The sequence below is a fragment of the Trachurus trachurus genome, assembly GCF_905171665.1.
Source record: "Trachurus trachurus genome assembly, chromosome: 18".
Classification (NCBI taxonomy): domain Eukaryota; kingdom Metazoa; phylum Chordata; class Actinopteri; order Carangiformes; family Carangidae; genus Trachurus; species Trachurus trachurus.
Window position 1 is genome coordinate 16,954,898 of NC_139909.1, and position 121,896 is coordinate 17,076,793.

Below are 121,896 nucleotides of genomic sequence, written 5' to 3' on the forward strand. Positions count from 1 at the left end.
GACATCAGGTGTTTTGCGTGTATTTTCAAATCCCAGGCAGTATGGATGAATAATTATAATAGGCTCATAATAATAAATAATTAAAAAAGATGACATAATGACTGAATGGCAGGTGTTTTGCATCAGCTAGAGTCAAAAAATCTGTCTCCTCAGCGGTGTTATTCTGCCAGATGAGGGCTGCACAGGCGATATTCCTGCTCTTTGATTTCTATAGGGCCAATTATCAACAACAGTGCAGTGAGTGGCTGTTGTGTGCAAGTGGGGCCACACAGCCATCCCACATGCATGCATGCATGTATTCCGTGTGTTATCGCCAACTGCATAATAACCCCCCCATTCCCCCACTCCCCCCCACCCCAAAAAAAAGCATCTTACACTGGAGCTCTATTTAAAAGGCAGAGAATAGATGGGAATCTTTGACAATGGCGTGCCGGACACAGTTGAGTGAGCATCTCCCCTCTCTCACTATGAACCCCCGGATCCACTGCTGCACAGCACAATGCCCCTCTTTCACCCCCTGCCTTTACTCCTGTACCACGTGGAGAAATGGATAAAGGAGAGAGAGAGAAAACAGTGGGAGGAGGAGGAGGAGGAGGGGGGTGGGGTGGGTTGACCATATTTAAGTAGGTGTCTCACATTATACATATATCCACTCAGAGGCGGTGTAAGAAAACAGGGTATTATTTGATTTAGAGGAATTAAACCCGCCGTGTTTATCCAAAGGGTTAGCTACAATTTGGGATGCTCGGGAAAAGCTCTGATTTCGCTCAAGCTAATTAGCATCAAATGGAAAATAAACAAAAAAATGATGAGCAAATAATATGTTTCAGGACGTGTTGTCGAGGTCTCAGAGATATTTTTCCTTAATTGAAAACATATAAAATAGCCTACTCCATCAGAACTGGAGCAGATTATTCAGTAAGGCCGAACAACTATTATAGTCATTGTAATGTTTATCTACAAGAGTTAGTAGTCTATTACAGATGAAACAAAACAAAACAAAACAAATAAAAACCAAATGCATAGGCAGAATAGGCTACTTCACACGTGTTTTCAATCAGTAATTGCAATATTTTTTGAATCGTTTATGGCGTCATCAATATGTTGGTTGCAGTCAGCCAATCAGATTACAGCATTCACTTAGCATCACCTGCTGCCACCTTGTCGAGGGAAGAACTAGCGTTAACGGTAAGTAGCCTAATGGTAAAATTGTGGTATCTCCCGAAATAGACAATGAATTTAACGGTTAAATAAAAGTTTAAGTTTCGCAGTAAATAAAGTTTTTAAAGTGAAAGTTATCCTTGGTTTAAAAGCAGCCGATGGACAGAAAGTTAATGACAGAGACTAGTAGCCCGGGAGGGAGAAGTGTCGTCACTTAACCGGCTAACTTAGCCTGCTAATGCTAACTTTGAGTGGCAGTTCATACCAACTGGTTTTGTCACGAAAAAAAAATCACTTTATGCAACAAAGTCATGATATTTGGAGTATTTAGTCTTTACTAATTTTATATTCATAATTTTGAATAGGTTATAATTAAGTTATGGCTACCCTTTTTTTGACAATTAAAGACCTAACAGTTAACAGAAAGTTATAGGTCTAACTTACTAACTTAGTAGTTAGGGTTTGGGTTACTACTAGTAGTTACTACTAGATTTCATGTAATGTTAGTTAATTGAATTATGTTTGTTATACATGTAAATGTAAACATAAAAAAAACATAAATCACAAGTTGAAAGTTGAGTTTAAGGAAATATTGTAATGGGTTTTCCAGAGTAAGAGTTATTATGTATGTAAGTATAGCTGTAAATAAGGTTTTCCCAGTCCCATGAAAAGCATGACAGCAGTGGAAAAACTTTCAATCTACAAAACAACTAACTCACACATAGAAATACATTTTGAAACCCTAGACCTGGTGATTTAGATTCTCTACACTTACCTAGGGCTGTAAGGAATCCCAACAAAAAGCTTCACCATTACAAGGAAATTTGAGTGTGTGTTTAAAATGTGATGCTGAGATAACGACTTGCCTTTTGTGCTGATCTCCATTACCCCATTACTGTGCTTTCTGCAGTCGGCCATGTCTCTCTGCGATGACACACTCCTGTGTAACTTCCCAAAGTGTCGGACCAAGCTGAACGGCTTCGCCTGGGTCACAGCCTGTTCCCATGTTTTCTGTGATCAGCACGGGTCCGGAGAGTTCAGCCGCTCCCCTGCCATCTGCCCGGCCTGCTCCTCTGCGCTGTCTGGGAAGTTGGACATTGTGAGGACGGAGCTGTCGCCTTCTGAGGATTACAAAGCCATGGTGCTGGCAGGTTTGCGACCAGACATGATTCTGGATATCTGTTCCCGTTCTCTGGCCTTCTGGAGCTATCAGGTCAAACATCTTTCCATCTGTGTGTCTATGAACTTTGCGTACCTCTGTATCGGTGACTTTGAACTTTTATAAAACACCCAGCTTGTGTCACGTGTACAGGTCCACCAGGAGCATATGTACCAAGAGTACAGTCTGTCACGGGCCGAGGAACAGCTGAAGCAGATGGAGAAGCTGTTGAACCAACAGAACCAGAGCAGAGAGCTGGAGCTCAGCGCCATGAGAGGGGAAATTGCTTCCCTAAAGAAAGTAAACCACAACTCATAAACCCACATTCATAAACTCACATTTAAAGACAGTTAAACTTGTTTGTGTGGGTAAATAACTCCAATATCCTCTCTGACTTGCTGTGTTTCCATTCTGTTCGTGTTATGTTTGAGATAATCATGTGCAGAGTTTAAGGGGAGAGGTAACAGGATCCACATTAAATACCAATCAGTCTTTTCTTGATCCTAGATGATGAAAAAGTGGAAACATCAGTAAAAAATGTCAAATATTAATCAAATATTCACAATTTAGTTAACTTTAACTGGGGATGTATTGAAAAACTCTACTTTCATAACTTTAGCAGTTTCTTAAGCTAATTTAGCATTGATTCAACAATTTCTTCAGCTCATTCAGCATTGCTTCAGCAATAGCGTTCAGCTGCTTTCAGCATTCACATGCATTTTCTGCAGGAAATGCTTTCTTTTTCTAGTTTTACTCATTGTTAGTCCAAGAAATTCATACCTAAAGACTTTATTTTAAGGTTGAGAATTTTACAATCATATCTTCACAAAGTATTTATCAGGATGAAGAGCATGTGTTTCTGTTAGGTGATGGACGAGTATAAGAGGAAGTACAGCGAGGTGTCTGAGAGGCTGATGGAGAGGAACAGGCAGTACCAGAAACTACAGGGGCTCTACGACTCTCTGAGGCTGCGCAACATGGTGGTGGGGGTTGGCGACAGAGAACCGCTGCTGCAACCAGGACATCACGACTTCAGCACTGGTAAGATAAACAACAGTTTTTCATTCAGTTAATCTATTCAGCAAGAATGCAGGAAGATGTAAGTGATACTTATGGGCTAAACAACAGATTGATTGACTATTTAGGATAATAAATTTAACTTCATCCCGTTCAGATGAGAAAGACGAAGTGTTTTTCTGTCTCTGCCTGAGAATTAAACATTTGTATCAATTGTTTTACGCTGATTAATGAGAAGAGGAAGGAAACTGAATAAGAATAATGTTAGAGGGCTCAAAGGAAGACACATCTGTAGCTGCTTTGTCAAGAAGAGGCGGTCATCAAGAAAGAGCAGTGGGAGTAATGAGCTGATTGTCTATGTAAGGGAATTTCTAGTCAGTGTTAACAATGAAGGACATCCGTCAACCTCCTCCCGTGTGTTACGCAGGGGCGGCTCGACAGGCGACTCCTCAGAGAAGCCCTCAGTTCCTCTGCGCGGGCTCTGACGCTGACAGTCGGTTCTTCTCCTGCCTGGAGGCCGACGGAGCAAAGGCCTTCTTCCATTTCAGCTCCCCCGCCAGGGACAGAGGCCGACCCTTCATCAAGAAGCACTGAGAGGGACAGGTTACACAGTGACTTTGGTCCAACAGCAATTTCTCACATGACCAAGTTGTTCCACGTTCATATTAATTTACTCAAAGGCGTTCCCCTTAAGCACTTTTTCGTATCATTTATTGCAGTTTTGAATTATAAATGTGTTTTTGAATGAACATCAGACCAAAAGTGTAGTTAAATGTAACAATGAACTTTAAATCCTCTTTTGTGCATTTATGTTGTAAATCCAGCAAAAGTACAAACATAAACACTGTCTTTTCATACAGCACTGCCTGTCTTGCAGTCCCCTTAATTATGTATGACTGTGCCACATTAACAAACTGTTTAGCCTTCACCTGTTCACTGCCAAAAACAAACAACAAACTATGCATTGTGGAGGACACTACCATAGAATTGAGCCCTTTGTTTTTCCTATTTTAACATCAGAAAAAAGAAAGAATGAGTAAGAAGTAGCAAGGTTGGGTCTCACCTTAACTTAGGCAAGGAAAGTGGACTGCTTGTTTTGGGTCAAACTAATATCAGAACGATTCATATACATTTAAAAAAGAAATGTCCAGAAATAGATATCAGATTTTGGCACAAAAAGGTTGGTGGTGTTATTGCCACATCAGCATAAAAATATACACAAGATTTTCTTTACTTTTATGCTACTGATTTAAATAAAGATGTGCCTTAAATTAAGTTTGTTTCAGTATAACAAACAACCAAATGAAAAAAAGAACAAAATGTGTAAGGCAAAAGGATTTTTTTTTCTTTTTAAGGATAAACTTAAGTCACAACTCTGACTCCGATCACATTGTCGTCATCACAGGGTCTTCCATTTACAAAAAAACAACAGGATACAAAACAAACAAACAGAAAAAAGGAAGGAATTTTTATAAATATAAACAAGCTGTCTCTCTAAAGACAATGTAACATGAAGGGCTCTATATACAAAACAACACATAAAACAGGCACACACTTTGGAATCTTCATTCTTCCATATTATCCAAACTGTTCCTCCATATCCAGCAAAAAAAAAAGAAAGATTTGGTCCTCCGGCCTCTCGCTCGGCTCATTCACTCTGGGGCTTGTAACTGACAGAGACAGCGATCTGACTTTGGATGTTTTGTTTCTTGCCGTTGACAATGAGCAGCAGAGGAGAGTCCACTCGTATACTTCTGAAATCAATCGTCTACCACAGAGAAGAGAAGTGTAAGTCAGACAATCAGATAGATGGTATTTAATATGATTTTAAGGTACGTACATGAAACACTGACCTTATCTTTATGCGTTATACTGTGTCGTTTGACCTGAGGTTCAGGAATGACTACAGAGTCTCCTATGAGGACGCCCCAGCTGTCCGCTGTGTTGTACACCATCACCACGATGCACATCTCCTCACTGTCCACCATGCCAAATGTACTAGGGAAAAAGAGATTAAGATGTTACAAGACCATGACACCAAGACTGAGACGGACTGCATGAGGATGGATGGATGGACTGATAATCTGCACTCACAAGGCCATGCGACCCTCCGAGGCCAGGCTGAACACCACCTTGCCCAAGGCGGCCACCCCGGCGTTGTGGCCATGTGAGAGGGAGGAGATGGTTCGGGGCTCCAGGCTGCCCACGCGGCCTGTGGGTGAACGGAACTGAGGGGACGAGCAGGGGCCCAAAGCCGACGTGTTGAGGTTAGAGAGCATGGTCCGTAACCGACGAGCCTTCACCTTCCCCTGAGGAAAAAAAAAAATACAGTATTGGACGTGAGGAGCTGAACAAGTGATATATAGCTGAACGTTGCTGCCACCATGTGGTAGAAAAATGAAGTCTTGACATTTTCATCTCTGATAATGTAGAAAAACTAATTAATTCTGGTCATTTCTCTAAAAAAAAAACCCCACAAAAGAATAAACATACAAAATGAGACATAAAACAAGTAAAAAACTGAGCTGAATAAAGATGTAATGCTGAAGGTATATATAGTTCATAAAGACATAATGTCTTTTTTAACGAGTTCAGACATCACCTCCAGCTTCCTTCATTTCAGTACACTGAATGCTTAAAGGAATAGTTCACCAAAAATGAAATTCAGTCATTATTGACTCATGCTGAGGAATACTCCGGAGTAGTTTTTTATTCCTCAAAGTGCATCTGGAGACCCGGGAGGCCGGTTCGTAGTCCAACGAAAACTTTATATGAGATTAATAAGGACCAACACAAAAATGTCCATAAAACTACACAAAAACCCTGTAATATTCCTCCATACTGCTTGCCCGTTGCAATGCACGGGTGAACCCCAGGCAAATTCAATACAGGACTATTCAGGCTGTAAAAATGTCCTAAATATCGTTGTTTCGAGGAAACTCTGGGCGATATCCCTTCAGGACACTTGGACTGCAGTGGACGAGCAGTAAGGAGGAAGATTACAAGGTTTTTGTGTAGTTTTATGGACCTTTTTATGTCGGGCGCTATTGACTATAAGGATTTCGTTAGACTACGAACCTCCACTCCTGGGTCTTCAGATGCTGCTTTGAGGAATAAAAAACTACTCTGGAGTATTCATCAGCATGAGGGTGAGTCAATAATGACTGAATTTTATTTTTTGGTGAACTATTCCTTTAAACATTTTTAATTTTACTTGTGTTCTCATTGTAAAAAAAATGACAAGATATTGACTACAATGTGTATGCTAGGAGTGCTGTTTAGTATGAATAGTTGGTAAGATCTTTTTACAGTCTATGCTTATAACAAATAACACTCTCCTACCTTGTTCTGTATGAGCTCTGTGACTTTGAGCAGATAATCCAGCAGCTGCTTCTCTCTCTCCGGAGGCTCCTCCCAGCCCGGGTCCAACGCCGCCGCTCGGCTGTAGCCGCCGAGCGCCGAGCCGAACATCTCCTCATACTGGAACAGAGTGGAGCGGTTGAAATGCAGCTCCGGGTAACAAGAGGCAGCTCTGTCCACTTTCTCCTACGGAAGGTGGGAGAAGAGTAAATTATTAGTAAAACTGTGCAATCAATGCCGATTCATTATAACTGTATAATTAAGTGAATGAACCGTGTATGTGTGTGTACTCACAGATTGTGCATAGGCACTTAGAGCTTGTTGAGACAACTGTGGATTCTGTCCACAGGTGAAAAACAGACACACGTAGGCATTTCCCAGGATATCTGTGAAAAACAAAACAACATGAGCACAGAATTTGTATGCCTGTAATAACTTCTGGATATAATTTGGATGTGTTTGATACACAGCTCCCTCATTACAGACAGTAACTGAACCTCTACCCACATCCCTGTAACACCGTCTTCTCTCCCTCTACTCACACCAGGACGTCCCGTCTGTGACATCCAGCTGGACGGCTTGTCGGGCCATGTCCACGCTCTCCAGCACCTGTTTGCCATGTGCGTCGTTGTCCGCCGCCGGCAGCTGCCTCAGCACCATAGACAGGTTACGTAGAGACACTTTGTTCTTACTCTACAGAGGTGGAAGATAAAGCAGAGGCATAAGATTTCATAAGAAAAATGGTAGATTGGTGCCCAGGAGTGGCCTGCAACTTCAGATATTTTGTTATTTACATTTTGCATGTAATTCACATTTACAATGCTTCCAAACAAATAATTAAAAAAAGACTGAACACATATCCATCCTTTCTCTCTTTCCTGTACCTGCTGCAAGGCTCCAGTGAAGCAGTTCTTGGCACCAATCAGGTCTCCTTTCTTCCAGTACTGCTCGCCCAGTATGTTCCAGCCCTCGACCAGGCCAGGCTCCAGCTTCACAGCCCGGGAAAGGCACTCCTCTGCTACAGTGCTGTAGTCTGGAAGTACGTTCAGACACCTGCCTTTCTGCAGCAGAAACTCTGCTTTGTGTTTGTACAGATCTGTAGCAAATCACAAACACAGAAATGCAGCGTGAATGAGATTTTGCACAGTGAAGTTGGGAGTTCAGTCAGATTGTTGTTGTACTGTGCACACGACGACACCCACCTTCTTTCTCCTCCAGCTTCTTAAGTGCCTTCTCAGTTTCCTGTGCTACATCACTTTGTTTCTTTCCAGCTTCCTCCACAGTGTGAGTCTCAAAATAATGATCTCGGAAATTATACAATTCATCCACAAGCTCCTGTAATAGGAAGAAGGAGGGGGGGGTGAAAAATAGATCATGAATACTTAACCATGTTTAAAAATAGATCAAAGACACATTTTTCTCAGATACACCTGCCTGCAAAAAACTAGGACAACCATGTGCTACAGGAGATGCTCCAGCTTAATCTTGGCACTTGGTTATTTCTGTTCCTCACTTGAACACACGACATAGCAGAAACACAGCATAATGTCTAAAGCTGTTAGTGATTTACTTTTTGCTTACTGACAAATCTTTCGTGTGTCATTTAGGGAAAAAAAACACTTGCTAGGTGTAAAATGATTAAATCCAGGACTTTTTTTTATTTATCTGAATCTATTGTGTTTTTGTAGACTAATAACCATTATGACTAAAACGAGGACAAGTGTTCAGTGTATGAGGTTGAAATGATTGGAAACAGAGAATTAAAATCTTGAAAATGAAATCCTAAAACCAGACAGTTACTTTTAACCATAATAGATCCATGCTTTTAACACAGAGATATTTGTTAGAGCGTTAATAAAGGATTATGAATAATGCCAGACAGTGCATGTCTGGTGCAGTAATCCTAAAGCACACAGACAATCTGGTGACTCAGCAAGAAGCAGTGGGACAGACTCAAGAACAGCATGCATACTACACTGAATTTATCTGGTAGTGTAACGTTAAACACACAAAAAAATAATTAATTAATAAAGATGTAAAGCAGAAATCACTATACGCCTTAAATATGAACATACATAATAATAAAAAAGAGAGCAGAAACACTGCTAGCATGACATGTTGCAGCCAGTTGTTATAGTAACGAGTCGCTCAGGAGGATGTAGCTACAGCTCGACAAGACACCCAAGAGGCCACACCACAACAATTACCGCACAAGAAACCAACTAAACACGACGAAATAAGAAATGTAGGTGTATTTATACGTTCGTGTGATACAAATACCAAAACCTACCTGGAATATTTGCAGCTCGTTGTTGTCTTTCGCTGGCTCGCCACTCTTCTCGTCTTCCGCCATCTTTGCAGTGAGCGTAACGTTACAGCAGCACTCGGCCTGTTTAGCAGGTGGCGTGGAGCTAAATGCACCGAGTCACGGGCCGACGATTAAAACTAAGGCTCTGTTGTTTCATATGTTGGCAGAAAACAGACATTTCTTTCACAAATCAGCACGAATGCAACGGGTAATATTACAGCGCAGAGCCATCGGGCTTTTAACTTCAGTGACGCCGGAAGTTGGAGTAGTCCGCACTGAAAATGACTCCGACAGTGGACCTTCTCAAAAAACAAACGCAGAAAATATATAGTGGAGATTTTTGTTTCCCAAAAATACACATTTGTCAATTTATATTAATAGAAATACGATATTTATGTTATTATATACAATTTAACGACCAGGCGCACTGTGTCAGCCGGAACCTTTGACTCGATGTGTTGCTGGTCCGACAGCTTTACGTGGCGGACCATACATCCTTGGTGGTTCCGTGCCGTGCAGGGCGGACAGGAGCTAACTTTTGTCGAGAGGTTGTCTATTCGGAGGGTGTTTTTGTGTTTTTTTGTTGCTGTTGAACGCAGCTCGTCATGTCGGACACATGGAGCAACATCCAGGCGCACAAGAAGCAACTGGACTCTCTGCGGGAGAGGCTGCAGCGGCGGCGGAAAGACCCAGCACAACTGTCCGCGGGTATGGCTCACACCGGACGGCGGGCTCCAGCGGGACAACAAAAAAATATAACCTGTTGTTGTGTAGCCATTATTCCTCTCCATTAGTTGATTATTGAATCCATAAATTGCCAAAAATGAGTTTAAATGACAGTTTATTTTAATCGAAACCAAAGTGATATCTTGCCACTGCTTACTTTTTGCCGGGAAATACATAATAATACAAAGCGGCAGCTGTCGGACTTTGACCTTACCTCAGTTGAGAGTTATGCGTTTTATCCATTGGCTAATTGGTTAATATAAAAAAGTTTGACGCTCGAACAGTTTGATTAATGTAAATGCAGAATGCATTTCTGTATGTGTTGAGCATGTGTATACACAATGTTACTACTTGATTCTGCTGTGATAATTTGCAGTGACACTTCCCAAATTTGAGAAATAAGTCTGTGTATGGCAGCAACAGCAGAGGAAAGTTTTTTTTTTGTATCGTTTATTATTTGGATCATTGGTGAGTGGAACAATGTCAACACAAAATGCATGTAATGAAACGAAAAAGCAATACAAAGCTGAAATCACAGGCATATACATGTATGTTTTGATGTAATTCTCAGCTTGGTATCACATTAGTGAAACAGCAAATTCAAAAGTACTGCATATAGAGATTTAACATGGCTTATCAATTACCCTTTCATTGTAGATGGTGGAGGCAGCACAGACGGTGCTGCAGCCAGGAGCGACAGCCCAGCTCCATCAGCTCCTTCCACCTCTCAGGAGGAGACGGAGAAACCACCAGACCCCGAACTGGAGAAGAGGCTGCTGGGATACCTGTCTGATCTGAGTCTCCCAATGCCTACGGACTCTCTCACAATCACAAATGAACTCAACTGTGTGAGTTTTCGTTTCTGAGTCCAAGAGTTCTATGTAGAAAAGTATCCGTGTATCATACTAACAATTTACCTTTTCTCCTTTCTATCATCCTCTGATTGTTTCTCGCAGTCTGAACCAGCGGTCACTCATGGGTGCATCCAGAGTCTGCTGCTCAAATTCTCAGCCCAGGAACTCATTGAGGTTCGACAGTCCACGTCAGCCTCCTCCTCTACAACTTCCTCTGCCACCTCCGCCACCGTCGTCATAGCCGTGGACCACACAAAACTATGGGCTATGATTGGGTCTGGGGCTGGAACCCAAAGGGCTGCAGTCAAGAGAAAAGCAGAAGAGCAAGCCCACAGCAAAAGAGCTCCAGGCTTCTCGCCCTCACTACAGAGCTCCGCTTCCCCTCCACACTCATCCACCACCTCCTCTCTGACGCCGGCTTCCTCCATCCAGCTGGCATTGCCTTCAGCGTCAGGGAGCGGGGCGGATAAGAAGGGCAGGAGCAGTAAAGGTCAGTCGTCTCATATGGACATGGAGATCGAGAGCCTCTTGAACCAACAGTCTACGAAGGAGCAGCAGAGCAAGAAGGTGAAAAGTTATGGTTATCACGACCTGTTTAAAGGGATAGTTCAACATTTTGGCAAATTGGCCTATGGCCATAATCCCTATAGTTTTAGGAGTAGGTTAGTTACAGTACCTTTAGTTGTCGGTGCAAGCTATTTTTAGAGCAGTGGAGCAGAGCGGCTAATGGGATTTATTGGTTTACCTCATCAAACTCACAATCCAACAACTCCAAAATGCTCTGGTGGACAAGTTGTGACCTGCACATTCACCACGCTATGAGATAATTACAGAACGTTACGAGACGGAGTCGTTTTTGAGGTAAATTCATGCAAAACCGCTGATGCGCATTCCAGTCTGGGGCAGTTTTTCGGCAAGCAACAACTCTGTCTCGTAACGTTCCATTATTATCTCATAGCGTGGTGAATGTGCAGGTCACAACTTGTCCACCAGAGCATTTTGGAGTTGTTGGATTGTGTATTTTATGAGGGAAACCAAGAAATCCCATGAGCCTCCGTAGCATAGCTCTGAGCAGCTTGCGGCTCTAAAAATAGCTTGCACTGACAATTAAAGGTAACAAACCTACTGATATGGCTATAGGGATTATGGCAATGGGCCAATTTGCCAAAATGTTGAACTATTCCTTTAATTGTTAGCTGCCGAGGAAGGAAGCAAAAGCGTGGAGGTTTCGTTTACTGCTGTGGCATCATGTCAATGTTATTATCTGTGTGTAGGTGAGCAGGGAGATCCTGGAGCTGCTGAACACCAGCACAGCAAAGGAGCAGTCCATCGTGGAGAAGTTCAGGTCTCGCGGCCGAGCTCAGGTCCAGGAGTTCTGTGACCATGGGACCAAAGAGGAGTGTGTTCGCTCTGGGGACACACCTCAGCCCTGCACCAAGCTACACTTCCGGTCAGTGCTCCTGGTCCTGTCAGCAGCAACAGCAACCTCCCTTCAACACACTGCTATTCATCAAAATGAATTAGATTGAAAGTTAAATCAAACAAAATAAGAGTTGATATGATTGATTTCTGTTGTGCTTCACTCAACAACGGCTGCTCAGCCTCATGCTGCATGTAAGACTTTGAAAATTGTGATTTTCTGATTATTTAGTATCGGTATCACTGATTTAAGATTTCCTTATCTCCAAACCTCTTTAGGAAAACTGTTCCAAACTCTTACCAAGTGTCACTCTTTAATTAAAAGAAATGACGAATTGAGTGAACTGAGAAATACTCAGTTTGACCTGAGGAGGGCACTGTAATGAAGGCAAAGGATCACTGTAAATACTGTATATAAAAGGTTTTTTATTGTGTCAAAGGCTTAACTTCCCAACCTAATGTACAGAATTGCAAACAAAAGTAAGATGAATAATGATTTATTAAAAACATGGATTTTCTTTCTTGTAAAATACTAGATGAATTTATTCCATCAAGCTTCTAAAAATTACATTTCAACCGTTGAAATAAATCGACTTTGGATTACACACATGTGCATGAAGCTGCTTTACTTTGCTCTACTGATGTGTGTTTCCTCAGCCGCATCATCAACAAGCACACAGACGAGAGCCTCGGCGACTGCTCCTTCCTCAACACCTGTTTCCACATGGACACCTGCAAGTACGTCCACTATGAGATCGACAGCCCCCCGGAGATGGAGGGGAACCTGATGGGGCCCCAGGCGGGCACCGCCGAGCTCGGCCTCCGAACTGAGGACGCCGACAGCAACGTGGGCAAGCTGTTCCCTTCACAGGTGAGGGTGAGGATGGAGGAGGAGAAGAGGGTGAGGCAAGAAGAAACAGATGGATGCTGAGATATAACTGTTTGTGTTTGAATCTCCAGTGGATCTGCTGTGATATCCGCTACTTGGACGTTTCCATCCTGGGTAAGTTTGCCGTGGTGATGGCCGACCCTCCCTGGGACATCCACATGGAGCTGCCCTACGGTACGCTGACCGACGACGAGATGAGAAAACTCAACGTCCCCATCATGCAGGACGACGGCTTCCTCTTCCTCTGGGTCACGGGCAGGTAACCGAACAGTCTCAAGAACGTGACTCGTCGTGATGTTACTGTGTTTGAAAGATATGAAAGATATGGATTCTATTTATCCACGAATCTAAATATGTTTGGAAAGGCAAATCTAATCGTTATAATCATTTCCTGTAATGTCAGGGTGACTCATCTGGTTTGTTTTTCTTTCCTACAGGGCTATGGAGTTGGGCAGAGAGTGCCTCAGTCTCTGGGGGTAAGTCTCCACTGCAATCACATCATTCTTTGTCAGTAGGGCACAGTCTGAATCTGCATCTCTGATATTTTTCCTCTTTTTTGTTGCTTAATCTTCCTACAGTTACGAGCGTGTGGATGAAATCATCTGGGTGAAAACCAACCAGCTGCAGAGAATCATCCGCACCGGGAGGACAGGCCACTGGCTGAACCACGGCAAGGAGCACTGTCTGGTGTGTTCACATCTCTTTCCTTTAACATCATCTAATATATATATATGTATTTGAATCTCTCTCTGTCATGTGTGCATGAAACAACTCCACTTAAAGCCTGTGGGAACTTGACACTTTAAAGCAGTACTAAAGAACTTTCAGTTTTGGTTGAGTTTGGCGGCGCCTGTGGACCAAAGCGGTAGTGTTTTGCCTGAAGGAAGACTCCATTTCCCATGAACACTAGCGTGAAGCCCTGTAAATATCCTGCATTAAAATTAACAGAAGACATCAAAACTAAGTTTCTGTTTCCAGTGGATCATTTCAAAGTGAAAACACAAACATAATCCATTGCTAAAGTGCCGTTTTGCCTGTTCCCTCCTCGTTGTGACTCGCAAAAGTGAAAGTGAAACTTAAGTGAGAGCCGGGTTCCTACCATGCTCCTCAAAGCTGCTTAGTGCCAGAGAAAGAGATACAGACCCCCTCAGGCCATGACAGAGGTGTCATTCAACTTGTTGTAAGTCGATGTATCATCACAAAAGTTATGAAAATATTTTATGAAGGTTGAAAAGTTCCTTAGTTTTGGTTTAAATTTAGTTAATCAAAGATGTCGTCCTACAGCTACAAGACGTTTCTGCTGGTGTCTCATCTACATGTTTTGTTTCTCTCCAGGTCGGGGTGAAGGGAAACCCTCAGGGATTCAACAGAGGTTTGGACTGTGATGTCATTGTGGCCGAGGTACGTGGCTTTATCCTCCATCACACACACACACTGCAGTTACGACTCCTTCAGCCCTCGTTTTCGTTTCATTAAACTCACAACGCGCTTTCTTTCCCAGGTTCGCTCCACCAGTCACAAACCAGACGAAATCTACGGCATGATAGAGAGACTCTCCCCCGGCACCAGGAAGATCGAGCTGTTCGGTCGACCCCACAACGTCCAGCCCAACTGGTAACGCGCTGTCATGCTTTGATTGAAAGGAAGACTAATGGTTCCACATAGTTGACATGTATTTGACCCAGTGCATTTCCTCTCTAGGGTAACTCTGGGAAACCAGCTCGATGGCATTCACCTTTTGGATCCCGACGTCGTGGCTCGGTTCAAGAAGCGCTATCCGGACGGCGTCATCTCCAAACCCAAAAACATGCAGTGATGAGATCGTCTGTGGCAACAGGTCTGGAGAAGTTTGTCTATAGATTGTTTTTGTTTTTTTTATACCAGTGAACTAATTTTCTAAATAAATTAACAAGATGCACTGTCTGCGTCTTGGTTAAAAAATGAAACCACCTGAAGCAGCCATGTCAATTACTCTGTCGTCACTTCTACACAATAATGTATGTGATTCCCATATTTAATACTGCGACACACACTTCACATTCACCACCAATAAAAACACAAGAGACATTTTTTTTTAAATGTATATTGTTATTATTTTGTTAGTAAAGAATAAAGAGACTTTTCTTTTGACGTTCTGTGGACTTGAACAGCTGATAACTGGTTCTGCACCAGAGGACAAAACACTGGAAGTTTCATATTTCAGCAGGTTTGTTCTTTTGTTTTTTCACAGTCGTTTGGGATCAGCGCTTACATTCATATCTGTTCTTTGTAGGCAAATACAGAACCCTGTTCATTCTTTAAAAAATCCATACTGTTAAAAAGTCAATACATGTCAATATCAAATGCAACCAGGAGTGTTTTTTAATTATAAAAAAAATGTATAAACAAAAAGGAATTAGCCAAAGCCAAGTAGAACTCAAAAAAACCTAATGGAAATGTAACTGCTGTGCAGCTCAGCTTACTGTATACTTTTTCAAAGAGGAACTAACTGGAGGAAGCAGCTGAACATCCTCATACTTACAAATATACAACCTGTCGACGTGATCTTAATGCATTTGTGTTAGATGTAGAGTTAATGCCGTCGTTACCCTTTGTGTTTTGTCGTGTTTGTTACTAGGCAGGGTTTTGTGTCTCGGAGCAGGATTAGAAAGTTAACCCAGACCTGGTTAGAAATAGGTCAACATCAGATTTAAAATTCACTCATTATGATGATGACTAATGAGAATATTTAAACAGAACTTTAACTGCCTCGTCCTGCTTTATGAAACACACCCATGGGCTGTGAGATCATCTCCAAGTTGAAAAAAAAAAAAAGCTCTACAAAGGTTGCCAGAAAAGAAATGTTTAAAAAAGTGAATTGGTAGAAAAACAAAAACTCCCACCGACCGACCAAAAATAAAGAGAAGCAAAAGAAAAAGAAAAGAAATAATGCACTTGTTGGTAGTGAATGCTGTAAACAAGTCTCTACGTTGTCTTATCTTTCATCAGTTTCATGTCCCATTTGCATACTGGATCTCCTCCAGTTCAGTCTTCTGAAATCTTAATGCACTGAGCCTGGAAACCGAGTCTATTTCAGTCCGTGTCCCCCGTTGACTCCCATTCATCATGGAGAACTCTCCGTCTGACGCCAACCGCCGGGGGGTTACAATGCAAAGACGTGGCCTGTTCACAGCTACTGTTGATGGCGTCTAAAGGTGACGACAGATGGCGTTTGCTCAGCTACCGGGGGCCGCCAGGTCTGCGCCACGGGCTCCAAAAAGCATGAGTGGGCGGATGGAAAAACTTCTGATACAGGAGTCCGTTCATCTCCCTCGTCCTCGGTTTTTTTTTAGTAGGTGGCGTCCACTGCGTTGATGTTGGAGTCCAGCTGGTGTCGGAAAGACAGCCGGGCCTTGGTGGAGAAGTAGATCTGGGAGCCGCGGCTGAGGCTTCCCGCTCCCTCGCTGTCGCTGCTCCAGGACGTGGTGGAGGACAGACGGGGCTTCATCTCCTCAATGGGAACTGAGTGGGTGGAAGACGGAAGATGGAGTCAGGCTTTATCAGGCTGATCTATCACAACATTATTTGTTATTTCTTCTTTATAGTCAGGCTGTAGTTGGGCCTCACCTGTGGCTGGAGGGCATTGCCTCTTGCAGCGGTCTTTACAGCGTCTGTAGAAAGGAAAGCACTGCAGCATCTTCACACCCATGATGGTTGTCTGAAACAGAGAGAAGAGTGGAGAAACCCATGAGTATAAAAGAAACACAGACAACATTCAACCCTCTTTTTTATACAGTTTAATGCAGTTTAATTCCCCTCAAGTGTTTTGTAAACATCATTTCCCAGCATGCTCTCTTCTCCCACGGCTCACTTTTAAGCTGCCTTATCACGCCGAGTGCCGACAGCTCCTCGTCTCCTCACCGGGTCACGGTGTAATGGAATTATGATCCTGCACTTCGGCGACGTGATAGCTTAATGTGAGCTGACAGTATCACTGAATGGCACCGTGGCTCCAGCAGTCAGCCAGTTAGCCACTATTTACAGTGCCAATCATCATCCTCCGCCTCCTCCTCCTCCTCCTCCTCATGCTGCCCGCTGTCTAATCCCAGGAGAGGACATCAACAGCAGCCAGAGAAATTGATAAGCCCCTGTCTGACAACCAAACACAGATTACACAGAGGTCATCTGATGCATGCCAGTGATGACACACAGGCAGACAAGTGGACACTTCAACTGAAGCTATTGTTTCCATCCCAAAAACACTAAAAGCCGTCTTCCCAAAACTTTCCAGCTACTATTATCCTTTGCATTGTGGAAGGCTTCATTCGCTGGACTCGCACAGTAGCTGCTGCTTTACATTATGTTTCACAATAACGCTCCACTCAACCTTGACCTATGCTGCTGCAAATCTAGACCCACATCTCCCCCTGAACACACACCGCCAGGGTTTGATGTAACAACGGCCAGTTATGCAAAAAATCCAACCGACTGAGCGGCAAAGTAAGTCATATTCATAATTTCCCCGGAGGATCGCCCTTCTATTTGCGGCGCGTCTGACTGATAAGATAAAGTCGGCTCCGCTCCGTAGTGCCAAGCTGTATTTGCTTAGAGTGAAAAAAAGGTATTTATTTTAGTCTAATCAGGTTAAGAAACAGGTCAGGGGATGTGGAGCAGAGGGAGGTGCTCGATCTCAACTGTTTCTATTGTAATTGTGCTTCAGGAGGAAAAAAAAAAAAAAGCACAAGTTTCCATGATCAAACACCAGCAGTCTCTGACGCACAGCTCTTCCTGGTACATAAAGAACACACACACAGATGCACAACATATAAATTATTTAATAAGACCTTTCATCATAAAAAAACAAACTTAAATGGCTTGTTGGTTACGTCAGGAGATCATAAACCACAGATGACAGGATGGGGATGGATGGTTTTTACCACCGTTCCCTCAGTGAGGTGGCACAACCACAAAGAGTCGCACAACAACAACAACGAGATGCAAAACAGCTATAAAGAAAAACTGAAAGTGACACAATACGAGATAAAGAGGGAGAACAGAGGCTAAACAACTGCAAAGAATTCACACAAAGTGGGAATAAAAAGCCAGAAAACCATTATCTCAGAATCTGCCTATGGTTGTGAGTTGAAATAGCAAATGTAGAATAAAGTTATTTATTAACATTGGTTTATATCAAAAATATTTCCAGTCTTGTAATAGTTTCCATCAAATTACTGTTTAACTAAAATGAGTGCTCACAAAGTTGATCACTGTTGCCCTCTCAGCATCAGCTGTCATAAGATCAGCGTTAGTCAAAGCATTGCAGGGTTTTAAATTTGTCTCACTTAAATCCCACAGCGTGAGAATCAAAGTGCGTACCTGGGGGGAAAACCCACCGCTGCTGCTGCTGCTGCTGCTGCTGCTGCTGCTGCTGTTGTGATAAAGTCTGATCCCCATTGTTCATTAATCACAGAGGGGGAGATTTGGTTATCTGATGGCAAACTGTAAACTGTGATTACAACATAAAGGAGAGCAGTGTTGAGCTAACATCGCTCTGTTTTTTTTTCTCTGTTTGCTGTCGATGCATCATCACGCTCTTTGACTCAGCCAGGCGAGCTCAGGGAGACGTGACGGCTCACACATGCATGCACACACACACACACACACTCAAAGGGTCGCTGGAGCACATTGCAGGCAGACGACCCCTCCTGTCCTGTAAGTGAAAAAAAAACTCAAGAGTCTCTAATTTCACAAGTTTCTCCGTTTCTTAACCATCTAGTGCGCCCTCCCTTCTCTGTTTCACTCAGGTGTGCCCCTGAAATCCAACCCCACCCGCAACACACAGTGAACCCATTATAGCACATATACTCTATGCTGCTGTATGGGACACATTGTAAAGAACAGGGACGGGACAGACCAACGATGCTTGCACAGAGATTAGAAATTTCGTTGTGTGTGTAAAATTAACTCGGCTAGTGTACACTTTGTCCCCAGCGTGCAGACTAGTTCACAAACACACAATATTGAGGCTCTCTGGTCAGTGGTGAGGAATTTAGGACTGAGATCATGATTGGTTGTGGGGGTCTGGCAGCTTCGCAGCAGCCTGGGAGCCTGGAGGAGAAAAACAACCTCAGATCGCAAACACACACATACACACACACACTTACTCACTGAGAAAGCACCAAGACAGTGCCCACATTGACCACAGAAAGAAATAGTGCAGGGAAAATAGACCGGAGGAGAGGAGAGAGAGGATGAGGAATAAAATGATGAAAACAAAAAAAAGTGGTGGGAGGGGGAAGAATGAAGTGAGAGAAGGCGTAAAAAAAAAAAAAAGGGTGGGGATATTGGTCTGAACTTGACCTCTTTTTTTTTTTACCTCATGTTTTTCTCAAACTAGAGCCTCCAGGCTGCAGGCAGCTGATGTGAGCAATGCACGAGCCCCCAAATAATGTGGTTTTACTTGTTCCATCAGCGGTGGCCTGCCGATGGAGCCAAAAAAAAAAAAAAAAAATTGCGCAATCCCTCCCAGAGAAACATTAAGCGAGTGGCTTACGGTTTTTGTGTCACGTGTGGCAGGTTTTCATCACTCTGAGTGCTTGTTTGTGCTTGTGTGCGTGTTTGCAGGCAAATTTGTGGGCAACTTGAGTTATTCAAACATGTCAGTCAGGTGTGATCCCTGCATGTATTCTCTTTTCTTTTCTTTTTGGATATCAAAGTTTTCTTTCAGCAAAAGCACCACACACACACACACATGCACCAGGCCCCTCTGCTCTGTCCACACTCCACGCTCCATATCTGCTTTGTAAACAATGTTAACTGAGCAGCAGAGCACATACGTATGCTTACAGTAACATGATAAGCATCGGCCCACAGGTCCACATTCAGTCTGCCTCGGGGGGTTTATGAAAAGAGAAAAAAAGGAGAAAAAAAAGTGCAGTCTTGTGTCACTGCCCCTCTGCACAAAGCTTCACACAGGGCTGCCAGCGTGGATGACGCACACACACTTCTGTGCACGTATAACCTGCACAAGTGTGTGTTTGTCCATTAATAGCAGCATACAATCCTTTTTGAATCATATTCATCATCACACACTCTGGATAAAGCAGCTTTTAGAGGCCTCCGGAGCACCAGCACAACACACTGATCAAATAATGGCAATCATGTGGGTTATTGTCACTAATGGGGAAAGATTACAGCACATTTACTGGAGTGCTGTGCTTAAGTGCACTTAAAAGGCCCTGGGACCTCCATTTGATGCTACTTAATACCTCTGCTCCACCAGATTTCAGATGCAAACTTTCACTGCACCGTCCTTATCAGGCTGCTTTTAGGATCTTCAGAAAGAAAGAAAATAACCATCTTATAAAGCTATACCTACTAAAGTGTGCATTTCGATTTTTTTTGTTACAATTGGCTCCAGCATGACCAACTACACATTTAAAATGCAACTTATGCTGTTGCATCAATAATAGCAATTTATTTGATAATAATTAAAGCTATAACAGAATATTACAGTTTACATTTCTGTATTTGTACTTATTATTATATATTTTAAACCATTTTAGGGTATTGTATGGAAACTACTGAAAATGAACATTCCCCTTATGTTTTACTTTCATCAAACATTCAGATAGTAGCTCATCCTCTTGGCATCTTCCCAATGTTATGTCAGAATAACCTCTCACACATAGGTGCAGTTTTAACAATGCTCTTTAATTAACTCCTTTGTTAACCTTTAATGGAATCTGTGCCGCTGCTCTTGCATTGTCTGCTGCATAAGTAAGTAATGCGTCATGCACATGAATGTTTTCTTTCTCTTTTATGTAACTAAAAGTGGAAGTAAAATTAGGGATGAGGGGATGAAAAATTGTAAAAACACCAACAGCATGATTACAAAACTGGTTTAACACCTTTTGCCTTATCGATACACTTAAGCTTACTCATTAATCTGCTTCAGCTCGTCTCCGTAAACACTCATTAGGAGCCAAAACGACTCCTAAATAAATCCTTTCCTGCTCCTTTAGCTTTATTCTGGGCGCGTGCAGGTGGAAATGTGAATGAAAACGCAGCAGCAGGAGCCAGAGCCAGACACACAGACAAGACGGAGTTAATCTGAGCTTTCATCTGGAGCACTACGACACCGCTTATCTCTCCTCTGTCTCCTTGAATAAACCATCACAGACTTAACTCGCCGACGTATTTCAAGTGCGTGGAAGTGGGGAAAAAAAACATAATTTAACTCACTTACAGCGTGAAATGTCGCAGCGAAGACGAGAGGCTACTTTTTAAAGTGACTTCAGGTGATAAATGAGTGATGCTAATTAAACTGGCAGACCGGACAGCTGCAGGACAATAGTTGACGCGTTCAAGCGCACGAAATAAAGTTTGACAAGTGGGCTTCAGTCTGTGGCACTAGCATAGCATGATACATTTATGAGCGGAGACCCTCCCACCGACACACCTCCTGCTCCACAACCAAAAAAAAAGCAACCCCTCATCCACTCTTGAGAGGTAGAGATAAGAAAATTCTCCAAGTTTTTTAAATTCCTGACATGCAATGAAGTGACATTTAAAAAAGCTGCAGTAATTACGTAATAAAAAACACATGGTGTCGTGTGTTTGAGTGTGTAGGCTATTAACGTACCTGGTGCAGCAGCCTCGTCGACAGGCGGTAGGTTGATGTGCTCTGATACTTTCCTCCAGACAACAACAACAGGACTATTCTCCCTTCATGTGCGGGTCCGCGCCTCATTAAAATGTGGTTCAGTGTGTGTTTGTGTGTCCGTGTGTGTGTGTCTCTCTGTGTGTCCTCGGAGCGTTGCCCGGTACTGTGCGTCCTGGTGCGTCCTTATTGGCAGTATGGCAAGGTTTTTCTGTGGCGCGCGAGAGACTGAACTTTAAATAGCTAATCCCCGGAGCGTGGCGACTGAGCGGACACGCCTGCTCTCTCTCCCTCCCTCCCTCTTTCTTTCTCTCTCCCACATACACACATACACACCCTCCCTCCCTCCATCCTCCCTTCTTTCCTCCTCTCCTCCTCACCCATCCCACATACATTCATACACTTTCTCCTCCATGGTTGTTTTGCCTGCAGACGTTTGTTGACACTGATAACACAGTTCTCCAGAAATAGCTTCAACTGTATTTAAATGGCCTCTCGTCTTTGTAGTGTGGAAGTCGTGCGGATGTCACATGGGGAATCCAATATTACTCAATCAATCATGAGTTGAGGTGTTTAACCTCTTACTGTAATCTATGATCAGGAAGAGGTGATCACACTCTGACAAGTTGTTCTTGTGTAATGATAATAATAATAGTAACTATGAAGATGATACTTACACATGATTCTGATTCATTTCCTCACTGTCTTCTTTAGAGAGGTCAGAGGTCATCATCAACGTTTTGATGTCATCCATGATACAGGTAAGATTGTGTCTTTTAAATCATTTTAATTCCCTCTTATACTTAAATGCCTTTTCATATTTAAGTGGTTGTTGAAATCCTAATTAAGAGCAATTAGATTTGCTATTAATCAGCAAATCGAATTGTAAAACAACTGGATATGTGACAATGAGCATGTACAAGTTGCCTCAAACTACACGTCCAGACTCATGAACCAAAACAAAGAGCTGACACACACATTGCTCAGTCAGTGAAAATGTTGTGTAAAGGACATGACATCACACATATTTTAATCTTTAAATAATGTGGAAACAAATGGAGGACAGGCAGTTTAGGTGGTGGATGTACAACACCTTCACCTTTAAGGTCCACAGCTCATGCAAACAAAATTCCTGTTGGTATTTTTCTCTTATTTAACCACAAACAAAACTGCAGCTCGACCTTCACCACTTTTATCTTTTCACTGGCGTTTTCCTCAAATCCCTAACACTTCCTAAAAGCGCGAATATATAAAAATACCAGCGTTTGAGCGACGAGGCAGCGTAGGTATAGGGTAACATACAGTATACTGTGCAGGAAATCCCAATCCTGTTTGAGTGAGAGGGTTTTAGTCTGAAGTGGATCAAACCTACTGAGAAGAATTACAGCCACAGATAATTCAGGTGACAGTGAATGATTTTCCTCTCTTTCCTTTTATTCTGTTTAACCCACTTTTACCGAATGCAGCACTCACAGAGAAGCTCAAGTCGAAACTTCTTGTCCAGGCAATTGTTCCTCCTCCTACTGTATAAAATGAAGATCTGAATCAACACTGACATGTAATCACCTGTCTCTTGGCTCAAGTCCTGTAAACTTTATTGAAACCTGTTTAGACATTTGGAGCTATTACAGTGAGACTGTAACATAACATAGAGGCGTAAGCATAATACTATTGGGTAAGGAGAGTTTCGCTTTCAAGGAATAAAGGTGTGGTCAGTTGTTTCTTGGTCACCTTCATGAATGAATCGCATAGAACACGAACTGCTTCATCCTCATGTGTTGTATGTGGAAACATGAGGCATTTAAAAATACACACACACCACTTCCAGTGCACTGAACAACCAGATTTGCAGCGTCTCATGGGCGTAAACCAACGTAAGACTGAGAGCCAACAAAATTACCATGTTGTCAAGAGGCAAAACCTGTAAAATATGACAGATTTATCAGAGTTTAATGGCTCATAAGAAGAGTTTTCACTCATGTCTGTGCTGTAACAGCAAGTGCAGATACACAGGCTGTGGAAAACCTGGCCTCTTCTTGGCCCATTAGATAGCTCATTGTTGTTTATTAGCTCTCTGGCCAGGGTTTGTAGGCTTATTGAGGCCGGTTCACTGGTTGCACGGATTTGGTCTGGTGGAAATTTACCCAGATGAGATCTCAGAGTGAGTCTGTGCCTGCTGGTCAGAAATCACCCAGGAAACCGGCTGTGAAGCAGCAGGCACATTTCTAAAGCTGCTCCTGTGCAGGGAATTTAACCACTAGAGCAACCGTTTCACTTTGAATGTCGATACATTGTTATCAGATGAGAATAGATATGTATGACTCATTTTCTTAGGTAAAAAGCAACTGAAACTGAAAAAGGCTTTCTATTATTCAGAAGCTCACATGTTCTTTGGATTGATTTTTTTTTAACCACACACATCATTAGTGGTCATTATTTTTCCACTCCACTGCTCCAAATCTACAACAATGTGCAACATGGCTGCAGTTTGTATTCTAACACTCTGGGCAGTAAACTGAAAATGAAGTCAAAAACTAGGGCTGTCAATCGATTGAAATAGTTCTTCGCATGTTTTATTTGTTCAAAATCAACATTAAAGGGATAGGCTATCTTTAATAATAGGTTGTTAATAATATGTTAAATAATGGAAAAATATACTGCTCTATGCAAATGTAACTTTACCAAACATTAAAAAAAAAGAAACCCTTAAAGGCCTCACTGCACACGGCATAAGAAATACATTCAAATGATAATAACACAGTGGCACTATCTATAATAATGGTGATAAACTGTATTTGCATATTTGCTATATTATCACGTTAGATTTGACAGCTCGATTAAAAACTAAATCAAGCTGCAAAGGGAACATGAGTTAGATCTGATCTGGTTTGTGACAGTGAGAGATGAAGACGTGAAGCCGATCTGTCGCAGTCTGTCACTGTTAGACAAAAGGTCACGTCTCTCCAACTGTTACGAGTTATATGGCCGCTTCAAAATCTCGGCCATCTGCGTGAAAGTCCAGTCTTACCCCGGTAAGACCTGCAAAGTGTGCTCCGTTCACACTCATGTGTAGAGATTTACACCTGTGGATGTGGGTGAAGGACAGACATACTTCAGAGGGACATTGTCTCTAATTTTAAATCTGAGCTGCGACGATAATTAACAGCGGGGCGGCAGACTGGACGATAAAAGTTATAGTTTTAATGAAAATCGTAGAGACAAAAGATCTTATCGCTCCAATGAGTATAGGATTTCAAACTATTTTCCAAGTACAAATATAAAGCTTATGTCATAAATTAAATTATTGAAGTGCATTGAATAACCATCTTTTCTTTTTTGAGCAGCAGGTTACAACCTCGCTCTCAGATTGTTGTCGTGCCGTGACAGAAAGTCAAGTGGTCCCTCTGCAGTGTCCCCTCCGTGCATTCACACTCTTGTTCCTCTCCTTGTAAGGTGACGAGCCTCCCTGCCAGTCTGCTGGTGGCCCGAATGTGATCATGAGCCAACGCAGTGGCTTCCTGCGAGCACCACGAGTAAAAGGCTCAGATATCAAGAACCCAGACACTCCCACTGTCCCATTGGCCTCAAGTGCCACCGTGATATCAGACACTTTCCCACCTATAGGAAGGAAGGGGGCAAACCGGGTGGCGAGCGTGAAGTGGCAATGTCATAATACTGACATCATCCCTTGTGAATTTTATGTCCCCGCTCGTAATTTAGTCCCTCGGTGGCACTGCTCCACTGGCTGACAAAACAGGAATAGCAGGTCTGTGAAAGAGCGGCAAGGACGAAGACAGAAATAAAGGGAGTATGAGACACGGAGAGGGTCACGTACGTGGCTCCGACTCAAATCATTGACTAAGAGTCACTAAAAATACTCAGGGGTCAACAAATCATCCATTGAAAGCAGTGGCAGTGGTATGGTGCTACATGTTTAACTCGTATTGTTTGCAATAGCTCAGTTAAATGGGTTAGTTTTGCACACAGGGACAAAATTGTAACACCCGCCACAGAAAGTGCAATTAAGTAAAAAAAAATAGAAAGTACGAAAACACTTGATATTATAAGATTATTAGATATTGGTGGTGCGTTCAAGGAGTACATTTTTTAGGATGTTCTTGAGAAAACTATGTGTTTGAAGAATAAAAAGGAAGCAAAATGGGGCGTTGTTTAGCTCAGTGGGTAGAGCAGGCGCCCCATATGCCAAGGCTGTACTCCTCGCAACAGCAGCCCCGGTTCAGTTCCACTGTTTGTCATTCCCCGTCTTCTGTCTTCCCATTTCCTGTCTCTCTCCAGCTGTCCTATCAATAAAGGCCTAAAAGACCCCAAAAATACCTAGATAAGAAAACAAAATGTCAGTTGCAGTAACACTACATCACATACAGTGTAGTTACACAGAGCTACATGACCAGTTCGTGGTACAATTAAGGTTTGTATGTTTTTATCAGGGGTCAAAGCAGCAGGGGTGAAGTTTATCACTGAGTTATCATGAAAGGCTATCAGTCCTTAAGTTCCACTTGTGCATAATGCTAAATGAAATAATAAAATGGGGCAGGAATGTGTGTTTGTGGGTTAATGTAGGTATTTTTTAAAAATAAGTAAATCACTGGCTTCCGACCTTTGCACAACCTTTCAGATTTGTAAAGTGTCCCGTTATAGTGTCCTGAATCCTGATCGAATAACCCTGTTTTTACGTGCTGTGGATGGTCAGGATCTTATGTTGTATCAGAAGAAGGAGGTTCAGAAGTGCAGTGTGACTAATCTAGAGCTACAAACTGTGTTTACATGTGGTCTCACCTTATGTAAGGGTGTTTAAAACAAGGTTAATGTGATTTTAAAACGCTCCCAGTGTGAAAAACAGGCTTAAATCGAGTCATTGCAGGATGAAACCAGCCTAGTCCTCAGTGAATGTTTACTGCTCCCTCTCTCTCTCTCCCCTCCTGTCCCCTCCCTCCTCTCTCAGACCTCTAGACGTTCCCACACCCAGCATTTGTTGATTTTCTGTTGATGTTGGCGTGCTTCTGTGGAGCCGGGGACCGGGACTGGCTGGCTGTGGTCGCTCACGGCTGGTTCCAGCCCCTGTCACCGTCCTTTATTCTCCTCGGTCTGTGACTTCCTGTATACAGTGTGCCACTTTATCTCTTGTTTCTTTAACATGCCTCGTGTTTACGTCAGCAATAGAAATTCCCCTGCATTTATTGTTCTCAGTGATTGCATTAATCCTGCAGTAGCTACGTGGGGGAAAGTCTAATCACGGCTGTATCCTACATACCAGGCAAATCAGCTGATAAAATGTAGTAAATAAGCAATCTGAGGGCAAAGAGTCTTTCTTTTACTTTTTTTTTCTCAGATCCATTCTCACAGTCTCTAATTTGACATTAAAACAAACAACCACGAAGACAAAAACTTACATCTGTTCATTTCTAAAAGGCTGAGCCCTAACACTTCAAAATGACTACACACTATCTAGGATTTGCCTCCCCCCTATTATTGATACAAAGTATGTGAAAACAAGGTTATAAATGTTTAGTGTGCACTTAGTGTTACCTTGCAAGCTAGGTCGCTTGTTGCCTTAAAAGTTTTAATCATTAGCTGCATGGCAATTAGTGAATAACTAACTTCAAATATAGAGATGGTGTTTGTAAAAATCAATATTAGCTTACAGTTTACTAAAAATAAATAGGCTATAGGTTTAGCTTTAGCCCAAAGCAGCTAGCTTGAGGTGCAGCGTCAGCTAGGCCAGGTACTTAGTTTGTTAGCAGCCTCTTCTTCATGGTAAAATAAATGATTATATAAACGAATAAAGAATAAAGCTCTTAATTCAGTATTGATAATTATGCATTTACTTTTGGCTTTCAGTGATATTACTCTCGTTTTGACCTCATTCATCTGTATTTCTATATACAATCTCTAGTTAAACCAAAACTATGTGCAACTTTAACAAGAATTTCTCTAACTCATTTCATGTTTGTTCTACAATTAAGCAGTGATGCAAAAGAAAAAGGAAACTAAAAAAAATGATGCTATGTCTTGTTGGTAATATGTGGTCCAAGTGTAAAATGTCATGTCTCAGTGTTACATGATAATACAGTGAAAGCAGCGCCGTCAGCATCTTTAAGCGATCGTTACCTGGGCAGAGAGTGTCTATAAAAATCTATCTAAGCATTTATCAAACACATCTAAAAACCAGAAAATTATAGGGATGTCCATAACTCAGATACATTTGTTTTAAAGGTCACGAAGGAGCAAGAAACCATTAATTAATGAAATTTGGACCTGATGGTGGTGACACTGTCGACTGCTCACAGACATGCTGAACATGCCTGACTGTCTCCTCTGTGGCTTGGCCTTGGGTCACTCACAGTGTTGTTGACATAATTATTGGGCGGCGGACACTGCTGAGTTATCAGTTACATGTGTCTGAGTCAAACGTTTGGTCACCGATTACAACATGCCTGCTGCTCTTAAATGAGGCTGCGGTCGTTGGTGTGGCGCAAAGATCTTAGGATACGGAGGAGAACAGACTCACTTTTGTGCAAGCAGTAGACTCATTTAAAGTATTTAATATGTGAACTGTTGTCCAGGTCTGTATTAAAGTCCAGTGTGCCTCCACTTTGTTATGTCAGTCAAGCCCGAAAAGAAGGGATAAAGCACGGAGGAGGGGCTCATTTTTTGGAAGGGGGTACATTTCTAAGTAATGGCCTCACCACAGGGTCTAAATAAGTGCACTAGGTGGATATAAAAGACTGAGTCTGTGCTCAAGCAACTGTCTTTTTGACCCGTTGTGTTCTCCTCCCTGCCTTTCGGGAATCACTCCCTGTCTTTTCAGTCTCTGTCAGAGCATGTATGCGCTCACATCAGTGTTTGTCCACCTCACCGTTAAATAGCACTTTTCTTTGCCTCTCTAGATTCTTTCAGAGTGGCTGCGATTTGCATTAGAAGTGGCCGAGAACGGGCCCCCAGTCCCCCTTTTTCCTCCCTTTGTCCCACCACTCTTTTATTCCCAATTCTTCCCACTAATGCTCCATCCTCGCTTTGTGCTGTGCATTATATAAGATAGCTGCGCAACACCAGCCCCCGTCAGTCAGCCAAGATGGTCACGGTGCTGTTGTTTTTGTTATTATTATGTATTATTTCCATGGCTACGTCATTTCCCTGAAATCATTTTCACTTGAACAGATTTTATTGTTTCCAAGCCAAAGCACAGGGAGTCGTGATTCAGCTGTTGCACACACAGACCTCATTCTGGTGGAGGGTGTTCATAGAGAAGGGTGAAAAAATGCCCTGTAGACTTTATTAATGAGGCGGTGAGGCCACTGAAGCTGGCCTAAATGTATTTATCTGTAGGCTACTGCCAAGGAGGCCTGGCTTTAGCCGTGAGCTGCACAGCTTTGGGTGATTTGGTCTCTCTCTCTGCGTCTATATTTACCTGGGTGCAGCTCTGCCTCTGCAACAGGCTTTTAACTTGAAAGTTAGGTAACAATTACCACGAAGTCGCTCCATGGCAACAAAAGATTATGGGCTTAACCTGCACCTATGCTAACAGGCAGCGGTACAGATTGTGTCCTGTTTGTGCAGCTGCAGTGCTCGCTGCGTCCACAGGGGGCGATCTGACCTTTGACACTGGTCTGGACGCACAACAATCCTGTTAGAGCTGGCTGTCTGGCTGCACAGGCACAGTGTGACGTTGGTCATTGACAGAAATCCTCAGAGTTATTCCTCAGGGGTCCAACTTCCTCTCTGTATAATGCTCTGTAAATGCTACATATTGGGGACCACAACAGTATTTCCCCATCAGAGTGAAGAAGACATTTTTGCAAAGTGAGTTTATTTTGGCAGGTTCTTACTTTCTGCAACATCTTGAAATTGCATTTTGATGGTTACGATTTGGTTCTAGGGTTAAGATTAAGCTTAGGTTTAAGTTATTAAGTTAATTAGGTTAGGTTTGATTTAAGCATTCAGTTGTGATGATTAGTGTTAACGTAAAGGGCTAGATAAAGCATCAATGGTATCAATGGGTGTCCCCACAAATATACTGTATAAGTATTGTGGCTATAGAGTGAGGGTTACGCAGCAAAATTAAGTTGTCAAAAAAAAAAAACACTAGCAGAGCTCACATGTTAGGTCGTTTTTAATGTTGGCAGTCAGACAGAACTACAACAGCTTAAGTTAAGAGGAATTTCACAATGAAACACAAATAGGATCCCTAAAAAATTGTAAACAGTGTTTATATAATTTATAATCATAACTGTGTCTTCACATTCACCCGATGCACAGTTTTATGTCTGTAAACCAAACACCAACCATTATTTACAATTGCAGATCCTTATCTGCCCTATGAATGGAAACGGATGTGGAAATTGAATATGTACCGTAATTAATTCTGTGATTCTTTTCATGAAGAAAGCCGAGCAACGCATGTGAACCATCACAAAGATTCATAGGGTAATGGAGTGCGGCTTTGAAATATTGTAGAAGATAACAAGAAGAAGTAGATCAGGGAGTATCAAGAGAGACTCTCATCATGTCTTACAGGCTGAATACAAACATTGGGAAACTAAAGAAATGCAGACGTGCAACGCAGCCCTTCAAAATGCAGAGTGACGATCTTCTTCACGCTCACAGTCCACCGTCATCCTGCAATGGGACAGAAGTCACACGTTAGGTTAAATAAATGTGAGAACAGTGTTAATGTGTAAGCGGTTGCTCATGAGTCTGCATTTCCTGACAGGTGTTAGCAGCGTAGCATAAAGCTTAATGGTGTTTTTAAATACTAGTTACTGAAGTGTCTCATTATTTCAATACTAGTGGGTGCGTGTGTTTACGTCCATGCAAAACTGCAATGTTGGCCTTCTTTTTTGGTAGAATCATCACTATACATTCAACCATGTGCTAAATCTGAGCTTAATAATCAGCAGAAGTACATGTAAACTTTACATTTTGACCTGTTTCACTTTTCCTGCCAGGCTGTTCATTTACTCTTTGTGTGTGAGAAACCCGATCTTTTGTGTGTGTGTGTGTGTGTGTGTGTGTGTGTGTGTGTGTGTGTGTGTGTGTGTGTGTGTGTGTGTGTGTGTGTGAGCCTTTCAACTGATTTTATAATGTGAAAGATTAATTCTTTAAAAAGGAACATAGCTGCACATTGTGAAACGCGATACGTGCTGTGCTTTCTTGCAGAGTTAAACGAGAAGATTGATGCCCCCTTCTGATGTCACTGCGCTGGATTTAAGTTACACCTGCAGCCGGTTTGGTTAGAAAACAAACAGCCAGCGCGGCTCCTTCAAAGGTAACACAATCCACCAAGCAAGCACCTCCGAAAACCCTCGCTGAACTGACACGCTCCAATCCCCATAACAGCCGGTGGTGTGCTGCATTTCCTGGCTCACACATCATCATCAACACAAGATCAAAACTTTTTTTCCCCCTTTTCCTGTTTTGAATCAGTGGCGGACTTGATAGAAATCCAGAATAGCAACCCCAAACAGCACCGGAGCAACACAGTGGGGAAGCTGCCACTAGGCAAAAGTCCTACATGAGGCTGCTGAGAGAATGGCTGGCTCGCTCCCAGCTGCCAAACCAGTCGGTGCAGAACACACTGCCGTACATTGGCGTGGCCCGTGATTGAACAAATCCTCTCGTAATTTTAATCTCTTCTTGCTTTTGATGACCTCCTGAAACCTTTGTGTAGAATTCATGACCTGCGGGCCTTTAAAGGGATAGTTCGCCCAAAATTCCAATTTCACTCATTATCTACTCACCCTCATGTCGACTAAGGACTGGGAGAATTTTCAGAGTCCTCCGTGCCTTCTCGGAGTTACGTGGGGGTCCGCGCAGCAGTATTTGTCCATATAATGGTTGTGAATGGTGCTCACTTTTCTTCGTCCAAAAAGACACACCAAAAACCATCCAAATACCTCCATACTGCTCGTCTGTAATGTCCCTCTTGTATTGAAGCCCCGACATGAGAAATTGTTCCGAAAAAAATTTAATAAGTCTATATTTTAAGCTTGTTTGTAGCAGAAGCTCCCAGTGTCTCGGTTCACTGCTCTTCCTGTGTCTGCACTGACCAGCGGAACAATTTCTCATGTCGGTGCTTCAATACAAGAGGGACATTACAGACGAGCACTATGGAGGTATTTGGATGTTTTTTGGTGTGTCTTTTTGGACGAAGAAAAGTGAGCACCATTCATATGGACAAATACTGCTGTGCGAACCCCCCCCCCCCCCCCCCCCCCCCGTAACTCCTGGAAGGCACGGAGGACTCTCGCCCTTAGTCAACATGAGGGTGAGTAGATAATGACTGAAATTTGAATTTTTGGTGAACTATCCCTTTAAAAAAATCGCATCTGCTCATTGTGTGCTCAACTCCAAAGAATTGCACGCGTCCTCTGCTGCTCTCCCTACTGAGCGTCCATCATCGTCCACCTACATCTTTGTCGTCGCTGCGACAGTCTCCGCAGAGGCATCCCAGGCAGCCGTTGACCACCTGGATGCCACAGAGCACCAGCTGCAGCATGCCCATGCTCAGCAGGATGGAGAACAGGACCACGTGCCACATCACCGCGTTTTTAGGGAATACACACGTGTCCCACATGGTCTGGTTGACGAGGTAGCTGCCATTGGCTCTGCAAGGGGGGGGGGGAAGAACAACAGTAAGGACACACATAACAGCATTAATGAAAATAATGTGTGAAACAGGCCGAGTTTGGGGGTGCAGAAAGAAAAAGGCTGCGATGACTGAGTTGAGGAAAAATGCGTCGGTGAGGACGTAAGTGGAAAAAACGAGAAAGCACATGGAAAATAGAAAAGAGAGGAACTGGGAGAAAAGGTCTGGATGGAAATATCAGGAGGTCTGCAGGGAGCGAGGTGGCATTAAAGCTTTCAAAAAAGAAAATCATTCACGGTGGAAAATTAAAAGAGTAGTTTGACATTTAGAAAAAATATACTTTTTCACTTTCTTGCCAAAGAGTTGGTGGGAAGGTTTATTATACAATGCTGGTTGTGTGGAAACAACAAACCTTCTCCATCTTATGAAACAGAATCAGCCTCCCAGTTCAATAAAGCTGGATGATGATGAACACACAGAAACCAGAGGGTAATCTGACACATTATGAAGGTTTTTGTTACTTCTGATGTAGCCACGTTAGTTATTCAGCATCCATTCTTTGACTATTAACAGAAGTTTTTGCCTATTTTAAAATTAACTTTACTTTGAAACTTATCTGTCCAACATTAAGTAAACTGATTCAACCTATAGATAGAGCTGACCATGTGCTAAGTAACAATTATTATTTTATTATCAGTCAATCTATTGATCAAAAGTTTATTCAGTGTATAATATGTCAAAAAGAGGTGAAGAATACCCATTTAAAGTTCTTTAGTATTCTATAAACAGTGAAATAATAGAGATTTTCAAGTTGCAGTGGTACAAAACAATAAATCCTCACTTTCATGAGGCTGGATTGAGCAAATGTTTTGCTTTCTTGCTCGGACAATCTCCAGTGATCGCCGGATCTGTGCATAAATTATTGTTTTGGTTGCGGATGGGTAACTTAGATAAATGTTCACAGTAGGAAGGCGGTAAAAAAAAGGGAAAAAAAAGCAGCCCATCACAGCAGAGAAACACAGAAAGGCAGAAACAAAAAAGAGGAAACTGAGGTTTTCTGGAGGAAGGACAAGCTGAGGTTGACATATTAATATCCCACCATGCATTCTGGTGTCAGACTTGGTTCCCCCCTTGTAACCATTGGTGCCCTTTTACCCCGCTGTCACCAGTGGACAGCAATTGCCTACACATTAACACTGGGGTTATATTTATTAACCGTTGTCCCAGTCGCCTGATGGGCTTCTATCAGGTGATTCACGATTTACTTTAACCTGCCTGATCTTGTGAAGTGCGTCAGTGGTGCCAACCAGATTTCCCAGCAGCCTTATCACCCCGGCTCTGCCTAGTTTGACATAATTAACTAGATAAAATATGTGGACTCAGTATTTTTCAACTGCCAATCAACCACAACCTGCAGCTTGGCATGAACTCTGATCAAAATCAGTAATAAAAGAATTCCCCTGCAGCCAGTCGTCCGCCTGTGGCTCCACGTCATTGTGCTGCAGGTCCAGTCTGCCACCTGGTGGATTTAAAGGATATTAAACCTGTGTGTTTCTATTGATCAGCTCAAACTTGTCGGCTTCTTAAAGAGAGATAAGGAAGTTACACACAGTGGGGTCTGAAAGTCTGAGCCACTGTAGCCGATGAGGAGATAAGACAGAGATAACAGAGGAGAGCAGAAACACAGCAGTAAACACAGTTATAAAGAACTGCAAAGGGAGATAAGATGCATCGGCAGGAGTTATTAAATGAGACTTGGATATTATGGGAACACTCACACATTTTCGAAAGGGTATTTCCAAACGTCGCTGCCCACGTCACACTTGGGTCCCACTGCCAGACCTGCTGAGGCCACGCTGGTGCAGTAGATGGCTCCAACCAGGCCAAAAGCAGATGAGAACACAGAGTTCAACATCTGGAGGAAAGATGAGATCACAGCACAGCACTTTATTATTTCGTCTAGTCCAAAAAAGCCCTCACGGCTTCTCATCCCTTCTTTTCTTCCTTTCTTTTCTAATGTTTAAGACTTAACACCAAATACACACACACAAAACAGTGAGCTCAGCCTCAGTCCGTCACTGTTTTGTTTTTCTGTTATGTTGTGAGATTCTGATATCAAACTGATGAAGTTTTCTGAATTTGTTGAGCGTTTCAAAGTCAAAGTCAAAGTCTTTTATTGTCATTCCACATGTTAAACATGACAGAACGAAATCTGTACCTGCAGGTCCCAGATAAAAAGTAAACAAATATGAAAGCAAGGAATGGGCACAATCTAAAAACAGACATTTCTATAAACAGAAATAAATAAGATAAAATAGTACATTCATTAAAAAAATGGCTTGTGTTTTCTTTAGTTGCAGTGCATTGAGCTCTCAAGGCCACCGTAGTTTGGTACTATGCAACACTAATTACACAATAGAGAGTGATCTGGATCAAACTCTTCAGGTGGTTCTTGCATGTTTACATTTTCTTATAACACTGCTTCGTCAAAAATCTTTTCAAGGTTCCTACAGTATATTACTTCAAGTATGCTTACATTTATGAACTCTAGTATTTTATTTTGGCTAAAAATGACGTCACAGCTTCACAATCAATCTATTCAACGTGTTAATGTTTCATTTGTACATAACACATGGTTCTAGTTGAATAAGATACAAAGTGGTTTCTTGATTATAAATAACAGGGGACGATTTCTGAATTATCTACTTCTGCAAAACATATTTACCAAAACTTAATAATATCTTTAATATATAGCTGTAAAAAGTGGAAGTACATATAGCACCTTCCCCAGGACAGTAAATATATTACTATAATAACATGAGCACACTGTCCACATGGTGTATTGCTGATTAAATAAACACGATAATTTGTCCTCCGCTTCACCTTCTGTCACTCACTGCCCATCATTATCAGTCCGGCCCTGACAACCGAGCGTATATTAAAATCTTTCAAAGGACTTCACTCACCCGGCAACGGTTGCCACAGCAACCTGTTCCGCAGCAACCCTTGCCCCCGGCCCTGATGGCTGAACAGCTCGGGCACAGCATCTGGAGAAAAAAAAAAAAGTGAATAGAAAAAACAAATTCCTCATTGATCGGGGAAACAGTTTTAGTTTATTTATATGCTGCATGAAAGTATCTAATGTGTGTGTGTGTGTTTGTGTAGGCAAAAGTTTGCACACACATCTTCCCGTACATTTGCATTTACATTTGTGTGTGCATGTGTTCTCTTATCTCTTAAAGCAAATATTTGTGAATCCTGAATCGAGTGTTTCTCTCTGGTCCCAGCAGCCAGTGTCATCCTCCATGACAGAGGTGGGAGCAGGGCCGGCCCAAGCCTCCATGGGGCCCTAAGCAAAATCTTTATTTTGGTGCCCTCTATTACTGCCAATAATACTATTTCATTTTTCTAATCTGTCATCATGAATCATCATATCCTTTATGGTTTTTATTCTGAAATGGCACCAAATTTAGCTAAAAGTGTAGCCTGCGGTTGATTTACATTTAGTATTTAAATTGATATAGCACTGGGATACTGAATGTCACCTAGGTAGGTCGACTAAAAGTAACAAAATAAACCAACAGACAATGCATTTACTGTAAACACATCATCTGCTTTTTAAAAATTTTGGTTTTGAATATACTGCAACAGAAAAGTGCAACAACAATTTGAAATGCAACAATAATTAAAGTTTTTTGTAATTACGCAGAGTCTCTCTAAGGATCGACAAAAGTTACGCACTACAATTTAAAAAAGTTACGTGCCTTTTGGGGGCCCCCCAATAGGCACGGGGCCCCAAGCAGGTGCTTAGTTTGCTTATGCCTTGGGCCGGCTCTGGGTGGGAGATCTCCCTGTTGCTGTTCCAGACTGTAATACCCCTGCTATAAAGACCTGCCCTTCCACCGGAGTCAAAGGTCTCTCTGATTCATTCGTGAGATTAAATATTGATGATTTATTATTGGACCCGCCAAAGTTTCAAGATAACGTGAGCGGCAATTCGCACAATCAGACATTTGTCCATCGTTAAGTAATATACAAGATCAGACAATGTTTTTGCCACGTAACACTAAAAGACTCTCAACAAAATGGATCTAAAGTAAAAATTATTATTAAACTACTATACATTAGATACTTAAGTGTTCTAATCTAAGATTTGGATGAGGTATAGAGCTCAATTGATCTATTTTATATATGTTATGTATCCTAATCTGCCGTAACGCATCATATTTTATAAATTCTTATGTCATCTTTAACTGTAAAGTAATGAATTAAATGTAGTGGAGTAAAAAAGTAAATTACTTCCCTCTTAACTAGAGTGGAATAGAAAAGTGAATGCTTGTTTAAAAGTGAAATTGTGTTTGAGTTTATTATTCAGTGTGAATTTGTTTATTTTTATAGGACTGTATTATAATATCAAATGGAATATTCTTGATATCCTGCATATACAGTCATCTCTTCATTTTGCCACTCAATGGGCCTTTTAAATAACAACCTATACACAGAGGAGTCTAATCTATGAAATAATCATAGTCCACATGAAGTGAAACCCCAGACAGTTCAGGAGTTCAAACAAAAATAGAAAGCAGTTAAAACCTAAATGTAATCTAATAAGATACAATTCTCTTATTCCTCTAAAAATACTTCTGCAGTCATTCCCTCAAAAACAGTTAGATTCAATAAAACTCAAGGAAAGCAAACATTACATTTTACAGGTTTACCGAAGCTGCTGAGTTAATGACTGAAAAACCCAATAAAAGCTACAATAAAAACTTCAGGCCGGACTCTGAGGATGTTCACAGATCGTGATCAGTTACTCACAAAGAGTCCTCCTCCGATGAGCCCCCCCATGAGCCAGACCTCGAAGGAGATCTGGTTATTGTCCAGTCTGTTCCCGTCGGGGAAGAACAGCAGCAGGTTGGAGATCATGCAGATGAAGGCTGAGGGCAGCAGGATCAGGCCCACCAGGCGGGCGCACTTCCCCGTACAGCACATTATTTTACCTTTCTGGTCTTCTTCTTCCTCTAACTGCTCCCTCTTCTTGTCTACTGGTCACTCCCTGTGTCTCACCTGCTTCTTAAACGTCAGTCGAAAAAGGGAGGCGAAACTCACTAGTGACCGGCGCTCACCCTCTCTCACTGTGAAAGTCAAACACGGCCAGTGACAGTTAGAGCAGGAAGGAGAGAGGGAACAAAGGCCAAGTAATGCTGAGGCCGCCTCCAATATGATTTCAAACCTGAGTATTTCCTTTTATTGATCTCAGATAAAGAGGGGAACTCCTCTAAGGGGTCAGAAAATACCCCACTCCTCCCTGTTAGGACATTTAGAAATGATGCATGAGGTTATAGAGTAAAGCTTAGGGAATGCATGACGTCAGTGAGTGGCCACCCGGACATAGAAGTTCAAACGCGGTGGTGTCGGGGCCCCTGTCATGCAGCTGGACGCCCTTTGATACCTGCTGATGATGATATCAGTCTGTTTATTCTATTTATGGCCCTCTGCAAACAAAGGACAAGGCTTGGTCATTGAGATGGTTTAATAAAAACTTTGTCAGTAACTAACCGCCAACTGGTTGAGTGTGAGGTGCAATTTAATTGAATCATATTTAAATCATATGCTGCATCAAGTTAATGTTAAAGAAATATGGGGGGAGGGGGGCTGTTTATCTGACAAAATAACACAATCTGTTACATATATACATTTCTTCATCCATAGTAGAAACAAACATCTCTCTTTTTTTCCAGAATAATAACAACATAGGTTTGATATTTACTGGAACATTTTATCAACAAGACTGCCCCGTCAGATCCTTATGACCCTCAAAAGACTATGGTACGGCCCTGAGAACTCAATTTGCTGCAACTTAGAGAGCATGCAAAGACACAAACCTGCCACAAATTTAGAAAACACCTTAATGAATTAGCACGCACTGCAAAAACTCACAACACAACGCAAGTGTTTTCGGACCGACTCAACTAAGGCCTACAGTACAGCTAGCAAACATGTGATACTGATGATGTAATAACCAAAAGAGACTCACCTTATTTTCCAATAGCCGTCTTTATGAATGTACCATCAATGTTTATGTCACCAAAATCACTTCTGTTGTGTTGTGAGTTTTTTTGTGTAGTGCCTGCATTGTTAAGTCGATTCAACTGTTTTCTAAATTTGTAGCACTTCTGTGTAGTTGCATGTATTTGTTTTTTTAAGGGACACTCTGCTGCTATGCAACACCAATTACACAATAGAAAGTGATTTGAATCATGCTCTCCAGGTATACTGTCATGGTGCTTATCAACTTCCCACTAATTAGCTTGATTGATAGCTCATTAAAATAATACTAATAAAAATTATGTCAGCAATTTCCATGTTGCTCGCCTCTAACACCTTAAAATGCATTCTGACTTAACAAGATAAAAGTTGTAGAAACTTTCATCCTTGATTTCCATAAGTACGCACATACCCTACCCTACAGTATGTCATGGACAATGATTTAAACGGATATGAAACTTTCAGTAAATAAGAGTCCTGTGACAACACTCTTTCACTTTCTGTGTTATGGTTTACTTTTTAACAAACCCGTGATGTGCCATTCCACCAACTGGCCCTTCCTGTTTGATGCCAAATACAGTGTCAAGCGATCTTCAAGAAATCCCCTGGGTTTCCGATAAAAGCCTCTAGAAGTGCACAAGCTAAGTCATTTGACGAAGCACTTGGAGAGAGGACACTTATTCAGAGCTGATGGCAGGTAAGTTTGTTCTTTTATAAATGTAATACAAATATATTAACTAAATAAATGCAGGCATTTCAGATAATCTGTGGTAAAACCAAATATTGAACCCTATGAAGTATGCTACTTGGGTTAAAGATGAGAAGTTCACCATTTCACATTTATTGACATAATGTTGTCAAACTGTTTGGTATTGGGGCTAATGCTTTGATTAAAATAAAAATCTGACATTATTGCAGCAAAATAGTCTGATGGTATGATTGTACAGCGTGAGAGTTGGCTGCACCTGCTGCACCTGTTTCACTTTTGGTTTGCTAATGAAAAACAAAATGTGAGAATAAACAGGGCTGGTTATTTGGTTTGGTTAATACTGGGGCAAGGGCAACGTACACATGTATAGGTGCATTTAATTCTTTGATAGTACTACTGGTTATGTAATTCAAGCCATTACCCACATTTATTTTGTACATTAGTGAATGTTTGTTCTTACCGGAGTATTTTGTATTTCAGTTTGTGAACAGTAAACTTCACTCATTACTCTGATAATGATTAAGACACAAATTAATGATGAAAAGCATCGAACGAGATGTGATTTCGGACCCCACTGACTTAGTCTTATTGATATCACACTGTATTTCATGAAGTGTAGAAACCATAGGAGAATAACTCCAGGTTGTTTGCTCTGTAGCCCCATCTGCAGGACCCCCACTGGCAGTAACTGTGGGAGCTGTGTGGAGGTTTCACCTTGAACCTCCACCACCCAGACCCCCAAGACTAACAGGTGAGCATATATAATACAACAATCCTTAATATACAATGAAGGATTAGGTAATAAAATGAATATGCAATTAATGTGGCATTATTATCTCTTCTCTCTAGTTGAAGCCACAGTAGCATCAGTCATCGTAGCTCTGATACGGTTCATCTTTGGTCAGTATGCTCCTCCTTTAACATGGTTGTCTTTCAACAGTCCACAGGTGTGTTGTTCTCACTGCTGTATGTGTTCTTAGGTGCTGTATATTTCAAGGATTGCCCTCAGCAGCCTAACATACCCAACTTCCTGTTAGGACTGACTCTGGTGCCTTTGTTGATGATTCCCTTTGTGACTTTGCCCTGTGAAAGTGACGCAGCTCAGCCAAAGGAGCACCCCAAGGGTTGCAAAGCCTTTGTGCTGTTTGTAATAATCCTGTATGCACACATCTGGATCCTTGCAGGTGAGGATAAAATTCTCAAACACTTTTCGTTTCTTTCAGTTATTTTTTAAATTGATTTTACATCTAAATGTTTCTGTACCCTTTCCTTTCCTTGCTCCTACAGGTGTCGTGTGGGTCTTTTCGGTTTATCAGCCCAACTACGATCCCACAGCAGCTGACGGTCTTTACTGCAATAAAACGCTGTACACCTTTACTTTCTGGAACGTAGTGTGGGAGGTCTTTGCGTTTTGTTGCTCTCTGGCCCAATTCTGCAGGGGACTGGTCTGTTATGTGGTGGCGAGACCTGCGCCAACAAACAGAGACTTTTACAGGCAAGTTTGAAGAAAGGATGGAGGACAGTTGCACTGCAAATGATTATCTGTGAGGTTTAAGTGCTTCCATTACACACTTTGATTATAAAGCTCAGTCACTTTATATTTTGACTTGTATTGTAACTTGGGGTGTGGCGGGTAAATAGATATTTGATATGTTGTGTATTTTGGACTATTTTCAGATGTGGATTAATACAGTGATGGATCAAGTCCAAACTTTAATGTCCCTTTTTATAAATGTTTATACATGTGTTATTCCATGTATGTGTTAACTATTGATCTCAGGATGCTGTGCAATAATCTGTAACAGTTTAGCTATGACTTAGCCTACTTATTGATATTGTCTTCTTGTTTATTATTTTGTTTTTGTTTTTTACTTTATACATGTATACATTTCCTAAAGCATAGTTATTAAAATATTAAACATAATATTGATTATATTAGCAATGCACCAATGTAATATTGGACTATAACCTGTATTTTATGTGTAATATGTGTGGTATAAAATTGTATCAATAAACATAAATATTTTTTTTAATTAGCTATATGCCATGTGATACAAAGTTAAAGTTAATTTATTTAAAAGGTGCTGTGGTTTTGTGAGCCCTCTTTTCTCGCGAGATATTTGGACAGAAGTCTGGTCCTGTCTTAGGTCAGAGTCGCTCCCCGAGTCTGGTCGATGACGCCGGGTCCAACCAGCCAATGACGTGAGAGTAAACAATGCGCGTGCAGCTGTGGTCAACCTCCCCCCTGCTGCTCTCTCTCGCGCTCGCTGATTCAGGAAACAGCGGTTCTGACTCAAAAGAAAAGTTACAAAAAGTAACGGGACTGTCGCATATTTGTGGCAAAAAACTGTCCGGACAGTCGTCTGCTGCAATGACAGGCAAGTCCACGTCTCTGTCAGACACTGTCTCCAAATGTGTCCGTAAAACGTGTGTTATCACAGCTCATCGTCCTTAATCATGTTGGCTAACTATTTACTAAACTCCGTGTTTCCTGTAATGCGCAGATAAAGTTAACGAGCTCGTTTCAAGTTGCCTTCAGGCCCGGGACAGGGCATACTGTCCCTACAGCCAGTTCCCTGTCGGTGCCGCCGTTTTAACAGCAGATGGCGTCATAATCAAAGGTAATGACCCAACAGGCGGTTTCTCAGTTTCTACTTTAGTTTTTTTCAGAGCACGAACCATAATAACAATGCAAGAATTCTACAATTTCAAAGTAAAAAAAAAAAAAAAAAAAAATCACAGTAGCTTTAATGTTTTGGCCACAGTTTCTGTCTCACTACACTGAATTTGTATTTTGGTCATCTCTCTCTCTATATGTACTAATTATTGGCTATTTAAGAGGGTGAAACAAGGAATATAGGTGAACTATAGTCAGGTGAATAAATATCTAAAAGTTACATACATCCACCAGCAGTGTGTCCTCCTTAATATAATAAGCAATCAATATTTACATGGTAATAACAGGCATTGCAAATTGGTTTTGTAAAAGTGAACAAATTAGTCTCATGTACATCAAACAAGGAAAGTATACAACTCACCAAATAATAGTTATTAAATCAAGTAGATCTCTTCTTCCACTGTGAAATAGTCTAATATTACTGTATCTCCAGGCTGTAATGTGGAGAACGCCTCCTATGGTCTGACAGTGTGCGCCGAGCGGGCAGCCGTTCAGAAAGCTGTGGTGGAAGGACACAGAAAGTTCACAGCCATCGCCGTGACATGGTGAGGCCCAGCATAAGGACACTGACAACACATTAAGACCCTCACGTGCCACATCCTCTCATGCATTCACCCTTTCCCTCTGTGTAGTGACATCAAAGACCGTTTTGTCGGGCCGTGTGGAGCATGTCGGCAGGTTCTTATGGAGGTGAGACAGCTCCTTTATGACCAACATAGATAACCATTATCCTGTGATTACTGTGTGAGATACACTGGAACGCTAACTCTTCCCTGACAAACACTTCCTCAGAAATTGAAGCTAATTGTGTCTGTGTGTAAACAAACAGCACTGTATTTTATAAGCAAGTCAAACAATGGTAATAACCCAAGCTTATAAAATGTTGTAACTTCCTCATAGAGAACAACTTGATCAGTAAATTAAATTGGTGTTACTCTTTGACTCGTTTACACTTTCTGAACCACTCGTGGTTTATTTTATGAATCCATTCATGCATTTTTTGACCTTTTTTGTTTCCAGTTCATGTTCATTTTTAGGATTCAGTTTCCCATTATGCTTTCATTTCTGCTCAGTATGACAATGAAATTGCTAGGCCTATCAATACGCAACAGTGTGGAGGTATAAAGGTATTAAAAGGTCTTCAACTCTTTCTTTTCATTTCTCTCTCACCAGTTCGGATCAGACTGGACAGTGTACTTGACCAAGCCAGATGGATCTTACAAAGAAACCAGCCTGAATGAACTGTTGCCTCTGGCTTTTTCGCCTGCACACCTCGGAAAGTAATTCAGTAATACCAACACCTCATCATTCCTTGCATTTTGAGTTGATTCACAGCAAAAAAACAAAAACAAACTTGAAATCAAACATCACTTGAATTTACAATAAAAAAGTATTTTTTCCCACAAAACATGCGTTTAATTGTTTTTGTGTTGCATTAGTATCATTTGTAGCAAGCTAGTATTAGTATTAGTGAGCCTATGGGTATTTAGTATTAGTCTAGCAGTAATAAAAGTAGCATTAGTTGTAGTTGTAAGCTTGTTAGTGTTAGTGTTAGTGTTAGTATGAGTATTAGGATTAGTATGAGATGACATTAGTAATGTGCTGGGATAACAGCAAATATGCCTAACACAAATAAACAAAAAATAAAAGATAAAAAATAAAATAAAATAACAATGATAATTTTGAAAATTGTGCAAATATACAACACCATTGGTTATTGTAGTCAAAATACAAATGAAATGTAATGAAGAATACACAAAAGACGTAGAGAACGTCAAAAATGACGTGGCCCAATTGTTACATCATGTGATAAAAGTGGGCGGGGCTCTATTCTGTTTCCGGAAACATGGAGGCTGTCCTGAGTGATGTGGTAGCTCCTGAGGACCTTCTGGTAAGTTTTCTCTTTAATAAACCTCTTACCTTGATCAAACACACACGTTAACTCAAAGATAGACTCACGCAGAGGCTCTCTTCTCGTCCGTGTCGTTGGTAGACGCTGAAACGTGAACGATAATAGGACGTACAGAGAGACGTACGTAGTCGCGTCACTTAGCTGCTAATGCTAATGATCATGTTTATGATGACAAACTAGTCACGATGTTTTTATAAGCGTCGACAATACAGCCAGATATAACTAATAGAACTAAAAATACGCTGTGAGTGATGGTTTAATTTTAATGTGGTGTTGGCAAACTACGTTGTTTCGGTTTCACTTGTTGTCTGAACACGATGATGAAGTTAAATGTCACAGTAAATGAACTGTCGCTTGATGCCTGAAGTGAAATGTCTCGGTAACAGTGTATTTGTCTTTGATGGCAGAAATTTGAGAAGAAGTACAACGCTGAGCTGGTGAAGGGAGCTGTGTCCAAAGAAACAAAGTTTGAATATGCCTGGTGTCTGATCAGGAGTAAATACTCAGAGGACATTAAGAAGGGCATCGTGCTCTTAGAAGGTAAGTTAAAACATTTTTGTTGTTGTTATGACATTACTATTATTATTGAAGGTGTTATTGATTATGCTGATGTTTTACAGGCTTTAAAAATCAAATAATCAAATCTGTTGGAAGATAATTAACATAAACCTGTAGTTTGATTCAATTCTTTCAATACATATCTTTTAAATATGTTTCTTTATGAATTGTGATATTTCATGGGACATTTTACAGCTGAAAAAACAAACAAAGGTTCCAATAAATTATCTTTATTTAATTATATAGCACTACTGATATGTTCTGTGCTAAGGTGTGGTTACATAATTCAGTACTATTTATTGGTCAGTATTGCTCTTCTAACCATAACATTGTATGATATTGTCAGGTGAGAGGTTTGATAGTTTCATGTTTTACTAAGTGAATATTACTGTGACATATTAGCCTGTGTTTTTCCAACTTCCATTGTTTGAATCAATATTACTTTTGTTGTGAAGAGCTTGTTCAAAAATCATCTAAGGACGACTCCCGGGACTTCCTGTTCTACCTTGCCGTGGCCAACTACAGACTCAAAGTTAGTAAATTCATTGTATTTACAAATTCTGGCATTATTTAAATATGTGGATTTGTTGCTTGTATCTTGAGTTTCACACCTGTGTGTAACTTTGCAGCCCTCACCTATTATCACCTGTCACAGAGTACTTTCTTTTTCCCATTCCCTGTTCTTCCTCCAGGAATATGAAAAAGCCCTGAAGTACATCCGGACTCTTCTGAAGAACGAGCCGGGGAACAAACAGGCTCTGGAGCTGGAGAAGCTCATCGACAAGGCTTTGAAGAAAGGTAAAAGAGATTACATTTGTTTATATTATTTGACCTTTTTTTTTTTGTGGAGTGAAAACAAACATCTTCATTTTGACATTCATCTGTTATCCATTAGACGGCCTGGTTGGCATGGCGATCGTCGGGGGAATCGGGCTGGGCGTTGCAGGCTTAGCGGGACTCATCGGCTTGGCGGTGTCAAAGGGAGCGGCCAAATCCTAACTCGGACATGAGACGTGATGCGTCTTCATTTTTGCTGGACTGACACACTGATCCTGCCCTTGCATAAAAAAACAAACAAATTAAAGCTTGTGTGGAGAAGCTTTGAAGGATGTAACATTTTGGTTTGGCGTTTTTTAATATTTACTGGAGCTTATTAAAGGGTTGAAATTAAGCCAGTGATTAACCTGCTTTCATGTAACAACAGGGTTGAAATTCACTATATTCATGACATAAGTCTGTTATCCTCCCACACTATAGCATGGCACTTTCATATTAACTCTGTAAATAACTTAGAGTAGATACGGTGCAGCTGAATTTTATTTAATTTATTAGTTAGGATGCACCTGAACCTAAATATCTGGAGTTGAAATTAACATTTTGTAAGAAAAAGAAAAAAAAAGTTGTAAAGGTACAGTTGTGGCTCTGTGACTGTCGTTTTCATTATTTTTGACATCAACAATTGTAAAGGAAAGTGTTACAGGTGCAGTAGGAAGTGGAGCTTGTTTTGCCAAAAGGGACAGAGTCGTTTGTTTACTGGTGAGTTGCAGTGACTCTGCTCTTGGACAACTGTAAGTCCAGATGTTGCTGTGAGGCCGGAGAACAGATGTTTGCATTTATTTTGGACGAGAGCTTTCTTCTCATTTGTTCTGAACACAACTTTAACATAAGGGTGGCAACGCAATTGAAATAAATACATTTAGTCATGTAATTTGCATTTATCCGTGCTGCATTTAATGACTTGTGTTTTCCATCTTGTTAAAATAATAAAATGATTTCAAAATAAGAGGAGATGTCAGGAAGTTATTGTCAAGCTCTGACATCAATAGGAGCTACACACACACACACACACAGGTATGTATATCTTTTTCCAGGGGGCTGAGTACAATTGGAACATGACAACACCTACAAACGAACAAAGCCACACAGATACTGATAAACTAATGAATACCAGAAGCAATCAGGCTGTTAATAGGCCACCGGTTACATATTTACAAGGTGACATATTTACACTACCTGTTTGGTCCAGCTAATAGTTGGAATAAAACTGAATTAATTACATAGAAAAGCAGCAAATTCTCATATTTGTGAAGCTGCGACCATGAAATGTAAATTTTCTGTCGATCAGATAATTGACCTGTTGTGTCAGATGTGGCTGTAGGTATATGCTGTTAAGTGTAGTTTATAATAAGGCACTGTAATTTATTAACTCTTCATATGTTAGATATTGATAATAAGTAGTATTTTTCAAATAAATCTAGTAGTAGTAGTGAAAAGTTCATTATTTCCCCTTGGAATTTCAAAATGAAAGTTCGAAGTGGTAAAAAAAAAAAAAAAAAAATCTGATCTAGAATCAGCCTTTAATTAACATCTTTATCAAGAGTGTCAGTGAGTGTTTTGATTGTGGGACATCTTTCTCTTTCTTGTCTTGTGAGCACTTTAACACACACAGACACAAATACACACTGATGACATTTACAATATGTATGTCCTGTGATAAACACAGTGAACAGGAAACAACATAATGTACTTTTAGAGTGAAATAAGCACATTGTGATTACAGGACGTCCCCGTAGTAATGATAATGGATTGCAAAACTGATTTTCCTGATCTCAACACCAAAATAAACTTTGTTTATATGGAGGCTCGAGAGTGTTCATGTGAAATAAACATACTGTAAATTGATGAAGGTTAATCATAGGAAATGACCTAATTAGCAATCACTTTACATAAGCTGACTGTTTAACATCCTCTGCATACATATGCATCCAAATGCAATTCAAAGTGTGTCTGGTGTTTATTACTGTTGTGAAAGACCAGGAAACTAATCTTCCTCTTCTGTAAGCCTGCACCTGATCTGTACCAAAGTTAATTTCTTTTATTGATCGAGCAAAGTTCAGTCTTATCAACGTCATTTATTGACTCTTAGACTTTATTAAACTTACGGTGAAGGTTTGGTGGAAAGTGTTAGATATTATGAACATTAGCTACGTGTTGAAGTCTTTCAACAGGACGACTGAGACGTGCACATTTGGACCAAAACGTGCCTGGCCTAGTTCACTCGATCATCCTCACATTTTGACCCCTGGGGGAGATTTAAGTCGGCGGCAACATTTTTTTTTTTTTTTTTTACAATGGGAAGGCTTATTGAGGCTATCAGTTGTGTGTGTGTGTGTGTGTGGCGTTATCACCCAAGTGGGCTGTTACTCATTAACCCACCTGACAGGACCGAAACTCCACAGGGACATATCAGTGAAAACAATCATCTTGTTTGGTGCGAAAGAGGCGATCGAGTGGGTAAACGCAAAGAGAAAAGCAGACACGAGGGAGAGTTTGAAGTCCCCCCTCCAAAAAAAACTGATTCGAGCAGCATTTGAACCCCGGCCGACGTCAGAAGTGGCTCCAGACTCTTCATGTGCACAGTTCAAACCCACTGAGACATCAATCATTCATCAAAGCTAGTGTAATTCAGATCAGCTTCAGTGAGTTTCAGTTACAAGGGCCAATGTTCAGTGACCATCCGCTTGTCTGAGGGATATTAATGTGTAATCAACACGCAGGAAGACAATCCATCCGGGAACATGGTGTGTAGGTGAAGATACACCCTGACATGTCATCAGATGTAATTTGAAGTTATTCTATAATCCAGAGGAACAACAGTTCATTGTGACTCTTAAAAACGTGCACACGAGGTTTCATCATGGCTTTAATCAGCTCGTCCCATCTTCCTATCGAACGTATCGCACTGTAGATTTCATGTGCAGATTATCTGTTGGCTTGACGAGATAAGAAAATACCTTTTTCATCGTCACTGAGTCACGTCTGAGGTTTTCACTGTCGTTGATTGTGGCCTTGAGGAGCACAAATAGATCCTGTTAATGGTTTTTAACCTTCGTATCGTCTTCCTGTCGACCATGAAACATCCGTCCTCCTGGGCTGAACTCTTTATAAAATAGAATCATTGATGACTGCTTACTCAAAAAAAAAACTACATTACACCTCTAAGTCAACTTCACTCCAACATTTTTATAGTTACTTTTGGGCTTTTAGATCTATAGAACTCATTAACATAAAAATCTGCCTAATTTTTGAGTTGATGTAAATAATTTTGACTGTAGTTTCAATCAGAGGAACAGGTGTTGAAGGACTATTACTGACAGGTCATTATCAAGATTTCATTTTCAATAATGACGCCTATCACCCATGTTATATGACACCTGAACACACCCTTCCCACATCATCAATCAATTTAATTAAAGTCTGGACTCCAAAGTGGATACAAATGACCCCTATCTCTTACAACAGCATCTACAATTTCAATATTTTAATCGTAAATAAAGCAGCAGACACATCTTCTTTTATTATGTTTCCCTCTGTTGGGCTAGTGTTAGTGTTGAGGTTGTCTCACTATCATGTTTTAATTACTTTTCCCCCCCTAGGAAGCTCCTGAAGAAGTTACGGCCTTCTTTCAAAGTTTCACCTGAGAAAAAAAAATCACATAAAGTTTTGTTTTTATAGACAAAGCCAACATGAAATTTGCATCCAACAACACAAACTCCCAGCAACCAATCCTCAGCCAAAGTGAGCCGTAAAAACAATGAGTTCTGCAAACAGCTCGGCCATAAAATGAGACGTTTATAGTGGAGCAGGATCTGGTTGTCAGGACACCTCAGATGGAGGCCAGACAGACGAGGCGAGTGAGGCTAGATTTTCTGCCTTTGTTTTAACAAAAAGATGGAAAAAAAACACAAGGTTGATCCTCGAAATGAATATTTTCAAGATAGGACTCAGTTGTTCAAGACCGAAAAATTACTCCACATGTCCATGGTGTTTATATGTATTTCTCTGAGAATGCAAACTTTTTAAAGCAAAATTTTAAGGGGGGAAAAACCCAATAACACACAGTTTAAAAAAATAATTAAATAAAAGAGGCAATAAGAGAAACTTAAAGACCAAGAAAGCCATCATTTACTGTGTCAAACCCATCCTGTATGACATCTGTTTGAAAAGTGCACAGCTAACTACATTTTAGCAGCAAGATAATAACTCCTTGTACGAGATAAAAAAGAACTACAACATGTTTTGTACCCGTCTTTGTTTTCTTCCATGGTGACATTCACTGTAATCTCTTTATTTCGTCGCTGATCCTTGCTCAGCATCACCAGACTCTTATTACCTCATTCACACACATTTATCTCCATTAAACTCTCCGTTTAAGAAAAATACACGATAGGAAGAAGGATGTAACCCCATTGTGCTGAGTAATTGTCGTCGCCTCTTTCTCAACGTTAAATATAGATTAGAATATTTGGTTTAATTTTTTACAACCCTTGCTGTGTCACTGCCATTGATTTACAGTCATCAGACTTTCCTTTGCAAACACCTGTCGCTTCCTTACAGAGAAGCGATCATCGACCCGGCTTCAGGTTTATCTGCTGTTTCTGTGTCTATTTCTGGGACTTCACTCTTGACCCTTTTACGTAAATGAGTCAAATCCCCTCGTCTCCACCACACTCGCTGGCTTTTGTCTTGAGATGCAGGTTAAGATTTAGCTTCATATTATCAGCGGGGTGAACTCGGTGTACTCCCACTGACCCGGGTTTGGCAACACTGACCCAGCAGTTATCAGAGAGGGGATTATTAATGAAGACATACAAACACAACGAAGCAGGAGGAAGTTGGTAACTTCAGACCTTATTTTTTGTCTCTGGTCCTTTAAATTAAACCAGTTGACATCTCACCAAATGTTATAAAGTGCTGGGCGTGACTCTCGGTGACCTTGTGTCTTTTGGCCTTGAGGTATTCAAACCAAAACAATAAAACTAACAAGGTTCAAGTTAGAAGCATTCAAAAAGAAGGAACTAGAGTAGGCTACATCGATCTGGTGCGAGTTCACGGGTGGGAAGTTTGACTGCCGTTCCATTGCACTTTCACGGGTTACAGGTCGGGAAAAACACGAGTTACGGGTTGCCTGGAACGCAGCATAAATCTAATGAAACTTTGGGATAAAGTCAAAACCAAAATTTTTCACATAGATCCATCACAAAAAAAACTGATAATAAAGTGTTTTTTTTAATTATTTTCTCATAAAAGAGATCAAAATTGACTAATCATATGCGAAAAGATGCATTAAAAATTGAATAAAAGGCCAATACGTGTTTAAATATGTCTCAAAAACAAACCACAAAGCATAAACAGTGTAGTGTCATTTAGAGCGACATATGACCATTGGACCCTGAGAGAGCCGATAAACACCTGTTCAGTTTCAGGGGTGTAAAAAGCAAAAAAAAAAAAAAAAGAAGAAGGAGAAGAGGAACGTGTGTGTGTATGCGTGTGTGTGTGAGAAAGAGAGAGAGAGTTAGGGGGAGGAGAGAAAGCAAGTCATATAAATGATTATATATATATCTGCTGAGCTGAACACATCTCGCAGCGGTAGAACAGACACCACACACACTCTCTCACACACTCTTTCACACACTCACACTCACACACACACACTGGCTCTACAAAGTCAAAGGCCTGACTTTTAATAACAATAAGAAGAAGTTTTGAATTTTAAAATCTGAGATCTGGATATACTATACACCAAAGCGGAGGAAGAATGGATCCGATTGTGGAAGTAGTGGCCTTGATCCTGGGCTTCATCGGCTGGGTGCTGGTGGGGGTCGCCCTGCCCAACCGCTACTGGAGGACCTCCACCGTTGACGGGAACGTCATCACCACCTCCACCATCTACGAGAACCTGTGGATGTCATGTGCCACGGATTCGACCGGGGTTCACAACTGCAGGGAGTTCCCTTCACTGCTCGCTCTGAGTGGTATGTCAAGAAAAAGACAACTTATTTAAAGCAAATATGGAAAAAAAGATGAAACACCTGTCAAAGGACAATTTCAATATGTATTTTCTATTAAAAGATGAGTTGAGAGTTCAGTGGCTGTTTGTTTGTTTCCACGCCACCTCCAGGTTACGTCCAGGCGTCTCGTGCCCTGATGATCACAGCCATAGTGCTGGGCACCTTTGGACTGGTGGCGGCCCTGATGGGAGTACAGTGCTCAAAGGCAGGAGGTGAAAACTACGTTCTCAAAGGGAGGATCACCGGCACTGCTGGGGTCTTATTCATACTTCAAGGTAACAAAAAAATGCACTGAAAAACCAATGTGTTTTTTAAAAAAAAGCCTTAAGATTTTCCAATATCCTATGACCTGCTGAAACACCTAATAGATTTGACTACCTGTCCTCATTGATTAAAGGATGTTTTTTCTATCAAAAGGTGTGTGCACAATGGTGGCAGTGTCCTGGTACGCCTTCAATATCACACAGGAATTCTTCGACCCTTTCTACCCCGGGATAAGGTAAGACAGTGCTGGTGGTGGTGGTGGAGGGACGACTGCTGAGGCCTAACTTGAGTGTTTGCTCACTTTGCTCTGCTGTGTGTCGCAGGTATGAAATAGGAGAGGGGCTTTACATCGGCTGGTGCTCGGCCGTGCTGGGGATCGCAGGAGGAGCCTGCCTCACCTGCTCCTGCAAATTCAACACAGCGGAAAAATAGTAAGTCCTTTTTTTTTCACAATTTGGTCACTTTTTGTCTCCATCTATAACACAACACAGTGTCACCTTCGTATGGAATCTGATAGTGTATTCATCTCAGCTCTCTAGCTCCTCCATATGCAGTAGGTTGACAGTAAAGTGTGTAAAAGTCTCCTTTAAATGGAGACATGTGTCAAATCTAACATCATTTACAAGCCTGTGTTTTCCTGTTGAGGACAAACTAAGAGAACAAACATGTTGTTAATCCACTTGTGGGATGAATCCAGAGCTGCAAGTCATAGTGCCCGTCCATCGAAACGCCCTTTGTTTACGACAATCATAAAATTGTAATAAAGTGTGATTTCAAAAATGCTTTGGTGACAAGAGTTCAAATCAGAGTAGTCATGACTCCACTGACCTAACTGGCAATCTGTGTTGCACCTTGTTAAACAGCCGTACCAGTCACAGACGTTACATTAAACAAATGTGCAATAGAGAAAAATGAAATATCGGGACTTTGTTGTGGAAGGGTTTGGAGTAATTTTCAGTCAGACGAGAACCAATGAAGTGTCTGGAAGCTTCTTACTAAATATTTGAAAATGTCTGAGTTTGGCGCCCCCCAGTGGTGGGGGAGAAGAGCCTACACCAGGGGGGTCCAACTCATTTTAGGTCAGGGGCCACATACAGCACAATTTGATCTCAAGTGGGCCAGACCAGTAAAATAATAGCATGACAACCTATAAGTAAAAAGAACTTAGATTTTTTTTCTCTTTGTTTCAGTAGCCTACATTATTAGGATGTTTACAGTTAATGAGCTATCCTTTTACAAAACATATTATGAACAAGCTAAAATTTCTTGATAAAAAATATGCGCAATTTCAACAATATTATGCCGCCTCTGTCTTCTATGTAATTTCACACTTGGCAAATTCATCCTGAGGGCCGGATTGGACCCTCTGCTGGGCTGGGTCTGGCCTGCGGGCCGCATGTTTGACACCGCTGGGCTCCACAGACAGATTACACCAGAAAAACCTGCTTAAAACAGAACATAACCATCTATTTATTTGTTTTATGGTGAAATACACCCTAAATAATAAAACAGTTAATCACAGCTGAATAGCATTTAGCTGCGTCATGTTTAGGATCCTGCTGATGTGTACTACGGTGGCTCTTGGACACCTTTTACTACTAAAGTTAAAATGTCTGCTGTAAAAAAGCCTGGAGTTGACATATGTACTAAATGATCACTGACATTTTGGTTTCACCATTTTTTTGCAGCCCTTTACCTTATCAAGCCAGAGGAGGGACCGTATATTCTGGACCTGCTCCAACCAGAAGCGTGGGGGCCAGTACTTATGGCCGTAACGCATACGTTTGAGCAGGATATGATATGAAAACAGAACTATGGCGATCAAATCCCTTTGAAATACCAGAGGTAATCTTTTCCATCACCCCAGTTTTTGATGACGCACTTAGCGCTCAGTTTTCCACACCTCAGATTAAGCTGTTTTTTTGGTCCATGACTGAGTGTGGGGTCAGCAGATGGGGAGTAACACAGCACCACTGAAACTGTATATAGCCACATTATCAAATGTGTATTGTGTGAAAAATGATGCCACTGAAATACTAACACTGATGTTGTAAAAGTTGTACAAAGCTGAGCTACTGTCACTGTTGCAATGCACAACCATGCTAAAGGATATGCTGGCAGTGATGATTTATTTATGTTGTGATGATGTTAGCACAAACACATTTACACTAAGTCACTTGTTTCGAATGAGATTCTGTAATCTGATGATCTGCATGCACACTGTTCGACGTTTGTTTGCAAAAGGGGAAGGTCAAAATTGTGATGATCCAGATGTTTGTGTGTCGTTTTTGTACAGTTTTATAGATAGTACTTGTGTAAGAGGGTGGAGGAAAAGTTATCTTTATTTTGATGTTATTTTGTCTGTTTGTTTTTTATTATGATTGTGCACAATAAAATGTGTCATGGTTAATATTTGACTGTTTATTTTTTAAAGTGAAACAGCACAATCAATAATTTTAATGCTGCAGGATTTGCAGCTTTGGCATGCATGTCTCTTTAATGCTGAGAATTCCCATTGTAAACATGTATTATCATTTTTAAAACTGTGTTAATCTGTGATTATGGATATCAGTATTGATATGGGTGACCTTGATAATGATATCAGGTCAGACGTATTTCGTGGCTACTGCCCATTAGGCTGCGTTAAAAACATGTTCTCCCTGACTTATTATTATTCATTTATTCTAAAGTATCTGCTATTGCATTGCACTAAGCTGTGAAATCATAAAGTGTTATGATAATTATGGCTCAAAAACGTAGACTTCATTTTTGCAGCAATAGGCCCCCATACAAAGTCAATGTGCAGTTAGACAATACAGTATTAATCTGTATGGAGGCATGATGCTGCCAAAATCAAGTCTACCATAAAGTCATAAAGTATATCATAATAACAAATTAAATGGTGGACTTAAGTTTGGCAGAGGTGACGTCACCCTCCCTACAGACGGCACTGTGTGCAGAGGTTGATAGCACAAATCTGTGTTCACATAAATTCAGTATGGTAGCCTACGAATAAGTACAAAAGCGAGAATGGTCATTTATTTATTTATCTTATCTTATATTTATATATCTTACGTTTACATGTGATTACTAACTACTTATTTCATTATCTTGATATAACAAAGTCTGTTTTCTCGTGATAACTACTTATTTTTTCATTACTATTAGGCCTAGGCCTACTATTATAACAAGATAAGGAAATAAGTGGTTATCACGAGGAAATGTCAATAAAATAAAAAATAAATATATGGTTTCAGTAGTCAATGAAGAAAGTGTTCATATTTCGTCTTTATTTTAAAATGTGAGTAGGCTACACTAAACATTATTTTGGAAGCAAATATTGATGCAAGACAAATGAGATAGCCTACAATGTGGTTCGCCTCAGCTCTGCCAGATAAGCTGTTTTATTAAACACTACCAATCGTCAATGAATAGTGAATAAATATTATATTTGTTGGTTATAGAGGAAATCTCTTGCAGTGACGCTGTTGTCCACACAGATATGAAGTGGGGATGTGCCAGCCAGTAGAGTTAAAATAGCGGCTCCAATGAGAGGAGCCCACGTATCCGGACCAACGCGGATGTGCGGTTCGTGGACCAACCATTGAAATGTAGGCCAGGATGGGAGGGGACCAATAATGGTTTCGTTTACAAAAAAGTGTCTAGGTCGCCGGTTGTTCAGCTTCTCCACCGTTATCTCACCGATAATCTGTTTTTAAAATCCACGTTAATCTCAGTTATTCCGGTTTTTCGGGAGAAAGTTGACGGTGAAGAAGGTTATTTTGTTTTCCCCAGGAGGAGCGGAACCTTTCTGTGGCGTTTCTCCTTTCCACACGGAGTACTGTCACACCGGGATCGTAAATACACCGTCGCTGGTGGTTGCTGCCCCCCCCTTTTCTCTTTTTTTTAGTCTGTCAGACAAAAGTGATGAGGATTTAATAACGATTAATCACTGCTTCAATGAAACTAATAGGTGTTTTCGGTCGACGTGGAAGCGAAGAGTGAGTGAGCTCAGTCATGGAGTCGTGTCGGCGGACGGGGCTCAGCGGGGTCCTGTGCTCACTGTCACTGCTGTGTGTCATCCTGGACATCCAGCTGGACGGTAAGACTGCCTCTATTATTAAAAAAAACACAATTTTAAGTCCTTCCTCATACACAATTTCAGACCTTTCCAGATGTTTAAAGCTCAGCTAGCGGGAGAAAGTGTCCACCGCTGTGACGGGAGTGTTAGCTTACAGTCTGGCCCGCCCCTCCAAAATAAAAGACTCCTGCTGCTTCGTCGTTGTTATTTTATTTTAACAATTTGTTTGTATAAATGCATATTAGGGAGTGAACGCAAAGTGCAACAGCTTTGAATATGTCAATTAGTCAAAGAAATAGTCAAGTGCAGTGTGTGTGAAGTGACAGAGCAGCATAGCTCCTGTTAAACAGCCACCACCCCCCTTTCTTATCAGAAACACCTGTATTAACACGAGCTAATCTTACCAGTTTGGACATTAAACAGAAACATAACATGTTAGGAAAACCAAACATTTACACAGTTACATATAAATGTTTCAATATTTATTTTATCTGTTGATTCTGTTCTACAATTTTACACTTAAACACAGGTTAAAAATCACCCTCTTTCGTCCTACATCTGCCTGAGGGGGGGTCTGTCTGTCTGTCCCCCCCACAAGTTACTTTAGCTACCTCCAGCATCAGGCCAGAGCCACAGCTGAGACCAATTAATTAATCAGGGACTCCTCTGATATCTCTGCATTTAATAAATCAACTATTACACTGATATTTCTGACCCCTCTCTCCCATACATTTATATGAAGGCTCCGCAAAACATACACACATTTATATACAGGTGACTTTATGTGATAACAGTAAGGGTATTTAGGTTGTAAGCCTGAGTTTGAGATGAACATTTCAACTGAATCTCACTCAGTAAAAACTAAGCAGGTAAAATTACCATGGCAGCTTACACAGGTGTTTTAGACAAACAGGTAGGTAGATGGGCGTAACGTTAAATAGTGTAAGGTCAGCTGTGAGCAAACTGATAGCAGTTTGTGTTGTAAAAACATTGTAACTTTGTTTTGAAAAGTGCTATATAAACAAAGTTATAATTATTTATTGTTATGATATTACACTGGAAAGTCATGACATGTACAGTGTGTCTGCTGCAACATGAAGGGTGATGCTACTTTAGGAAATGTTGTTGATGATTATCATTTTATAAATATTAGTTCAACACTAAAACACTCTGTGACAGGCAGCCATCATGTCGCTATCAGCTGACACAATCAGATGACGTGAGTGAGGGCATGTAAATTGTACTGTACCTGAGTGTTGGTGTGTTTGGTATGTAAACATAACTAAAAATAAATCGCTCCATCGCCCAGAGCAGAGTCTGTACATAGTTTCAGGTTTTGAATCAGCTGTTAAGGTTAAAGACTGTGTAATAGATGTATGTAGATGTATGCAAACAACATGCTTTGTGTGTTCTTGTGTAACTCTTGTGATGACAGCCTGCACTGTGAAGACATTGCTGAAGTCTAAGAACAAAATTACACTACATCATAGTCTGCAGTGCTGTTACAGTGGTGTATTTCAGTGAGGCTGGAGCTCAGTCTTATGTTACAGGTGTCTTGGGGGCAACTCATGTCGAGATAGAGCACCACTTGGAGATGGGCCGCAAACTTTTGGCAGCGGGTCAACTGGCTGAAGCCTTGTCCCACTACCACTCCGCTGTGGGTAAGGTTACACACAGACATGCCGACACACACTCACTGATATTCTCACCACTCGCTGACATTTGCAGCCAGACCTGTTGCTGTTTGGTAGTTTGACAGAAGTGTCCTCTACATTTTTTTTTGCAGAGGGAGACTCCAAGAATTACCTGACTTACTACAAGAGAGCTGCCGTGTTCCTGGCCATGGGGAAATCCAAATCTGCCCTGCCAGACCTGGCCAGAGCCATTCAGCTCAAACCTGACTTCTTGGCGGTAAGCTCACCTGTCCACACACTGCTTGAAACATTATTATCAGTCTTAAAGGGATGATTCAACATTTTGGCAAATTGGCCCATTGCCATAATCCCTATAGTTTTAGCAGTAGGTTCATTACCTTTAATTGTCGGTGCAAGCTATTTTTGAGATAATAACGGAACGTAACGAGACAGAGTTGTTTTCGAGACAAATGCAGAGACTGCTTGCAGAAAAACTGCCCTCGACGGAAATGCACATCAGCGGTTTTGCATGAAAACAACTCCGTCTCGTAACGTTACGTTATTATCTCATAGCGTGGTGAATGTGCAGGTCACAACTTGTCTACCAGAGCGTTTTGGAGTTGTTGGATTGTGTATTTGATGAGTTTGATGAGGGAAACCAAGAAATCCCATTAGCCTCTGTGGCGTAGCTCTGAGCAGCTCACGGCTCTGCTCCACCGTTCTAAAAACAGTTTGCACCGACAATTAAAGGTAACAAACCTACTCCTAAATCTATAGGGATTATTGCAATGGGCCAATTTGCCAAAATGTTGAACTATCCCTTTAAGGATGTTGGTTATTTTGTGTCCATGTGCTCATAATGTCTCCTCCCCTTCCTCCATTTCCAGGCCAGGTTGCAGAGAGGGAATATCCTGTTAAAGCAGGGCAACACACAGGAGGCCAAGGAGGACTTCAATGCAGTGGTAAGTTCACTGCTGCATCCTAAATCCCTCATATATGTGATATCCCGGAATGATACATGTTGCTAAAGGAAGAAATCTACGTTTTTATCTTCACAGCTGCAGCGCTCTCCAGATCACGAAGAAGCTCACAGCCAGCTGGTTAAAGTGAATGAGCTGGAGGAGCTGCAGGAGGAGGCCCATGCTGCGTATCATCAAGGGGACTACAGCACTACCATCACCGTGCTGGAGAGAGTTATAGAGGTGTGTGTGTGTTTGTGTGTGTCAGCTTCTTACAGAAACATAGTGGTAGGGTGTGATTTGGAAGCTGATATTACTATCTATCAATCAATCAATCAATCAATCAATCAATCAATCTATCAATCTATCAATCTATCAATCTATCTATCTATCTATCTATCTATCTATCTATCTATCTATCTATCTATCTAATTATTTCAGACACGTACTCCATATGACAAGTACTAGGAACATTTAAAGACAGACAAAGAATGGGAGGAAGTACATTGTACAGTACCATAACTTACCATTGCCATTCAAAATACATTTCATGTAAATTTACACAAACCATACCTATAAATAAAGCACATATGAGTCAGCCTTTACTAACATGCCAGACAAGCTAACATATTCGACAAACTTATGCCTATAAAAGATCAGAATTGTTTTAGCTGGAGCTTCCGTCAGCACTGACTCCTGATGTTATGCAGTTGTTGTAATAAAAAATGCTCCCATCCATGGGATTCAGTTTTTATTTCAAACTTTTTTACAGCTGGGAAAACATTATTTTATTTCATTGTCAAGTTAAATGTTTTTACAGATTTCTGTCTGCTCTGTATAAAAGTTGTCATCTGTCTCCAGATCTCTCCCTGGGATCCCGAGTCGCGGGAGCTTCGTGCGGATTGTTTCATCCGAATGGGCGACCCCCAGAAAGCCATCCAGGACCTGACGCCGACCACGAGGCTGCGCAACGACAACCGTGCCGCCTTCCTGAAGCTCAGCCTGCTGCACTACCGGCTCGGAGAGCACCACGACTCCCTCAAGTGAGCTTCGACACTGGAATAAACAAACAAACAAACAAACCAAGTCGTCATGCAAAATAGCAGCTCATTTTCATCTTCTTAGCAGCTCCAGCATTTGTTTGTAAGTTGAAACACCCTCTCCTTCCTTCTCTGCGCAGCCACATCCGGGAGTGTCTGAAGCTGGACCAGGATGACAAGGAGTGTTTCGGTCACTACAAGCAGGTGAAAAAACTCAGCAAGCAGCTGGACTCGGCAGAAGGGCTCATTCAGGAGGATAGGTCAGTACTATCAGTCCATCGTTGGCACCTGAAAAAGATAATGTTGCCACTTTGAATGTTTAATAAAGGTTTGTAGATGCTTGTTCTGGTGGTTTGAAGAGTTGAGCACACATGTGTATGTATTAAAATCCTATTCCTGATCTGAATGTCACATGTCACCGCTCTCTCTGCTCTTTAGTTCCCTGACGCTCTAAAAAAAACAACATAAAACTAAGCTACCAAGTTGATTTCAGATTAGAAATTCACCTGTTTGATGTCTGTGCAAATTCTCATTTGCCCAGGTCAAATGCATCTCTAGGCAGTTAAATCAAGTCAACTGGACTTAGTGTTTGTTTTGAAGACGTTTTGCCCCTTATCCAAGTGGCTTCATCAGTTCGTGTAGACTAGACTTCAGACTAGCAAGTCCAGTTGCCTCGATTCAGTTGCCTAGAGATCACCTGTTTGATATCCTCTCTCCGTACACTCATCAGGTTTCAGGAGGCCATTGATAAGTATGAATCTGTGATGAAAACGGAGCCTAACATGGAGTACTACACCAACCTGGCCAAAGAGAGGATCTGCTTCTGCCTCGTCAAGGTGAGAGAGAAAAAGCTTCATCCCCACTGCAATAACCAAAGTAAACAAAACATTAAAGAGATGGTGATACTGTAGGTAGGTATGAATGTATTTGATTGTATTTTTGAATGACTGTGGGATATATGTTGCCACAGCATATGTTCTGTACTGTATCTATGGTCTGTGAGAATGATTATTCTGGAAAGGACGAATTAACTAAATTAAACTTAACTAAACTAATGAGTTATGGCTGGTTTTCATTGTGGTAAATGCTCCACAAGACGTTTGCAAAGAAATATATCAGGTTACATTGTTTTCCACCTCAGCTGGCATCAAACCGGTTCATGTTTGAGTCTTGTCTTTTAGCTTTCCTCCTGAAACATCTCGTGCTTCTTGCCAACACTAGATCAAGCAGACTAATGAGGCGATAGACATGTGCTCAGAGGCTCATCAGAGAACCCCCCGCAACGCCAACGTCCTCAGAGACAGAGCAGAGGCGTACATCCTCAACCAGGACTATGAGAAAGGTAATGGGACTCACCTGTCTGAGTGACAGTATGCTGCAGGAAACTGGTTCATACTTTCCCAAAGAGGCAAAAGTAGATTTATCTGAACATGTTTTTGTGTCTGTTTCTCCTCAGCGGTGGAGGACTACCAGGAGGCCAGAGAGTTTGACAGCGACAGCAACGAGATCAGAGAAGGACTGGAACGAGCTCAGAAGCTGCTCAAACTTTCTCGCAAGAGAGACTACTACAAGATCCTCGGAGTCAATAGGTAACCACCGAGTTAAACTACAAACTCTGCAGCGCTGCATAATGCAAATAACACCAGCTGAGTCTCACAAACCTTTTTTTTTTTATCTTCAGGAATGCCAACAAGCAGGAAATCATCAAGGCGTACAGGAAGCTGGCACAGCAGTGGCATCCCGACAACTTCCAGTCGGAGTCGGATAAGAAGGAAGCAGAAAAGAGGTTTATTGACATCGCATCAGCTAAAGAGGTCCTAACTGACCCAGGTCAGGAGCTACACACACACACGCACGCACGCGCACACACACACACACGACAGCTGCGTTTCAGTTTTAGGAATCAGGCAGACACTTGTTAGAAGTGTTTTTCAGCGACTGAGCTGTTTCACTTGTGGCCACCTGTTCGATGGTGCTTCAGTGAGTCTGAGCTCATTTGAAAAGAACAAATTATTCTCATTTAAATAACTTGATGTAGCAGAATTACCAAAAAGCTCTAATGTGGCCTATGGCAAACCGGAAATAACAAACTATTAAATCATGTTTTCATGATCTAATTAAAAAGCACTGAAACATATTTGTGGATTTTTTTCCCCCCATACATTTCTTTCCAAGACATACTGAAGGATGAAGGCCACACCCAGCAGCTGGTTGTCTAGTTGGAAACAGAAAAGCTTAGTTGTGTCCACAAAACACGATGAAAACAAACTTCCAGAATCTCTGAGGCTCATCGATGAACATGTGATATCTAATCTGTTTATTTTGCACAAAACCTGAAGGGTGCCAGACGATTTCCTGGAAAGTCACCATGACAGACATGAGATCAGTATCAGTCCCCTCACATTAGAGTTTTTCCCCCAAAAGTCAACCATTCCTTTAGTCAGATGTCTAACACAAATTGATTTTTTTTATTTTTCAAAAAAGAGCTATTAAAGTAAAACATAAAAGTCAGATTTCACTGCACTTTACAAAGGCTCAATCAGCTGCTATACTTTTAATTCTAGCAATTTACAGTCAGACACTGATATGGAGCATCGTCTGTTCAGAGAATCAGTGTAACTTTAAGAAAATCAAAGGTGTATTAGTTTGGTGTCTTCATTCTAGTAAACATCTGTCATCTTTTAATGCAGATGTGGTGTGTTCACTGTCTTAAATTTGTCCCTGCACTCTTCCCATTGTTTCTGACAGAAATGAGGCAGAAGTTTGACGCCGGCGAGGATCCTCTGGACCCGGAGAACCAGCAAGGTGGAGGCGGAGGCGGAGGACAGCAAGGTTGGCCTTTCCACTTCAACCCCTTTGAGTCTGGGGGCAGCTTCCACTTCAAGTTCCAGTACAACTAGACTGAACTCCAGTGGGAGGATTTTACGGACACTGAGGGTAAGTGGTGGGGACTTTTTTTTTTTTTTCCGGACACGGGTGGAAGGTCTGTGGTGGATTCAAGGAGACGTCTTCCTCCAGAACTTGTGCTTTAACTTGGACACAGTTTTGTGGGCTACTTGAACCTTTGAGTGGAGCTTTTTAGTGAAAAACCAGGACTTCTTCCCACAGAAACTAAAGGACCCATCTGTGTGGCTGCTGTCGAAGAAAATTAAGTATCGTGTGAATATTTCAAATCCTTAGGAAAGGTTGAAAGCCGTTATTACTGGACTTCTGTTTTTTGGGGGGATGTCTGCTCTTATTACTCATTTCTTTCTTTGTGCCATTTTTTTTTTTTGAAACCAAGAGACTCCAATTTTTTAAACGCAGTCACTCCTGCTCGGACATCACATAAATAAACGACCGTCAGTTTGTTGGTTTCCTGCTCGCAGTATTCTCCAAAGGAAATACATCTTTACTGATCTCAGTCTATATTTTTGACCATGTCAAAGCATCTCTACTCTAGAGAACCAAAATGTTTTTGTATTTTAACGACATCAGCAGACACATGTTGTTGAGCTTCTACATTAACGGTGAGTAGGTGATGACTTCAGCACTAATACATGAAACTTGTGGGTGTCAAAGTTTTGAAATCCTATGGATCTTAAATCGGTGTAGTTGCTCTGTGGTAGGTTGTTGTTTTGAGTTTTGCCGTTGGTTTTGTGCAGTTATCTAATTGGAATAATATGTGAATTCTGCATTTGGGTGGAAATATTATATTTTCAACTGGCCATATATCAGGCTGCGAATATTATAAATGTAACCAAATTTTTGAAGAGTTGGTTAAAACGTTTAAAAACAAAGCAAAAGAACAACCTGAAAATGTTCTCTATTTATTGCACAGACGTAGCAACAGATCACCGAGTCAACAACTGTAGTATTTCTTTTTTGTTTTCCTTTTCTCTCATTTCAAAGCATGCCTTTGAAAACCTGCACTTTTAACCTTTTTGTTTGAAAAACCTCTCCACATGTTCTCCACTCCTGAATTGTTACTGCAGGCTTTTGAAGAAAAAAAAAAAAAGCCGTTTTCAAAGACTCTTAACAAACCAAGTGTGTCTTCAGTGGTTGATCTGGTAACCTCATAGGAAAGAAGAAAAAAAAAGGTCTAACAGAGGAAAAAGCGCTGAACGTGTCGAATGTTATACTTGAAAACCTGAGGCGTACTGTTCATAATTCATAAACAGTATGTTTGGATAATGTTTGTCCATCAGGCTGCACTGAGGTACAGAGTGAAAACCAAACCATTACAGTGAAGGTGTAAAGTGCAGCTTTGCAAATGGGCCTCGGGTTTTTTCTGCCATGAAAGACACAGAACAGATGAACTACAAGCTAAGATGACATTGTTTTGAAGTTTTTTTTTTCTATTTTTTGAGCACAAATTAAGTTATTTTGTCATTAACAGCTTAAGGAAAAGTGACTGTACCTGCTTTGAACCCTATCTACTGCTCAACTGTGTGAATCAATGTGACAGGCTCTTTGTATTTAAAATCAGCTGAGTGGGACTGTTTTTGTTTCTGGGTTTTTGTTTTTATTTTCTTTTTAGGGTTTTCTGTTTGTTAGTGGCATCAATTTTTCTGTTGCCAAACTGAATCAGCCGACATGCTCAAGTGTATTAAAATATTGAAACTATCCAATTTGTGCTAATTATCTTTTAAAGGTTCTGTGAAGCGTAATAATAACACAGCGAGGCTCAAATACAGCATTTTATTTTAAAACACATTGTAACAAAGACTTTTACCGCACACAGCACCGAGACACCTTTCCCACAACTTGTCACACACACACACACACACACAACATCATCCTGGGAGCTGATGTTTGCCCACACACACGCACACACACACATACTCTGTGCTGCACAACTGTCACTGTGAACGGACACACTCCTTCAAGCATGGAGGGACGTGGTTGAACCCCGAATCCTGACGCAGGAGTCGAGTTGTGTGTCTGCAAACGACGACAACAACAACAACGCTCCGATGAAGTCGTCCTCCGATGTTCTCCGGACTCAGTCTCAGCTTCAACATCTGGCTCCATGAGAGTCACAGTCACGTGAACGGGAGCCGGAGAGCGTCGTCCAAACGGAGCCGAGCTTCGTCAGTGGTTCGCTCCAAACCCCTGTGTGTCCTCCAGACTGTCCGCCTCCACCTCGATGGAGACCACGTGGTGACCGGGGATCATGGCCAGGCCCAGGACTCTGGGTTCACCCTGGGAGAAAGTGTCTAAAAACAAAATGAGATTGAAAGAAAGAAAGAAAGAAAAGACAATCCAGGTTAGACAGGGGTTTTAATGAGAGATGTGCTCCTGTCTGAAGTAATAGTATTTGACTTTGATAAACCGCCTCCTAATATAATAGTAATAATCCAGGGAACTAAGAGATGGAGAGAAGATTGGAAAAGATGCAAAGATGTTTGTTTCTATTCTCTTCTACTGAATGATGAATGACTGAGCTCCATTTTAACCACTGATGCTGTTTTCACCCGATGTCACAAGACACACGGGTAACACATTAAGTTACAACAAAAGCTCATGGGAAACTTGGATGAGAAGAGAATAGCAAAAAAAAAAAAAAAGGCATCACGTTGGGACGATATCATACAAAATCATCACAATCCAATACAGATAATCTTCCTAAACTAATTGCTACTGTGTCCTCACAGCACTTCTCTCCTCACAGCACTTCTCTCCTCAGCTTTACATTTTACAAGTAGTTTTGAAATGGCACCATAAAGCAACTAAATCTACAAAGACAGATGTACATAATATGTAATCTATTCATGTATGTTTTCAAACATAGATGAGGATTTTATTTGTTTGCCGTACCCTAAATGTAGATTTAATGAAGGCTCACTGGTTATGTGTTTAAGATAAAGCGGCATTAGAAAGACTTTGTTATAGCACAGTTGAAGCTATAATAATTAATTTGATTTCTACGATGGCTGCTAAGACAAGGGGAAAAAACTGTGGACATGGTCTCTAAGGAAATGTGGAGGAAGAGAGGAGAGTGTTTTGAGAGTAGGTTGACTTGTATGTTGTGATGGCTGATGTCATATTGTGAGAGTGACAGTGTCTAAGAGGGTTTGTCACTGTCAGTGTGTCTACAAGATGGAAAGATGGAGAAGTAGCTGTCAAACCTGTGGATTTGAGGAACTCCTGAGCAGAGCCGAGGATGACGTTGCAGTCCCGGTCTGTGCAGAGGAACAGACCGACCAGGGTCCGTCCGTCCGTCATCCGGATCCTCATGTTCTTGTTGAGGAGCCCCTCCAGCTTCTGCCTGGCCTGGGAGGAGGAGGACACTACAGGCTGCTCCTGCACCTGGACAGGAAGGTAAAGCAGACTCAATTAACACAAAACTTGATGTTTGCTCAACGTTATTATCTGTACTTTGTATTTTGTGTTTTTTTTTTAATTCTGTCTTTGTTTTTATTATCTTATTCTGCTTTTATGGTGATATGGATCCCCTTGGGTCTGAAATAAAGATTTAATATAATATAAACTCATTAATAAAACTAGATATCATTTTAAGATGTCAATTTCCACCATGTCAAAAATACCTGGCTATAACCTACGTTTAAATTGCCGAGTTGCATACAGTTTTATGTTTTAGATGCTTTACTGCAAGTCAGGTCCTGTGATCAGCATCAAACGTTTTAATTGATGTTAAACTAATAATATTGATTTATATTTTAGATGCAGATTATGCGACACATATCTGTTTGCTACAAGGCTAGGCTTTTAGTCGCTGTCAAATACGCAAATGAGACTTTATTCTGAAGAAAGACAAATATATATTTAAATGCTTAAAAGGCTGTTTATGCAAATAATGATGTAGACAGTCTGGACTGTTTAACAGTTTTATGAGCTATTTTCTTAGCCACTTGCTAACGCTGGTCACAACCGAAGCCCTGATAAAGACGAACTACGATTCAATCAAAACCTTTTCTCCCAGTTATGACTCAAGAAACAGCGCAAATAATGATTCAAAAATAATGATTTGTATACTTAAACATATACATACATGACTCGAAGGACCATTTTCCTCGATCATTGTCGCCATACCCCTCTTCCTCCTTTCCTACGTTTCTCACGGACTGAGTTTTCTGACGGACCAGATGAACCGGAAGCTCCGTATCTATCTTCTTTTTTTTTTTATCCCTTACTTTTTTTATTTATTTAAAGGGATCAGCAGGCTAATATAAGATATAGTTTCAGGCTGGAAATTAAAAATGAAGTTATTATTATTATTTACCACAACAACATCGGTAGCGTATAATGAAATACCGGGAAACAAACGACGTAAATATATAAAATATTAAATGTGAGAGTTTATGACTGAGACAAACATTTGTGACCGTAGAGCTAAATTCCGTCTGAAAACTGTTATATCGGCTGAGAATTTTTTTTTTTGCTAAGGTAATTTTACGTTAATCATTTCTCTGAACTATTAAAAAAAAAAAAAAGTTTGAAAAAATTAAATAGCTTGTCATAAACAGCGGCCACGTGTGGCAAAGCATTGAATTGTCCTTCATTTCCAGTCATCCTCCTGAGTCATTATAATAAACTGTTTTTTCTTTTATATTTATCTAAGCATCAGGATCCATCACAGATGTATAATGTAAAGTAGGCAAAATATAAAGTAAGACATAGTGTTGATGTTTAGTTATGATTCTCTGTTTATTATAGGCCTACCACTCATTGGAAGGGAAAGTTTTCTTTTGTCAAAGAAATTAGTAAATAATCATGTTTAAGCTACAGCCCTGACATGTGTTTGATGTCTTGTATCTTCACAGCTTCCTTATGGCTTTGAAACTGACTGAAACGAGTAATGACGAGCTGTGCCACAGACGTTGGCAAAGGAGGAGTGGTGAACTGTGAGCGGTGCTGCTTTGGATACAGACTGACACCTTGAAATCACAGGAGCTACAGCTGAAGGTGACTCACATAATAAATGAACATGTTGCTGGCATTTACACGTCTGTATTTAGAGCTAAACACGCATGAACAGATGATTTAAATCATTTAATGAGGATGACTGAATATGGCCACCTCTTTGCCTTTTAAGTTATATTTTATATATGTCTGTACTTTGTAGTTAATGAGTAAAGTTTGAAGAGGGTTTTTGTGCAGCAAATGAAGCATTAATGAAATTCCTTTAAGAGCTTCAAGCCTGAACGGGCTCCAGACCCATAATTGGGCAATTATCTGAGTTCACGCAAGAGTAAATACAGGAATATATCATACTTTCATTGGAAACACTTAGTTAGGATGTATTGAGTAAACTTTCTTCCCTGTTGCCCTTTCGCTGCAGGAGCGTTATTTAAGCTGTAGGGTTGCCTGAGTTCAGACAGCTCAGCTCTTAATGGAGCACAGGAGTCGGTGAGTTTCTCTCTGTGTGTGTCACGCTGTATAAAATCTGGGTTAGCTAGAGCACAGTGCCCAAGGGAGGCGCTTTTCCCTCTCATCCTCGACATACCCCCCCCCCCCCCCGCCGCCGCCGCCAAACGGACACAGGGGGCTTTGGAAGGGGAGGGGAGGGGGCTGGTGGTCTCAGCAGCAGCAGCAGCAGCAGCAGCAGCACAGTAGTGCAGTGTGTCAGGGCCAGCAGCATACGCTCTCATCCATTTCTTTTTCAACAGACACATGGTGAGACACATGCTCAGTCATGGTTACAAATACCCCCCCCCCATATAAACTTCACACACAAATGCACACACAGGAACACACACATATACAATGCCACCCAATCTGGCAGCAACAGACACCTCAGTGGCCAGAGGCTTAGTGTGGTAGAGGGGAGGGGAGGAGAAGAGGGGCGGGGGCTCCAAACACACACTGAGATGCACTTTCACTGCACAGAAACACACACTCACACATTGACACACACATCTTCTCCCCCCCCTGTGGTGTCTTGCATTGCACCGTCTCTCTCTTTTGGCAGATGTGGCCGTTTGGATCAGGCACCAACAAATTCCTCTCGTCTCATTTGTGGGGCGGCGGCGGCGGCGCGGGGAAGCCGAGCTGGAGCGGCTCAGGCACCTGTTGCAGAGGGAGAGAGAGAGGGAGAGAGGGAGAGAGAGGAGTGTGCACACAGCAGATGAGGCGTAATTGAAATGCTTGTTTACATGATATCCAGTTATTGGTGTGAAAGCCACAGCTGACAGAGTTACGCACACTGTGCAGGCAAAGAACGCGTGGAGGGGCATGAGAAACAAAAGTCATGCTCTAGTCTGAACGATGTTGTGGCGGTGTAGTGGGGCCGGCCGGGCGGCGGGCGACGGGCGGGTGGGGGCCCATGTGCTCAGGATGCAGTGGGTTCACTCCAGGCTCTCATGTGCTGTCACATGCCTGTTTGCTGCCTCTGTTTGTTTTGCCATGACATGAATCCTGCATGCTCTCTGGATGGCTGGCATGTTGTTCTATGGATAAATGATGCCATGGCAGCAACATTACATCTATTGTTTGGCATGAGAGCACAGTACAGATTCAGTTATGCTTATTAAAGCACAATTTTCCTGCAATAACATTGAAATTGCATACATTTATCACAATTTTAAACCTAATATATCACCATATAGAACATATTCTACTAAATACAGAAGGGAATGAGAAGAAATATTCATAAAAAATCATAGAAGAGCTTGATTAATGTACATTTTTCACTTTAGACATTTGTTTGATTATCAAAGGGGCACTTGACCTCTGCACCTTGACCTCCACCCTGCACCTGCAGCAGCAGCAGCCGGCCTCCATCGCTACAGGCGCTTTGATTCGCCGCCGTAACAGAAGCTCAGGTGTTACTAACATCATTCTCAACGGCTTGGCTCGGCTCTGTTCGGGGGGTTTGGTCCGTGGTAAATCCGCGGCTGTGTGGGAGTGAACGACGGCAGGATCCTGAAACAGAAGCAGCGAAATCTTAGATTCATCCATAACAGATTCATATTGCTGCTTCTACTGGGACATGTGGAGGCCGCTCAGACATGATACTGAAAAGATTTCAACCTCATTTCATTCTTCTTTTTTTTTACACATGGTTTCAACCACCCGTCACACAGACAAGCAGCTCCAGAAACGGCTCAGTGGATCTATTCTTACCTAACCACTACATCCAAGGTTAAGAGTGAACTTTCAAACTCACAGTGAATGAAATATTGAAGAGACGAAGAGTCACTTGTGAAGATATTCACAGGATTAGCGGCCTCTTACTACATAAAAACAACTCTCTGATGGCATTTTTCTTTTTAGATATGTGATTATTTCATTGTTGTTTCAGTGATTATGCATCAAAACCTATGAAATGTTCCATGAGATTCAACACAACACAGCTCTTTCTGCTTCTTTTTTTCCCCCTTTTTTTCTTTTTTTGCACATACAGTGGTGGCTGCTCATTCTCCGCTCTGACCCACTGTTTCGTCGTGAGGTTTTGAATGTCAAACAGCAAATCAGAATTCCTTTTGTCAAAACAAAAGTGCCCTGAGCAGCAGCAGCCACCGAGGGGCCGACTGACTGGCCGGCCGGCTTGCTGGCTGGCTTGCTGGCCAGGGTCTAGGGATTCCCATGGCCTTACTGCCATCCAGTTGACTCAGCCCGATTCTCTCTACAGTGAGAAAAAAAAAAGAAAAAAGAAAAAGCCTCATGTTTGTTTTACAGCAGTGTATCAGGACTGGATTAGGCACTCTGAGCGGTTTAATATGCTGCTTTATAAAGGGGGGAGTGCAGTTTGCATATTATGAATTGTTTTCATCCCCACCACAAGTAGTTAATTTTTAAGCAATACAATCTGATGTAAGTCTGGGCATGGCTGCGGCAGATTTTCCCAACCCCCCTCTCTCAATCCCTCCCCAGCACTCACTCTCTCTCTCTCTCCCTCTCTCTCTCATACACGCGCACACACACACACACAGAGACACGCACGCACGCACGCACATGCACGCGCAACCACGCTGCTGCTGCTCCAAAATAAATTTTTATACAGCGGTGGGGGCTCAGGGAGAGAGAAAGAGAGAGAGAGAGAGAATATAAGGTGGCCATATTTGATAGATTTGTGTCGGGGCTCTGCAATGCAGAAAAGCGGAGAGAGTTGTTGCGTGTGATCCCCGCAAAGTGACAGTGACACCGGGGCCGGTGTGTCGGATTCGTGACTGATCCGGACTTGGGGAGGGAGGAGAGGAGAGGGAGAGAGAGGGAGGGGGGGGAATGAAGAAGGAGAAGAGGTGGTGGTGGTAGTGGAGGGGTTGGGAGGGAAGGAGGGAGGGAGGGAGAGAAGGAGAGAGAGAGAGAGGAGGGAAGGGAGGGGGGGCAGACAGAAAAGAAACAAACAAGTAACAATGTAACTTACATGCAGTCACACACCCCTTTTTCTTGTAACAATGTGTACGTTTTTAAGGAGGGAGGGGGCGCGCCGAGAGAGAAAGAGAGACGGGGAGAGATAGAGAAAGGAGGAGGGGGGTGCGTTCTGAAATAATATAGTCAGCCATTTTTTATGTAAGGGGATTTTTTCTTATTGGGGGGGTTGTTAAAAAATAAATATAAGAGGGCGGCCATCTTTGTTGCTCTGCCTAGTGTAAAATATTCCAAAACGCCCCCCACTTTTTTCTGTGCCGATTTGAATATTAAATAAATATCATATATTCGGGGCAAGAATACGCTTTTTTGAATACAAGGACGGACCCAATGACAGGAATATAATGTCCTCTCCTCTCCGGTCCTGTGAGGAAGACGAGGGCATGGTGGTTAATTCCGAGGGAGGAGATTTTGATGAAGAAGACGACGACGGAGACCTAGACGAGAACGCAAGCGACATAAACTCGCCGGCGGCGCCTCGGGAAACTGCAACACCAGCCGCGCCAGGTACAGTAAGAAAAACTGGCGGACAAAGTCGGGAGCGCGCGTAGACACACGAAATAAAACACACACTTTTTTTTTGTAACTTAAAGCGCAAGGAAATTCAGCAAAAGAGGAGAAGGAGGGAGGGGGGGCGGTGGAGAGGAGAGGAGAGGAGAGGAGAGGAGGGGGGGCTCGTTTGGAAGTAGCCCGAAAGCCGCAGTTTTGTGCCCCGATATCGGTCGCTCCTCCAGGTTTCAGTCCGGTACAGTACGGAGGAGCCCCGGCGAGGACTCGGGTGCGCGCATATGAAATAGAAACACACTTTATAGTTGTCGTGATTTTTTTCCTCCCCTGTCTCTCTCTCTCTGTGTTTCTCTCCCTCTCTCTTTCAAAAAATAAAAAAACAACAACACCAGGCAGCTACAGCTTACAACCACACATACTGTATCCTCCTGCTGTTGCACCTTTATGTTGCTGTAGGTGCCATAGTGTAGCTTTATAGTTGCACAGCTGCAACACAACACAGCACAAGAGGCTCGTGGGGAGAAAAAGAAAACAGACAGACGAGTGCGCGCTTAAAAAGACAAAACAAAAAAAACACATAAACTCCAGTCCGGTTTGCAACAAAATGCACTAATGTAAATGCAGCCGAACAGATGTGTTTCTCTTGTTTGTGTGTGCGTGTGTTTGTGCGCGCGCGCGCGCGTGTGTGTGTGTGCCCATTTGCAACCCCCCCACACACACACCTCACCTTCTTTTCCTCCCCAACTCCACTTCCTCTTCACCTCCGGGCACATCCCAACAAAGTTTAAGCTAACTTGTCACAGCTGCTTTTCACTTCTCCCACATGAAAAGTTGCACCTGAACTCACCCCCCTCCTCCCCCATTTCCCCCCTCTCTGTGGATGCATGACATGTAGGTGCGCGCAGGTAATGAGGTCATAGAGCCTATTACTACACACACAGGCACACGGCATGAAGGTTGGCACAACATGGACTCCACTCTGCCCGGAGGCTACGTGTATTTGATAGTAGGCTACACTACTGTACTACACCACGTCCATAGGAGACGGTGCAGACACAAAGGCTGTGGTGATGTGAGTGTGTGTGCATCGTGGAGTGGGAGAGCAGACGTTAAAACTTCCCCTCGTGCCCCTTTGTCGCTATGACAGGTCAAAATAGGACAGAGCTGCTGCTGCTGCTGCTGCTGCTCCGTCACAGGACAGAGGTGTGACTGCTGTAGCATCACCTGCTCACTAATTATCCGCATTAGCATTTATTATTAAATCATCATCCACAGCATCTGACTCCACAGAGCTGCGTGTTTTTCTTTTTATTGTATTTCTTTTTCTTTTTTGCTGCAGAGGCAATAATTGATGTATTGATCCTGTCAGATGATGATTTAGCAACTGGATATTCTGGAAGTTTCTGTGTCAGTCAAGTTGCACATGGAGGAGGAGGAGGAGGAGGGGGTGCAGTGAAAGTGGAAAGGTGCACAAAGTAGTGCAGCTGGAGGAAAAATAAATGTAGGATGCAATGCAGATGTATTAAAGGCACTTGAAAGTGACAGTGCAGATGTCATAAAGGAGGAAATGTAAAACCCTCCTCCCCCCAAGAGAGAACGGGGGCTAAAGTGTCATTTCCTATGTGAATAATAGCAGCAGGACTCATCCATTGCATTGTCTATAGGGGTTTAATTAGCTCGGACTCGCCGCCATGCCGCTGCCCGCTGCCAGACACCACTTAGATTAGTGTCGGGGGGGGGGCTTCCCGCCCGTCGAGGACCCTTAACCCCCTGACGACCTCTAAGCAGCGGTCACAGGGGTGACAGCGGTCCCGGTGCGGGAGCAGCGCAGCGGCCAAGAGAGGAGTCGCTCCAGTTCACCGCGACACGTCCCACCACCAACACCTCCACCACCACCACCACCGCTGCTCTGCTGCTGCTGCTGCCGCTGCTGCAGGCGGCCTCTGAAGCACCGAGCCCCGCGTGCCTGCTGCTGCCGCCCCCGGCGCGTGCTCGGCGGCGGCACGCTGCACGGGAAGCGGGGCTGGTTGGTTGGTTGGTTGGTTGGTGGATATGGGGGGGGGGGGGGGGGGGGGGGCTTTGAGGAGGGAGGGGGGGTTGTTTGCTCCTGCTTGTGCTGCTGCTGCTGCTGCTGCTGGTGGTGTGTGTGGTGGTGGGAGCGCGCACCAGTGTATAAAAGGGGGAAAAAAAGAAAAAAGGCAAAGCAAAAGGCAGACAACAATACAAACCCGACACAACGCAGCCGATCAAACGGGCTGGTTGCACCGCAGCCCCTATTTTGGTTATGCTTTAATGCACTGCTGCATTTTGTCTGAAGCTGAGGCTGCAGATCCTTGTATCTCTTTTTCTCTATTTCTCTCTCTCTCTCTCTCTCTCTCTCTCTCTCTCTCTTTTTTTTTTTTTTTTTTTTTTTTACTCCATGCCAGGTCAGGTTGCAGGTTAAATTGCTTCCCCTGTACTTGTGATATTGCCCAGGGACCATGGGGGGGAATAACTGGCCCTGATATTTTCACATCATTTGTTCCCTGAAAGCAGCGATTATTACACTCATGTATTTTTAAATGCACTGCAGCTGAGGATCTGCTGTGATGCAAACCAGAGTCAGACAGTTAAAGTTGTGTTAAAAATCTTTTTTTTTTTTTTTTTAACAAATACACTTCAAAATAAACACAAGAAATGGTTTGTTTACATAGCCGATCACCCGTGAAACCAGTTATCTCTATGCAGTGGCACCACTAACAGCTGTCATGTCTCCCTACAGCCCCTTTTCACAAACTGTATCTAATTCAGCATGTGTCACAATTCAGGCAGAGGTCAGAGGTGACCGAGGCCACCGTGGCTCCGGCGCAGCCCCTTTGTTGTGTGTCATTATGCTCAGCGGGGATTAGCCGGCTCGTTGGGAAGTGTTTTGAGGAGATTATTGTTCATCTGATTCTGATAGCTGTCTTTCTTTCACGCTTCCTTTAACCCCCATCCTCCCCCTCCTCCTCCCCCTCCACTCCCCTCTCCTCCCAGAAGAAGAGCCAGAGATATCAGACAGAGAGGTCCCGTGCAGGAAGAAAGGGAGGCCGAAAAAGAAGAAGGACGCAAAGAAGAAGGACAAAGAGGGGAAACCTGTCAAAGCAAAAAAACGCAAGAAGATCGTAAGTTTATTAAGCTGTCACGCTCCGGAGTTTTTCACTTTGCTGACTGAATTACACACCGTCTTTATTACTTTTCAATAACCTTCTCATTCTTGTTCCCATCTCTCTCTCTCTCTCTCCATCATCCAGGACAGTGATGTAGAGCGGGACTCAGACAGAGAAAGAGACTTCGGCGAGAACTCCGACAGCGTAGCCAGCGACTATGGATCCGGTGAGAAAAAGAAAAAGAAGAAACATAAAGAAAGGAAGGAGAAGAAAACCAAGAAGAAGAAAAAAGATGACGGGGACCGGGACAGCAGTCAGGAGGAAACAACAAAGGTAAGAAAAAAAAAAGCACAATCACTCAAAACACACCATCTACTCTACACCAATGCATCCATGACTTCTACGTCCTTTTCCTGATTGGTCGGTTCTCCTCAGCAACCCATAGAGCAGAAGACCTCGGGCCAGCTGGCGAAGGAGTGGGGTCTGGAGGATGTTGATCATACCTTCACAGAGGAAGACTACAGGGAACTCACCAACTACAAAGCCTTCAGCCAGTTCATGCGGTACGACTCTTCTTCTAGCTACTTTCATGGTGATGACATGAAGGTCTGACGCTGCGTTCGAGACAACTCGGAATTCCCCAGTTAAAAAACTCAGATTTTCCGTCTTCTAAGCATGGGAGATGCACCACGCCAGAATCAGATCACTTTGCATTCAAAGTGCTTCACATAAGGCACTAAAACATTACAAAGGGCACAAAAACAATTGAAAAAAGAAGCATCTAACCTTTTAATGCATTTTAATCGATCAATGTTCTACCATTGGCGGTGTGGTTCTGTGCAGGTGCATTTGTTGTGTGACGTTAGACAACTACGAGCTTTCAATTGCACTTTTTCAAGCAGGAGGTCGGAGAAACCGAAGTTCTGAGTTGTCTCAAACGCAGCATAAGACCTGCTGCATCAATATGTGTGTTTATATATGGGTATGTGTGTGTATTTAAAGCTTTACGTCTATATCAAATGATGTACTGTATGTCTCTGTTTGTGGTGTCAGATGGAGTTGAACAAGCATGAATTAGTGATTTGATGGTGCATAAAAGCTACCTGTCAACCAGGTGAACGGTAAGAGGAACCGCAGCAGGAAGTGGTGTGGTCACATGAATATAAACGCAGGTTAATGGCACCTGCTCTGTGTGATTGATGTAAGTCGTGGTAGAATAGTGCACGCACATCCAGTGTGTGAGTCCAGGTGTGGAACAAAAAGCAATGTGAGCCAAAATAGGGAAAGAATGCATGCATCTGATTGGCCAGCAACAACTAAACCCGGTGTGGTCTTTTGGTGGTGGACTTGGGACAATGTGTGTTGGATTGAGTGCAGTCCAACTATATGGTGGCCCTGAGACTCAGACCAGTCCAACTAATTACATTAAACAACTAACTTATAGGGGTCTGAGCCTATTTTGGTTTTGAATACTTTTGATTTTGCCTTAATATACCACATTGAAAAAAGTTTAACATGTCCATTCTTGGTATCTTTTTTTTTCAGCACAACTTTATCCATATGACCTGATAATTATGTTTTCACTTTAACCTGTTGGGCCCAAAAATACACAGAAATCATTAAATCCGAATTTTAAAAAATCAATCTAATTAGATTGATTGTACCTTACTTTGATTCAGGATCTCATCACAGAGAGAGTTAGAGGCAGCAGAGAGCAGCACCCAGTCAGGGTGATGAGAATGAGAGAGAGTTTTATTATTCCAAACTGAAGTGTTTCAGTTTTTGGATTTCTTAAACAAGTGAAAAGACGAATGGATGCACTGAAGGAACCTGTGCGGCCCTCGTTCAAGTTCGAGTTCAAACCTACAAAGGAAGTGAGGTGTGACGGATAAACGTCCCACATTTTCCAGTTTGTAGCTCTTCCATTATTGTTTTATTTAATGTGCTATTAGCTCAGAACAGGATTTTGAGTTGCTGAGTGCAGTGGCTGTGTTGAAACAGGAGAAACTAATTGGAGGGGGGATTTTAGGAATCAGAGGTGTTTAGCTGCTAATTATGCAGATGTTGAGTGTGTGTTTGTGTGTGTGTGTGTGGTCTCCATCTCCGCTGGTCATCGCTGTGTTACAGATGATGATAAACCTTCGCTATAATCAATCAATGACCCGCTGTAACAATGCTCTCACTTTACTTCCTCTCTGCTGTGTTTTCATTTCTCAGTATTCGGTGCAGGTGCTGTCTTGTTTCTGTTCATGAGGTTATTTGTTTGGTTTCATTCCTGTCACACTCACACATACACACGCACGCAGCAGCTTAATTCTCGGAGCCTGTCCACCTGTCCGCTGCCTGCAGCATGTTAACACAGATACAGGAGTCCTGGGGTTGACGGAGCAGCACGAGCGCCGTTACTCCAATCTGTCTCGCTCCGGCAGTCTGCGCCTTTGTCATCTCAGCTCGCCATGTTAGCCGCTGTGTCGGTGGCGGCGGGCAGCCTGTGGCCCCGGCCTCGGTTGGCTGAATCATACCTGCTTTGACTCTGATAAGATGAAGTGGTTCATGATGCCAAGGAATGAATATGATGATCAGTGTGTTGGGTAGTTTACTGGTTGGTCGGATTTGGTAGAAGAAAACGAGTCTTCTCAGTCAAACTGTTCTTTCGCTAGACGACTGTGGTCCCATCCATCCATCTATTGTCTCTGCTGTAGTGTAAGTCAATACGTTTAAAGGGATACTTCACCCAAAATCGATAATTCACCAATCATCTACTCACCGTCATGCCAAGGAAGGGTTTGGAGAACTTTCGGAGTCATCAAAACGCTTTTTGGGTCCGGCTGGCAACGGATTTTCATATAATGGTGGCGGATAGAGTTCACTTTTGAATTGTCCAAAACACACACTATGAAACATCCAGATACCTCCATACAGCTCGTCTGTACTGACCCAAGTGTCCTGAAGCCGCCACATGAGAAAGTTGTTCGGAAAAAAATAATTTGATCTCTGTTTTTATCCTTGTTGTAGCAGTAGCTCCCAGTGGCTATGAGATGTTCTTCTGTGTTTACATCATACATCCAATGGTTTACAACGACGAACGAACATCTCGCAGCAGATCTCGCGCATGTACACAAACATCAACAGAGCCACTGTGAGCTACTACAACAACAAGGATAAAAACAGAGATCAAATTATTGTTTTCTGAACAACTTCTTCATGTGGCGGCTTCAGGCCACTTGGGTCAGTACGGACGAGCAGTATGGAGGTATCTGGATGTTTCATAGTCTGTGTTTTGGACAATTCAAAAGTGAACTCTATCCGCCGCCATTATATAAAAATCTGTCGCGAGCCGGACCCCCCCTGGAACTCCAAAAGCGTTTTGATGACTCTGAAAGTTCTCCAAACCCTTCCTTGGCATGATTGGTGAATTATCGATTTTGGGTGAAGTATCCCTTTAAAATCATTTAAATTGTTCTACAAAAGTATCAGCTTGTGTAACTATCAGGAAAACTTGGTTGCACCACTTAAAAGTGGGAAAGACTTCAGCAGGTTCTGTGCTGTGCTGCTTTGTTTCAGTTAAATTCGCATCGGTTTGGTCTTGGTCTTGACCACAACACTGACCTAACCCCTAAACCCCTCATCACCCCCCGGCCCTCTCTCCCTCCCAGGCCGATGATCGCCAAGAAGAACCCCAAGATCCCCATGTCAAAGATGATGACCATCCTGGGGGCCAAGTGGAGGGAGTTCAGCTCCAACAACCCCTTCAAGGGCAACGCTGCCGCCGTCGCTGCCGCCGCAGCAGCCGCCGCCATCGCCGTCGCCGAGCAGGTCTCTGCAGCGACCGCCTCGCCTGAGCCGCCGCCACAGCCGCCGCCGATCAGGAAGGCCAAGACGAAAGAGGGGAAAGGTCAGCGGCCGGCTTTGGTCCTCTTTAGATTTAGGCGCCAGTTTCAGCTCTAAACAGATGTTTACATAATAATAAACTGAGTGATACGAGTCCAAGCATCATGTTGACTCTCTGCTGCTTCGTCAATGCTTTGTGCCAGATGTTGTATATGATCTTATTATCTGTCCAGGCCCCGGCTATAAGAAGCGCAGTAAAAGTCCTCGAGTCCCAGATAAGAAGAAGGCTCTGGCGAAGGCTAAAAAGATGGCGCCCATTCGTATCAAACTGTCACCCATAGGTGCCAAGAGGAAGAAGAGCTGCTCAGTGAGTGTAGATGTTATTTACAGTCTGCTGATAACGGTGGAAGAAGATAAATTCCTGTGGTTCTTTATTTCCTTTTACCCATTTCCCTCCTTTTCATTCTTTCTCTCTCTCTCTCCTTTCCTGGACTGGCTGTCCTCCTCCGTCAGAGCGAGGACCTGGACGAGGAGGAGTCGGAGCAGGAGGACTCCAGCGTCCACAGCTCCTCGGTCCGCTCTGACAGCTCGGGACGCGTCAAGAAGAACAAGCGAGGCCGGCCTGCCAAGAAGAAGAAGAAAAGTAAGCAAAAGCGCTCGTACAGCACATAATTATAAATGATACACAGTCTCTGGCGTGTGCACATCTGTCTTAATGCTCCTGTGTAAAGTTTACTTTAACTTTTTTTTTTTTTTTTTTTTTTTTGGAATCCAAAGAAGCAGAGCAACACAACTCGACCATACAGTAGTTGGCCATAAAAGGATATTTAATCCTGAGTCCAAACCAAAACAAAACAACTTTAGATATTAGCTTCTTTCAATATAAAAGATTTGATACAGATTTAATTCAGATAACAGAAACTTTTACTAACCCACCAGGACTTTGCGGCTTCATGTGAAAGCTGATGTTTTATCCACAGCTTTATTTTCTGTGTCCATACTTTGTTCATTTTTTCAAACCAGGGCAACACAGAATTTATAAGGACGGAGCGCTTGTGTGTGTTTTGCACATTATGAAGAGAAACTGGCTGTTGTGCCGCATAAGAGTTTACACTATTTTCATATAGAAGTTTATCCGTAGTGTCAAAAAGAGAAGAAAAAATGATGCAGTGGCCAGAAGGTGTTGTTTTTACCATGTGTGAAAAACTTCTTCTTGTAACCTCAGGTGCAGACTGAGGCTGGAATTCATCTTTTACCAAATGATAAACGATTTGGAGAGCTTTAAAAGCCTTTGGTGCCACAAAAACATCCTTTGCACTGTTGTTAAAGATGAACTGCAGTTTCCATGTTCTCTCTTTGAGTGATTGCCCCACTGATTTATTTACTAATCTTATTCATAGGTAAATCTGCATGTTTTTTAGGCACCGTAAATAAAGTGTGTTTTTAAAAACAAAATGTCTTCTTCTCCTTTTCCTCCTCCTCTTTCTTCTTCATCTTTTTCTTCCTATTCTTCTTCTCCTCCCTCTCCCTCTACTTCTTCTCCCTCCTCTTCTCCTTCTTCATGCTTCAAAATCCTCTTTGTAATTTTTCAGTTTGGATTAGGGATGTCACGATTTCTTTGTACGATTATTGTCAGAGAAATAATCACGGTATTACGACTATCACGATTATTCTGCATTAATTAATTTCACAACATATGAATGTGTAAAATCAAATACAGTCAGATATAATTACATTACACATTTTTACACTAAATATTTTAAGTATCTACTATCTACTATCTACTATTACGATTAATCGTGAAAACAAGTAATCGTGACATCCCTAGTTTGGATCGTCTTATAGTGTTAAAAACAGTTTAAACCTATGTACCATAGGTAATGTCTTCTGTCTGTCTACTCTGTCCCCTAACCTCCGGCCCGCCTCCAGTCGCAGGTGAAGAGGAAGGGGACGGTTATGAGACGGACCATCAGGACTACTGCGAGGTGTGCCAGCAGGGCGGCGAGATCATCCTGTGTGACACTTGTCCCAGAGCGTATCACCTCGTCTGCCTCGAGCCCGAGCTGGACAAGGCCCCCGAGGGCAAATGGAGCTGTCCGCACTGCGTGAGTACAACAACAACTACACCAGAAAAAACACGTTCGCTCCTCGTTTTTCTATGTGTGTGTGTGTGTGTGTGTGTGTGTGTGATTCTGCTGTTTTTCCTTATTCACATATTTATCTCAAAAGCAACTTGGCAAATCTGAGTCCAAAAAAAAAGAAGTGGTTTGTGTTTTTCTTTCTTCGCCTGGAGGACCAGATGAGTAGAGGCTTTGTAGCTGCATCACAAATCTTGAGTGGAGAGCTGGCTGCATGCAGACACACACACACACACACACACACACACATACACACACATACACACACAATCCTGCCCAGACAAAGACAGATACCTGAAGTGCTGCTGTGGTTATAAATCTATTCAGTAATGTCACCAAAAGATCAAAGTGCACCGTCTGGATACGAGCTCCGTAATGGAAAACAAGATTATTAGATTATCGGGCTCAGTTTAGCTGAACTTACATCATCACATCAGGAGAGACGGACTGAAACAGCCACAGGAGGACAAAGACAACACAGGCCGGTCTTTAAAGCCGTATGTGGATAATATTATGTGATTTATATATTCTTTTAGTTTATTTCAGTTGCATTTTTGGTTTTGAAAACGAGTTGATATTAGTGAAAACTGCACACAGGCCTTTGTTCTCAGTGGTTGAAGCTGTGTGTTTTACTTTCTAGGACAAGCTGGTTATTCCACATGCAATGGATTTAAGGCGGTATGATGAGTTTGTTGTGTGCACATTCTGCTGAAACCGTAACACAGTAGTAACGAAACGCCATCAAAACAAATAAAAGACTTTGTGAAACTGAACAGATTTTATTCATGGGTGTGGACTTCCTACCAACCAGTTATTAGCGGCTGCTGTTGTTGCTGCGCTGCTTTATCTTCACCTACATGAAACTGAAAAAAAATCTGCAACTTGCAAGTTGCCCTTTGCAACGCCACACATAATTTCCTCTTTCACTCACTTTGAACATTTCACCACTTCTCAACCCATGCAGGAACATTTTTTTCTGCAATCTGCACACAGCAGTTATTAATCCGACATGACGCAGCCGTGTTATGGTGTCAGTGTTAGTGATACTTTGTAGAACAGACTTGTTTGTTTATCTCTTATTCTCCATGAAGGAACCGTCCATCAGCTGCCACCGTCTCCTCTGCTGTCACCTCGCTGAATTAGCAAACCATCCTCATGTCAGATTTAATATTAGACTGCTGACTTTGGAGAATGTGACTGATTCTGACTTCCTCCAGACGTGTGGGCTGTTCCTCCGCTGAAATGTGTTTATTTGGAGCTTGAGAGCGCAGGGCTGTCACAACCACTAATGCTCATTGTTCATTAATAACCATTTTTGCACAACAAAAGCTGTAAGCCCTCCACTGTACTTTCACAGCAGATCAGGCAGCGCAGCTTGTAGAGGGGCAAGTGCTCCTCTTATACTTTCCTCCTTAAAGAGGAACTATGCAAGATTTTGAACTTAAAGGAGAATTCCGGTCATTTTCTAAATAACGCTCTACAGCTCTAGGTCCCCGAGTGCTACCATAGGAAAAAACCCGAGAAAAATATGTGCAGATCGGACCTAGCTCTCCTCCTGCTAGCTGCACAACATTGCAGTTAAACAGCAAAGTAATGGGGGCAGAACTTTAAAGCCGTGACTTTGGCCTCTATTATGCTCAAAATATCACTACAAATGCTTTGCAACATCTACCAGTGCCTTACCACACAACACTGAGTGTGCATAAACTCTGTTAATATGAGAGAGCAGTGTTAACGTGTGTTTTTGTCATGTAGCTCTGTTCATGCTAGCTTCCTTGGTAGACCTTACTTGTCGACTGTAGAGCGCATGCCCAGTCTGCATCGGTGCAGAAAGTGGAAGAAGGAGAATATGTCTGGATCCGATGTTGAAGAGATGGAGGAACATTTTGAATTTGATGGCCGTGCGTGTTTATTAAAACCAGAATATACAGATGAGGACCAGTCTTCATTGATATGGAAACAGCCCCGAGCTCGACAGTCGACAAGTCCTCATCACTTTTATCTAACTGATGAGTTCAATTCAAGAAAAAAATGAAATGAAATTGCTGTCTAGAATCATTTATTTAAAACCTTCAAATATTTAAAGTCTCCTGTTTGCATCCTTTCTCAGGAAAAAGAGGGGATCCAGTGGGAAGCCAAGGACGAGGACTTCGAGGATTTCGAGGAGGACAGCGAGGACAGAGTCATATCCGAGGTCGGGGTGGGGGTGGGGGTGGGGGTTCCTGTCGGGGTCAGCATCGGCGTCCCCGTGGGGGCGGAGGAGGAGGATGACGACCACATGGAGTTCTGCCGGGTGTGTAAAGACGGAGGCGAGCTGTTGTGCTGCGACACCTGCACCTCGTCGTACCACATCCACTGCCTCAACCCGCCGCTGCCGGAGATCCCCAACGGAGAGTGGCTGTGTCCGCGCTGCACGGTTCGTTAACCTCGTTGTCTCTGTGTGTTGTTCAACTAATTTACTCCCGTAATAAAGGTCTCTTTGTGCTCAGATCTGATTAGGGAGTGTCTCCTCTCTCTCTCCCTCTCTAGTGTCCGCCGATCAAAGGTCGCGTCCAGAAGATCCTCCACTGGCGGTGGGGAGAGCCTCCGCCTCCCATTCCCGTTCCCCCTGCTCCCGACGCCCCGCCTGACGCCCCCCCACCCCCACCCATGAAGGGCAGAGCCGAGAGGGAGTTCTTTGTCAAGTTGGTGGCGCAGTCCTACTGGCACTGTACGTGGATCACTGAGCTCCAGGTGAGAGGGAGGGGAGAGAAGTGTTACTTCAAATCCAGAAGTCAGAATAAGAAAAGTAATAATAAATCGTTCAGAAACTAGTGAAAGTATCCAAAACAGGTTCTCATTGGATCCAACCTCACATCATAAGATCAGCAAGAGAGGTTAGACTTGTCCTCAGTTTAGTGTTCACTGGTTGATAACCAAAAAATTACCAAGGCACCTTAACCACACCTGTATCAATTGTACAATTAGCACTCTGGTTACAGCGGACACCAGCCCTTGTGTATCTGTGAATGAGATGTCACTTGCTTTCAATGCCCTGATGAAGACTATATCTGTTGAAACGCGTAGGCGTTAAGCCAGTGAATTAAAGGATTTGTAACTTGTGTTTTTGACATGTTTGTAGGTGTTTTTGGTGTCATTCCGTTTGGATACTTTTCTATCGTTAATGCTTTCTAGTTTTAGCTTGTTTGTTTTTTAGTTTTTGTGATGTTGATTATTTGTATTTGCCATAATCCCTATAGTCGAGGCAAATGCAGAGACTGCTTGCCAAAAAACTGCCCCCGACAGAAACGCGCATCAGTGGTTTTGCATGAATTTACCTCTAAAACAACTCTGTCTCGTAACGTTCCGTTATTATCTCATAGCGTGGTGAATGTGCAGGTCACAACTTGTCCACCAGAGCGTTTTCCAAATCCCATTAGCCTCCGTAGCGTAGCTCTGAGCAGCTTGCGGCTCTGCTCCGCTGTTCTAAAAATAGCTTGCACCGACAATTAAAGGTAACGAACCTACTGCTAAAACTATAGGGATTATGGCAGTGGGATTTGCCAAAATGGTGAACTATCCCTTTAAAAAGAGAAGAAAAGCCAAAAAGTGTAAAAAAAAATTATGAGAAAGAAAAGACAAAGAAAAAACTGTCCCCGCTAGGGGAGTTGATGGTTGGGTCGAGAAAAAAAAGAAGAAGAAGAGAAAAAAAAAGGATTTTTAACTTAGAACGTGCCTCTGTAATTATTTGGTTATGACCCAGTGAACACTGAACTGAGGGTAAGTGTAACCACTCTTTTTGATCTTAATAATGAGTGGTTGTTTGTCTCCAGCTGGAGATCTTCCACTCGGTGATGTACAGAAACTACCAGAGGAAGACGGACATGGACGAGCCGCCCTGTCTGGACTACGGCTCGGGAGGAGAGGACGAGAACGGAGTGGGAAAGAGCGAAAAGAGGAGAGCCAAGGATCCGCAGTACGCCATCCTGGAAGACAAGTACTACAAGTACGGCATCAAGCCCGAGTGGATGATGATCCACCGCATCATCAACCACAGGTAAACGCCTGAGGAGGAATAACTCAAGTTGCAAAGGTAACGTGTGAAAGGACTCTGTGTATCACCACACGCTGATTGCAGTGTTTCTGTCCTTCCTGTCAGTGTGGACAAGAAGGGGACGTACCACTACCTGGTCAAGTGGAGAGACCTGACCTACGACCAGTGCACCTGGGAGAGAGACGACCTGGAGATCCCCGACTTTGCGATATACAAGGGGAACTACTGGAGACACAGGTAGGGGACAGACAGCTGCATAGGAACGTCTCAGAGGTTTATCAGGAAGGTTGATCCAATCCCAAAACATGGAAACCCACTGTTGGTTACTGCATAGTTGAGATTCTGTCCTCTCACATCTCGTTTCACTGCTTTTCCTCGGCTGATTAATCTATTGATTCGCTTGTAACTGTCCTCGTGTCCGACAGAGATGCAATAATGAAGGAGGATCCGGACAAACCGAGGAAGATCAGGAGCAAGAACCAGGAGGGTGAAGAGGAGTCTCCTGCCTCGCCGGTCACCGACGTGAGTCAACTGGAGCTGAAGTTTCAGTTTCATCACATCTGGTTTAAGTCAGCTTCCTGGCTGCTTTGGTTTTTCACTGGCTCTAAGTCAATCTAAATCAGAGAACATGACTGTTTTAAATGAAATTATTAAAATCGTTTTATTTGTAATGTTTTACAGAGAAACTATGCAACATTTTTACCTTTATTAAGTTTAAATTATTGATTTATTAAGTTTAAATTATTGATTTATTAAATAGCTTTGGAGTAATAAAGTAAAGTAATAGATAACATTATCCACAGCTCCATGGATTGCCGTCTTGTCGGCTTTGTTGAAAAAAAAATTCACATTGCCAGGTGGGGGAGGGCGGAGGTTTAGCAAAACAGCGAAAAGGCGACTTGCATCGATCCCTCTTTAATTGAATTTACTTTATTTTGTTTTTCACAAGACACCTGTTCCCTGAGTGCATGAATACATTTAGTTAATAAAGAACAGGCTACAGTAAAATTCACATCTACTTTTTAATGGACTGTTTTTGTCTCGTAGAACCAGTCAAACCTTGAACTGATTAAAAGAAATGTAAATTAATTTTATCCTGTAATGTTTCTGTTATATATGTCTCATCCTGATAAAATTAATAAAGACAATAAGTTGTTGTTCTTGCCTTCTCTCCCTCCAGCCTACAATAAAATACGAGGAGCAGCCAGACTTTGTGACGTCGACCGGCGGGACGCTGCACCTGTACCAGCTGGAGGGTCTGAACTGGCTGCGGTTCTCCTGGGCTCAGGGCACGGACACCATCCTGGCAGACGAGATGGGCCTCGGCAAAACCATCCAGACCATCGTCTTCCTCTACTCGCTTTTCAAAGAGGTGCCGGTTATACCAGTGGTTCCCAACCTTTTTTTTGGCTCGTGAGCCCATTTTGACATCACAAATTTCTGGCGTCAAGATGTACCAGCTCAGATATTTTAATATGCTGCATTTTATTTGAACTCGATTTATATTTGAGAAAGTGAAAGTATAGATACAGTTGTTTAAGATTGTGTCCGCCTCATTCCATCTACTTCCATCAGACAGACGGTACAAAGCAATCAGGACAAGGACAAATAGATTCAAAAACAATTTCTACCACACTAGATACCAGCAAAACCCAATCACAGTGCAATATGGGATTGTGCAATTCAGCAAATTGAACGTTGTGTGTTTGCTTTGTTTTATTTCATTATTAACATTATTTATTCTAGCTATTCTTTTTTATGCTCATTTACAGTCTCTTTTTTTATATATATGTCTTTATGGTTGCACCGTCTAATTTGCCATTTAAAATTTTGTTGTACATATGTGACAATGGCACTAAAGGATATTCTATTCTATTCTATTCTATTCTAATGTCAACACCGACCCTCCTCTGTTCCCCAGGGCCACACCAAAGGCCCGTTCCTGGTCAGCGCTCCGCTCTCCACCATCATCAACTGGGAGAGGGAGTTCGAGATGTGGGCGCCCGACTTCTACGTGTTGACGTACACGGGGGACAAGGACAGCCGAGCCATCATCAGGGAGAACGAGTTCTCCTTCGACGACACGGCCGTCAAGGGAGGAAAGAAGGCTTTTAAACTGAGGGTGAGGAAGGAAGCGAAGATCGCACATCAAGATACGAGCGAGCAGGAAGGAAGGAGGACGGAGGGGAATAATCAAATAAGTCTGTGTTATCGTGATCTTTTCAAAGAAGAGCCGCGGAGGGAACGTCAATTTGAGATGACACAAACCTAACATTAAACACTAACCACTGTAAAACATGATATAATGTATGATATCATGTCTCTTCCTGCAGAGGGAGGCTACCATTAAATTCCACGTGCTGCTGACTTCCTACGAGTTGGTGACCATCGACCAGACGGCGCTCAAGTCCATCGACTGGGCCTGTCTGGTGGTGGACGAGGCTCACCGCCTTAAAAACAACCAGTCCAAGGTACGATTAAGAGGCCGATCAATCCGATGGAAAATAGTGATGATAAAAAATAGACGACTGACGGGGAGTTTGTTTTTGTTGTGTAGTTTTTCAGGCGTCTGAACGACTATAAGATCGACCACAAGCTGCTGCTGACGGGAACTCCTCTTCAGAACAACCTGGAGGAGCTGTTTCACCTGCTCAACTTCCTCACGCCCAACCGCTTCAAGTACGACAAACACACCCCAACACACACACAGACAGAGACACACACTCTGATGTATCTCATGAACAGTAAGCAAAATGTATGCTTTTAATCCAGGGTTGGGGAGTAACGGATTACATGTAACATATTTAAAGCAGAAGTGAGTGATATATTTGTGTTAATATAAGTCTTAAATAGTTATATCTTCCGACAGCAATCACTTACATAGAGTGTTTGGACTGAAACACGGGTCTCTCAGTCCCTCTGCTCTGCTCTGAGCCGAAGAGAAAACATTTATCGTATCCTACAGTTTTTATCCAATGAGGAGAGAGAACGGCATGCAGGGCTGTGTGTGCAGCCAAGGAACGCCGTGAATGTGGTGACGTAGCGACGAGGACTGTTATGGTGCGTTCAAGGAAACTCGTATTTTTCCGACCGTGAAGTGGTACCAGTTCAATCTGGTACGAGTTCACCGGTCGGAAGTTACGAGTGGCCGTTATAGTGACTTTCACCGGTAAAACAGGTCGGAAAAACACGAGTGGGTTGCCTGGAACGCTACAAAGTCGTAAGTTGTGACTTGAAGCTGTAATTTACGATTTCAAAAGCCTGCCTGGAACGCAGCATTAGCGAAAACGACCGGACCACTCACTTCTGCTTTAAAATACAAAATATGAGTAACTGTATACCGTTACAGTTACAATTTAAATTGGTGTATGCTGAACACAGATACTTTCTTTAAAAAGGATTGAATTACTTTAGCCTACACTACACGCAGGCTGCACCGCTTGTTACATTGTGGCGAAGTTCTAACCATCGAGGTGGGAGAGGGATGGACAAAAAAGCTGCTCAGTTTTAATATAGCCTACGCCTGCTAATTTAATGTGATTGGCTATTTTTACAAAAAATGTAAATATGGCTGGATGATCAATAACAAATTAAACTGGTTTGACAAATTCAAACACATTTATCAATGCTTTAGTTTAAAGGAGCCACAGTAGCCTATATATAAAATCATTCTCTAAAGCAAATTCAGTGTCCCAGTTAAAGGCGCTAAGGCAGGAGATTTTGAAGTAATGTAAAAGTAATCCAGAAAGTATTCAGAATACATTACTATACTTGAGTAATCCAAATACATTACAGATTACATTTTAGGACATGTAACCAGTAATCTGTAGGGGGAATACTATTTAAAAGTAACCCTCCCAACACTGTTTTAATCCCACCAGGTCTGTTGAGTTATTTGCATAAAAACGTTCATACTTATAGATAATATATGTTAATTATTATCTTATTGATTTTTACCACTCACGACCTGTGTGTGTGTGTCTCTCTCTCTCTCTCTGTGTGTGTGCAGTAACCTTGAGGGCTTCCTGGAGGAGTTCGCCGACATCTCCAAGGAGGACCAGATCAAGAAGCTCCACGACCTGCTGGGGCCTCACATGCTGCGGAGGCTGAAGGCCGACGTCTTCAAGAACATGCCCGCCAAGACCGAGCTGATTGTCAGAGTGGAGCTGAGCCCCATGCAGAAGTACGACACACACTGTGGAGAGCTGAAGGGAGGGAAATGTGGATCTCAGCTGGTGGTTGATATATTTTTTTGAATATGATGTCAGAGAAACAGACACCGGCGTGTGATTTGAAGACGGAAAAACATTTCAGCATTAACACGTAGAAGGGAATTTGAAAATGATTATTGCAATTATCCATCTGGTAAACAACTCAAAGGCTGTGTTTTTTCTTTTATCCTTGGGTCTGTTTGATTTTGAAAAAAAGTCGCTGTAATATTGTTAAACTGATGAATTCAGCCCAGTTTCTCCCTGACGTGTTTTCAAATTACACAGTGTGATTAGTGTGATTATTTGGACCTTTGAAATCCCAGTGGCTGCTGCGCGAGCTAAAAACCGCTCTTTGAAAGAATTTCAAATGATTACTCATCAATGGAAAAACACAGATGAAAAATCTTCGGCATGTTGTGTGTATCTTGGCTGTGTAATGGTCGGTTCCCTTTAAAATCTTCATATGTTCAGTTTTTCATGATTTGTCTTGGGTTTCCTTTTGAAATTATTGCTTCGTCATTAATCGTTATGTCTTTGTGGGTTTTTTTTTAATACAGGAAGTACTACAAGCTGATTCTGACTAAGAACTTCGAGGCTCTGAACTCTAAAGGCGGAGGAAACCAGGTCTCACTGCTCAACATCATGATGGACCTAAAGAAGTGCTGCAACCACCCCTACCTCTTCCCTGTTGCCTCCATGGTGAGAACACACACACACACACACACACACACACACACACACACACACTTGATACATTTTGATACTTCTTTATTTAGTTTGCTTTACTGAGTCCTGAGTTGTGTAGCGGTGACACCTTGTGGTGATATAAGGTAGTGCTTTTGTGAAATATTTGTCCTAAATAATGTTGATTATTGTTAAAATGACAGTTTTTCATTTGTTGTTATTGATTATTTAGAGACCTATAATTCATTTATCAACAGTGCGTTACAGTAATAGTTGTTGTCGTCGCCTTATATCAGCACAAACTTAAAAAAGATGCATGTGATGATTCATAACTGCATGTGGCACCATTTGTCTGTGTTTGCAGGAAGCCCAAAAAAGCCCCAGTGGTGCTTACGAAGGGTCGGCCCTCACAAAGGCTTCTGGGAAACTGACGCTGTTGCAAAAGATGCTGAGGAAGCTGAAAGAGCAGGGCCACCGAGTACTGGTCTTCTCACAGGTACACACACACACACACATGGACGCACACACACCATGCACAGACACAAAACAGTCGGTCCACACAAGCACAAGCGAAAGCGAGTGTCTAAACGCACACCAGATGGACGCGTCCCTCCACAGATGTTACATTAGTCCCATGACACGTCCCGAAGCCTCAGCTGCAGACTGCGATTCCAGCTGTGCGTGTGTGTGTGCGTGAGTAATCAAGTGAAGATGAAAGCAAACACACACATCACCAGCTCTCTCTTTCTCTCTCTGTCTTTGTGTCTTTCTCTCTTGTGTTTGCAGATGACTAAAATGCTGGATTTATTAGAAGATTTCCTGGACTATGAAGGTTATAAGTACGAGAGAATTGACGGAGGCATCACAGGAGCGCTGAGACAGGAGGCCATCGACCGCTTCAACGGTGAGACACTGGAAAATGTGCAGTCATTAATGGCGGGCGGCGTGTGTGCGAGTCGTCCATGACCTCTGTTGGTGACTAATAGGAAACACATCATCATCATCATCATCATAAATAGTCAGAAATATTAAAGATACAGAAAGAGCGGGTCAGAGAAAGTTGATCAAACCACAACACAACACAACACACACTGTGATATGTTCCATTTGTTTACCATTTAGAAATACTGTCATACTGTTGATCCCTTAAAGGAATAGTTCAACATTTTGGCAAATTGGCCCATTGCAATAATCCCTATAGTCATAGCAGTAGGTTCGTTACCTTTAATTGTCGGTGCAAGCTATTTTTAGAACGGTGGAGCAGAGCCGTGAGCTGCTCAGAGCTACGCTACGGAGGCTCATGGGATTTCTTGGTTTCCCTCATCAAACTCATCAAATACACAATACAACAACTCCAAAACGCTCTGGTGGACAAGTTGTGACCTGCACATTCACCACGCTATGAGATAATAACGGAACGTTAGGAGACAGAGTTGTTTTAGAGGTAAATGTAGAGATTGCTTGCCGAAAAACAGCGGTTTTGCCTCAAAAACAACTCGTAACATTACATTATTATCTCAAAATATTGAACTATCCCTTTAAATATATCTGGATGCATCTGGCAATTAATGAACAAGGCTATATGACATTTTTATATGATTTTGCTGATATATAAGTACTTTTATTCTCTAGATATTTAAATTGTGGAATTATTTATCCATTCAAAACATGAAATAAAGCACTTTCTCTGTCTATTTCCCAGAAAATATACATATATATCCTGATATATATGACATAATTAGTGAGTTTCATCTATAACACCCACTCCTGGTTCATAGTTCATTCTCCTCGGCTGCAGAGCAGAAGAGAGATGACAACTGACCATTACTGGCGATCCAGACGAGTTAGTGTCAAAGCGCCGTCTTTTCGCTGCGACACCAGTTGCTACGGTCACTGATGTCTCTTTGCATCACAGAGAGATGATGAACAGATGAACACCAGGGCGCAGGCCAGGACTGTTTTCACGCGGGGCTCTGCCCTAATCACCGAGCCGTGGCTGCCAGTTGAACACTATTAAATTATACACTATGAATTATACCCTATGGGCGAGTGAGTCATCCGTGACGTCGGCGGCGAGTGCATTCACGACCTGAGGCGAACCCTCCTGTGATATTAAACTGTGATGAATCACTACAGGGAAACGTCTCTAATAGACGTAACTGAAGGGAAAACTTTTGCAAGCACATTTCTTTATCAGGTTCCAGCTCCGATAAGTCATTCGTTGTTAACTTTGAAATATTTACTGTTTAAGTTTTTGTTCATGTGTGATCAAAGTTTCAACATGTTTTGTATTTCAGGTTGTGAATGTTTCATGTGAAACATTTGCTTTTTGTTTAGCAGTGACTGCTTCTTATTGATGGAGAAATCAGAAATGGATCATCTGGCACAGTTGATATAAAACTTTTAATGCGCACTCTTTATTTCATGTAAAACTTAAATAGATCTGTTTGTGGGCTATAAATCTTAAAATGCACCAAATGAATCTCAGATATTAGATATAAGAAAGTGGGCGGCAGTGATGATGCACACATGCACTTCTTGATCTCTGAGGAAGGGAGGAGCGATCCCCCACAAAAATCTAAAAGCTGCAGCTGTATATCTGCTGCAGGATGAGTCATGATGTTCCAAACAAATCAAGGAAAATCATAAAAAAAACCTATTAAAATAAAATAAAAACTCAGATAACAACTCTCAGGTTTAAAGATTTACAAAATCCTCCTTCCAATCCCCCTGAGGTGAAACACTCATTACAACCATGAAGCATCTCACATCAATAATAACTGTAGGATTCTGTCTGCTTGTTTCTCTAACACAAACTCTCTGTCTCTGTCTCTTCCAGCTCCTGGTGCTTGTCAGTTTTGTTTCCTGCTCTCCACCAGAGCCGGAGGTCTGGGCATCAACCTGGCCACAGCCGACACCGTCGTCATCTTCGACTCCGACTGGAACCCTCACAACGACATACAGGTACGACACACTCACCTGTATCTGCTGTGGGAGGGGATCAGGAAAGGTTTCCCACGGTATGAAAATGTCACGGTTCCAAAACCACAAAATCTTCCCATCATACCGTTCCTGCGTTGAAGCTGTTTATTATCTCTCGTCAAAGAGAGACAGTGCAGGTCAGTAATCCCTCAGGTTTGGCGTCAGGTGTGGCGCTGTACCACTGCCGCACAAACACACCAACAACAGAGAAGAAGACGTGGAAAGCTTGCGAGCTCGACTAAATGTTGACTGGCCAGTCCAAATATGCCGATCGATGCCCAGTTGTATCCGAGGGACACGACATTACAAGTAGTCAGCAGTTGTTGCTGTTGTTACGTAGGTTATGTTACGTTTAGCGGTGTGGCTCAGGTTACAGGTGAGAGAGAGGTGCACATAAGATTCATTTTGGATGTCTGCACGAAAACTATGAGGTGGCGTTTTGAAATTTATCCACTCTGGGACCCATTTCCAAAAAAATAGTCTCCCTTAAAGGACTGCATTATTTTAATTTTATTTGGAAGAATACAATTATTTATTTGAACTTGATACACATTTATTTTTGATCCAAATATTCTATATGTTTAAAAAAAAATACTCTGTTTAATGGAAAAGTTTTTTGTTTTTTTAGGTATCATCTGACCTTCATTCATATTCAACTAGGCATAGTGGCAATCTTCATTTACCCTTCTGTCGAACATCTGGGCATCAATTTAATATCACATTTAGAGGTCCAAAACTCTGGAGTGGTTTAGATGTGTTTCTGAGGTCAACATCATCTTTCACATCCTTTAGAAAGTTACTGAAGAAACACCTTATGTCATAACCCTCAGTGTTACTTTCCTGTTAATGTTAATTATGCATCCTTCTTTCTCTCTTTTGTTGTTTATGTTTTATAGTTTTTCTATGTTGCACTGTACATTTTATTGTTTATCTTGAATATTTCTATGTTGTATTTCTTATTGTTTATTTTGAGTTTCATGTAATTCTTAGATGATGGGAGTGGAAAGCGTGATATTTTTGCTTAAGGTTATCATACCATCACAGTCTCATGCCGACCCCAGGCCTCGAGGGGATTATTATCTATGATGTAAACCTCCTCCCTCTCTGCGCAGGCCTTCAGCCGAGCCCACCGGATCGGCCAGGCCAACAAGGTGATGATCTACCGCTTCGTGACCCGAGCCAGCGTGGAGGAGCGCATCACCCAGGTGGCCAAGAGGAAGATGATGCTGACCCACCTGGTGGTCCGGCCGGGCCTGGGCTCCAAGGCCGGCTCCATGTCCAAACAGGAACTCGACGACATCCTCAAGTTTGGAACAGAAGAGCTCTTCAAGGACGAAATAGAAGGTGAAACACAGATCTTGTTCGGTGTGAAAATGAGAAATGAATCCACTGCACTGAAGATTTTTTTTTTTTTTTTTTTTTTTGTCAAATAAAGAGAGGATTTTCAGTCAGATGTAATCCTGTTGGATTCTGGGTTAAAGTTGGAAATGGATTGATTCTAATAGGGAGGAGTTGGCAGGCTGCTTCTCCTGAGCGAAATTATTTTGTCAAACACACTCACTTCAGTGTCGTTTCCTCTTGACAAATTTGGCCGGAGGAGAACATTTGTCTCACTCTGGTTTTTATTGAAGATATAATTGGTTGACAAGAACATTTTATTTCCGAGCCTGTTGTGGAAGAACAGGACGGGTAATTTTCCTTTTTTTTCCTCTTTTTTTTTCCAACTCAGGTATGAAGAACAGCTCGGGGGACAAAGTTGAGGACGAGGGCAACGTGATCCACTACGACAGCGTGGCCATCGAGAGGCTGCTCGACCGAAGCCAGGACGCCACGGAAGACACGGACGTCCAGAACATGAACGAGTACCTCAGCTCCTTCAAAGTGGCCCAGTACATGGTCCGAGAGGAGGATAAGGTGAGAGAGCGATGGGGAGAAGAAGAGGGGGAGAGATGGTGCAGGAGAGGTCGACAGGTCATAGGTCAGGTTTATTGTTTATTGTTTATTTATTAGGATCCATCCCATTAGCCATTACTCCATTATATGAGCAATGGCTGTTCTTCCTGGGGTTCAGCACATACAATTATAAATATAGTAAAAAACAACATGAAAAAACAAACTAAAACCACACTAGAATTATCCAGATATTGAAAGAAATAGTTAAACAGTTCCAAAATTTGCAAATGCAACACAATACTTAAAGGGATAGTTCAACATTTTGGCAAATTGGCCCATTGCAATAATCCCTATAGTTTTAGCAGTAGGTTCGTTACCTTTAATTGTCGGTGCAAGCTATTTTTTGGCGGAGCAGAGCCGCGAGCTGCTCAGAGCTAAAATGTTGAACTATTCCTTTAAGCTTATGAAAAAACAAAGCAAAACAACTAACAAACAACAAAACAGAAAAGGAAACCGAGAAGTCAAGTGGGTGTAATAGATACATTATTGTTTTATAACTGGTTTATCATGATCGATCATAAATATATCAGACCTTTGCACAGAAGTCTGCAGATACCTTGCTGCTGCGTTAATGCATCGTTAAATCTTAAATCTTAATCTTAATAATCTCCCTTTAAAGCCACAATCTGAAGAGAATAGACAGATAACAGACGATGCGGGTGCGTCTCTCTGAAAAGACTTTTGTCCGATGCCGCAGATCGAGGAGATCGAACGGGAGATCATCAAACAGGAGGAGAACGTGGATCCGGATTATTGGGAGAAGCTGCTGCGGCACCACTACGAGCAGCAGCAGGAGGACCTCGCCAGCAAACTGGGGAAAGGCAAGAGGAACCGTAAGCCCGTCAACTACAACGACGCCGCGCAGGAAGACCAAGGTAAGCTCCCGTAAGCTTTTATATCATCGACGCCTTCACGTGGGATCATGTCGGACTCTTCTGGGAAGCCCGGGGGGTTTAAAAAAAAAAAAAAAAAGGAGAGGACCTCTTTTTATCTTCTGCTGCAGAATTATTGCGGCACCAGAGCAGAGATAAAACTCAGGATTTATGATTTATATTACAAAAGATTTATTGTCTTTATCACATAATCCTGGTAGGAACTGTGGGATTTCACATGAGACATCTTCTCTTGAGTTATGACTTTGCACAGTGGACGTGAATGGGCCTGGCCTATTGACAGACCACCATGTGCTGTTTCAGAGTGGCATGCTGACATTTCAGATAACCAGTCCGAGTATTCAGTGGGCTCCGAGGAAGAGGACGAGGACTTTGACGATCGACCGGAAGGTAAGGAGAGAGGAGGAGGAGGTAAAACATAAGAAAAGAGTGAGAGAGAGAGAGTGAGACTTCAAGCTCTTGAGCCTTGAAAGACGCCTGTTGTAACATGCGCTCTCTCAGGTCTGTGGTGAATCACAGTTTGAAGTTGATTTAGTTGTTACAGTTGCCTGGCACAGACCAACTAATCCCTTTGCCAAAAAAATCCAAAGCGGCATCCACCCACTGCCTCAGACAGTAAAACACTCAAAGCATTTTGATTATTATTTTTTTTGCTTAATATAAACCTATTAACAGTAAATTTGAAAAAAAAAACCTATGTTCAAGCTAAAACAAACTGCAGATTTCACTCTTTCTCCTCTTACATTCCTGTGTGTCTTGTTGCAGCGTTTCCTTCGCTCACCTTCTTCTCTGTATCTGCAGGTCGGAGGCAGTCACGTCGTCAGCTGAGGAATGAAAAGGATAAACCTCTGCCTCCTCTCCTGGCCAGAGTCGGAGGCAACCTTGAGGTCTGTACATATCTCTGGAGCCGGTCCCCGCTTTCTTTTTTAAATTCTTATTATTGTGATATTACTGGAATCTGTCAGTTTTCATTTAAGGTGAACTCACGCTCTTAAATATTTTTCTAACAGTCTCAAATTGGAGATGGCAGCAAAGCTATTACGTCTCCATCACCTCTAAACCTTCCCAGCTCATTTATCATCCCGATAATGGCGGGGCGTGATTATAATGGCCCGCATTGTTCGAGCTAGGATTCAAGCAGTTTATTTTAGCATTAGTAGGCGCAGTCAGACCTGTTCAAAAGAGGCCTTGAGAAATTTTTTAGGAAATACTCAGACATAGGACAAAGTTTTCTTTCTTTCTTTCCCCCCCCCACCGGTGTTATTTCCACTGCTCGTTTCGCTCAGGAAAATCCATAAAACACAGTCATTTCCGTCAATAGGTGCTGGGCTTCAACACGCGCCAGAGAAAGGCTTTCCTGAACGCCGTGATGCGCTGGGGGATGCCGTCTCAGGACGCCTTCGCCTCGCAGTGGCTGGTCAGAGACCTCAGGGGCAAAACTGAGAAGGAGTTCAAGTGAGTGACAGAAATTAAAGAAGAATAAAGATTGAATATGTAAATAAGTTTCCTCCCCACACAAACACCGTCTCATCTTCTCCGTCTTCTTTCCGTCCAGAGCTTACGTGTCTCTCTTCATGCGTCACTTGTGCGAGCCGGTGGCCGACGGCGCCGAGACGTTCGCCGACGGCGTCCCGAGGGAGGGCCTGTGTCGGCAGCCCGTGTTGACTCGGATCGGCGTCATGTCCCTCGTCAAGAAGAAGGTCAGGACGAAAAGCCGCTCGCCTTCACTTCATCCAGACAGATTGTGGCGAACGAAAGCCAGTTGTGAACTCTTTTGAAAGCCCCTGGATCTGTCAGATCACGGTGCAGGTCACCACGGCAACGACACGGGCGGTTTTTTAATAGCACAGCAAACAAACACGTGAGCCGTGCAGCCTGTAACTCTTCATATGACAGCTCGCTGCGGCTGATCCGTCTCAGCAATTTTCACCAATTTGATTTGAAGTCAAATCCTTTTTTGTTTTCACTGCGACTGAATCACCGCAGTGAAAATACATCAATTTAATCCAAGGCAGGAACAACTGAGTCTGCCGCCAACAATGAAAACTACAAACTGTAGACTGTTTTTTTTAGACTTTATTTATTTGCACATATGAAATAAAACAAATTCATTTACTTATCTCTCTTAATAGGGAGGAAGATACGAAAAATGTGAGAGTGAGGTCGGAAACCCGAAAGGCTTATAGCATTACCTCACCTTGATCTAACAAATCATTTAAACAGAATAAAGAAATAATATTAACATACCTTGTGCAAGGTAGAGAAATAAAAAGAAAAGAAAAGAAATGAAGTAAATGAAGATAATGATAGTAAAAATGATAGTAGTAGTAATGATAACAACACTAAATAAATAAATATATGGGAAAAAGTGAGATTAAAAAAGGAAAACAAAACAAAAAACCTAATACAGATCAATTTAGTTCAAGTAACACAAGAAAAGGAAAAAAAGTGTGTGGCACTAGGGAAGGCAAGATTGAACAGTCAAACCAATTTTTGTTGTTCTGTTAATTTTAACAGACAGCTATATAGCCACTTTTCAGATACAAAACACTTCTAGTACCAATAAAATAGATTATTCTCAGCCATCAACACTAAACAACAGAAAGCAGAGCATGACCCTAACCCTCCAAAAGATCTGCAAACTGGGACACAGGATGTTCACTTGACTGGTTTATCTTAGTTTATCTAAAGATCTTTATTCCCGTTTTTAGCACGACCTGTTTAAACCTGCAGACATCCCCATCCGCTGCCTCTGCCACAGGGAATGTACTGTGTGATACACTGCCAGACAATCAGGGCCTGTAGGTGGGAGTTAAAGGTGGCAAAGGCAGAAGCTGGCGTGTGCCAAGCTTTTTTTTTTATATATTCTTTTTTTTTTAATGGTTGATGAGTGTTTGGTGTTTTGTGCTCAGATCCAGGAGTTCGAGCACATCAACGGGCGTTGGAGTCTTCCAGAGCTCAAGCCTGAGGTCAACGTTGACAAATCCTCCTCCCGGGCCTCCTCTCCTGCGGTGAAGACCGCCACGCCCACTCCCGACGCCAGCTATAACAACACGCCGTGCACCTCCAAGCCAGGTAACCAAACATGCACGCACCGGGTCCAGCAGGGGGTGCTCCATGTAAAGGGCACCGTGTGGTCGCAGCTGAACACGACCTACAGTAATGTGTGTGTATATGTGTATATGTGTGTGTGTATGTGTGTGTTTTATGTGTGCAGCGACCCCTGCTCCAGCAGAGAAGCTTGAAAAGAACGGAAAAGAGGGAGAGAAGGAGGAGGACAAAGATGAAGGTGAGGCCCCGTCGGAGAAAGAGAAAGGGAAGGAGAAAGAGAAGGATGAGGGGAAAGAGGTGGACAGCAGCAAAACTGGAGACCCTGAAGAGGTGGGACACTGTCCTCAAAACACAAGATACTCACCAGCTAAAAACATCTCTACTCTGTGGTTTCACAAAAGCCACTTATAACATTTTCTTTAAGTAGCCAGTTGCTTTTGATTTATTTTATTTTTTTAAGTTTCTTCTTTTGCATCTCTGCACAACATGGGTCTTGTTTTTATTAGATTATAATTGAATTAATAATAAGTAAAGCATGTTTCAACTCACTGACAACCCTCTAACTCAACTGTCAACAATCTTTTGAGGCATGTTCAACTGTTTTGTGTGTTGTTTTTATCTTAAGCCCAGACAGCCATTTGCTTTCAGTCACTTTTATGTGGCATGAAAGTGAAACATTTAAATGATTATTGCATGGCAAAGTGACGAAATCCTCCACTTGACGGCAGCATTTCATACAAAAATGTGGAGAAAAGTGACAAGCAGTGGCTGCAGAAACACTAAAGCATGGTTTATGGCATCAATGAAACACACAAAACACTGGTGTGATGTTGTTGCATTGTGATTAAAAATGGACTAAAAAGTTGATATCGATAGTGAACAGTTAAGAAAAGCTCATTGATACCGTGCTGCGCTGCTGTCTGTAGCTCTCATCCTCTGTAAAAGAGACGCCGCAAAGTGCGTCTCCTGGTCAAAAAAGCGAAGGCAAGGAAGAGAGCGAGCTCAAAGAGGCGGAGGGGAAAGAAACGAGTGACGCCTCGGCCGCAGCAAAAGACGAGAAGAAAGGGCAGGAGAGCAAAGAGGAGACGAAACAAACAGCAAAACAAGACACGGACCTCAAAGACGAGAAGTCAGGTAAATAAAAACTAAAACACAGAAAACAAACCAGATGCAGCAAAGCAACAGGCCCTGGATGATGTTAATTATATATTAACAGGAGAGAAGGCAGAAGAGGAGAAGGAAAAAGACAAAGAAAAGTGCGACGACACACCCACGGCAACCGAGGCAACAGATGCCAAGGAGAAGCCTGAGGCGGCCGACGTGAAAAAAGGTGCGTCTGCAGCTGAATCTGTGTCATCATGTGCAGCCGTAAAACGCAACAAAGGGCCATTTTGTTGTTTTCTTTTGCTAAATAATCCCTTTATCTGTCTGACTCTCAACAACAGAGGAGGTCAAAGGTGAGAAAGATGCTGGAAAAGACGTCAAAGCAGCGAAGGAGGAGGCGCCCAAAGGGAACGGGAAGCCTCCGACTGAGCGACCTCGCTTCATGTTCAACATCGCAGATGGCGGCTTCACCGGTTAGTCGCTGATTTACTCACAGTGTGTGTGGAATAGATTAAAATGACCTACGGTATATCAGCTGCTCAATGTGATGTATTTTAATGGGATGTAAGAAGAACTTTCCCATTCCTTCAGATTAAAGGGATATATCAACATTTTGGCAAATCGGCCCATTGCCGTAATCCCTATAGTTTTAGGAGTAGGTTCGTTACCTTTAATTGTCGGTGCAAGATATTTATAGAACAGTGGAGCAGAGCCGCAGAGCTGCTTATGAGACGGAGTTGTTTTCGAGGCATATGCAGAGACTGTTTGCCGAAAAACTGCCCCCGACGGGAACGTGCATCAGCGGTTTTGCATGAATTTACCGGAAAAAAAGCTTGCACCGACAATTAAAGGTAACAAACCTACTGCTAAAACTATAGGGATTATGGCAATGGGCCAATTTGCTAAAATGTTGAACTATCCCTTTAAGATATTGCCAAATACTAAAAGCTGTTTAAAGATAAGATTAGTCATAGATTGTACACCCACTTGTGTGACTCATTCAGAAAATCTGACTGAGACACTTCTATTTTAAGATCGACAAAATCAGCTTTTTCTAAAAATAAAGATATCACCGAATCCCTGAAAGATGACAACAAGGTGAAAAGGTGAGAGTAACTTGTAACATTGAGTAAAGAAGCTGCCATGACATGAAATTCACAGCTAAAACAATTAAAAACAACATCTTCCCTGTTTTCCAGAGCTTCTGTGTGAAAGCATCAGTGAGCTAAAACCGTCTCCACCTTGATTATAAACTCAGAAAAGCTCTGTTTGCTGTGGAAACACCTGCAGCCAGGTTCCAGCCATGTAAGCACTTTCAGACCAACCTCACTTTTATTTTTTTTGTACCTTGTTCTGGCTTCACCTCTGCAGAGCTGCACACTCTCTGGCAGAACGAGGAGCGGGCTGCCATCTCCTCGGGGAAGATGAACGAGATCTGGCACCGCCGGCACGATTTCTGGCTGCTGGCGGGAATTGTGATGTATCCTTGACAGCGGCTGCCCGCGCGATGACCCCTCGTGTTTATTTTTCTGTCGGCCGGCAGAAGCCCAGCGTAATAAGTCAACAAGCCAGCCAGAGCTCAGTAAACAGCAAACTGTGGCTGCTGGAAGCTGATGCAGTGGGTCATTTAGTTCATGTTGTTCTCTCTATTATGGTAATTAAGGCCATGCAGCATTCACATTAGGCTTGGGCGATAGGACGAATGTATCGCCAATCGACCACCGGCTGAGTCCGTCACGGTTGATTTAATTTTTGGCGATTGTCTGGGCGATTTTTTTTGCATTTTATTTCGCCAAATTAATGGTCTGGCTCCACAGAATTCAACTCTAATTTACATGGAGCACAATTCAAAGCGTGCGTAAATTGGATCTGGCAGCTATAGTTATGTAATATGTATGTTATTCACACTGATTTCCGATTAGTCTGAATTATTTTTAGAAGAGCGTTATGTTTTATGATATTCAGTGTGCCCTTATTTTGAAATCCTTGTACCGGGGGTTACTGTTACTGTTACGAAGGATACGGAAATAAAAGTAGCGAAGCTCCGGACAGAGTTGCGTTATGAAAACACATGTGTCTATCACAACAACGGATTTTCCGGGACAGATCAAATCCGTTAGATTATCAAGCTGATTATCCATACGAAAGGTAGGCTGCCGGTTCTCACGGCCCAGACTTCTGCCAATAGTTTTTTTTTTTTTTTTTTTTTGAGGGTGTGTGTGTGCGCCGAGCGGACACGCGTCTATGGGACAGGCTTTTATTTAATTTAGAACAAACCTTATGCTCAGCAAAGATGGAAAATATATAGTCTATAAAATGGTTCTGTTGTTTGGATCCAGAGCAGCATTCATTTACAAGTTTAATCAGCACCAATTAAACTTCTAAATAAACGTAAACATTTAATAACTCGGGTCAGGTTGGACCACGGGCTTCTTTTTTTTTTTCTTCCTCACAGGAGAATAAGGTGTGAGTTGCGCTCACCTCGCTTCTCTCTGACGCATCGGTGCTCTGGTTGTGATTGATCCGCTTTATACATACACACCTGCGCTCCGCACACGTGTCATAACTGCCGAATATATCGTCAATCGCCGATTTAAAGGGGTACGGTGGCCGATTGGAAATTTTTTACCTATCGCCCAAGCCTAATTCACATAAAACTCTGTTTTCATTATTCTGCAAGTTAATGTCGAGGCTGTCAGGCTGAAGCAAAAAAAAGGGAGGGATGCTTTGTTTCAGCGGCTGCCTACAATGTGTTTTGTGCTGAAATAACTGCAATTTAGTATTTTAAGAAGATGAAAAATGAAACAAATCACCCTCATAATCAACATTTAGGTTAAAGAAACAGATCAAGATTGTGGGAAATTGGATTTAGACGACCAGATGGATGGCTCGCTGTGGTCTGCGGCGTAGCTTAGCGTAATGACGGGAGGCGGTTGAAACAGTTGTCTAAAAATTGCCTACTAAGGGTATTTATGAACTTCAGACAGAGCTAGACTTCATGTTTCTTTCTTTACAGTTCATGTTCAGCTTAGCGTACCTTATCTTAGCTTAGCATAAAGACCGGAAGGAGTGTTTTCTTTTCAAAAGTCTTGTTTGGCTCGGAGAGTTTAGCACGTAACTGTGTCTGAGGACGTACGTGTTATGTTCAGTGTTTAAGTTTGGGTAGAAAAAATGGCAGACGCACTTCTTCTGCTTCACTCTTGTCTGTTACATGCTGTTATTTACGACCCTTGACCCCTGTGCCAGTCACGGCTACGCCCGGTGGCAGGACATTCAGAACGACCCGCAGTTCGCCATCGTCAATGAGCCTTTCAAGTCGCAGGCGAATAAAGGCAACTTCCTGGAGATGAAGAACAAGTTCCTGGCTCGACGCTTTAAGGTAAGATGAGACCTTTAAATGTTAAGTTTAAAGGGATAGTTCAACATTTTTGGCAAATTGGCCCATTGCCATAATCCCTACACTTTTAGGAGTAGGTTCTTGTCAGTGCAAGCTATTTTTAGAACGGCGGAGCCGCGAGCTGCTCAGAGCTACGCTACGGAGGCTAATGGAATTTTTTGGTTTCCCTCATCAAACTCATCAAATCCACAATCCAACAACTCCAAAACGCTCTCATGGACAAGTTGTGACCTGCACATTCACCACGCTGTGAGATAATAACAGAACGTTACAAGACAAAGTTGTTTTCAAGGCAAATGCAGAGACTACTTGCTGAAAACCTGCTCCTGACGGGAACGCGTATCAGCGGTTTTGCATGAATTCACCTCTAAAACAACTCCATCTCGTAACGTTCAGTTATTATCTCATAGCGTGGTGAATGTGCAGCTCACAATTGTCCACAAGAGCGTTTTGGAGTTGTTGGATTGTGTATTTGATGAGTTTGATGAGGGAAACCAAGAAATCCCATTAGCCTCTGTAGCGTAGCTCTGAGCAGCTTGCGGCTCTGCTCCGCCGTTCTAAAAATAGCTTGCACCGACAATTAAAGGTAACGAACCTACTGCTATGATTATAGGGATTATGGCAATGGGCCAATTTGCCAAAATGTTGAACCATCCCTTTAACTATTTTCTTCTCCTATTATTAACCTTTTGTCTTAAATGGTAAATATAAGGAGTTTGAATCAAGAAATGACGACTTATACAACCGGGCCTTGAACGCCACCTTTGATTACTCGTCAGTTTTCAGTTCTCTCTACTACAGAATCATTCGGTTACCGCTGAAAAAGTCTGGCGGTTAAACACCCAGCCCCACTTCCATGTATGCAAACTTATTTTAGCAACATTTCCGAGTATGTCGGATCACCTGACTCTTTTGATGGTTGGATGACAGATGCCCCAAGACCCACATATTGGCTGGATGGTATTGCTGACCGCTGCATTACTGGAAGAGCTCTCATCCTGTTTTTGAGCGGCTCACATGTTTCGGATCCTGCCCTCAACATCCTCATTTACTGTGTCTGTTTCTCGCTCTCGTCGTCTCTTACTATCCCTCTTGCTACATTATGATTTTTGAAATTCTGACATCAAGGAGAAATTCCCCCCTCGCGTAGGATGTTTTAGTCGTAATTCATTGTTGAGTAACGTGAAAGCTGATTTCGAAAGACGATTACACACAGACACACACATGACTGAATTATGAAATTGAATTCCCACGAATTGGTTGTATTAATGTTGCTATGACAACAAAGATACTGATTTATGTGGAAAAAAGCAAATGCAGAAGAAGTGAAGGTTGTGGGAGAGTGACATTTAACGGATGAGTTTACTGAAGTAGTTTCCAAACTGAAACGTAACGAGAAGAGGGGAACTGTTTAAATCACATGTACGTACATCTGCTCCAAAGATTTATAAACTCAACAATTTACTTTAGATAACTTGACTCTTTTCCTTTGATTTTTATTTACAGTATTTTGAGTAGCTCATGTGAGGTTTTCTATGATTTAGTTTCTTCATTATTAGTATGGATTCTAAGGACCTTTAACGCCTCTTAATGCAATCAGTGGCTTCAGCTGCACAGCGTGACGCCGCTCAGTGAATGCAGCTGTGCGGAGGAGGAGCTTACGTGATATATACAGCCTCTTGAACTCTGAGGAGGGTTTGCAGCACAGACTGAAATGTTGGTTTGATGCCGTGACTCAGTGGATGGTTTGAATCCAACAGCACCTGCAGAAGAAATACCAGATATTTCTACCTTACCATGATTTTTTTTTCTTCTCACATCGTTATCGACCCGTCTCTCACTGTTTTATGTTCAAACGTAAATCAAAGCAGCAGGTCAATCCTTCCTCTTGTTGAATCCCTTTTGAATTCAGGTTATTTGATCTAATGAAATGTTCATATAGAGCTCTCTGTTTGCAGAAAGCAATGTAGGAACAGTGATGTAACTGCTGTAAATGGACACGGTTGCCTACATGCATTAAAAAAAAAAAAAAAAAAGATCTGAAAAAACCAGGATCAAAACTTTGGTAAAATAAAGTTTTTCAAACTACACTGATCCATTTCCATGTTACACTACAGCTAAAGAACGGATATGGAAGGTGCAACCATAGCTTTTATACAGAAAAAACCCTTGAACTAATGAAATAGTAAACGCAGAATGGAAGATTTGTATCAAAAATGAATTGAGCATCACAATTTAATTCTTGTGATTGAAAATAATCCATTCAAATTGAAACATTAAAGGGTTATGTTGAAAAAATAGTGTATTATGACAACCGAACTGCTTTAATCGTTGATATGAGGCAGCACAGACCAGCTGAGTTGCTAAATATGAACATGATGTCATGTTTTCTAGCAGCACCGCACACAATTTGCAGAAATACCAAACACACAACATTTATCTCCTTCTCTTTCCTTTTCTTTCCTCTCCACCTTGCTCCCTTGCACCCTGTTCTCCTCCAGCTGTTGGAGCAGGCGCTGGTGATCGAGGAGCAGCTGCGGCGGGCGGCCTATCTGAACATGACCCAGGACCCCACCCACCCGGCCATGGCGCTCAACGCACGCTTCGCAGAGGTGGAGTGCCTGGCCGAGTCGCACCAGCACCTCAGCAAGGAGTCGCTGGCGGGCAACAAACCAGCCAACGCCGTCCTGCATAAAGGTCAGGGAGGAGAAGAGAGAGAAGGGGGAGGGGGAGGGAGAGGGGGGCAAAAAATAGTTCTGTTTTTCAAATCTCTGCATGAAAGCTGAGATGAACATTTTGACAGAGATGCACAGATTTAGACGGAGCGAGGAGAGATCGGCAAACAGATAATCGGACGCACAATGGAGGAGCGATACACAAAGCCGACAGCGACACATCTCACCATTCACTGCCGTTGTGCAATCGCTGCGTTTCCTGTTGCTGCAACCATATCGCTCTGCCTGGAGCAGACTCCCAATTTAAGCCAAAGGAGATAAGCTTACACCATGTTAAGTGATAGCTCCAAACATTTCCTCACCGCCTAGCCCGGCAAGTCTGTCCATGTTTATATTGTTTCGCTCAGCACGCACTACTGTACTTGTTCTCGACTTGTGTTTCCGCACGTAACGGTGCTGGAGCTCACCAACGTCCATAAATATTCTTTATCAAACCGTGCAGCTTGTGTGTGTGTGTGTAATTCCATGTAGGGATGTGATGACAGAATGAGAAATGGGCCGAGCTCAAACTGTGTTAATGGTGTTTGGACTAAATAAATGATGTTTAACCACATAAGCATTGGCGTAATAACTTTTAAATAACTCCATTAAGGCGGTGGCAGGCACCCTGGTCGTTAAATGAAATAATATAGACTGTGTTTACTCTACAATTCTGATACTGAAATAACTGAATACCTATCAGATATATCAAAAACAAAGTATAAATAGCAAACAAGAGGCAGGGAATTGAAGCTAAATAATGTAAATGTGTATCCTAAATGTATTTCCTCAGTGGTCGTTGATGTTTGTTGTTGTCATTGCAGTGTTGAACCAGTTGGAGGAGCTGCTGAGCGACATGAAGGCCGACGTGACGCGGCTACCGGCCACGCTGTCCAGAGTCCCGCCCATCGCCGCGCGCCTGCAGATGTCCGAGAGGAGCATCCTCAGCCGGCTGGCCAGCAAGGGCACCGAGACGCACACACCCCCGGTCAGCAGCCTTCTGTTGAACACACACACACACACACACATACACACACACACACACATTGAGTTATGCACATTTTAACAGCCACGCTCACAAGTTGAAACCTGCTCAGGCTGCCTGCGCTCAGTGGAAAAATAATAGATGGAGGACAGCCAATGAAAACACAGAGCCCATTATCTTGTCACCCACTTGTGCTTTTTCACTCCACAGCTGCTGAGTCAGCCATTTTTTTTTTCTCAGCTTATATAACTCTTAAGTGGTTTGTCGTATTTTCCTTATTGTTATCTCATCTGCTTTCACACATCATATAACCCTCATGAACGTTGTCCCTGAGAATAAAAGATTATTCTTCTCCCCCTCCCCACCCCACCCCGCCCCGCCCGTACAGCCCATACCTCCAGGACCCTACGCCACCCCTCACAACTATGGAGCCCCCTTCACACCCGCCCCCCCGAGCGCCCTACACATGGGAGGGGCCAACTACAATCAGATGCCACCGGGATCGTTCATATCAGGTCAGTGTTTGAAGCTCCACTGACACTGATATCCTCTACTGCGGCAGATAAATGGCGAGGTCAGGTGTCGGAGCCGCCATTACAAACCCGTGCTGCGCTGAAGCCCGGAGGAGTTTGTTTTAATTTTAAGTTAAGATATCCAGGGTTACAGATACATCAAATATATCAGGCTGAATTAAAGGGAAATATCCATAAAAGTGGTGCCCTAGATATCTGAACGTTTTTCATTCCATATAAAGGCACAGATGTGAGTAGAAGGCATTTTGGGCTTGGCTGTTTCTTTGATATACTTTTATTTTGAAGAGCTACGACAAGCATATTCGAATATACACAGTTAACGTGTGAAAGAATGCCTTATCTTATTTGGAAACAATTTAGGGGGTCAATTAAGATGAATTTTGGGAACGTTTGGCTTCACCCATAAATGCAAACGCTCTGTATGTGAATCTGAGTGTGAGAAAAAGCGTTACAATCTGTTTTAATAAACATCACAGGATATTATTGGGGCAATTATAATCATTGTAGTTCAGGGCAATTTACAGAAGACGAAAACCAGTCTGTTTGATCTGTCTGACACTTGGCAAGCCGGTGATTAAAGCCTGATTTATGCTTCTTTGCGGAGGTGTTACTGCAATCGCGCCGAAGCTGCCTCTGGCGCAGGAACTGATTTATGTCTCAGCAGAGAGCTGAACCTGTTGATTGTTGCAGCACCACAGCAACAGTGGATTTTTAGTACATCTCAAAGCCATGTGCTTTCATTGTGTACCTAAAGGAAACCTTTCTTTGAGTGAGTTATGGCTAATACAGACGATGTTTGAACCTTAAGACTTTGCTACCTAGAGCGTAAAATAAATATTTTGTTTTAAGTTGTCATTTTTAAAGGAGCATGTAAAAGCTGTATAATGTTTTAAATGGCTCCAGAGTAGAAGATCTGGGTTATCTCAGCTTGGACTTGGAAACGACTTACTTAGAACTAAAAACCTGCATCGTAGAGCAGGACCATTGAGTTTGAAAGACTTTTACCATGCAAGAGGGTCCAATTAAAGACATTTCTGCATTATGGTAAATGTAGGACTTAGTGTTTTTGGAGCTGAACCCATAGAGAGCGTAAAAGTCAGGATTTCTTCAGTTTTGAGCATTTTTAATTCAAGTCTCAGCTTTGTCTAAATTGCTGTAGAGGAGAAACAAAGTTTGAATGTCTTGGTTTTGTGATGTGGACTATTTTTAGGTGAGGTTTTAATCATTAATCCATTTTTTTGGACTTGCCCAAAAGTGGGCGTGGCTTCCCCCATGTAGCACTTCCCACTATTGTTGCCTCTTTGCTAGCTACTACTGTACCGCCGCCTGTGTTTAGCCTTCTGGCTGCTCTGACTCACATACTAACAGTCAAGTGAGGTTACACACATGTGTGGGTTTTCCAGTCATCCCAGATTACACACACTCACTCAAGTTCAAGATGAATCATTAATAATTTAATTATAGGAAAAGGAAAAAAAATAGGGAATTAGATATGAAAATATTTGGCGTATAATGACAAATAACTTGGCAACAAACACAGGGAGAGGAGGTAAAGCCTCCGGAATTTCATATTTGTGTTCTTAAACCTTCTCCATGTTTCCTTCAACACCTTTCAGAAAACACAAGCAGCCCGAGCTGTTTGATATAGCAGCTTTTTAATATAGTCGCTCTGTTGTGAAATTTCTCAGAGGCTGCTCATCAGCTCTGCCAGAGGCTCCACGACACCCTGACGGAGAGGCACAGATTTTGGCTTAGAGATCTGGGTTTGATTACTTGGCAACTTTCACTGATGATGGGCAAATCCAGTCCAAAACATTGCTCCTATTTAAAGATACCATCTGAGGAATTCCATCTTTATATGGTTATGTTGTTGTGGAAAAACATTCAGTAAAGAAAATGAAAAAAAAAATGCCGGGGCTTTATTGTAATTACTGACTGTGGGAATTTGAGGAAAAGTTTTTATGCCCTCCACTTATTTCTGTGATCAAGTGCGGCCGTATTTAACTATTAAATTTCAGTGTAATCCTTAAATATGTGGAATAAAGAGCCACTGCTCATGGCCTTCTAAAGCAGCACTGTTTTAAAGCACTTTGAATAGACACTTTATCTCCCTGAGCAGCTTAGGTTGTGAAACTTTCAAAATCCAGAAAGGAGTTCATATCGGAAAAAAACATCTGTAGCAGGGTTTTCTGAAGTGGCTGCCAGATAAACACCTGAAATAGACATTACCAAAAATCAAACATAAACGTGCTGCTCTGCTATATTAAGGCATTTTCATCTCTTAACATGTCCAACCTCAAAACCTCAGTACTCTGCTCAGCAGTAATGACACATTGTGCAACAATAAAAGCACAGTCTGTGCTATCAGACCTGCCTGAGGAGTATTTTCCTTTTTCAAAGCATGTGTATTTTATCTCGTGAAGCGCTGTTGTGGCACTCATTACTTATTGAGTTAAAAGCTTTAGAATTAAAGTCATAAAAAAGAAAAAAGAAAAATCTATTTTGTTTTGGCTTCTTGTCCAACTCCCCTTGTCTGCTCTATGTCAGTGCACACAGGCAGTTTGTGAATTTATTTTCTCATAATTAGTTTGGTAACAACATATGCTCACCAGACGCACTCTCCGCTCTGCATGTGTATTCGTGTTCGGAGATGTTTAGATAGCTGAGATGTGGCAGAGATAACTGGTAAAACCTGATATTCCCCAATAGCTTTGCCGTAAAAACCACAACAGCCGGCTCTCTCAGTGCTGCGCCTGCCTCTCACTCAGTGTATCTTGATTTATGTAATTGTAGACTGAGACATCTGTCAAAAGCATTGCATTTTAGAGAGCCAGAGCCTATCTCTGAAAATGTCATTATGCTCAGCCTGTCTGAGTCGGGCCGTGCCAAGAAAACATTCGGACTCTGTACCAAGGTATTTTGAGAGGGACAGAAACCACAGAAGTAGTTTAGTTGTGTAAATGTCGTGTTGTGACTTGTGAACCAGCGGAGGGTTGGGCCCCGGCGACTGCTGTTCAGAAATAGTCGCTCACGAGTTGTGTTGTGTCCGTGGGTTTTCTTTTTTTTTTTTTTTGCTCGCGGGGGCTTCGTGGCGAGCTGCTGAGCCGAACGCCCGGGGGCCGAGAACGGGCCCAAAGTCGACTTCTCAACATCCTGAACTCTGGCAGGGCGCAAGCACGCAGCAAATGAGGCCGCATTTGTGGTCTTGATTGGGGTTCCGCTGGTTCCTGACCTTTTTAGACTCAGCCAGAGGAGGAGGAGGAGGAGGAGGGAAAAAAGCGAGCAGGAGAAATGGACGGAGTTAAAACAACACAATCCTCTGATTTTTTTTTTTTTTTTTTTTGCGACCTCCTAGCTTCCCTCCATTAACAGCACTCTCCTGAGAAAAGCTCCCTCACTTGAGTACACAAAACATGTCCAAAAATATGCATGTCTCTGCCGTGGCACTTTAACTACACATCTACAACTTTAGCTGCACCCTGTGAACTCTTGCAACAAAATGTAATGATACACCGAACGCTTCCATGAAGGATTGTTTTGTGCTGTCTCACATGGCAATATCTCAGCATTTCGCTCGATATCTTGACTCGCATTTTTGGAAAAACCTGTTTCAGCCATCAGTACTGCCATGAGGAAGCTGCTCGCTCATCTGCGCTGAGAGGAGTCCCACATTTTTAGTGCAGGAGGGGCGTAGAGGTTATAGGAGACATGGAGTCCAGGCCCTCATGTCTGCAAGCACCTGCCTCGCTGAAGTGAAGTGTCCTTGAGCTGGACACTGAACGCCTCTCCAGCTCCGTAGCCCCCCCTCTTCCTCCTCCTCTGACCTCTGACCTCCCTGCAGAGGAGGGGAGGCAAACTAAAAGAGAATTCCCTACGGGGACCAAGTAAAGTGTCACATTATCCTGCTCCCCTCTCCGAGTCTCCACTACAGTCTGCCGCTTGTCTGCCCCCACAGAAGCCGCCGCCGCTGCTGGGGCCACCGGGGGAGCTGCTGCTGCTGGGGGAGCCGCCGGAGGGCCAAACGCCACCGCCGCCGCCGCCGCCGGTGTTTGCCAGAAGACCAAGGAGCACGATGTGGTGCAGCGGCAGCGGGTGGTGGACCTCTGGAAGGACGGCAAGTCAGAAGGGGCCATCGGGCAGGAGCTGAGGATGCCCAAGTCCACGGTGCACAGCATCATCGTCAAGTACCGGCTCAGCAACACGGTGGAGAACCTGCCGCGCAACGGCCGACCAAAGAAACCCTGAGGCCGCCGGAGAAGGACATTTGGATAAAAGATCCTGGAATGTAGTAAAATCTAGAAACTGAAAAAGAGACAGAGGGAGCTGAAAAGGAGAGACAAAAACCTGAATGCGTTAGGAGGATGTCCAAAAAAAAAAAAAGGACCAAAGGACAAAGGACAGGCCCGGACTGTGAGGAATAAAAAAGCTCAGTGGATGGATCGCACAAGAAGAGACGAGAAGTGGTCCTCAAAAAAAAACGAGCAATTATCCACGGAGGAAGAAAAAGAGGGAGAGGTGAAAAGCTGGCTCCGACATCAAGCAGTAATGATGCGTGTGGGGGAAAATGAGGCAGAGAGAAGGAAAGAGAAAAAGAAAAAGAAGAGAAGAGATGACCTGTCTGCATAAAAATGAATCTTCAGGAGAAAAAGGTGCTAATGAAAAAAAAGCCTCCAAAATCTGAGAGGAAAGATGTCTGGACTGAAGAAGGAGAGGGGAAAAAGTCAGTATGTTAATGCAATCACAGGTTTTCAGGAATTCAGATACGAAGGCCCAAACGAAGAAAAATGCAACAAAGGAGGATTTTTTTTATTTTATTTTATTCCTCCTCAGACAGATTTCTCGAGACTTCTCTTTCTGTTTCTCCCTCTGCGCCAAAACAAAAAAAAAACAACAAAAAAGAGAAGATTTCCCCCCGGATCAATTCTTCATCCACCAGCTGACTGAACAAGCCTGTCCCCTCGCTCTGACCCTGTACTCCCTCATTCCTCCACAGTCCTCCACTCCTCCTCCGTCTCTCTTTCTCAGTCTCTCTCTCTTGCGCGCGCACACACACATATTATATACACACTCCAGACCTCACACACAACCTGAAAAACCTGAAGACGCTAATTTATCTGCTGAGTATAAGCAGATGAGATCCTCTAAATAGAAAAGGGACGAACTGGACCAAGAAAGAAAAAAAGGGAAAAAAAATAGTTTTCTAAGTATAAAACACAACTTCCCATGGACTCTTTTGCCCTAGCATTCCTCAGTCCAACCAAGCGTAGAAGCAGGAACCATAGATATATAATAAAATAAAAAAAATGAGAGAGAGACGTTGCCTTTGTCCAACAATCAGTAGCAATGTTGCTCTGATCCAGTCCGATGGGCTGGTACTGAGATATGTACTGTATTACGAAGCATATTTACTATTGCACCTTTTTTTTTTTTTTTTGGAAGGGGTCACTCAAAGGGGAATATCACTCAAGTGAAGTATTTACACTTCCTGTTTTTAAGCCTCATCGTGGCAAAAATCTGTATTTATGAGCAGCTCTTCCCTAAAGCTAAAGACTGTAATCTGTCACTGAAATAAAAAAGGGAGAGTCGCTTTGAAGCCCCGAAGAGACATTTTTGTTCTTCGAGCTCCATTATTGTGACAGCGTGATGGATTCCACGCTGGAAAATGTCCCCTGATCCCAGAGAAAATAAAACACTCTGGACTCTGTCATCGTTTTTCCAGCTCAGTGTGTGCATGCGTGTGTGTGTGTGTGTGTGTGTGCGTGCGTGCGTGCGTGCGTGCGTGTGTGTGTGCAGTAGAGCTGTACATCAGTGTGACATCTCAGAGTCGGGAGCAGGACAGACTCTTAGGCCTCGTTTCTGGAAAGATGAGACGTGAACAATCACTTCCACAGTCCAGACTTTTTTCTAGGATTTTCTTTTTAAGCTCAAATTGAGTGGTATCCCCCTTTAAGGACCTGACAAGTGTGGCACAGGTGTGGCCTGCAATGAGAATATACTATGTGTGTGTGAGTGTGTGTTTTTTTTTACATGTTTCTGCACAGGGTAGCTCTTCCATTTCTATCAGCACTAGGTATCATTTAAAGTTTTAGATATTGGTATCAATCAGATACCTTATTGTGAACTCCAGATAATCGTATTGATGCCTTTTTACTTTTGTAGGAGAAGTTTTTTTTTTACTTCACAAAATAAGCTAAACTTCTGAAATGCATTGGTGTTAAATTCAGTCTTAACACAAGGCAAAAAAACGCTTGAATTCTAACTTAAAGCTGCACCAGTCAATATTTTTATATCAACAATCGATCAGATTACCATGTGTAACGTGTAAAAGGGGGTCGCCTGACTTAGCGGTTTCCCTCAGCTGCACAATCTCCGTCCGAACGACAGCATTAGCCGGGTTCTAAAGATCTCCGTCCATACTCTCACACCTGAGGACACATACACAAGACGACCAATCAGGTTCACCGAGCGTGCATAGACAGGAAACTGGTCGTCTACTCTGCAGCTGATTAGTAGGAAAAACAGCAAAGGCAGCTAAAGAGTTCAAATGCAGAGTTTAACTTCTCAACAGCTGCTAGCAAAGACGACAGGGTCAGTAACGCTTATATTTCATTATTCATGTCGTATTTAACACCTTTAGGCGTTAAACGTTGAAGTTAAACCGTAGCTGTGTGGATGTAGCCTTTCAGAGCATTTTAGCGTCTTTTTTAGCTTTTTTTTTTTTTTTTTTTTTTTTTACAACCGACAGCTTTACTGATCTTTACTCATCAACCTTGTTTAAAGGGAAACTATGCAAGTCCGGTCGCTTTTCCGCTGTTTTGCTAACCCTCCTCCCTCTACCTTCCGGCCATGTGCGTTTGTTTCAACCAAGCCGACAAGAAAGCAATCCATGGAGCGGTGAATAGCCTATATATCATATATGTTACGATATGTATATTTGTGTAGTCTTATCTGTCATAAACAAGAGATTATGGGTTATGTGTTGTGGTGCCGCTAAGACGATCTGGGACACCGGGTCAGAGGCGCTAATCTAGGAAGCTTGGTTTTCAGCCAAGAGACGCTAGGTGTCATTTAACCATCACAATTACTGAGAAGCTGTTCAATACATTAATACTTTAAACTTAATAAAGGTCAAATGTTGCTTAGTTCCTTGTTAAATCTACATTACAGTGAAGAAGCTCTGATAAACCTTCCCTGTGTGTGTGATAAAGTTAGCCGAGAGCAACACAGTGAATAGTGCATAGCAGCTAAGAAAAAAGAAAAGAAGGCCAGATATTTCTGTCTGGGTCCAGAGTGAAATCCTTGATTGATGATTTCACCTCCAACAAAAACATTTATTGCTTTCTCAATAGATTGGGAAACTCCTGCAAAAAACCCGTGTTATTTATGAAACTCCTTTCAGGTCTCGGTTGGACGGACTCTTTGATTCTGAAATCAAGCCCTGCGCCTTTTTTTTTTAAGTTCCTGAAAAGTTGACAGTTCAGAGACAAGAGGCTGTCCCTGATGAATGGTTTTGGCACGGACACACAGACACGCAAAGCTTTTCAGCAAGCGAAAAAATGCTGCGCTTCCTGCCAAGATGGCAGCTTTTCGACTTCTATCAGATAGTAGGCAGGACCTACAGTGGAGAGAGACGCAGGCTCGCATGTTGGCGGGGGAATGTTTTTATTGCCTCTCTCCACTTTACACGCTCCGTCCAGTGCAGGCCCAGAGTTTGCAGACAAAGTGAAAGGAGGAATAAAAAGTTGAGTTTGAGGAATTCTTCGAGGTGTGGGGTTTCTTATATATATTTTTTACTACAAATAAATCACTGCCAAGCTAATTCGAGACCAGAGAGCGTCTTGTCTGCTGTTGCTACTGTAATGCTGAAGGCAGGTTAGTGAGAGCAAGTGATCTGTATGAAGAAAGAGGAGGAGGAGGTGGAGGAGGAGTCGTCTGGTTTGGACGGAGGTGAAGAACTGCAGAGTGAACTTGGCAGCCAAGCGAAATGTTCGACGTTGGACTTCACAGAGGGAATCTGTTATCTGGTGTAATACAGTACAAGCGCTTCACTGAATTCCTCCCTGCGTTTTATCTTCACGGCCACTTTACCTTATATGCCTTTTTTGGTGGAGCCAAACTGATACTGGGGTTTCTGCGAGGGCCAGCACAAATAAGTCATAATCATTGACATTGCTACGCTGGCCGTAACAGGAAGTACCACGGTCCAGCGCCACTTCAAACGCTCCTTGAGCAACAACTACTTTGTTAGAAGAGCAGTTAGTGTGTGTTTACGCTGCAGCCAAACAAACGATGAAGAAACGAGCCAATAATAACACTTAGCCGCTTTTTTCAAAGTAAAAGCCTTACGTTTTGTTACGCAGGCTGCGTTTTTTATGAAACCCCGCCACAATAAAAGCCTCCACGTGTTTAAACCAGCTGAATGCTTTTAATGTGAAGCAGCAGCAGGAAGGGCCCGCTTGTGGTTATGGTTATAGTTCTGGTTATTATGGGTTTTAATGGGGTTAACCCAGATGTGGGACATTTGACACCTGTCAGTGCTCTCTGCTGGACGGATCCTGCAACAGATGACACTTTATTATTTAAACGCTGCACTTTCTCGCTGTGATATCGGCCAAACTCACTTTATCAGTCGGATTCCTCCTCCTTCTTTTTTTTGTCCTCTTTCCGTAGCACTGTACTGTGTTTTCTTTCTTTCTCTCTCTTTCTCTTTTTCTTTTTTGTCTTTCTCCTCCCAGTCTCTATCTCCTGCCTCTGCATCTTTTTTTGGCTGCGCACACGCAATTTCTCCTGCTCTTTCACCCAGTCTTTACCTCGATTTTGTTTTGCTCCTTATCAGATTTTGTCTGCCCCCCACCACCACCCCCCTCCCCTCTCTCTCTTTCTCTCTACACACACACACACACACACTCTCTTTTACAAACACACACCTCCACCACCACCAGCACACACACACACACGCTCACTGACTCTCTTCTCTTTCTCTCCATTCCCTCCGTTGGCCTCCGATGGCACGATGCCATAAGTTTTCCCATAAATGGTCCCCCCACTGGTTCTAGACACATACACAGTCTTAGCGCCCCCCCACCACCCCCTCTACCCTCACCCCTGCATATGTCCTCAGTTCAATACACTTCTTATCGCATCTTTGATCTACACGGGTGTGTTATGACAGTTTATCTTTCCCTGTGGCGCGAGAGGGAGAGAAGGTGGAGGGATAGAGAGAGAGGAGTGCACTGTTAGTCTATTCCTGGCTTTGTTTTGAAAAGGAGCGCTAAACTGGCCGTTCCACTCCCCGAGCAGATTCATGATAGAGCACAAATGTGGGAAGCGCCGATCCCTGTGCTGGCCAGCTGTGCAGTCGTGTAGAAAGAAGATAATTTTCCAAGTGTGTGTGTGTGTGTGTGTCTGTGTCCTCATGTGCCTGCGTGTGTTTATACTCATTGCCGGCCTCACTCTGGTCAGGTTAACAGTTATGCATTCTGGGATTTTATCATTATTGTAAACATGATACTGTATATGTAATATGATATATTGATGTACTGTATTATGCAAGTTTGCTCATTAAAAAAAGGATTATCAAAGTGTCCACAGAGCACGGCCCCCCATACCATAATCTAAAACACAACGGTGAGTCCTCGGTCGGATTATTAAAAAAAAAAAAAAAAACGACAACAAATGCAGAATCTGGATGTTTATTGATGAACGCATCATCAGCACCGGAGGTATTTTTAGCGCTTGTGTTTCCCAGAAGTTGAGCCACATTTCCCACAAACAATACAGCTTTATTCTACAAAAGAGGATGTTACGTCCCCTCTGTCAGCTCCACCGCACAATTTCACATTATTTCTGTTCTTCTTTTCTATAATGAATCAACACTTTTTGGAACCGATTTAACCACGGACATGACATGTGGGTCAACACTTTCAAGTCTCGCTCATTTTCATGTTTAAGTATGATAAGATTTTGGGGTTTTTAAACCAATTTTTAAAATAATTTTACGTCCCTGTGCACCTAAACGTCATTGTGGTACTATGTTATTATTTTAGTACTTGATACTCATTTAGTATACATTACTGTGTTATTACATGAGTATTCTGCATTCATTACTATGTTATTACACGTTGTTGTTACTATATTATCACTTAAGTACTTGGTACTCATAATTATATCATTACATGAGTACTCAGTAGTCATTACTATATTATTACACTGTAGACATTACTCTGCTATTACTTGAGCACTCAAGTTGTTATATTATTACAGTACTTAAGTACTTGGTACCCATAATTATATCATTAGGTACTCTGTATTCATGACTATATTATACTTAAGTACACTGTAGACATTACTGTACTATTACATGAGTACCCTGTAGTTGTTATTATTACGTAAAGCAGAAGTAAGCGGTCCGGTCGTTTTGGCTAATGCTGCGTTCCAGGCAGGCTTTTGAAATCGTAAATTACAGCTTCAAGTCACAACTTACGACTTTGTAGCGTTCCAGACAACCCACTCGTGTTTTTCCGACCTGTTTTACCGGTGAAAGTCACTATAACGGCCACTCGTAACTTCCGACCGGTGAACTCGTACCAGATTGAACTGGTACAACTTCACAGGTCGTAAAAACACGAGTTACGAGTTTCCTTGAACGCACCATAACAGTCCTCGTCCCTATGTCGCCACATTCACGGCGTTCCTTGGCTGCACACACAGCCCTGCATGCCGTTCTCTCTCCTCATTGGATAAAAACTGTAGGATACGATAAATGTTTTCTCTTCGGCTCAGAGCAGAGCAGAGGGACTGACAGACCCGTGTTTCAGTCCAAACACTCTATGTAAGTGATTGCTGTCGGAAGATATAACTATTTAAGACTTATATTAACACAAATATATCACTTACTTCTGCTTTAAGTACCTGGTACCCATAATTATATACGGTAATTACATAGGTACTTTGTGTTCATGACTATATTATTACTTAAGTAGTTGCTATAATACTATTACTTGAGTACTCTGTAGTTGTTATAATATCATTACATGAGTACTCCAGTTTGTGTCAGACCACAGTCATCCTCATCGTCTTCAGTCCTCTACTTTGCTCTCAGTAACGCACCTGTTAAATTTCGTGGCAGTGTCTTGCATAGTTGTGACACAAACCTGTCCACCCACACACACACACACACCTGCACACAGGCTCACACACAGATGGACAGACACACACACACACACAGACACCTGCCAAAGTACTCAGAACCACTTGTGTGGTAGTTCCCTCTGCAGTAGCTTTCCATTTTGCCATGATGACACACACAGACTCAGAAGGTGAAAACAAAATCCACACAGAAGAGTTGATGTCTGAATCTGAACTGAACTCTCTCTCTCTCTCTCTCTTCTCTCTCTCTCTCTCTCTCTCTTTTCTCTCTTCTCTCTCTCTCTCTCTCTCAGTGCTGAACGGACCTCCCATGTCTGTAAAGAAGGAGCGGGAAGCAGAGCTGCTCGTCAACCGGCGGGAGCAGCGCAGCGGAGAGGTCATCTGTATCGACGACTAGACTATACACACACACACACACACACACACACACATATACACACTCTCTCTCAGACACACACACACATAAACACACACTGAAACCCATCTGCTGCAAATGAATCTTCAATTTCTCTCCAAGAAAGTTGAGTCCCGGCGGTTAATGCTCCTCAGACGGCACCATTGAACCACCACCACATACATCCCAGTATTAAAACTAATTGACTGACCGAGGGTGGACTTACTGACCTGCTAGTGATTGTAGTCACTTCATTTGACACATAAACGCACACACAAACACACACACACAAGTCTTCTAAAACTTCACTCTGCTGACTGGTACTCTCCCCCTTCATAATAAAGAAAACTAAACAATAACACGCACATACTGTAATAACACTCATGTGCACTTACTGTCCATGGACACACACTCCTGCAGTACACACAGTATAGTCCATACTGTCTCATAACAACTTCTTGTGACCTTTTCTTGTCTGCCTCAAACCATTATACTCCTCATAGACGGCCCGTTCACTCAGGCCTCCTTCTCCTCCTCTAGGGATGCTTCTAACCTCACCTAAGCACACAACCCTGACACACACACACACACACATAAGTACACACACATACACACAACACACCTCAATCCTAAAACCTTTAGATCTCTCAATAGACCATGTAACCACCTCCTCCCCTGCTCCTTAAACTCTTGACAGGAAGCTGCATGTGAAAGTAAAATCATTTCTACCGCCGCACTCCATCCCCCCGAAGCATGCTCTGATCACAATAATGCTGTCTCGTGGAAAAAAAAAAGAAAAAAAAAGATTTTGAAAAAAATGGTATCAAGCTGTGCCTACAGTCGTTTCAATGCTGTTTCTAATTCTCAAGAAAGAGGCTGAAACTCTGATTTCTCAGTCCGAGCAGCTCCAAGCACAGCTCCAGCGTTTTTTTTTTTGTTTTTTTTTCCTCTTCGGCCTTTGTTTCATTTCGCTTTATTTCTTTTTCTTCAATGGTACATGTTTAGATAAAACACACAGCAGTGAGGTATGATAACGATAACTATATTCAGGACTTGTTCGACCACATAAAGTATTTGCCGACATCCCATCCCGCATCCCTGGTTCTAGTTTATGTACAGAGCTTGGAGGTATTTTGGGGGTCTGTTCCAGAAAAGGCCTTGCGACGTCGCTATTTTTCAAAATAAACCTCCTATGAATGTTTATAACCTTTCATAAGCAAGTCAGTGTTATTAAAAAAAAAACCTATTGATCACCCTCAACACTCCTCCCCCTCCCCTCTCCCTCTTAATCAATCTTTTTTCTTGTTTTTCTTTTTCTTTTCCAAGTTTCTATTTCTTTCTACAAAAATCCTGTGATATACTTTGCATATTTAAACAGCTCATTCGTGTTCTCTTGTGTTTTAACTCTCGCAGTTATGAGTATTGTTGTCGTCGATGTTGCTGTTGTTTTCGCTGTCGCTATTTGAGAAAGAGCTTCTACCAAAAGAGACATTTTTTTGTAACAAGAAACTATGAAAAATGATACAGTACGTGCGACACACGATGCACCTCTTTGCCATGTTTGTCCTATAATTACAAGAGAAGGGAAACGAAGAAGTTGAGCCAACTTCAGAAGTAGATATATTACAAGAAATCTCGTTTTTCTTGCTTACATTTTAGATTTGGGGCTTGCAAATGACATATACATATATAGAAAATAGGCCATATGTAACCCTAAATGCTTCTATGGGCAAAAAGAAAATTGTATACTATCTTAACCCCAGTAAAAGTACACGGTATTATCTGGAAAAATCGGAGGCTGGAAATCCATTTTATACACTGCATCATTTAAAAACGCCTTAATTAACATAGCTGAACAATTGTAAAGTCATTAAAATGAATTAAGAAACCTGATGTCAACCTGTAAATCCTAGTCAAACTCCGCTTTAAGTTAAAAATGAAAAGAATAAACAAAGTAGATAGGAGTTAATTTATCCCATAAACCCTGGACATTTTACACCGGTCTTCCCAGGAAATAGCCAGAGTCCGTTTGCAAATTTAATTTCATACTAAAGTTTTGCAACCCCTGAACTAAAATGTTGCGTCGAAATCAAGCACTTAGTTCTTTTTTTTTTCCACTTATACTTTGTCCTCTTTCCAGATTTTTGTGTTAATTTCTGGGTATTTTGTGTCACTGTGTATGTAGTGGTGCCGATCAAATGATGAGAGGCAGTGGAAACATGTCGATAATGACGCATCTCCTTTTTTTTCTTTCTTTTTTTTGTTTGTAATAAAATGAATGAAATGATAAAAAATATGCTGTGTGGGTTTTTTTTAGGTTATACAGCAAAATCTAGTTATTGTGTGTTGAGATTCAAACCAGTTTTGATACTTACCAGTTTAACTTTTTTTATCTGTAGTTGTGTTTTTTCTTTCAAAGGTTACAGTCTTACTTTGATACACTGCAGCCATCATCTATTTTATTTGCATAAATACCAGCTAATAACATTAATTACTGTTTATAATTATACATATGAGAGTAAATATGGTTGTCAGCACTACACTAATTAGTGTGAATGCTGTGGAGACGTGAGAAGATGTCGATGTGGGAGGCCGTGAGAATTAGGCTCCACAGTGATTCACCATCTCCTCCTCACAGGCCTTCATCACACTCCTCCAACTCCCACACCAACACACACACACACGCATACGTCCATACACACAACAACAACAACAACTCTGGGGAGCAGATGGCTGATGATTCATGGTGATTAAAGGTGAAGAGTCATCGCGCTCTGTTACTCAGCACGGTTCACTATTTACTGTTATCTCAGCTTTATGTTTCCAAGTGGAAGAGTTTGGGGATTAAGTCAACTCCCATTAAGTGCACACGGACCGGTTCATTATAGATGAAATATGGACCGACTTGAACGACTGCTCTTCTGTACCGTATACTTTAACGTTATGTTTATGTATCAGGCTGATGGTTTTATATGGAGAAACTTGGAAGCAGTGTTTTAGTTTCTTTCTTCATGTCAGAGCAACAGCAGCTCATGAGCATAAGTTACTACTGAACTTCAATACCTTATTATTAAATCGTTATTTACTGGTTTGTTGGCCACTTGGGGAATAGAACACTTTCATCACCTTAAAACATAGTAGTTACTGCTCATTCAATATATAAATTACACATCCAGCAACATATACACACTTATATAGGCTACTATATGTTTCCATGGATGTTTCCACAAATTTCAGCCACAAATATCTGGCTCTTCGGCTGCTAAACGATCCATCATACCGTGTTACTAGCTGGTCAATGTAGCACTCACTTCTTGGTAAGTAGTGCAGCTTTGTTTTGTTTTTGTTTTTTTACTGAAAACAGCTGCTTACAGCCAGCTACAACACCATAAAAGTAGTAGCAGTTTACCCACTATAAAGCTTTGTAAAGCCAAGGGGAGCTACAGAATTGGGTGATAATTGTCTACATGTTCATCACTGTGCATGACCCCGCTCACATTGTCATTTGAGACATTGTTATTATGAAAAAAAATATACGTTATAGGCGCTTTAAAAGTTTCCTCAAAGCAGTATAAGTAGACTTTTTGGCCACTTGTGGCCTTGCAACAAGCTGTAAACACAACACTGACACATTATCACTTTATAAAGTTGTTGTGGCTAACGCATTAGTGAATACTTGCCATAGACACAAAGCAACATTAGCATGTGTATGTCCGATGTAAGTCCAAAATCCACCTCTCTTTTCCAATGACTCACTGTTCATATGAAAATAATGATCAATGCAGCTTTGAATTTCTTTACTGAATTTCCATTTTGACAGCTCCCTACTTCACATTTTCTGCTCACCTTTACTTTAGAAGACACGCAAGCCGTTTTTCTTGGCTTTTTAAAAAAAAATATAGCCTATAACAAAATTAAACGGAAAACATTTCAAAAACAACAACAAAAAAAAGTTTATTCAACATTTATGAGTGAGTTGAGAAGAAATAGTAAAAAATAAATGTCCAGGCATTGCATACAA

General features: G+C 42.2%; 12 protein-coding genes and 1 long non-coding RNA gene across 18 annotated transcripts; 8 read left to right on the plus strand and 5 right to left on the minus strand.

Annotated features, from left to right (window-relative positions):
- Nucleotides 1–2,077: 2,077 nt before the first annotated feature.
- Nucleotides 2,078–3,931, plus strand: ccnb1ip1 (cyclin B1 interacting protein 1; the record flags this gene model as incomplete). Its single annotated transcript, XM_083992322.1, has 4 exons — nucleotides 2,078–2,374; nucleotides 2,474–2,620; nucleotides 3,187–3,361; nucleotides 3,765–3,931. 4 exons carry the CDS (start codon nucleotides 2,078–2,080, stop codon nucleotides 3,929–3,931), a joined length of 786 nt encoding a protein of 261 aa, XP_083848448.1.
- A 100-nt stretch (nucleotides 3,932–4,031) lies between these two features.
- Nucleotides 4,032–9,255, minus strand: ttc5 (tetratricopeptide repeat domain 5). Its single transcript, XM_083992316.1, has 9 exons — nucleotides 8,988–9,255; nucleotides 7,900–8,032; nucleotides 7,582–7,793; nucleotides 7,240–7,390; nucleotides 6,992–7,083; nucleotides 6,680–6,883; nucleotides 5,432–5,646; nucleotides 5,191–5,335; nucleotides 4,032–5,105 (listed from the first exon to the last, which is right to left on the minus strand). The coding sequence occupies exons 1-9, from the start codon at nucleotides 9,048–9,050 to the stop codon at nucleotides 4,986–4,988; spliced, it is 1,335 nt and encodes a 444-aa protein (XP_083848442.1). The 5' UTR covers nucleotides 9,051–9,255; the 3' UTR covers nucleotides 4,032–4,985.
- A 244-nt stretch (nucleotides 9,256–9,499) lies between these two features.
- On the plus strand, nucleotides 9,500–22,280 carry mettl3 (methyltransferase like 3). Of its 2 annotated transcripts, XM_083992311.1 has the most exons (12): nucleotides 9,500–9,713; nucleotides 10,389–10,579; nucleotides 10,688–11,152; nucleotides 11,860–12,035; nucleotides 12,662–12,875; nucleotides 12,965–13,152; nucleotides 13,331–13,369; nucleotides 13,472–13,580; nucleotides 14,229–14,294; nucleotides 14,395–14,507; nucleotides 14,595–14,730; nucleotides 22,249–22,280. In XM_083992311.1, the coding sequence occupies exons 1-11, from the start codon at nucleotides 9,611–9,613 to the stop codon at nucleotides 14,707–14,709; spliced, it is 1,779 nt and encodes a 592-aa protein (XP_083848437.1). In that variant the 5' UTR covers nucleotides 9,500–9,610; the 3' UTR covers nucleotides 14,710–14,730; nucleotides 22,249–22,280. The 2 variants fall into 2 exon arrangements, with proteins under 2 accessions (XP_083848437.1, XP_083848436.1); XM_083992310.1 differs by lacking the exon at nucleotides 22,249–22,280 and having other exon boundaries at nucleotides 14,595–14,944.
- On the minus strand, nucleotides 15,009–21,724 carry LOC311001282 (uncharacterized protein). Its single transcript, XM_083992328.1, has 3 exons — nucleotides 21,517–21,724; nucleotides 16,500–16,590; nucleotides 15,009–16,394 (listed from the first exon to the last, which is right to left on the minus strand). The coding sequence occupies exons 1-3, from the start codon at nucleotides 21,622–21,624 to the stop codon at nucleotides 16,222–16,224; spliced, it is 372 nt and encodes a 123-aa protein (XP_083848454.1). The 5' UTR covers nucleotides 21,625–21,724; the 3' UTR covers nucleotides 15,009–16,221.
- Nucleotides 22,281–29,647: 7,367 nt separating the features above from the next.
- tm4sf5 (transmembrane 4 L six family member 5) lies at nucleotides 29,648–37,415 on the minus strand. The gene is made up of 5 exons (XM_083992325.1): nucleotides 36,959–37,415; nucleotides 35,107–35,187; nucleotides 33,919–34,055; nucleotides 31,964–32,159; nucleotides 29,648–30,171 (listed from the first exon to the last, which is right to left on the minus strand). Exons 1-5 carry the CDS (start codon nucleotides 37,130–37,132, stop codon nucleotides 30,154–30,156), a joined length of 606 nt encoding a protein of 201 aa, XP_083848451.1. The 5' UTR covers nucleotides 37,133–37,415; the 3' UTR covers nucleotides 29,648–30,153.
- Nucleotides 37,416–38,878: 1,463 nt separating this feature from the next.
- Nucleotides 38,879–40,402, plus strand: LOC311001924 (transmembrane protein 272-like; the record flags this gene model as incomplete). Its single annotated transcript, XM_083993102.1, has 3 exons — nucleotides 38,879–38,885; nucleotides 39,878–40,081; nucleotides 40,185–40,402. 3 exons carry the CDS (start codon nucleotides 38,879–38,881, stop codon nucleotides 40,400–40,402), a joined length of 429 nt encoding a protein of 142 aa, XP_083849228.1.
- A 667-nt stretch (nucleotides 40,403–41,069) lies between these two features.
- LOC311001280 (cytidine deaminase) lies at nucleotides 41,070–42,976 on the plus strand. The gene is made up of 5 exons (XM_083992326.1): nucleotides 41,070–41,275; nucleotides 41,402–41,518; nucleotides 42,008–42,119; nucleotides 42,207–42,264; nucleotides 42,748–42,976. Exons 1-5 carry the CDS (start codon nucleotides 41,113–41,115, stop codon nucleotides 42,856–42,858), a joined length of 561 nt encoding a protein of 186 aa, XP_083848452.1. The 5' UTR covers nucleotides 41,070–41,112; the 3' UTR covers nucleotides 42,859–42,976.
- A 424-nt stretch (nucleotides 42,977–43,400) lies between these two features.
- fis1 (fission, mitochondrial 1) lies at nucleotides 43,401–45,827 on the plus strand. The gene is made up of 5 exons (XM_083992327.1): nucleotides 43,401–43,465; nucleotides 43,894–44,026; nucleotides 44,500–44,576; nucleotides 44,737–44,842; nucleotides 44,940–45,827. Exons 1-5 carry the CDS (start codon nucleotides 43,421–43,423, stop codon nucleotides 45,041–45,043), a joined length of 465 nt encoding a protein of 154 aa, XP_083848453.1. The 5' UTR covers nucleotides 43,401–43,420; the 3' UTR covers nucleotides 45,044–45,827.
- Nucleotides 45,828–50,642: 4,815 nt separating this feature from the next.
- cldn15a (claudin 15a) lies at nucleotides 50,643–53,387 on the plus strand (the record flags this gene model as incomplete). The annotated part of the gene is made up of 5 exons (XM_083992324.1): nucleotides 50,643–50,859; nucleotides 51,006–51,170; nucleotides 51,313–51,394; nucleotides 51,483–51,590; nucleotides 52,848–53,387. The coding sequence occupies 5 exons, from the start codon at nucleotides 50,643–50,645 to the stop codon at nucleotides 52,945–52,947; spliced, it is 672 nt and encodes a 223-aa protein (XP_083848450.1). The 3' UTR covers nucleotides 52,948–53,387.
- A 1,224-nt stretch (nucleotides 53,388–54,611) lies between these two features.
- On the plus strand, nucleotides 54,612–63,447 carry dnajc3b (DnaJ (Hsp40) homolog, subfamily C, member 3b). Its single transcript, XM_083992314.1, has 12 exons — nucleotides 54,612–55,261; nucleotides 56,791–56,901; nucleotides 57,027–57,151; nucleotides 57,762–57,836; nucleotides 57,933–58,076; nucleotides 58,695–58,876; nucleotides 59,014–59,133; nucleotides 59,604–59,709; nucleotides 60,095–60,215; nucleotides 60,330–60,462; nucleotides 60,555–60,703; nucleotides 61,622–63,447. The coding sequence occupies exons 1-12, from the start codon at nucleotides 55,177–55,179 to the stop codon at nucleotides 61,771–61,773; spliced, it is 1,503 nt and encodes a 500-aa protein (XP_083848440.1). The 5' UTR covers nucleotides 54,612–55,176; the 3' UTR covers nucleotides 61,774–63,447.
- Nucleotides 63,448–63,539: 92 nt separating this feature from the next.
- Nucleotides 63,540–65,954, minus strand: naa38 (N-alpha-acetyltransferase 38, NatC auxiliary subunit). Of its 2 annotated transcripts, XR_014596152.1 has the most exons (4): nucleotides 65,868–65,954; nucleotides 64,984–65,164; nucleotides 63,713–64,071; nucleotides 63,540–63,653 (listed from the first exon to the last, which is right to left on the minus strand). XR_014596152.1 is itself a non-coding variant. In XM_083992329.1 (3 exons), exons 1-3 carry the CDS (start codon nucleotides 65,904–65,906, stop codon nucleotides 63,947–63,949), a joined length of 345 nt encoding a protein of 114 aa, XP_083848455.1. In that variant the 5' UTR covers nucleotides 65,907–65,954; the 3' UTR covers nucleotides 63,679–63,946. The 2 variants fall into 2 exon arrangements, 1 of the variants encoding a protein (XP_083848455.1); XM_083992329.1 differs by lacking the exon at nucleotides 63,540–63,653 and having other exon boundaries at nucleotides 63,679–64,071.
- Nucleotides 65,955–67,610: 1,656 nt separating this feature from the next.
- On the minus strand, nucleotides 67,611–71,511 carry LOC311001289. The gene is made up of 3 exons (XR_014596155.1): nucleotides 71,424–71,511; nucleotides 68,547–68,740; nucleotides 67,611–67,885 (listed from the first exon to the last, which is right to left on the minus strand). It is a non-coding gene; the product is annotated as an uncharacterized lncRNA (long non-coding RNA).
- Nucleotides 70,064–120,110, plus strand: chd3 (chromodomain helicase DNA binding protein 3). 4 transcript variants are annotated; one of them, XM_083992307.1, is made up of 40 exons: nucleotides 70,064–70,696; nucleotides 73,712–73,839; nucleotides 73,969–74,157; nucleotides 74,260–74,387; nucleotides 77,481–77,719; nucleotides 77,889–78,022; nucleotides 78,169–78,298; nucleotides 79,585–79,760; nucleotides 81,904–82,209; nucleotides 82,323–82,526; nucleotides 83,606–83,829; nucleotides 83,911–84,063; nucleotides 84,252–84,348; nucleotides 85,007–85,198; nucleotides 85,748–85,948; nucleotides 86,160–86,297; nucleotides 86,384–86,505; nucleotides 87,836–88,009; nucleotides 88,595–88,736; nucleotides 89,086–89,217; nucleotides 89,508–89,625; nucleotides 91,561–91,685; nucleotides 92,816–93,047; nucleotides 93,433–93,617; nucleotides 94,354–94,531; nucleotides 94,853–94,939; nucleotides 95,351–95,436; nucleotides 95,871–96,004; nucleotides 96,105–96,249; nucleotides 97,462–97,624; nucleotides 97,767–97,930; nucleotides 98,527–98,734; nucleotides 98,817–98,930; nucleotides 99,046–99,177; nucleotides 100,076–100,184; nucleotides 101,951–102,083; nucleotides 104,603–104,798; nucleotides 105,640–105,803; nucleotides 106,189–106,315; nucleotides 117,775–120,110. In XM_083992307.1, exons 1-40 carry the CDS (start codon nucleotides 70,534–70,536, stop codon nucleotides 117,876–117,878), a joined length of 6,276 nt encoding a protein of 2,091 aa, XP_083848433.1. In that variant the 5' UTR covers nucleotides 70,064–70,533; the 3' UTR covers nucleotides 117,879–120,110. The 4 variants fall into 4 exon arrangements, with proteins under 4 accessions (XP_083848433.1, XP_083848434.1, XP_083848432.1 ...); XM_083992308.1 differs by having other exon boundaries at nucleotides 83,932–84,063; XM_083992306.1 differs by lacking the exon at nucleotides 117,775–120,110 and adding an exon at nucleotides 110,289–111,178 and having other exon boundaries at nucleotides 83,932–84,063.
- The last annotated feature ends 1,786 nt before the right edge of the window (nucleotides 120,111–121,896 follow it).

What these genes read in the sequence shown, in the direction of transcription:
- ttc5 (XM_083992316.1), bottom strand. Translation starts at nt 9,050, where the DNA reads ATGGCGGAAGACGAGAAGAGTGGCGAGCCAGCGAAAGACAACAACGAG. An exon ending in CACAGACGGGACGTCCTGGT is followed by an intron (nt 7,084 to 7,239) that starts GTGAGTAGAGGG and finishes TGTTTTTCACAG; the next exon opens with ATATCCTGGGAAATGCCTAC. An exon ending in TAAGTGCCTATGCACAATCT is followed by an intron (nt 6,884 to 6,991) that starts GTGAGTACACAC and finishes CACCTTCCGTAG; the next exon opens with GAGAAAGTGGACAGAGCTGC.
- mettl3 (XM_083992311.1), top strand. Translation starts at nt 9,611, where the DNA reads ATGTCGGACACATGGAGCAACATCCAGGCGCACAAGAAGCAACTGGAC. An exon ending in GAGTGCCTCAGTCTCTGGGG is followed by an intron (nt 13,370 to 13,471) that starts GTAAGTCTCCAC and finishes ATCTTCCTACAG; the next exon opens with TTACGAGCGTGTGGATGAAA. An exon ending in CACAACGTCCAGCCCAACTG is followed by an intron (nt 14,508 to 14,594) that starts GTAACGCGCTGT and finishes TTTCCTCTCTAG; the next exon opens with GGTAACTCTGGGAAACCAGC.
- LOC311001282 (XM_083992328.1), bottom strand. Translation starts at nt 21,624, where the DNA reads ATGAGGCGCGGACCCGCACATGAAGGGAGAATAGTCCTGTTGTTGTTG. An exon ending in CGACGAGGCTGCTGCACCAG is followed by an intron (nt 16,591 to 21,516) that starts GTACGTTAATAG and finishes TCTCTGTTTCAG; the next exon opens with ACAACCATCATGGGTGTGAA. An exon ending in GCAATGCCCTCCAGCCACAG is followed by an intron (nt 16,395 to 16,499) that starts GTGAGGCCCAAC and finishes CCACCCACTCAG; the next exon opens with TTCCCATTGAGGAGATGAAG.
- tm4sf5 (XM_083992325.1), bottom strand. Translation starts at nt 37,132, where the DNA reads ATGTGCTGTACGGGGAAGTGCGCCCGCCTGGTGGGCCTGATCCTGCTG. An exon ending in TCATCGGAGGAGGACTCTTT is followed by an intron (nt 35,188 to 36,958) that starts GTGAGTAACTGA and finishes TTTTTTCTCCAG; the next exon opens with ATGCTGTGCCCGAGCTGTTC. An exon ending in AAATACCCTTTCGAAAATGT is followed by an intron (nt 32,160 to 33,918) that starts GTGAGTGTTCCC and finishes CCCCCCTTGCAG; the next exon opens with AGCCAATGGCAGCTACCTCG.
- LOC311001280 (XM_083992326.1), top strand. Translation starts at nt 41,113, where the DNA reads ATGCGCGTGCAGCTGTGGTCAACCTCCCCCCTGCTGCTCTCTCTCGCG. An exon ending in GTCGTCTGCTGCAATGACAG is followed by an intron (nt 41,276 to 41,401) that starts GCAAGTCCACGT and finishes TGTAATGCGCAG; the next exon opens with ATAAAGTTAACGAGCTCGTT. An exon ending in GTCGGCAGGTTCTTATGGAG is followed by an intron (nt 42,265 to 42,747) that starts GTGAGACAGCTC and finishes CTCTCTCACCAG; the next exon opens with TTCGGATCAGACTGGACAGT.
- fis1 (XM_083992327.1), top strand. Translation starts at nt 43,421, where the DNA reads ATGGAGGCTGTCCTGAGTGATGTGGTAGCTCCTGAGGACCTTCTG. An exon ending in GGGCATCGTGCTCTTAGAAG is followed by an intron (nt 44,027 to 44,499) that starts GTAAGTTAAAAC and finishes TTTGTTGTGAAG; the next exon opens with AGCTTGTTCAAAAATCATCT. An exon ending in TGGCCAACTACAGACTCAAA is followed by an intron (nt 44,577 to 44,736) that starts GTTAGTAAATTC and finishes TTCTTCCTCCAG; the next exon opens with GAATATGAAAAAGCCCTGAA.
- dnajc3b (XM_083992314.1), top strand. Translation starts at nt 55,177, where the DNA reads ATGGAGTCGTGTCGGCGGACGGGGCTCAGCGGGGTCCTGTGCTCACTG. An exon ending in CCACTACCACTCCGCTGTGG is followed by an intron (nt 56,902 to 57,026) that starts GTAAGGTTACAC and finishes TTTTTTTTGCAG; the next exon opens with AGGGAGACTCCAAGAATTAC. An exon ending in CAACCAGGACTATGAGAAAG is followed by an intron (nt 60,216 to 60,329) that starts GTAATGGGACTC and finishes GTTTCTCCTCAG; the next exon opens with CGGTGGAGGACTACCAGGAG.
- naa38 (XM_083992329.1), bottom strand. Translation starts at nt 65,906, where the DNA reads ATGGCGACAATGATCGAGGAAAATGGTCCTTCGAGTCAT. An exon ending in AAAATGGTCCTTCGAGTCAT is followed by an intron (nt 65,165 to 65,867) that starts GTATGTATATGT and finishes CTTCCTGTCCAG; the next exon opens with GTGCAGGAGCAGCCTGTAGT. An exon ending in GGAGTTCCTCAAATCCACAG is followed by an intron (nt 64,072 to 64,983) that starts GTTTGACAGCTA and finishes TTTTGTTTTTAG; the next exon opens with ACACTTTCTCCCAGGGTGAA.
- chd3 (XM_083992306.1), top strand. Translation starts at nt 70,534, where the DNA reads ATGTCCTCTCCTCTCCGGTCCTGTGAGGAAGACGAGGGCATGGTGGTT. An exon ending in TGCAACACCAGCCGCGCCAG is followed by an intron (nt 70,697 to 73,711) that starts GTACAGTAAGAA and finishes CTCTCCTCCCAG; the next exon opens with AAGAAGAGCCAGAGATATCA. An exon ending in TCTTCCCTGTTGCCTCCATG is followed by an intron (nt 88,737 to 89,085) that starts GTGAGAACACAC and finishes CTGTGTTTGCAG; the next exon opens with GAAGCCCAAAAAAGCCCCAG.